The sequence below is a fragment of the Anabrus simplex genome, chromosome 4 (assembly GCF_040414725.1).
Source record: "Anabrus simplex isolate iqAnaSimp1 chromosome 4, ASM4041472v1, whole genome shotgun sequence".
In the NCBI taxonomy this organism is placed as follows: Eukaryota; Metazoa; Arthropoda; class Insecta; order Orthoptera; family Tettigoniidae; genus Anabrus; species Anabrus simplex.
Window position 1 is genome coordinate 184,130,834 of NC_090268.1, and position 144,179 is coordinate 184,275,012.

Sequence of the window (144,179 nt, forward strand, 5' to 3'; positions counted from 1 at the left end):
TACTATCATGAGACCCCATTGGGGGGGCACCTGGGTATCTTTAAAACTCGTGAAAAGATTCGTGAAATGTTCATCTGGAAAGGTATGGACGGTGAAATTCGGGAACTTGTAAAAGCTTGTAAATCTTGTTTGATCAGTAAACCCACCATGTCCACTAAAGTAGGCCTTTTGTCTTCTCATCAAGCGTCACGCCCCATGGAACGCCTGTATATCGATTATGTAGGACCCTTCCCCCAGTCGAAGGGAAATGCCAACAAATTCATCTTTGTATGTGTAGATGGTTTTACTAGATTTTCTTGGTTATTTCCGACTAAGCTGGCTACCGCTCAGTCCACCATTACTTGCCTAAATTCTATTTTCGCTTCTTTTGGTCCGTGCCAATACATTGTATCTGATAATGCTAAGGCTTTTACATCTAATTTATTTCGTAAATTCTGTTTTGACTTGTCCATCTCTCATGTAACTACTTCCGCTTATTACCCTCAACCATCTCTGGCTGAACGGGTTAACCGTAATCTCAGGTCCGCACTTATTGCCTATCATCATGAAGATCATTCTAGGTGGGACACGTCCCTGCATTGGTTAGCTTTTGCTTTGAATTCGGCGGTCCATGAATCACACAAATTTACTCCAGCTTCTTTAATGTTCAAGTTTGTTCCCAACTCGCCGCTCTCTAACCTCTGGTCTCTGAATGACATTCTGCCCGAGACAATAGATCCGCACAACATTAAAGATCTTTGGAAGAAGGCTAAAGCCAATCTTAAAGTGTCTCATGAAAAGGTTAGGGAAAGGTATGATCGTGGACGGAGACCCACCACTTTGAAGGTAGGTGACCAGGTTATGGTCAAAAATTTTGTTCCCGCGGGCAAGCTTGCCCCCAGATTTCATGGGCCTTGTATCATTCTCGATTTTCTTACGCCGGTTACCTTATTGCTAAGTAATCCAGCCACCGAGAGGATATTTAGAGTTCACCTGTCCCAGGTGAAACCGGTGTAATTTCTGTGTTAACTTGCTTCATATTATTTTGAAAGGATATGAAGGTTATATATTTTTTTTTTTTTTTGAGTTTCTCTTTTAAGGCATTCTGCCCCTTCTATAGGATTTTGTTTCTTATGTAAGCATGTTTGTGAAATCTGCCCCGACCCATTAAACTGCCATCCTGTCTTTGCCACGGCCATTACCACGCTCCCGTCTCCTGCTCCACTCTACACAGTGGCTTCATAATAGTAAATGCCATGGATATCTACACGCCGCTGGCCCCTCAACCTCTCCACAAGCCTGTACCCTCAAAGAAGATGATAGTCCAACACAATTCTGCCGCCTAGCTTTAATGTTTCAGCGCCCCCGTAGCCGCGCAGCGCCGTACAGCGACTGGGGAGGGGGATGGGCCCCCTCCTCTCCAGCGAGGACGACATGTGCACGGCGAGCCGGAACTCTCCTCCCGGCCAAGGCTGATGTGCGGCGCACGACCTGCTACATGCCCGCAGCCTGTATCTGTTCACCGCGGGCGCGGCGTACTTCAACACCTCTGCTCCCCTCATAGTGCGGGCGAGCGGTATCTCAGGGTACTTGAGGGGTCCGAGCGGCCTCCGTTGGACGCAAGCTGCAACGGCCGGTCTGGCCATCCGACTCAATCTACATCAACTACATGGACAGTCACCATAAGCAATAACTACACTTGGGAATTCAACAACAATATTTGGTGGACATTGCAAAATTTTTCTTCACCTTTCAAGTATTAAAAGTTTATCTTCAGAAATTCAAATTCTACAAACATAAAGACTTTCATTCACCTGCAACAACAATATTTTGAAACTGAATTAAGAAATCTTGTAAATGCCTCTGCTATCTATCTTCGTATCAACATCATTACTTGAACTTTGTTTCAAACTGATTTCATGTGTCACCCCTGGAGGAACTTTTGGGGGGGGAGGTCTGTACCGGGCGGTACACCTCTACTCTGTTTATTTAAAAGTTGCGCCAGTTGAAACTCCTCTTCTGGAGGAAGTCTGAACTTTATCTACACTATTAATCTACTAATTTCTCAGAAGATGTCACTACCTGGAAATTTTTGAGTTTGTGAACTGTGTCATTTTTGATGTGTTTTTGTTTCGCTTGAAGTAAGAAGTGTGAACTTTCTCTTCTAGAGGACACTACTGAAGATCAACAATAGTGCGACCTAGTGCGGAGTCAAAGAACTATTTTGTTGGAGAAATTTTTATTTCAAGAGTTTGTTCTTGGTTAAATTTCTTTCTGTCATTGTTTAAGTTGGCTGTATACCCCTCTTTTTCCCCTTATTTTGGATCTAGCCAATCCCGTATTTCTTTAATTAATTTTCCACCAATAATGTGTTTCTTTTTCCTCTATGTAGGGGTTTCTTTTCCCTAGCCAATAAAATTTTTTGTGGGAGGGTGTTTTATTTCCCCTAACGCCTAGAATCTTCCGCGAGAGGATATAAACTGCTGATTTTAGGGTCTCCAGGCCACTTCTGTTCCATCTTTCAGTGTATTAAGTACATAGCAGGAGGCGGGGAGCGCCTCTTTCCTCGGCGGCGGTCAACAACAAGGTAATGGCCAAGTAATAACTTATTTCTTTGCTTGCTCAGCAGTTTAATCTTCGGGGCGGGTTCTAGGCCTTCCACCATGTAACCTTCCTTTAAAATGTAAAGACTACTGGTACCTATCCTATCTTCTAAACCACATATTGGGATAGAGAGTGCTAACCCTCTCGAGTTCCCACTCATATTGTTTTGAGGTGGACTTATTTTCTCAAACCAATTCTTCCGTGATGTAATGTAAATTGTTATTTTCTGAAGTCACCTCCGTAGTATGGGATTAGCCCTTGTATTAACGGCCTAGTGCCAAGTAGGTCTTAAACAAAGTGTATCAGGAGTGCGGTTAGCCTCCTCTCAAATTGTTATTTTAGAGGTCATGTAATCAACCTTCTTTTTCATTCAATAGACCTCAGTAGGTTGGGTATTTTACCCCTGTGAATACGTCCTTAGAGGACAGCTTGAAGGTAGAGTTTGGTGTGGCCTTTGAGAGGCTTAAATTTTGAGAGCGGATCGCTCTTTTGAAATGGAGTGTCATATGCCTCGTGGAGGCTTTTCTGTGTAATTCGGAGCCAGGGGCTCCTAGGGATGAATGGGGTTTTCTGCCCCTCTGTTAAAACTTGTGTTTGTGGTAAAACTGAGCTGATCGCTGAAGTCAGGGCGTGAAGCCCAAAACCTGTAAATATTGTAACTCCCCTTTGTTTTGCTACATTGTACCTGCCATGTCTGTTATTGCTTTGTTTTTTGAAAAGGAAATATAACCTTGTTAAATTTTAAATTAATTTTACATGCACTATAATTTCGTAGCTTGAAACCCATTCACACCCGCACCTTCTTTTACGCATAACTACCGCTAAAACACGGTAACAAACTTAAATGATAATCTGTAAACACTAATTATTCAGAGTTTTCTTTTTACAGTCACTTGTGACAAACGTCACAGATGCAGAAATTGAGATCTATAGGTAGTTAAATGTTATAATATTCCAGGATTAATGCAATTAATTTTAATTAATTTTAATCCTCATTTTACTTTGAAACTAAAACAGTATTCAATATATCCCGACACACCATGTTTGAATTAAAGGATTCGTCATGCCATTAACTTTGCACAACAAGGAAGTTACACTGGTGTAGCAATATAAGCAACTCTTGTACAATATGTAACATTGGATTTCCCAGGACTAAACTCAGTGTTGGTAATTAATACAAGCTTTAAAAGAATTACCTGCATAAACTTTTCAAGTATGAAAAACAAATATTCTTGCTCCACGCACTAACCTCACTCACGAGCATGTCGAAACTGAATACAAAGCATCATGAGAACATTTACCGTAATTCGACGAGTTTCCACCTGAGAGGAGTACCTTACAGGCAAGATATTGTGGTATTCCATATTGCCCGACTATTCCATATTACCCGATTCTCCTCTACATGTCGCGAGTAAAGTAGAACCATGGTATTGGCATGTTGGGTTACTAATCAAAAATAGCGAAACTCACGGTGTTCCACACAAGACGGTACTACTCACAAGTATTGTACTTCGTACTGGTAACGCAGACCTATGGTGTTTCTCACACAATGGCGCCACTCATAGCCAACGCAAACCAATGAGTTTCCTCACCTAGGTGTACTAGGCACGGATGCCGGTCCCACGGGCCACGTGGTGTTCCTCACAGAGTGGATACTAATCAAAGGCAACGCAGACCCACGGTGTCGCTCATATAGTGGTACAACTCACAGGCTACGCCCCAGACCCGCGGTGGTGCTCACATGGGTACGACGCACGGGTACTGGAAACCCCCAGGCCACGCTCATGACTACTACTAAACACAAACCCATTTCGTACCGAACATAGTGGTACAACTCGCAAGTACAGGCAACCCATGGTGTTCCCCGCGTGATGGTACGAATCAAAAGTAGTTTCCTGGTTCTAATTCAATCATCCCTTGGTCGCCCCTTTTAGTCGCCTCTCACGACAGGCAGGGGATACCGTGGGTGTATTATTCGTCAGCCTCCCCCACCACAGGGGGTGTGTGTGTGGTCCGCGAGAGGTATTTTATTTCCCTCGAGTCCGCCGGCAAGCCGGTTAGGACTCCCCCATCCGCCACCTGGGACGCGCCACGTGGGAGTATCACCTCTCCCCCTGCTACGCCTGCGTAGCAGGTTCGTGGAACGGACGAAGAAAGGCAAGGGACACGAAGGGCGTGAAAATGAAAGACTCCCTAGGCCTCGAATGCTCTAATACCGTCGGGGTCTGAAGAGAACAAGAGTTGACCAAGGGAGGTCGGACAGGATAGACGAAACTGAGGAGCTTGGCACAAGTAATTGGAAGCAATGCCAGATCTCAGCTACGGGCCCCGCGGTCGCCAACCCACGCTTCCAAGTTGAAAGCCTATTGGGCCCCTTTTAGTCGCCTCTTACAACAGGCAGGGGATACCGCGTGTGTATTCTACACGTGCGTCCCCCACCCACAGGGGGTCACGAAGAAATGAAAGGGATTACTTTCACAACGTGGTTTAAAAATGCTTTGCTACCAAACATAAGTCCCAATTCCGTAATTGTTATGGACAATGCCCCCTATCACTCTGTGCAACTAAACAAAGCACCGAAAATGAAAGACAAAATGATATCAATCTTCAGTGGTTGCTGGGAAATAATGTACCGTGGCTATTTGCAGATATGACAAAGGCGGAGCTGCTACAAAGTGTAAAATTCCATAAGGCTAGATTTCGCACCTACGAAATGGACTCCATCGCTATGGCTCAGGATCATAGGGTAATTAGGCTTCCTCCTTACCACTGCCACTTCAATTCAATCGAGCTAATTTGGGCACAATTAAAAGGATACGTTGCCGAAAATAACAAATATTTCCGTCTCACTGATGTCGAAAGCTTAGTGCACGATGCAGTCAAACTTGTTACAGCGGATAAGTGTTGTGAGTCACACTTGGGAAGACCTATATAGCGTAAAAGCACCAGTTGTTGACACAGTATCAGTATTGACACCTGGCCACATATTATGACATATTAAGGTATGGTTTTTATATGACTGCTTTGTTTCCGAACGCGTGCACACCATTTGTTGTCTCGAAAAATAAGCGGCAACCTCGCTCTACTTGGCAGCCTGACGCCATGATGTTTGTTGTCATTCACAGTAAAACTTGAAACAATGTGGCATGCTTATCGCTTTTGTTAAGAAACTTCAGCTGAATATTTGTTTTATATATCTTGAAATATGGAGCAAAAATTTCAAACTTTTAATTTCATCGTTATGGACTGCTATTGTAGATACATGTCATTTGCTTTTCATTTTATATTTACGATTCTGCTAAGGTTACATACGGTGTCAACTACTAGAACAGGATACAAGAGATTTTTCAGTGCTTGACAGGCATGTCAACTACTAGCTCATTTCATACATCCAACTAATCTTCTTGTTAATTTTACCCAGGCTTCCTAAAGATATGCTCTCCAAACTTGTAGAATTTCACATTGATAGCATAAGCGTATCCAGCAGCTGACAGGGGTGTCAATTACTGATGCTGTGGCTGTTAACTATTAGCACTAGATTATTTTTTGTTTCATCTCTTGGTTCAGGTGCATAAAAATGGGACCAACTAGAAAATTACTAAATTACGAGCAAAATGGAGAGGACAATTACTGATGTACGGAGAAAGGTTGTACATTTTTGTTATGTTAAGCTCAGGACTTAGGTATTTCCGATTTGGATTATCCTTCCTTGTGTAATGACTTTCGAACGAAGGGAACATGTTGATATGATCTTTCACTGCTTGTTTCTGTTCTGGAGTAATTTTCTGTGCTGCTACATGTTTGCCTCTTCTATCTTCTCCAGGGGACTGGCCACTTCTTATTTTCTGAATGGCTCTTGTAACTCTTCCATCACTTACAAGAAAAGTATTCAAGAAAAAATGTTTGCATACTCGAACTGTGCCACTGCCTTTGTTTATGTGATACAAGTTTGTGCTATGCCTGTTACCTTTACTTCCATCCACAGGACATCTTTGCTTGATAGCAGCCTGATGTATAAGTCCACATAAATATGCATTTTGCTTTCCAAAATCTCCAATTTTTCTAAAACTTACAAACTGTCCACGTCTTTCATCTTCAGTAACTAACGACAAACATTTTTTTGAGCATCCACAGTCAATATTTCTGAAAACCTTACCTTTTACTATATTTCCCTCGGCATTAATATAAGTTTTTCCTAAATTACGTAACCGCTTTGCTATAGCTCTTCGTGATTCATGTTTCTTGGTTTTTTTAGTCTTAACAGGTTTTGGATCACAACCCTGAACTATTTTTTCTTCTCCGCCTCCTTCCTTTGGTTCCTCTGGATTTATTGTCCTCAGTCGTTTTGGAGTGTTGCCTTTTGAACAGCTTGCATATGAAAAATGCATACACTGTTAGAAATCTACCAAGGCAAAAATAAATAATCCTACACCTCTACACACAATCACACATAGGCCTAATAACACTCACAATATTAAGAATTGTTGTTAATATAGGACACATCATATTCTTAAAATATTTAATAGGCCTATGAACTTACTGTTATTAGTAAGAACATAAAAAAGATTAGTATTTACAAAAAGGTTATTTAAGGTCGCTTTTTGCCTCAATGCTTTCATTTTAATGGAAATATATATGAAAATAATCAATGTAAATATATGTCTAATTTTAATCGCTAAATAATGAGGAACTGCCGTAAATACAGTTGGTTTTGTCACCAAACCTAAAACACTTAGATCGCTAAGCAATCTTTTACAATGCCCGAAAAGACAATTATTACTGAAAATCAACTAAATTTACTTACCTGAGACATCACCACTATCTTCAGAAGGAATATAATCCTCGTCTTTATCACTGCCGTCACTATCAAGTATGAAATTCATCAATAATTCCTTGTTTGCCATTCCACTCTATACTATAACCTCATATCACCATTAAAACAAGCAGCTGTTTAGTGACATACTGGTGTAAATCAGACTTACTTCACTATGATTCTAAATGGTTTGAGAAATTCCTTAACCCCTCCCAGTAAGTGGTACCATCTCTTGGCAGAAATTGCAGTTATGGGTTACTTCACTATGAAACTAAATGAATATACCATTTTCCTAACTTCTTACAGGCTTAACTCAAAATAGTCATTTTACTGACATACACCACTATGATTCTAAGCCCCTCATAGAAGAATATCTGAATATTATAAGACATTCAAGGGCCGTTCTGTAGTTGAATGTGTGCTTTAGCATTTACCATGATTTTATTGTAGATTACTGGACTTGAAATGCCAAAAAAGCCTTCTGATGCGTGGCATTTTTTTGAATTGTGGGATGGAAAGAAATCCGCAAGATGTAAGCTATGTGGTAAGATTTATTCCACTGGCGGTGGAACATCCAATCTAATGGACCATGTGAAAAGGGCCCAGAAGGAAAATCTCGACGAAGTGACCTCACGATCATGTAGTGGTACCACCACCACTGTTAATTCGTACGGTTGCAATAGTGAAGAAAAGAAAGATTTAGATCATTCCTTGGCTCTTTTCGTAGCAACCGACATGCAACCTTTGCGAATTGTGGAGGACAAAGGATTTAAAAAGTTCGTATGTAAATTAAACCCACGGTACGTACTTCCATCACGCCGCACTTTGTCAGATGTAAGTAAAAGTACATTACAAATGCATCATATTTTTGTTACAGTTAGTATACAGATATGGAACTGAATACGCCTGATTATGTTTAGAACATCGAGGGTATATAACAGATAATAACTTCTGATATGTTTTTCAGGTACATATGCCAAAGCTGTATGGAGACATACGTGTGAAAGTTGCTAGCGACGTGGGTAAAGCTAAGCATGTCGCATTAACGGCTGACTGTTGGTCCTCTAACAGACAAGACAGTTATTTAACCGTGACAGCTCATTTTTTGGTTGACGGAGAATTCAAATTCGCATCTCTTGAGACGTCTGTGTTGAGAGGTGCACATACGGCAATCAACCTAGCCGGTCACATTTCTTAGGTGATTTCGTCCTGGGGTCTCCGAGGAAAAGTACCGTCTATAACAACGAATAATGCGGCAAATATCACAGCCGCCATCAGATGTCTCAACATCCGCAATTTACCATGCGTGGCACACACGCTAAACTTAGCAGTTAATGATAGCATTAACAAAACAGAGTCACTTGCTGTCTTGATAACTCTATGTTCTGACACTGTATCATTTTTCAAGTGAGTATTCCCATTATGTTTGTACGTAATGCCATTAGACTTTGCTACCAGAGTTGTCAGGGATTTAATTATATGTAACATTATTAGTCTAGGTAAATGTACATAGACATGTTGTATTTAGTTCTCAACAGGCAAAGTAATGTAGCTAATGAAAAATTGAAGACTGCTCAGAGTGTGGCCGGTGTGGCAGAATTGCGATTGCTACAGCAAACTCCAACGCGCCGGAACAGTAAATTGGCAATGATCCGGAGACTGCTGGAAGTTAAACAGCCAATTATAGTCGCGCTGTCGGAACTTACTAATGCCCCTCGGTTAATTACAGGTGGGAACAATTTTTATTGTGAGCAATAAACAAGGCATTAGGTTTGTGGCGATATAAAGTAATTTTCTATCATGTTTCAGCGGAAGAATGGAACATTTTAAGAGACGTGTGCTCCATCCTCTGCCCATTCGAAAAGATGACTGTGATGTTGTCAGGGCGACGGTACATCACGTCATCCAAAATAATTCCTATGGTGCACGGGCTATTCCTCCAAGTTTCAGCAGAAACTCCCGAAACTGAGGTAGGGAAATACTTCAGGACGAGGGCCTTGGAAGCTATTACAGAGCGACTCTTTCAGTATGAAAGTCGTTCGGTTTCTCGAGGAGCGACTCTCGTGGACCCAAGGTTTAAGAAAGCGGCTTTTCGGGTACCCGATCGGGCTGAAGAAGCGCGTATGCAGGTCGGTACATTAAGCATATACTCAGTCACCAAATGCATGCTTCGATATTATTTTCTGTTAGTAACATATTCCTTCTACATGCAGGTGGAAAATGAACTAAAAACAGTTCTCCAAAGGCGGCAGGACACATCCGACAATGAAGCTTCCACCTCATCAGGTAGTTGGGGAACTGAGGATCTCCTTGCTTTTATGGACAAGGTAGCCCAGCATAAGAACACAAGTACCGCCACATCCGATGCGGTAATACGGCTGCGCCAGTATTTGGAGATGCCCCCTCTTCCAAGCTCAACGGATCCCGTCAAGTACTGGGAGGAACATAAGGCCAATCCACTACATGAGGTAGCACTAGGTTCCTACCTTATTGTTCCAGCCACATCCGTGCCTGCAGAAGAGATATTTTCCGCAGCGGGACAAATCATATCTGCTAGGCGAGCATCGTTATCACCTGATCGTGCCAAAATGTTAATTTTTAATCATTCAAATGCCCACTACATGGATGACTAAACCTGTTACTGTTGTTACTGTTTGTGTACTTGCATCTACCTCGGTGTTACACGTGTACGTTTCCACCATCGAACTGCAATAATAAAGTCAAATGCATCGAGGGGGTTCGATTCCCTCCTCAGCCATCCTCGAAGTGGTTTTCCGTGGTTTTCCACTTCTCCTCAAGGCAAATGCCGGGATGGTACCTAACTGAAGGCCACGGCCGCTTCCTTCCCACTCCCAGACCTTCCCTATCCCATCGTCGCCATAAGACCTATCTGTGTCGGTGCGACGTAAAACAAAACAAAAAAGTATCCCCGACCGAAAGTCTCACGCTCCAGGACACTGTCCTTGAGGCGGTATAGGTGGGATCCTCTCTGCGAACGAGGGAACACCCAACCCTGGAGGGTAAATTGATAGAAAGATTATTATTATTATTATTATTATTATTATTATTATTATTATTATTATTATTATTGTACTCCCATAACCACTTCTGTGATTTTCTGCGACGTTAAGGTGCCGGTATTTTGTCCAACAGGACTTCTTTCATGTGCCGGTACACCTGCCGACATGCGACTCTCGTATGTCAGCATCTTCAAGTACCGCCGAGCAAAGTCGGAATTGAAACCGCAGATTTGAGCTCAGAAGGCCAGATCTCTACCGTCTGAACTACTCAGCCCGGTACAGCATATGACCAATACCAACCAGTTCGTCCTCTTCATTAAAAAATGAAATGGCGTATGGCTTTTAGCGCCGGGAGTGTCCGAGGACAAGTTCGGCTCACCAGATGCAGGTCTTTTGATTTGACACCCTTAGGCGACCTGCGCGTCGTGATGAGGATGAAATGATTATGAAGACGACACATACACCCAGCTCAAGGACCAGCGAAATTAACCAATTAAGATTAAAATTCCCGACCCTGCCGGGAATCGAACCTGGGACCCCTGTGACCAAAGGCCAGCACGGTAACCATTTAGTCATGGAGCCGGACGTACTCTTCCGTAATAAATGAGCTACAAGTATAACACAGTGTAAGAGCATCGTATATAATACATGTTTACATGCAATGGAATATACTTATTGCTTAAACTGTTTTCTTCTTTTCTTTTTCTACCGCTTATCCCACACCTGTGGGGTCGCGGGTGCGAACTGTGTCGCACATGTGGATTTGGCCCTGTTTTACAGCCGGATGCCCTTCCTGACGCCAACCCTATATGAAGGGATGTAATCACTATTGCGTTTTTTTGTGGTGGTTGGTAGTGTAGTGTGTTGTGTGAATATGAAGAGAAAAGTGTTGGGACAAACACGAACACCCAGTCCCCGGGCTAGAAGAATTAATCAGAGACGATTAAAATCCCCGGCCCGGCCGGGAATCGAACCCGGGACCCTCTGAACCGAAGGCCAGTACGCTGACCGTTCAGCCAACGAGTCGGACATTGCTTAAACTGTTTTACTATTAATAATATTGTAAATGCATTTGCAATAGTATAATATGTGCCAATATTCAATCTACAGTATTCTATCCACCTGCACCTATTGCAAACTGAATGTCAGCAGATCACAATCTGTTATTCATAGCGTAACACATAATGCGGCGATCTCGAAACGACTACAGCATTTGAATGACAAACGTAGGTGAACACATGCATCTGTGGAATTAATAATGAAATTTAAATTGTAATTCATCTTAAGATCACCGTTAAAACATTGCCCACATTAAAGCATTTGAATTTTCCGCCCGTGAATTCAATCGGAGGACTACCGGAGGTCTCCGGAGGACGAGCGAAAACAACTGCTCCGCTCCGCTCCTACCGTTCCCAGCTCTACCGTCTACTCGCCCGGCCTGCTCTTCGTTTACTGGGCATGGTTTTGCCCCCACTCCTCCCGCCGCTCGCGTCACGTATTACGTCTGCCTTCTCGCACGTCCCGTGCTCGCTACTCTCTGCCTATATAAACTCACGCTGATCTTCTTCCCTCTTCTACAAGGAACCACGGCCCCCTTATCAGAAAGGGAAGCACTGCCTAACCCCCCTCAAACCTTAACTTCCTCTGATTTACTGGAATTATTCAAACTCCCCTCTGACCCTACCATCAAATCCTTAATCACATTAATTAAGAATACCCTCCATCGTATTGCTGCTGCACCCTCACCTGCTGCAAAAAGAAAAAAACAAGTCCCACTCGAAGCCTTTTTAGAGTGGATTCAAGATGCCTAACTCCTCCAACAACCGGGCATCCCCCAGGGAACTGAGGGTCCTCTTTTGGAACCGCCAGAAAAGAAATCTGACCACCCTTATCAGGAAACATAAAATCAGATCATGGAAATCCCGATTAGCTGAGTTAAGTGTGGCAGATAACTCACTGCACAGGATGGCAAGAAGGTTCACTAGGAAAAGGACGGGCATACCCTCCCTACATGGGCAACGAGGATTGGCCCACTCCAATTACGACAAAGCAAACGCTCTTGCTGATACCCTAGAAGAGACTTGTACTCCCAACATCGATCCGTCTGACGACGACTTTATTGGTCTTGTTGAGGAGGTCGTTGATAATGTAAGCGATTTCAACCTACCCCCAGATTTCAAGTTTGTCTCTCCCTCCGAACTGCTCGCTGCTATCCGTAAGCTCAAAAACAGGAAAACTCCCGACCTAGACAACATCTCAGCCAACTTCTCGAAAAATCTCCCCAGAAAAGCCATAACCTTCATCACTAAACTTTTCAATGCCATCTTCAGATACGCCCTCTTCCCTACCCCATGGAAGCTGGCTAAAGTCATCATGGTCCCTGTTACGGAGATATCCGTGGTAGTTAGAGGTGAAAGAAGGTGCGGGCTGGAATAGGTCTCAACTACAAAATTAAAGTTAACTTAAAACTTTAACAAAGGTTATATTTTCTTTTCAAAATCAACAAATAACAGAGTATAACAGGTACCAAGTAGCTGATCAACAAATTAACAAATTACAGTTCGTTACAAGATTTGGGCTCCGAGCCCCAAGATTAATTTCTCAGCTCTCAGCTCACCACCACGATTGCTAAAGGGCAGAAAACCACTAAATGCATGGAGCCCTTGCTCCCAACTTTTAACTCAAGCCTCTCAGAGGCACCTTTCACACACAAGAAAGAGCAGATGCGCTCTCAAAGTCTTCAAGCCTATTTAAGAGGCCATAAACTGACTTTACACTAACTGCCCTGAAGGCACACATTATATATGTCGCACAGGGGTACCTCGTACCCAATCTACTGGACCTTCACAAGAAGAAAACAAAATATCAGGATAAGTTACTGGCCCAAAGTACAGAAGGGATTGGAGGCGTGAACTTGCACTCCTAAATACACTTTTAAAACCTAAGTGGCTCTAAGCCGAAACACAGGGGCTAATCCCAAGCTAAGCAGGTGACCCATATGAGAAAACTTTAATATTTTAAGGAAGATAAGAAACGGTTATGAAAACGTAGTCACCTCAATTTCAAAATGAAGGGGATTTCGAGAGGGTAAAGCACTCTCTATCCCCGCTTTACAGTAAAAGAGTCTTATAGATTTTACATAGACAGAAAAGGAATTTACATTTTAAAAGGTAGGTTACATACTAAAGGTTTCGAACCCTCCCGGAGAGTTAAACTGCTGAACTAGCAAGAAATAAAGATGTTAACAGGCCATTACCTTGTTGAAGAACTGCTGCTTGAAGAAAGAGGCGCTTCCCGCCCCTTGCTACATATTCACACACTGAGTTAGATGTTATACTAGTGGCCAGGAGACAAGAAAATCAGCAGTTTTTATACGCTCGTGGAAAGTTCGAGACCTTTCACGAATGATAACAACCCGCCCACAAACTTTTATTGGATAACAGCAAAAACTAATACATAAGACGAGGAAGAAACACCTTATTGGCGGAAAAGTAATTACAGAAATTCCTGATTGGCTAAATTCAAAACAGGCGGAAAGAAAGGATGTATATTGCCAACTCGCAAATGACAGAACAAAATTTAGTAAAGACAAAACTTATGAATACAAAATTTCTTCAAGAAAGTTCATTCCATTGCACCAGAGTGTATTACCATAGTTTTGGTAGAGACATCTGGTAGAGAACGTCCACACTTCTTGATCAATGACAAACAAAAGCACATCAAAATTTACACAGAGCCATCTTCGGAGAAACAGTGAGTTGATACAGTTTTTTTTTTTTTTTTTTTTTTTTTTTTTTAGTTCAGGCTTTCTCCTGTAGAGGAGTTTCAATTGGCGCAATATTTGAACTAGCGGCGTGGAGGTGTACCGCCCGGTACAATCCCCAAGGCACTCGCTGGTCCCACCTTCCCCCAAAACTACAGACCCATCTCCCTTCTCTCCATCGTCTCCAAACTCTTCGAGACTATCTTTCTTTAGCGCATACAAGCACTTATCGATGAAAAGCACATTCTCAACGACGAGCAGTTTGGATTCAGAAGTGGTCACTCCACTGTCCACCAACTAATTAGAATTACTGAAAAAATCCCCAAAAGCTATAACCACAGGAGGCACACAGGAGTCTGTTTTCTAGACATCTCACGTGCGTTTGACAGGGTATGGCACGAAGGCCTTATCTATAAACTTAAACTTCTTGACTTTCCTGACTATAAGATTCATCTTCTCCACAGTTATCTTTCAGAAAGAAAATTCCAGGTTCAGGTTGGCAACTCCCTGTCGGACCCCCGCCCTATCAGTGCCCGGGTCCCGCAGGGAGGGGTCATTTCACCAGCCCTTTCCAACTTATACGTGTCTGACATACCCCGTCCCCCGCGCGTGAATGTCTACATGTATGCTGATGACACCGCCAACTCTGCTGTCTCCTGGCAAACACCCAGAATCCAAAATTATCTGCAACAGGCCCTCTCCACCATCAAACCATGGCTTCGACAGTGGAGAATTACAATTAACGTCTCCAAGAGTAGTGCTACTCTCTTTTCCAAACGAACCCACTCTGACCCATTACCACTGGTCTTTTTCGGCGAGGTGATCCGATGGGCTAATGTCACCAAATACCTGGGTGTTTCCCTCGACAGAAGACTGACGTTTAGACAACATATTGAAAGAATCTCGGCCCAGGCGTTTCGACGCCTCTACGAAATTATACCCATCATGAAAGCCGACAATGGGCTTAACTTAGAAAACAGGCTCCTGTTGTACAAATCCTCCATTCGGCCAATCCTCGAGTATGCCAGTCCCGTCTGGGGGATCGCAGCCAAAACACACCTTAACAAAATTCAGCACTTGCAAAATCGTGCACTCCGCATGATCACTGGTGCGCAATGGTACGAACGGAATCAAGACATACATAATTATCTTCATATAAGGTAAGTGCACCTAAAGGTAACAATGACCCAATAGCCGACACTTGCTGCTGCAAGACGTAATAATAAGGCTACAAATAACATCATTAGGATTTCTGAACGTTTATCTGCCTCTCTGTTATATTGGCAACACTGCACACTGGTCATGTGAACCAGAAATGCTTTTGTTCAAGATGGATGCCATGATGGAAGCAGGTGGTGTGCAAGGTGGTTGATATTTGGCGGTCTTTCTTATGAAAACGGTAAGCTTACAAGTTATTTTCAACAGATTATAAACCTACCTACTATATCTAATTTTACATGATTTTTGGGCTTAATTGTTTCAGGAGGTTTCAAATTATTGAGTAAGCAAGGTTTTATCACTTGGTTGAGGTTAGGAAACCTCACTCCGTATGTGTTAGGTATTGGTACATATATTATATTTAGTGTTCCCATGCTTGACACTTGATGCCAGGCTTTAGTACATTCTAAAACTGGATATTGATGATGATGATGCTTGTTGTTTTAAGGGGCCTAACATCGAGGTCATCGGCCCCTGATGGTACGAAATGAAACGAAATGCAATGACAAAATAAAAATACAAAATCCTCCACTGACCAGAATTCAAAACGTGAGGACGAAAAATGAACGGATGGATATGAAGTTAAAACAATCAGTGGAGCCGACCCGCAATGTCTCAGTCTCAGGAACTGACAGAGAACAATGGTAATACTGACCAAGGGTCTACTTCTAGAGGTCAATACTGAATTGATGACGCTTGCAAGCTAAAGGGGTCATCGGCCTCTCATAATGGTACTTATCGCTTGGAAAGAAGAACCATGGTAGTTGACATGGTGCGGTACTAAGTAACAGTATCGTAGACTCGCGGTATTCCACACATTATGGTACTACTCACAGGTAATGAAATTCGCACAGGTAATACAGACCTATGGTGTTTCACACATAGCAGCGCCATTTATAGGCAACGCAAACCTATGGTTTTCATCACGTACGTGTACTAACCACAGGGACTCGTACTATCCCGTGGTGTTCCTTATATAGTGGGTACTAATCATAGGCAAGCCAGTACCCTGGTGTCGCTCATATAGTGCTACTAATCACAGGTACCGTAAAAGCCTGACCGCGTGGTGCTCCTGATTGCTACTAATCACAAACCTATTTGGTACCTAACATAGTGGTACTACGCGCAAGTAATAACGACCCATGGTGTTCCCCGCGTGGTGGTACTAATCACAAGTAGTTTCATGGTTCGAATCCAATCATCCCTTGGTCGCCCCTTTTAGTCGCCTCTCACGACAGGCAGGGGATACCGTGGGTGTATTATTCGTCTGCCTCCCCCACCCACAGGGGGTGTGTGTTTGGTCCGCGAGAGGTATTTTATTTCCCTCAAGTCCGCCGGCAAACCGGTTAGGACCCCCCTATCCGCCACCTGGGACGCGCCACGTGGGAGTATCACCTCTCCCCCTACTACGCCTGCGTAGCAGGTTCGTGGAAAACTGGATATTCAGACCTTATAGTCGCTGTTTATTGTTTCAGGTAATAATTTTCAAGAGCAAGTAAAAATCTTGGTGTTATCGGTATAGTTTTACCAATACATAACACGGGGTGCCAGGCATTGGAGCAACACGAACTGACAAACTTTATTGATCCTAAGGCTGACAGGTATGAATTTTCAAATCATTAATCACGCTGAAATTGTTATACTTTAATATCATTCACTGACGAAACGTAATCTAGTAACAGTCTCTTTCTCATTCAGGTTTCTGCCCAGAAATAATGTAATAATGACTCCTAAGGAGAAGAACATTTTGAAGTACTGCCCTCAACAAATGAAAGATGCTATTGTTGCTGTAAGAAGAGGGACTCCAGTTGCTACAGCTGCTAAAGCTTTCAGGGTATCTAGAATCACACTCTGGTGTAAGATAAAAGGAAAATATCCGGAAAACAAGAGGATGGGTCCTCCAACAGTTTTAACATTGGAGGAAGAGGAGTTGCTCGTGAAATGGGTGTTTCAGATTGCCAAAGCCGGGTCTCCGTGTATAAAAGTACAATTACTTGACAGTGTGGAACTGTTAATGAAGACGTTCAACAGGCCCAACACCTTCACAGATAACCGACCAGGAAGGAAATGGTACGAAAGCTTTCTAAAGAGATATCCAGATATATCAGAACGAGTTTCACAAAATTTTTGCAAATCCAGGAAGACTGTCACAGAAAATAACATTAGGTCATGGTTCGGAGAAATTAAGCAGTATTTGGAAAGTGAAAACAACATTGATATTCTAGAAGATCCAGATCGAATTTTAAATTCAGACGAGACTGCATTTTTCTTGTGCCCTAAAGGCAGTAGAGTACTTGTACAGAAAGGTGAAAAGACTGTGTATAATTCCACTAACAACGATGAGAAAGAATGTCTCACGACTTTAGTAACAGCTAATGCGTCTGGTAAATTAGCGCCGCCTATGGTGAAATATTCTTACAAACGGATCCCAGCTTCCATAGCTAATTCCATGCCTCTTAACTGGGAAATAGGTAGATCCGAATCCGGGTGGATGACAGGAGAAACATTTTTTTGAGTAGATTCAAGATTCAAGATACCCGTCTCCCTTAATCTCGAAAATCATAGATTAGGGAGAGGGTATTATTTATTGTAATCGTTTCATAATTTCATAATTTGTGATACATGCCGTATACAAAATTAGAAGGAGTAACTTAAATAACTATCGTGAATTGTGTTGATAATTGGTACATGCGATGAATGTTCATATACAGCAGGTGCTTAGAGATTGAACATAGAAAGAATAATATAAACTGAATGTTGCAGCTCCATTCATATACAGCATTATGGCAGAAAAAAAACCAAAACATCTATTTATAGTGATATCTTTTCAGATTATCAAAGATAATATTGCCTTTGCAGGCTGTTAAGAAAAGAGAGAAAACGGAAATTATTACTCGACAATACATGAAACTAGTAGAACTACTGTAACGAGGTAGTTCCATGCTATCCCTTAAGCCTATGTACCTAATGGCTCTGGACTTCAACGGAGTTATATTGTCTAGGTTACCTTAGGCACAATTCGGTTCCTGGCTGACATGTATCACATCCTTTCCTTCCTTCAGTTTCCTGCACCACCTTCCCCTGATAATGTTAAATAATTTTGCAGTTCTATCCGGATGCATCCATTCTCTGTTCAATAACTTTACCATTGTATACAATTGATTTTTGTTCTCAATTTTCTTTACATCCTCATGGTCTATGAATTTTTCTCGTATTTCCTTTTTTTCATAGGGCAATCTTTTATAAGGTGTGCCCATCCCATCTCTTCAGAGCATATTAAACATTTTCATCCCTGTTCCTTCTATATGCTTTATTTGTATGCATTCCATTAACCACCATATTATACCCCTTATTCTCTTTTTTGTTATAAACTCTACATTTATTCTCATTCTCCCATTTATATTACAAAATTATTCTAATGACCTCTTACTTCTACATTGTGCATCAATGCCTTGTTTTTCAATATCCTAAATTCTTAGAACTATTTTTTAATACATATTTTCCACTTCTCTATACATTCTTTTTCCCAGCAACATCCCATTCCAATCGTTTCTGAAATATTCCGTACCCCATCCACCCAGTATCCTTGGTTCTGATGTTTCATTTGGTGTTGATATGCTATCTGTAAAATTTCGCCCCCTTCTCGCAACTTCATTCTCAACCAATACTTTATTATCCTTTTAATAATGTCCACTCGCAGACTTGTATCTTTGCACATCATTCTCACTCCACAATTAGCTGTACAGCTGGGTAGACCCATAATTATTTTCCCAAATCTACTCGTAATTGTATCAAGTGAATCAACCCTTTCTTCAACTCCCCGAATTTCCGCTCCGTACAACTCTCTAGATTTAACTACTGCATTAAAAACATTTTTATACACTCTGTAGTCTGTGTTGGGCATCTTCTTCTCCAGTATGCTAATGACTGACAGTGCACTCATGCCTTTTAGCTTTGATCTTCTTATTTGCTCTGACCATTTTCAATTTCCACTTAAAATCATACCCAAGTATTCTACTTTCTTGACAACTTCTAACCTTTTCTCGCCCATCCACCATTTTTTATTCTTTGATAATTTATGTCCTTTTTTGCACACCATTACCTTGGTTTTCTGTACATTGATTTTTAAATTCCATTCTTGACAGTAATTTACCACCACGTTTATACTACCCTGCATACTTTTGGGTGTCAAAGTGAGCAGAAGGATGTCGTCAGCAAAAAAGAGGCCCGGAATATCCCGGTTCTCAAGACTTGGGTAAACCTCTGCCTCGAAGCCTTTCGATTGAAAGATATCATTTATAAAGAGTAGAAACAGTACTGGTGACAATTTACAGCCCTGTTTTAATCCTACATTAGAGAATATTTCTCCAAATACTACGCCCTCCTTAGTTTTTATTGCGCACCTTACTTCTGAATATATATTTTCAACCGCTGTTATCATCTTCTGGGACACCCCTATCCCTCTCATCTTGGCCACGACCGCCCCTCTGCTCACAGAATCAAATGCTTTCTCCAAATCAATAGTAGTAATGTATACTTTTCCTCCTTTCTTTTTTACATACTTATCTATTATCGTTTTCACTACAAAAATATTATCTGTTGTCCTCATCCTTTCTCTAAAACCTGCTTGCAGCCTCTCCAGAATCAATTCCCCCTCTGCCCACTTCATTATCCTTTTTGCTAACACACCTGTATATACCTTACTTAATGTATCCAGCAACGTTATACCCCTGTAGGTGTTAGGGTTATTTTTATCTCCCTTCTTCTTATAGATTGGGCAGATCACTCCCCCTTGCCTAGATTTTGGGAACTCACCTCCTTCAAATATTTTCGCCATACTTTCTAGGATATCCTTATTCTGCGCCAGCTGCTTCCAAAATTCGTTAGTGATACCCGAAATCGCTCCTGGTTTGCCTTTCCTGGCTTTCCCTAGTACCGCCCTTATTTCTTCTTTCGATATTTCCTTGTCTAATGCCGGCACAGTACACCCTAGCCCTACCGATATACCGGTATCGTTTAATCTCGGTCTCCACATATCTTCAGCCTCTAATAGTTTCTTATAGTGCTCCACCCAGATAGCCTGACTTATTACCGTCTGCCGCGGCAGCTTCCGCATTCCACAAATCCCCTTAATTGTACTCCATACTTTTCTACTATCATTCTGTTTTGCATTGCTATTTAATTCGACAACTCTCTGCTCCTGCCATTCGGACTTAGTTGCATACAGTAATTCCCTATATTCTCTTCTCACGGTACAGAATCCCATCCTATGGTTTTCTCCCCCATGCTTTCGAAACTTCTTCAATGCTTTCATCACTTCATACTTTTTGTGCCTGCATTCGTCATTGTACCAGCCTTTTCCTATTATATTCTGCCCCTCCTTTATCTTCATCTTCTCCCCTGCCATCTTTGCAGAGTTTTTAATTATTTCAACTCCTGTACTCGTTTGGTTAATCTCGATCATTGAATCTATTCCAGCTTTCACTATCTGTCCTATTTCTCCATCATAATAATTCATAAACTCGTTTTTTAGCTCCTTTCTCCACCTATATTTAGTGACTATCGTTTCTTTGTATTTTATCATATTGCTTGTTGGTGTCTTACCCTCTCTAACTTTTATTCTGACAATAATTGGGAGATGATGTGACTCACCCCATGCCTTAACCTCCATACTTTTTATCACAGGCAACGCATTCCTGGAGCATAACGCCAAGTCTATGCTACTACCCTCTATTTCCATTATGTATGTCAGGTTCCCTAATTCGTCGCCATGCCACCATCCATTCAAAATATATAGTTCTATCGTACCACATAGCTCTAGCAACTTTTCTCCATTTTTATTACAACCCTTATCCTGGCTCACTCTCTTTTTTAGATAAACAGCTTCTGTCTCCTTGCCGTACACCGGCTTCTGGTCTGCAACCCTCGCATTGAAATCTCCCATTATTAGAATGCCTGTATCCTCAAAAATATTTTGTACTCTATTGATTTATAATGCCAACTCATCAAAGAAAACCCTTTTCGCAAATGGCGAGGTTTCAGGAGGGTTGCAGACAAAACCCATACATAAGTCTGACTCATTCTCATCATACATCTTTATTCTGACCCACATCATTTCCTCCATTTCAGATTCTGATGATGATGATGCTTGTTGTTTTAAGGGGCCTAACATCGAAGGTCATCGGCCCCTAATGGAACGAAAATTTCAGATTCTATCTGAATTATTCTAGCTTGCAAATCCTCCCTAACCATCACCATTATCCCACCCGGGTATCTGCCCCTTCCGGTTCGTCTCTCTTTTGACTTATAATAGACTGTGAACTCTCCTATTTCTATAATAGTTTTCGGTGGAATCCAGGTTTCCACACATGCGAGAATATGCAAGCTATGTAATAACTCTTTAAAAGCTTCATTCTGTATCTTACTCCTAAGGCCTTCAATATTGATACACCCTACTCTTATCTCTAGTTATGTCTTTCTCCCCTGTCCCTCACTCTGGCTGATCTTCTTGGAACTCGTAATCCTTGTTACACCTAGATCTTCAGAGTTCTCATGTAGATTGTTAACACCTTCTCTATCAAGGCCACCCTCATTTACATTACCTTTACTGAGCAAGAAGTCCTTGATACTCACACGTCTGCGTTTCAGTGTTGCTTCTTTCATAGAGTCCGCACTCAGCTGCCGCTGAAGGTCGCCTGGACTGCCCTTGCTATTCGTTGTCTCAGCATCTGTTACTTCCTCTCTCTGTCCTTGCTGCTTCGCTAGCTGGTTGTCACTCACTGCTCCGCATTCTGCTGGTCTCAGCTGCCTCGTACGTTCACCTTCCTCCTCGGCCAATGTACTCGCTGTATTGTACATATTCTTTAGCTGCTCTACCCCCCCAAGTCCTCGTCCAAATGCTGTCCCCCACCACTAATTTGTTGCGCCTTATGTAGGCCCTTAATCCTAAACGTCTACCTTTCCCTAGGTGAAACTGTAGCATTTTCTGGTTCCTGAGGGCTTCTTTTTCCATCTCCTGTTTGACCCATATGTTCTCACCTTTCAACCGGCTTGTACTATGCAGAATCTTTCTCACTAGTAGGTTTAATACAAATCTCACTCTCACTGGTCTCTTGCCTTTTGTTTTCCCCATTCTCTGTAGTTCTTCTATATCGGCCTCTCTGCAGCTAATCTTCATCTTCTCGTTAATTAGCTCCAGCACTTTGAATACCAGGTCTTCTTTAGTGTTCTCTGGTAGCCCATATATAAAAATATTTTTCTTTCGGGTTTCCTCTTGTCTTCTTTTCTCCTGCCATCTCAACCCTTATCTCTTCCTCCATTCTCCTCACCTTATCCCTCAAACTTGATATTTCTTTATTATTTTGGACTGCCCTTTCTGTCACTTTTCCTATCTCCTCTTTCACCATTTCTCGTAGATCACTAGATTGCTCTCGTAATAACTCTCTCATTTGTTCAGTTTGGACCTTACTAAATTCCCTTATCTTCTCCATGTCTTCCCAACCAACCACATTCTCATGATCAGGTCCAGGGTTCATCTCGACCCCTCCAATCAATAACCAACAACACTGTCATCACTGATGCAACCATCAAAATTGAGATCAAACTCACCTGCTGTCCGGTTCTGCCACTCATATTGCGTCTCGTATTCCTGCCTCTACCGTGCCAACGACCTATCGTCGCCCGGTACAATTCTATTGAAATCCCCATGTCAGCACTCACACACTCAACAACCTTCCTCTTCGCTTGCACGATTACAACTGTATTTTTTGAGTACGTTTCTAATGTGTTCCATCCATGGCTAGTGAAGACTAACATAAAATTTCCAGTTCTGCTTTTTGTTTATGGGCATGTTTCACATCTTACAGAAACGCTCAGTAATTTCTGTTCTGAAAATGGCATTATTCTGGTGTCATTATATCCCCAGTCTACGCTTATTTTACAGCCCATGGATGTGTGTATTTCATCCCCTTAAGAGTGCTCGGAGGAATGGAGTGCATCAGTGGAGAATAGATCATCATGGTCAAAGATTAAAGAAGGAAGATTTTGCTCCACTTCTAGATAAAGTAATGAAAGATTCTGTGACACCCTCGACTGTAAAGAATGGGTTTAAGGTATGCGGACTATATCCATTTAACCCTGATGCTATAGAATATGAGAAATTCATGAAGGAATCCAGAAGGTCGGTAGAGCAAGCTCATGATAGCTCTATAAATAATCCAGATATCAATGGTCACTTGTTATTTCTAGAGCAGAAGATTGGTCGAGATAAAATCGAGATGTTTTCCCTGTCTGGCAATACATGGACAGGTGCTATTGAAGATACAACTCTGTTATACTTGTGGAAGTCAATTAAAGAATAAACTATTCAGAAGAATGCTGATGGTAATCAGAAAGACGCGCCCTATGGTGCCGAACAGACTGTTGATAATAGGGATAACTTGACACCTAGACCTAGCACATCGAAAGATACACCAAGCAAAGTTCCACAGCAACATCTAGGCAGTAATTCTCAAGAAGATTCCAACATCAATTCATGTGGCCAAATAATTCTTTCGCCATTCAAGAAAGCCTTATTTTGGCCCCACCATTCAAGCACACCTAAGAGCAGATTTAAGGAGAAGATCCCATCAGAGGTAACATCGAACGAGTGGAAGAAGTATCATGCTAAAAAGAGGGAAATGAAGGAATGTACTCAAAAAGAAAAGGAAGAAAGAAAAAAGAAAACAGAAGATAATAAGAAGCAAGAAAAATTCAAATAAAACAAAGGAAAGAGATACCTTTCAGAAGATTCATCTGATTCTTCAGTCAATGTGGTGTTGGAATCTGAAGGGGAAGGAGATCACTTGTGGAAAGATTCATCTTCATCTACCAATTCTAATGAGGTGACCCATGTAAAAGTAAATGATTATGTAATAGTACAGTATGAGGGGGAGTTCTTCCCTGGAAAGGTATTGCGTGTTAAATCAACAGCAGCTTACGTTAAAGTAATGTTGATGATGGTGATATTTGTTGTTTTAAGGGGCCTAACATCGAAGGTCATCGGCCCGTAACGGAACGAAATGAATGACATGAGACATGTAGTTAAAATTTTAAAAAGTATCCACTGACTAGAGTTAAAAAGGAATGGTGATGCAGAAAAATGAGGGTGAGATTAAAACAGTCAGTGGATCCAATACGCAATGCCTTATGTTCTATTAAAATAAGAGAAAGTACAGGAAATCGAAGGAATAAGGCATTGCCCAGTAATACAGATATTAACACATAATTTACGTTAGACGTTCAAATAACACATAAAAATGCGCAACACAAACTAAAATGAAGTCAATGAGATAAAAGCGCATCTGAGATAAAAAAAACTAGGACAAAGGACATCATCACACACGATAAAACAGACCGCTATCCCTCATAAAGCGGATGACGAGGTCTGCTGACTGCTCGTCATCGCGCAAGATAAGGGAGATTGTACTCGGAAGGTTAATACTACGGCGCAGATCGATCAGGTCCACGCACTCCGTAAGGATGTGTACCACGGTAAGATGGTCGCCGCAGGTACACACCGGAGGGGGTTCTCCTTTCAGTAGATGGGAGTGCGTCAAGATACCGTGGCCGATCCGAAGGCGACATAATACCACGGCTTCCCTCCGCGAAGCCCGAAGGGAAGTCCTCCATACCTTCGTTGTTCCTTTTATCGCTCTCAGCTTATTGGGAAGTGGGATGACCTGCCACTCCATCTCCCAATGAGACATAACCAGATGTCTCAGCTGAGAGCGAATATCACTTGCTGGAACCTTGAAAGGCAACGGGGGCAGTGTAACTGCCTCCTTGGCAGCCTCATCTGCTAACTCGTTTCCCTCTATGCCCATGTGGCTGGGGAGCCACACAAACGTAATTCTGGTGTCGGCATCCGAACACCCGGCCAGCAGGTCCTGGATCCGCTGCACCAGAGGGTGTCGAGGGAAACAGCTATCAATAGACTGAAGCGAACTCAAGGAGTCAGTACACACAAGAAAGTGTCGGCGCTCATTGTCTAGTGCGTACCGCAGAGCCTCACAGATAGCATAGAGCTCTGCCGTGTACACACTACAGGTGTCCGGGAGAGCAAAAAGAAACCGATCATTGTCGACAACGAACGCACAGCCCACCTTCGTATCTGTCCTTGAACCATCCGTGTAAACGACGACTGAACCTGGATAGCGGCCAAGAACGGACAGGTAGATCCTCCGATAAATCGAAGGGTCCGGGTCTCCTTTCGGGCCAGTGTGCAAATCCAGGATGATTTCAGGTCGTCGTACAACCCACTGAGGTACCCCACTTGGTCGTCTGACAAGGCAAGGAATCGAAGGTACGTCAAACAATTCATAACTGCCATCCAAACGTATCCCAACCGGCCGCGTCGCACGAGGATGAGCAGCGTACAACAAACGGTTGCCATTGTTGAACACGCAGGGATAGCTCGGATGAAGTGGTATCTGTCGCAAATTTGCAGCATACGTAAGTAGTAGTTGCTGGCGCCTCAGGTGTAAAGGAGGCACACCAGACTCAGCGAGCAGGCTAGCGATGGGGCTAGTACGAAAAGCTCCCGTCGCCAACCTAACCCCGCTGTGGTGGATACTGTTCAGCTTCGCAAGAACGCTTGGTCTTGCGGAGCCATATGCTGCACTGCCGTAGTCTAACCGGGATAAAATATGTGCCCGATAGAATCGCAGGAGCACCACGCCGTCAGCTCCCCAATTAGTGCTGCTAAGAAACTTCAAGAGGTTAAGCCTCTTGGTGCATTGCACTTTTAGCTCCCGCACGTGCGGCTCCCACGATAATTTACTGTCAAAAAGGAGCCCAAGAAATCGGTAGGTGTCAACAACTGGAAGAACGACATTTCCTAGATAAAGCTCAGGATGAGGGTGAAGAGTACGTTGACGACAAAAGTGGACAACGGAGGTCTTTGCGGCAGAAAACCGAAAGCCATATTCTAAGGTCCACTTCTCCACCCTCCTAATAGCTTGCTGTAACTGTCGCTCTGCGACTGCCATACTGCACGAGCTATAGTGCAGAGCAAAATCATCCACATATAGGGACGGTATTACGGCTGGACCAGCAGCAGCGACAATACCGTTTATGGCAATCGCGAACAGAGTGACACTAAGAACCGATCCCTGTGGGACTCCATTTTCTTGAACGTGGTATTGCGAATATGTCCTCCCTACTCGGACAGGGAATAGACGGAGGGACAAAAAATTCACAATAAATACCGGCAAGTTACCTCGGAATCTCCATTGATGCAGGACTGAAAGGATGCCATATCGCCAGGTGGTGTCGTAGGCCTTCTCCGAGTCAAAGAAGACAGCTACCAAGTGTTGTTTGCGCAGAAACGCATCCTGGATAGAGCTCTCCAGGCGTACCAAGTGGTCTGTGGTGGATCGAGCGGCTCGAAATCCACATTGGTACTCGGACAAGAGTCCTTGTTTCTCCAGACACCACACGAGTCTGCGATTTACCTTCCTCTCAAATAGCTTACACAGGCAATTTGTAAGACAAATCGGTCTGTAACTTCCTGCATACTTAGGATCTTTGTCAGGCTTGAGGACAGGGATGACTATGCCCTCTCCCCACTGAGACGGAAAATCACCCTCTGTCCAGATTCGGTTGAACACACGAAGGAGATATAGTAAACTATCATCACTAAGGTGTTTCAACATCTGGTTATGGATGTTGTCCGGTCCACGAGACGTGTCCTTGCAAAGCGCTAAGGCGCTGCGGAGTTCCCACTCCGTAAAGGGCACGTTGTAGTCCTCTGAAGCTTGCGTGGCAAAACTAAGGTGATGACGTTCTGCCTCCCGCTTCAGAGGGAGGAAATCAGGATTGTAATTCCCGGAGCCAGAGACATCCGCGAAATGACAAGCGAGATGATTAGCAATCGCGAGGGGATCGGTGGCGACACTGCCTGCAATGGAAATTCCCGGTACAGCAGATGATCCTTGAATACCCGAAATTCGTCGAAGTTTCGTCCACACTTGAGATGATGGAGTATGTGACGTCATAGACGACACATATCTCTCCCATGAAACCTTCTTACTTTGTCGTATAAGAACTCGCGCCTTAGCGCGGAGTTTCTTAAATGTTACCAAGTTGGCCACAGTAGGCTGTCGACGGTAACGTTTATGAGCGCGACGGCGTTCTTTGATGGCTGCTGCTATTTCATCGTTCCACCAAGGAACAAGTTTTCGGCGAGAAGCCCCCGAGAAAAACGGAATGGACTCCTCAGCAGCAGCAAGAATAACTTGGGTGACGTAAGTTACTTCCTCGCCGACGGTCCGCCTGATATCGTCATTAAAGATAGCTAGTGATGAGAACTTTGCCCAATCAGCACGTTTAAGAATCCATCGAGAGGGAGCCTCAACGGATTTATGCTTCAACAAAGTAAGGATAATAGGAAAATGGTCACTGTCACAGAGATCATCGTGTGTATTCCACCGAAACAGTGGAACCAACGTTCGTCTGCATAGACTTAAGTCGATCCGAGAATACGTGCCATAACGTACACTAAAGTGAGTTGGTTCCCCTGTGTTCAAAATACATAATTCCAGCTCGGTTGCTAATATTTCCAGCACTCTTCCCCGGGGGCAAGGCGCTTCAGAGCAACACATGGGGTGATGGGCGTTAAAATCGCCCAATAAAAGGAAGGGAGGTGGAAGCTGATCTATGAGATCAACGACATCAGTTATATTAAGATGCTGGCCTGGTGAAAAATAAACATTACACACTGTTGCTATGACAGGCAGTGAAACGCGAACAGCTACAGCCTCGAGCGGGGTTCTTAATGGAAGCTCTTCGCTGTAGGTATCAGAACGTACAAAAATGCCAACGCCACCGGAAGCCCGGTGAGCGTAGTATCGTTCTGTACAGTATAGCTTAAAACTTCTCAAGACCGTACGATGACCAGGTCTGAAGTTGGTCTCCTGAATACAGACTATACTCGCTACGTACTCACTAATGAGCTGACGTAACGCAGCAAGATGCCTGTCATAACCATTACAATTCCACTGTAACAGTGCCATAGTGTGGACGATATAAGTAGTGTTAGGTTATGAGCAATAAAATGCTCACAAACCTAAAGACTATCAACATCTACATCCGTAGATGTAGTGGACAGCGCGACATCCATCTCGTCGTCAACAGACGGCGAGGATGCCGCCCAGAACTTCGACGTTTTTCGGGGGCGAAGGGGTCCCCTACGAGGAGAGCGCGCAGGTTTCGGAGCAAGAGTACCGCCCGGCGCAGACTCATACCCCCCAGACGGGGGGCATGACTTCTCCATCGCAGGGGAAGTCCGAGAGCGCTCAGGACGGGCGCTCTTCTTCCCCTTTTTCTTTTCTAGTTTAGACGGGCTGGGAGATGGCTTCCCAGCCCTGGTCGACAAAGCCGCCTCCGCCGGCTGGGGCACGACTTTCGTCGACCTCCTAGGGGGGGGGGGGAGACTTAGTCTTCCTCCCATGCTGTGCCCGCTGGGGACTGCCAGCCTGCACAGACTTCTGGTTGGTCGACGGTGGGGTGGTCCCCCCCTTCGAGCTTTTACTCTTTGCGACGTCGCTGGGAGCAGCAACAGTCGCCTTAGGGGCAGCGATCAGCACAGGTGACGATGTTGAAAATGATGAACCTGGAAGACTCTGAGCTATGATGCTGTAGTCGAGTGTACGAGCAGGTGTATTCGTGGAATTAAACTTACGGCGCGCTTCCTGGTAGGAAAGACCATCCAGGGCCTTGATCTCCTGGATCTCCTTCTCACTCAGGTATGTCGACAGTTCCGATCCCGAGGAGAATAAAAACCGGAGCAGTTAGGGCACTTGTACGGAGTTGTGCACTCCTCCGCGCCGTGAGCTACTCGTCCACATGTACCACATACAGCCTGATTCGTACAGCGAGATACCATATGTCCGAATCGCTGGCATTGATAGCATCGCATAGGAGGCGGGATGTACGGCCTCACATCGCAACGATAAGTTGTTACCTTGACTTTCTCTGGTAACACTGACAACTTGAAAGAGACAATGAAGGCACCAGTGGCAACGTCTTCACCGTTGACCTTGCGCGTAATGCGCCGGACGTGTGTCATGCCACGGTTCTTCATGTCTTCCATCAACTCGTCGTCAGTGTTCAAAATAAGGTCGCGGTGAAAGATGACCCCGCGAACCAGGTTCAAGGACTTATGCTCCTCCACTTTGACGGGGATTTCGCCAAAGTGGTCACACTTAAGCAGCTGATCAGCTTGCAGTGCTGTACGAGTCTTCATAAGCAAACTACCGTTGCGCATTTTGTTAAGGTCCTCAAGTTCGCCGTAAACGCCTTCGATGTGTCGACTAAAAAGGATCGACTTCACCAGCTTAAAATCATGCCCATCGGTTCTGGTAGCGACCAGAAACCTAGGGAAGCTGGATCCCATTCCTTCACGCTGCGCATGTTCCAGGTAGTTGAACCTCTCAGGGAAGCAAAAGTTAAAGACTTAGGTGGAGGACCACCTTGAGAAGGACGACTTCGTTTGGAAGCCATTCCCGATAGCATCCTCCCCGAATGCCACCCACTCCGATCAGGGGTCTCTGTAGCCGAACCAAGCAGCCAAGGCAATACCCACCTGGTCGTAGCAGGTACTGCCCGGGGTCCGATGTTGGACGATGCCTAATACGGGATGACTGAGGCAATGAGCACTAGGGCTCCCTTCCTCCAGTCACCCGCAATAGCATGTACCCCATAGCGTGTACAGAGCACTAAATATAGAGAAAAAATTAAAAATAATTAATAATAATATTTCCTTCTGGCATTCGGCTGTGCGGGGACCTGTGTTGTCAGGCGGATACCACTGCCAAGGTACATGGCGCTCCCACCACGCAATGGTTCTGGGTGGACAGTTGCGGGCTTTTGGGCGTAATCGCACACGTAAGAGGCCCATCTCCGGGCAGCACGCACATCAAAATTTCGAATGGTCTACATCTGACCCTCGGAAAAATAATAAAAAATAAAGAGGGGACCATGGCCACATGACCCTTTAAGTCGCCTTCTACGACAGGCAGGGATTACCTGTGAATGTACTCGACCCCTCCCATCCACAGGAGGTCCAACACATTATACCAAACCGCAATCCATGTCAGCGCCTAGGTCGCCCCTTTTAGTCGACTTATACGACAGGCAGGGGGTGCCGCGGGTGTATTCTTCATGTGGGTCCCCCACCCGCAGGGGGTAGTGTGTTTGGTCCGCGAGAGGTATTTTATTTCCCTCAAGTCCGCCGGCAAGCCGGTTAGGACCCCCCTATCCGCCACCTGGGACGCGCCACGTGGGAGTATCACCTCTTCCCCTGCTACGCCTTCGTAGCAGGTTCGTGGTAAAGTAACGTTGATGAGTTCCTGCGGTTGGAAGTGGCCACAAGTAGAGGACAAACTTTGGTATGATTTTAAGAACATCTTAGAAACAATCCGATTTATGACTCTAAGAAACAAGTGTATCGTGTAAAAGAGATTTCAAAATACAAAAATTAGCAATGTCACATTCACTCAAAAGCGATGTGTAGTTAGTTTTGTTCAGTATGTAATAAGCTGTAGAGTATGGTGATGTATTATTCGTATGCAATTATTATTTTTAAACAGCCGTATTGAAGGCAAACAATTTTCTTCTAAATAATTTGATTTGTACTACTCATAGGATATTGTACTTCCAAAAGCTTATGTAATGTTTTGACATATTAAAATATTTTTGAAAACTTATCAAGTTAGCTTAAGGTACATCAGTGTGTCAGCCATTGGAACACTCCATTTTTTGACCTGTCAGCTATTGGTGCAAGTGACTTGTAAATTGTATACATAATAAAAAAATATGTATACATCATATAACTAAATTTTGCTCCATTCTCCTTCCAAACAAACCTTAGCCTTCTCCTCAATCCATAAGTCATCTTCCACCATCGATTTTCCTGCTCTTAAAAGAGGATGCTCCGATATTACTTTCTTAAAGTGTTAGGCTTAGATGCACCTTAGATGAAATATACACCTGAATTATGATCTCCGCCAGAAAATTCTACGATAACCTAAACTTAAATCCCTACCCACTCAAACCTGGAAAATTATGAAACCGCAGTTCTTCGCCATAGGAGGCCCAAGTCTCTCCTAAACTAAACCACCCCCTAAGGGTGCAGGTCACACATCCTGACCAGTGAGTTTCCGTTCAAAAGTATCACCACTTTCAACATCTATGCAGTTTAGCTAAATTCTTATCGAAAGTTGCACTCGAGGCCCACAGGGCCGAAGGGCTAAAATTGGTCACATGGATCTGGGTCCCACCCATGAATCCTACGAGACGCGTGGTCTACTACCTTGTGGCGAACCACATTCCGCTTGGGAGAGCCGTCCGGGTCAGATGCTTGTTCACTTCGTCCGTCGTAAGAAGAAAGAAGAAAGTTGGCGAAAGCGTTGTGCTACGTTGCTGGGTTGCTCAGACTCTCATGCTATCCGTGCTCACTTCAGTGTGATACGGTGTAGTACTGAGCAAATTGTCTTGGATTGTATTCGCATTTAATTGTGATTCAGCCCTACCCTGTAAGCATTTGTCTTGTCTGTGCTAACCTTGCCACCTGCCCGCGATCGCCCTGCAGTGACGAGGGACAAGGTCAACTTCTACGTCACGGGCTTCCTGTGGGGCTTTGCCTGGGGAGCGCTTCTTGGAATCTGCACTACACCAACCGACTGGACTTCGCCTGCTGGTCCCCGTACTGAGACTGGTAGTGTTAGGTGAGCGAATTAGTGTCACAGTACGTGCCCTAGGCCTAGTCGTAGGTTCCCGGTTTTCGTCGCTCCGGCGGCCAACATAAACAACAGTTTGTAAGCTTGGTGTACTACTGCTCGTGGCTTGTCTGTGGCCCTAACCACTCAACAAACTTGCCCTGACACGACAGTACCAACAAGTTAACAACACCGTCCACCTTCGGGTGTTAGACTCTTCACCCCCCCCCCCCCTGCCCGCGATTCCGCTCAACCCATTGCGTGTAATTAATACTGCATTGATGTTGGTCCAGCACAAACGTACCGCTGACTGCGTGCCCCCTTTTACGACCCCCTCCTGCTACGGCAGGACGCCCGTAAACTTATTATTATTCATTTACATCCTCATTAGGATATTCACAATTTTATTATTATTATAACTTCGAAGCCAACATGCCGAGATACGGCCCAATTCAGATCAGTGAAGAATCTGTGACTTCCCCACAACCTACTCGACTAACGCGTAAGGGGAAAATTGCGTCCACTAAAGCCAGCCTATGAGGGAGCCCTGCTTACCAGAGCTACACCCCACCACCTGCTATAATCGGCAAATTCAATACCCCCCAGCCCCGGTAAACCAGACTACGGATGAGGACTCTCAATTCATCCCCGAGGAGAGAGGCGACTCTCCAGAGTCTCCTAGCCCGAGTAGCAGCTCAGCGTCTTCCCGCGCGCGCTTCAGTACTGACGAGGAAGACGAAGCCCCCGCCCCGCCTTTCAATGAAACCGATCAATTTTTGTCACCAAATGGTAGACAGCAAAGACGGCGCCTCCCCGCCCACACCTGCTTGCGAAGCCTAGGCCTCTGGTTATCACTAACCAATACGACCTCTTCAACTCTACTACCGCCAATGCAACCGCTGTCCCCAGCCAAGGCGAAACGTCACTTCAACCACCTCTACATCTCAGGCCAACCCCCCTGCAACACCGCCCCCTCTACCAGCGTAACAGACGGTGCAGAGGCGTCGTCAAACCCTCCCAAGAAGCGCCTTGACGACCCCCCCCCCCGGTCTATATTCGTGAGGTCAAGAATATCAACCAGCTCATTGCCCTGCTCAGGGACAACGGGATTACGTAGCGTATGAAAGTTCTCTTTGACGGAGTAAGAGTGCAAACTCAGACACTGGAGGACCACGAGACGCTGAAGAGCCTCATCGCTCACTTCAAAGGGGAATTTCACACCCGTCCCCTTCTGGAAAAGAGGTATAAGAAGGTAGTTATCCGCGGCCTTCATACCTCGCAAGACCCTGAGGCTATCCGGGAAGAACTCGAGGCCAAAGGCTTCGAGATTGCAGCCGTAGCTCAACTGACCTCTACACGCAGCAAAAGGAGGCTCCCTATGTTCCTCGTCACGTACAATGGCAATGGTACCTCAGATGACGAGAACATCTACAAAGTAGAGTACCTGTTAGGCATTCACGTCACGGTAGGACCCATTCAGTGCTACCGGTGCCCGCGTTATGGACACACCTCTGGCGGTTCCTTTTGTAACTCTAGGTGCGTCATCTGTGGCGAGGGACATAGCTCCCAAGACTGCCCAGGAAGGGTGACAGAACGCAAAAACCCCTGCGTCAATTGCAACCAGCAACACACAGCGAGTTACCGGGGCTGCCCCTCCTACCTGCGGCTTCTGAACCTCCAACAGAACCGCCTACCCACTGCCAGGACCCACCCCCGCACGGCCCGCTCGGCTCCGGGAAAACGTATCATTTGCCATAGCGGCGAACCCCAATAGGCCAGCTGTTCCCTCCCCCCCCCCCAGGCTTATCCAGCCACGATATCCCGGCACTCCGCCCGGTTGCCACTACCACATCTCAAGTGGCCCCCTCATCCAATCATCTCAAGCTTCTGACCTAGTAGAGCTGATGAAGCTCCTCAGAGACCCCTCACTCCGTGGGATAATACAGACAATTAGGGTGACTCTCCAGAAGATCGCCCTAGCCCCCACTCCCGCGGAGAAGCTCGAAGTCATAATGAACGCAACCATATCATTCTTCAACAAAACGGGTTAAGTTAATGGCCCAAAATGTCAAGATTTATGGAGGCGTGTACTAGCACTCCTACATGAAAGCTTGTTAAAACCTACGTGGCGCTAAGCCGATACACAGGGGATATTCCCACACTATATAGGTGACTCGTATAAGAAAACTTTTAACACATTAGGTAAGAGTAGAAGATCAGTTACGAAAACAGTCACCTCAACTAAAAATGAAGGGGAGCTCGAGAGGGTAAAGCACTCTATACCCGATTTACATTTAAAGATATATGAAGTTTTACAAAGAAAAGGATTTACATGATTTAAGTTATAGGTTACATATAAAAGGTTTCGGACCTGCCCGCGGGTTAAACTGCTGAGCTAGCAAGGAAAAAGAAAGATGTTAAACGGTCATTACCTTGTTAAAGAGCTGCTGCCCGAAGGAAGAGGCACTACCCGCCCCCTGCTATACTTCCATACACTAAGCTAGATGTTGTTGAAGTGGCCGGGAGACAAGAAAATCAGCAGTTTTTATACCCTCGTGGAAGATTCGAGACCTTTCATGATTAATTAAGACACACCCACACACGTTTATTGGTCGTCTAAAAGTTACAGATCAAAAATTGAGGAAGAAGGACACGATTGGTCCAAAATTAATTAAAGAAATTCGGGATTGGCTAATTCAAAACTGGCGGAAAGAAAAATTAATATTGCCAACCCATATATGAAAGACCAAAACTTCTGACTGCAAAATTTCTTCTAAAAAACTTCCTTCACTTCGCACCAGGGTGCGTGATCATAGTTTTTTTATTTTATTTTTTTATTTTTTGGCAGTGACTTCTATAAGAGAATGTCCACACTTCTTGGTCAATGAAAAACAAAACAAATCTAAATACACACAGTGACATCTTCTGAGAAACAGTTGAGTTGATTCGGTTTTTAAAGTTCAGAGTTTCTCCATTAGAGGAGTACTTTAAGGCGGAAAATTCAAATGTGCGGCGTATAGGTGTACCAACCGGTACAATAACAATAAAAAATGTTACGGACATGCGTGGACTTTGCCATCCTTTATGCTTCCCCTTCCACTCCTTTTTCTTCTATTTTTTTATCCTTAAAGAAAAAAGTGAAGGACCAAAAGGTAAAAATTGATAATGTTTGTTAGAGATCTATCATTAATTAGTTATGTTTTGTACGATTAAGTAGATTATAATTAAGATTGTGGCTCACAAATCCCCAATTCCTTTTAACTGCTGTCGTTTTACCTTGGGGAAGTTAAAGAAGGTGCCGGGGTGTATTCTACATGTGCGTCCCCCACCCGCAGGGGGTAGTGTGTTTGGTCCGCGAGAGGTATTTTATTTCCCTCAAGTCCGCCGGCAAGTCGGTTAGGACCCCCCTATCCGCCACCTGGGACGCGCCACGTGGGAGTATCACCTCTCCCCCTGCTACGCCTGCGTAGCAGGTTCGTGGGGTCCTGGATCCGCTGCACCAGAGGGTGCCGAGGGAAACAGGTATCTACGCTAGTCGTCAATGGTGAGTATTATATTTTTATTATAATATCTTCTTCTTCAGTCGACAAAACTCCTTACTTGGTGACTTCACTGTAGTTTCATTCGGTATATGCGTTTACGAAGTTATTTTATAGGCCTAGTATTATATCTAGTAACGACGACCGAGTCGCACTCCGTATCAGTATTAGCTGTTTGTGTTTACGTTGTACAAGCATGTCTCTGAGTCCCAGCTGCTCCCGCTTCACCAGCGCGCTCGCAACATTACGTGCCATAGCTTGAAACTAAAGCTCACTCACCGAACTTTCCCGAAGTTGTCCGATTATTTTTTTACAGCGCTATGTGGCGAAACATGAAACTATTGCTCCCTCACGAGCTAGACTCTTGTCTGCTTTGCTCCCCGCGTCACTATGTTTTCAGCCTTTGAGTGCGATAAGACAACTTGTACCATAGGATAACATCACTCCAGAAGAGGTAAGTTTAGCACTAGAGTATCAGCTAATATGAAGGGTACAGAGAACCCACACCCAAGAAATCGGTGTCAACAACTGGAAGAACGACATTTCCTAAATAAAGCTTAGGATGTGGGTGAAGAGTACGTTGACGACAAAAGTGGACAACGGAGGTCTTTGAGGCAGAAAACCGAAAGCCATGTTCTAAGGTCCAATTCTCCACCCTCCTAATAGCTTGCTGTAATTGTCGCTCTGCAACTGCCATACTGCACGACCTATACTGCAGAGCAAAATCGTCCACAAATAGCGAGGGTATTACTGCTGGACCAGCAGCAGCGACAATACCGTTTATGGCAATCGCGAACAGAGTGACACTAAGGACCGATCCCTGTGGGACTCCATTTTCCTGAACGTGATATTGCGAATATGTCCTCCCTACTCGGACACGGAAGAGATGGAGGCTTGAGGACAGGAATGACTATGCCCTCTCGCCAATGAGACGGAAAATCACCCTCCATCCAGTTACGGTTGAACACACGCAGGAGATACAGTAGACTATCATCACTACGGTGTTTCAACATCTGGTTATGGATGTTGTCCGGTCCAGGAGACGTGTCCTTGCAAAGCGCTAGGGCGCTGCGGAGTTCCCACTCCGTAAAGGGCACGTTGTAGTCCTCTGAAGCTTGAGAGGAAAAACTAAGGTGATGACGTTCCGCCTCCCGCTTCAGAGCGAGGAAATCAGGATGGTAATTCCCGGAGCTAGATACATCCGCGAAATGACTAGCGAGATGGTCAGCAATCAGGAGGGGTTCAGTGACGATATTGCCCGCAATGGAAATTCCCGGGACAGAAGATGATCCTTGGATACCCGAAATACGGCGAAGTTTAGTCCACACTTGAGATGATGGAGTGTGTGACGTCATAGACGACACATATATCTCCCATGAAGCCTTCTTACTTTGGCGAATAAGAACCCGCGCCTTAGCGCGGAATTTCTTAAATGTTACCAAGTTGGCTGCAGTAGGCTGTCTACGGTAACGTTTATGAGCACGACGGCGTTCTTTGATAGCTGCTGCTATTTCTTCGTTCCACCAAGGAACGAGTTTTCGGCGAGGAGTCCCCGAGAAGAGCGGAATAGACTCCCCAGCAGCAGCAAGAATAACTTGGGTGATGTAAGTTATTTCCTCGCCGACGGTCCGCCCGATACAGTCGTTAAGGACAGCTAATGATGTGTACTTTGGCCAATCAGCATGTTTAAAAATCCATCGAGGGGGAGCCTCGACGGATTTTTAGTTCAACAAAGTAAGAATGATGGGGAAATGGTCACTGTCGCAAAAATCGTCGTGTGAGTTCCACCGAAACAGCGGAACCAACGTTCGGCTGCATAGACTTACGTCTAGGCGAGAATATGTGCCGTAACGTACACTGAAGTGTGTTGGTTCCCCTGTGTTCAAAATACATAAATCCAGGTCTGTTACCAATGTTTCCAGCTCTCTTCCCCGGGGGCAAGGCGTGTCAGAGCCCCAGATGGGATGATGGGCGTTAAAATCGCCCAACAAGAGGAAGGGAGGTGGAAGCTGATCTAGACGATCAATGACAACGTTAATGTTAAGAGGTAGCCCTGGCGGAAAATAGACATTACACACTGTTGTTATGACAGGCAGCGGAACGCGAACAGCTACAGCCTCCAGCGGCGTTCTTAGTGGAACCTCTTCGCTGTAGGTATCAGAACGGACAAAAATGCCAACGCCACCAGAAGCCCGGTGAGCATAATGTCGTTCTGTCGAGTATAGTCGAAAATTTCGTATGACCGTATGATGATCTGGTCGGAAATTTGTTTCCTGATTACAGACTATACTCGCCGAAATCTCGCTAATGAGCTGGCGCAGCTCAGCAAGAGGCCTATCATAACCGTTACAATTCCATTGTAACAGTGCCATATTGAAAGTCTGGACTTCTGAGGATTAGGATAGGAGCAACGGAATGCTACCTAACCTAACCTACACTCCGAAGATGGAGATTCGTGCTCCATGTGCAGCGCCTCGTCACTAGACGAGGTTGATGATGATGATGTTTGTTGTTTAAAGGGGCCTAACATCAAAGGTCATCGGCCCCTAATGGAACGAGATAAACGACATGAGAGATGATGTTAAAATTTTAAAACATATCCACTGATTAGAGTTTTAAAAAAATGAAGATGGCGAAAAATGAGGGTGAGATTAAAACAATCAGTGGATCTAAAACGCAATGCCTTATTTTCTAATAAAATAAGAGAATATACAGGAATACAAAAGAATAAGGCATTGCCTGGTAGTACATAATTTACGAGAGACGTTAAAATAACACAAAAAATACGCAACACAAACTAAAATGAAGTCAATGGGATAAAAGCGAAAGTGACACAAAACACACTAGGACAAAGGACAGCAACACACACGATAAAACAGTCCACTATCCCTCATAAAGCAGACGACGAGGTCTGCTGACTGCTCGTCATCACGCAAGATAAGGGAGATAGTACTCGGAAGGTTAAGACTACGGCGCAGATCGACCAGGTCCACACACTCCGTAAGGATGTGCACCACGGTAAGATGGTTGCCGCAGGTACACACCGGAGGGGGTTCTCCTTTCAAAAGATGCGAGTGAGTCAAGATACCATGGCCGATCCGAAGACGACATAATACCACGGCTTCCCTCCGCGAAGCCCGAAGGGAAGTCCTCCATACCTTCGTTGTTCCTTTTATCGCTCTCAGCTTATTGGGAAGTGGAACGGCCTGCCACTCCATCTCCCAATGGGACATAACAAGATGTCGCAGCTGGGAGCGAATATCACTTGCTGGAACCTTGAAAGGCAACGGGGGCAGTGGAACTGCCTCCTTGGCAGCCTGATCTACTAACTCGTTTCCCTCTATGCCCATGTGGCTTGGGAGCCACAAAAACGTGATTCTGGAGCCAGCATCCCAACACCCGGCCAGCAGGTCCTGGATTAGCTGCACTAGAGGGTGCCGAGGGAAACAGGTATCTATAGACTGGAGCGAACTCAAGGAGTCAGTACACACAAGAAAGTGTCGGCGCTCATTGTACAGTGCGTACCGCAGAGCCTCACAGATAGCATAGAGCTCTGCTGTGTACACACTACAGGTTGCCGGAAGAGCAAAAAGGAACCTATCACTGTCAACAACGAACGCACAGCCCACCTTCGTATCTGTCCTTGAACCATCCGTGTAGACGACGACTGAACCTGGATAGCGGCCAACAACGGACAGGAAGAGCCTCCGATAAATCGAAGGGTCCGTGTTTTCCTTTGGGCCAGTGTGCAGATGCAGGATTATTTCAGGTCGTCGTACGACCCACGGAGGTACCCCACTTGGTTGTCTGACAAGGCAAGGAACCGAAGGTACGTCAAACAATTCGGATATGCTATCCAAGCGTATCCCAACTGGCCGCGTCCCTCGAGGACGAGCAGCGTACAGCAAACGGTTGCCATTGTTGAACAGGCAAGGATAGCTTGGATGAAGTGGCATCTGTCGCAAATTTGCAGCATATGTAAGTAGAAGGTACTGGCGCCTCAGGTGTAAAGGCGGCACACCAGACTCAGCGAGCAGGCCAGCGATGGGGCTTGTACGAAAAGCCCCCGTCGCCAACCTAACCCCGCTGTGGTGGATACTGTTCAGCTTCGCAAGAACGCTTGGTCTTGCGGAGCCATATGCTGCACTGCCGTAGTCTAACCGGGATAAAATGTGTGCCCGATAGAATCGCAGGAGGACCGTGCGGTCAGCCCCCCAAGAAGTGCTGCTAAGAAACTTAAGGATATTTAGCTTCCTAGTGCATTGCACTTTTAACTGCCGCACGTGTGGCTCCCACGATAATTTACTGTCAAAAAGGAGCCCAAGAAATCGGTGAGTGTCAACAACTGGAAGAACAACGTTGTCTAAATAAAGCTCAGGATGGGGGTGAAGAGTACGTTCACGACAAAAGTGGACAACAGAGGTCTTTGCGGCAGAAAACCGAAAGCCATGTTCTAAGGTCCACTGTTCCACCCTCCTAATAGCGTGTTGTAATTGTCGCTCTGCGACTGCCATATTACGCGAGCTAAAGTGCAGAGCAAAATCGTCCACATATAGCGACGGTATAACTGCTGGACCTGCAGCAGCAAATATACCGTTGAAGGCAATCGCGAACAGAGTGACACTAAGGACCGATCCCTGTGGGACTCCATTTTCTTGTACGTGGTATTGCGAATATGTCGTCCCTACTCGGACACGGAATAAACGGAGGGCCAGGAAATTCGCAATAATTACCGGCAAGTTACCTCGGAATCTCCATTGATGCAGGGCTGAAAGGATACCATATCGCCATGTGGTGTCATAAGCCTTCTCTAAGTCAAAGAAAACAGCTATCAAGTGCTGTTTGCGGAGAAACGCATCCTGGATAGAGCTCTCCAGGCGTACCAAGTGGTCAGTGGTGGATCGAGCGGCTCGAAATCCACATTGGTACTCGGACAAGAGTCGTTGTTTTTCCAGACACCACACGAGTCAGCGATTAACCATCCTCTCAAACAGCTTACACAGGCAGTTTGTAAGGCAAATCGGTCTGTAACTTCCTGCATACTTAGGATCTTTGTCAGGCTTGAGGACAGGAATTACTATGCCCTCTCGCCACTGAGACGGAAAATCACCCTCTATCCAGATTCGGATGAACACACGAAGGAGATATAGTATACTATCATCACTAAGGTGTTTCAACATCTGGTTATGGTTGTCCGGTCCAGGAGACGTGTCCTTGCAAAGCGCTAAGGCGCTGCGGAGTTCCCACTCCGTAAAGGGCACGTTGTGGTCCTCTGAAGCTTGAGAGGCAAAACTAAGGTGAGAACGTTCCGCCTCCCGCTTCAGAGCGAGGAAATCAGGATGGTAATTCCCGGAGCCAGATACATCCGCGAAATGACTAGCGAGATGGTCAGCAATCAGGAGGGGTTCAGTGACGATGTTGCCTGCAATGGAAATTCCCGGTATAGAAGATGATCCTTGGATACCCGAAATACGTCGAAGCTTAGTCCACGCTTGAGATGATGGAGTATGTGACGTCATAGACGACACATATCTCTCCCATGAAGCCTTCTTACTTTGGCGAATAAGAACTCGCGCCTTAGCGCGGAGGTTCTTAAATGTTACCAAGTTGGCCGCAGTGGGCTGTCTACGGTAATGTTTGTGAGCGCGACGGTGTTCTTTGATAGCTGCTGCTATGTCTTCGTTCCACCAAGGAACGAGCTTTCGGCGAGGAGTCCCCGAGTAGAACGGAATGGACTCCTCAGCAGCAGCAAGAATAACCTGGGTGATGTAAATTATTTCCTCGCCGACGTTCCGCCTGATTTTGTCGTTAAAGACAGCTAGTGATGTGTACTTTGGCCAATCAGCATGTTTAAAAATCCATCGAGGAGGAGCCTCGACGGATTTGTGGTTCAGCAAAGTAAAAATTATGGGAAAATCGTCACTGTCACAAAGATCGTCGTGTGTGTTCCACCGAAACAGCGGAACCAACGTTCGGCTGCGTAGACTTACGTCTAGGCGAGAATATGTGCCGTAACGTACACTGAAGTGTGTTGGTTCCCCTGTGTTCAAAATACATAAATCCAGCTCCGTTACTAATGTTTCCAGCTCTCTTCCCCGGGGGCAAGGCGACTCAGAGCCCCAGATGGGGTGATGGGCGTTGAAATCGCCCAACAAGAGGAAGGGACGTGGAAGCTGATCTAGAAGATCAGTGACATCATTGATGTTAAGAGCCTCACCTGGTGGAAAATAAACATTACACACTGTAGTTATGACAGGCAGCGGTACGCGAACAGCTACAGCCTCCTGCGGGGTTCGTATTGGAACCTCCTCGCTGTAGGTATCAGAACGGACAAAAATACCAACGCCACCGGAAGCCCGGTGAGCATAATGTCGTTCTGTCGAGTATAGTCGAAAATTTCTCAGTACCGTATGATGACCAGGTCGGAAATTTGTTTCCTGAATACAGACTATACTCGCCGAATACTCGCTAATGAGCTGGCGCAACTCGGCAAGATGCCTATCATAACCGTTACAATTCCATTGTAACAGTGCCATAATGTAAGTGTAGACTATTGTGGTTTAGGTTAGGAGCAGCGTAATGCCACCTAACCTAACCTCCACTCACATCCCCATCCGAAGATGGAGATTCATGCTCCACGTGCATCTCCCCGTCACTAGACGAGGTGAAGCATGCCTTCAATTTCTTCGACGTTGTCTTGGGGTGGGGTTTCCTCTTACGAGGGGAGCGCGCAGGTCTTCTAGAAGGAAGACCCGCTGGCGTGGAATCAGGCCCTCCGGGTGGAGGGCGTGAAGCCCCATTCGTAGGAGAAGTGGAAGAACGCCTGCTAAGGTCGCTCTTCTTCCCCACCGTCGATTCTTGTTGAGATGGGCTGGGAGGTGGTTTCCCAGCCCTGGTCGACGATGCCGCCTCCGCCGGCTTAGGCGCGGCTTTCGCCGACCTCGTGGGGGAAGGAGACGTTGTCTTCTTCCCCTTCTGTGCCGGCGTAGGTTTCCTAGCCGGCACAGGAATATTGGTGGTCGAAGGCCGGGATTCACCCGCCCTCGAGCTCGTTCGTTTTCCAGCGTTGCTCCCAGGAGCAACTGCTGTCTTGGGCGCAGCCATCTTCTGAGAAGGTGTTCCTGTTGAAAATGAGGAACCTGGCAGGGACTGTGCTATCAAACGGAAGTCAAGTGTCTTGGCCGGTGCATTCAGAGAATTAAACTTACGGCGCGCTTCCTGGTAGGAAAGACCATCCAGGGTCTTGATCTCCTGGATCTTCTTCTCGCTCAGATAGGTCGGACAGTTCCGATCCCGAGGAGAATGAAGACCAGAGCAGTTAGTGCACTTGTAAGGAGGTGTGCACTCCTCCGCGCCGTGAGCTACTTTCCCACATGTACCACACACTGACTGATTCGAGCAACGAGATACCATGTGGCCGATAGCATTGATCTGGCATTGATAGCACCGCATAGGAGGCGGGATGTACGGCCTCACATCGCAACGATAGGTTGTTACCTTGACCTTCTCTGGCAACACCGACAATTTGAAGGAGACTATGAACGCACCTGTGCCAACGTCTTCACCGTTGACTTTGCGCGTAATGCGCCGGACGTATGTCACACCACGGTGCTTCATGTCTTCCATCAATTCATCGTCGGTGTTCAGAATAAGATCACGGTGGAAAATAACTCGACGAACCAGATTCAAGCTTTTGTGCTCTTCCACTTTGACAGGGATGTCGCCAGAGTGGTCGCACTTAACCCCTCAGCGCCGACCTCTATACGTGGTAGGGACCCTCTTTTCTTCCGTAGCCGCCGACCTCTATACGTGGTATAGACCCATACATGGTTTCACATTTACGGCTATAGCGCGAAGAGTTTTGGAGTTATGGATACGCAAATCGTTTTGTTTCCAAGAAGAAATTTTGGAGTTTATCAGTGTTGTAAAATAAGTATTGATGATCGTTCAAACGTAGTTGTTTTTGCAAGGATACACATTTGTCAAGTAAGTCTGAGCACTAATCTCTGTTTTTCTTTTAAGTCTGTTAGCTTCATTCTTTCTTGTAGAATAAAATAAATGATGATCTGAGTAGTTTGTCTTTTCGTGTGATGTTCTTTGCTCTATTTGTACAGTGACAGTGCGGTTTATTTGTTATATTTACCTTTATTTCTCGGCTTGAAATATTTTCGTAACTCTCCACGAGCGCTCTGTGTAGGCATCAGTTGGTGCTGCTTTCTGTCATACGATATGAGAACCAACTGTGCATGGTATAGATCACATTTGAAAGACGATGTCTCGACCTTTTATCTGAAATATGTATCGAGTTGGTTTATTTCGTCATAAATGTTATTCCCCTCATTCAGTTTCGTACTGGTGCCTTCGGTCTCGCTGCAGCTTCATCAGTCCGTGTGAGGCGCCGCGCTCAATGGCTATCTCCAGCCGAGGTTTGACTGACAGTAACGTGCTTGAAATATTGTATAATTCAGACGAAAGTTTATTCGGAAGTATTAGTGACAGTATTAGTAGCAGTGATAATGAAATAGATGATTTGGCTGTGGCGGATGCAGTGGTAAATGATGAGAGTGACGATGAGGAGGAACCGGTAATTGGAAATTTCGTGTGGGAGACTATGGATAATTATACCCTCTACGTTCCGACGGTCCACATATGTGGACCTCAGTTGTGAGCTAATTTCTCGTGTGTTTTAATGCGAAATTTGTGGCGTAGCGACCGCAATCCTCGTCTGTGGAGCTCTTAGTTCACCTTGTTGCCACAGGAACGCTGTGGTACTCCTAACTGTCATGGTAGATTTAAATGTAAAGAGTGGTGCGTGAGAAGATGGCTTCCTCCCATCATGCTGAAAGGAAGTATATATTTCCCAGTAAATAACTCAGAATCTTGCTAAGCTGATTTTTTTCAGTGTTGTGTAGTATTTGTAGAGTCTGTGAATTATTTCAGTTTATCAATATTGTTAAGTGGTACTGATATTTATCGCATAATGTGATGGTCCTCATACGTGGACCTCAGTTGAGTGTTGTACTATTTTTTCTGTAGGTTTTGATATGGGAGTGATAAGTAATGGCATCACAATTACCGAATTATGCTACAGGAAATACGTTGTTTTATGACAAAATAACTTACTTTATGTTTATTCCTTTTTTTACAGAAGGAAGATTTCTTGAGGAAAGAGATATATGGGCTTTTCTGGATGAAGGTGATGCGGATCTGTCCGAGGGCGAGCTTCACGAATTCTCAGTTACTGATGTTACTAACTTTGACTCATCTTCTGTGTACGATAATGACGATGATGTAAATGAAGGTGAAGGTCTTGGAAATGAATGTGTCCTAAGTAGAGAAAATGATGTGCTTGGCAACAACGAAGACGAAGGAAACAGATCTACGGAATCGGTGGTATCTCAGGCGCTTAAACCTTCAACTACTAAGACCCGCGATATGAAATGGAGAAAGAAATCTATGACTTTACAGGACCCCTGCAATGATGAAGTATTTTTAACAGACTATGACAATGAAAAGGGAATTTTAGATTCATTCTTGGAATACCTACCTCTTAGTTTCTGGGAACAACACGCGGAACAAACTAACCTCTATTCAGTTCAAAAGCGCGACTTGAAATCCGTAAATACTACTAAGGAAGAAATGATGCATTTGGCTGGTGTGCATGTGATGATGGGTGTGCTGGGTTATCCACAAACCAAAATGTACTGGCAACGTGATACTGAGGTGCCGATAATTTCTAAGTGTATGTCCAGGGATCGTTTTTTCGAACTGAGGAATTTTATGCATTTTGTTGACAATCTAGGGGAACATGAGGGACCACTCTGGAAGGTGAAACCATTTCTTGACTGCGTGAAACAAAAATGCATATCTCTCCCACGGTCAAAGCATGTATCACTTGATGAACAGATGGTGCCTTTCTCAGGCAAGTGTGGCTTTAGGCAGTTTGTCCCTTCAAAACCCAACCCATTAGGATTGAAGAATTTCATTTTGGCAGCACCAGATGGATTAGTTTTAGATTTTATGTTTTACACAGGGGCAGGTACAGTATCGATTCAGGACCAAAAAGAATATGGTCTTGGTGGTGCTATTGTCAAGGTTTTGACAGAAAGTATTCCACAACATAAAACTCATTGTGTTTACACTGATAGGTTTTTTACCAGTGTAAAATCAGTAGACATGCTACTGCAGAGAAATATATACCAAACAGGGACTGTCATGAAAAACAGGGTGGAATCAGTGTCACAAAAACTGAAAACCGATAAGGAACTGAAAAGGGGAGAATGGGAGGAGTGGGTAAGGGAAGATGAAAAAATGTGCATTGTAAAGTGGGAGGACAACAGAAGTGTTCTTCTTCTGTCTTCATGTGTTGGCAGTGAGCCACCTACAACATGCAAAAGATGGTCGAAGGAGGAAAAGAAAAAGGTTGTTATTCCTCAGCCGTTGATTGTTAAATACTACAATGAAAAAATGGGTGGAGTAGAACTTTGTGATAGATTCATGTCATACTATAGGTGTTACATTCGTACCAACAAATGGCCAGTGCGTATGTTCAACCACTTTGTTGATCTTATAATTGTTAATTGTTGGATAATGTATCACAGATGGTGTGCAGGTAGTGGTATTATTAGACAAAAACGACTCTCATTAATGGATTACAAAATGCACGTAGGAAAGGCATTGATAAATTTTAAGGACATTGGTTACATAAACATTAGGAAACGACGACGGCCTCCCTCAGCATCCACCAACCCTGTTGACGAAGATGATGACTCCGAGGATGACTTGGACAAACAAGGTACGGTGAAAGTGCTCAGAGTTCAGAGCCAACCCATTCCAGAGGTTCGTTTTGACAATATACGCCACTTACCAAAATTTGTTGATGCAAAGAATGCCTCGAAATGCAGAAGGCCTGGATGTCGTTCCAAAACGAGGGTAGTCTGTACAAAATGTGGTATGTAGGTATGTACCTTCGCGCTCTAAAAAACAACTGCTTTTGGCATTATCACACCAAGTAATGAGTAGAATGACTTGTGTAGTGAGAAATTGTTCAATTATGTGTATATTTAGTTTCTATGTATGCATAGAGTTCCTATATTATGATGAGTGTGTTTTAGAAGAGGTTTTGGTTAATTTACGTTAGTAATACACAGTTTCCATGTTATGAGAGTGTTTTAAAATAGGTTTTGGGTTTTTTAAATAATTAAAGTACATAATTGGAATAAAAACGCATATTGTTTACAAAAATCCCATCTGCTAAATCAAGAGAAGTGTAATCCATAATGTGTTAACAAAGACCTGAGGTCCACATATGAGGACCCTCAGTTATGCCCTTTGGGCACGTTACGAAGAAAAATTTTATTGCATGGTTTGCTTACTAGTGACCCATATTCTCAGAAATGATGATTGATGATGATTGATGATTGTGGTTTAAAGGGGCCTAACATCTAGGTCATCGGCCCCTAATGGTACGAGATGAGACAAAATGGAATGACATATTAAAAATCTAAAATTCTCCACTGACCAGAATTCAAAAACGTGTGAACGAAGAATGAATGGATGGACATGAATTTAAAACAATCAGTGGTTGCGACCCGCAATGTCTCACATTCACATAAACAGACGTGACAATATCGTATTACTGACCAAGGGACTACTGCTATAGCATAATACGGAGTCAATTATGCGTGCATTCAAAAGGGGGTACTAAATCGCAGTTATCCGCCCCTCATAACGGTACTGATCGCTATCAAAATAGAACCATGGTAGCTGTCCTGTTACGGTACTAATCAAAAGTAGCAGAGACTTGCGGCATTCCACACATTATTGTACTACTCAGAGCTTATGAAATTCGACATAATACAGACCTATGCTTTTCTCACTTTGCGGCGCCATTTACAGGCAACGCAAACCTATGGTGTTCATCACATAGGAGTACTAACCACAGGGACCTCTCCCTATCCCGTGGTGTTCCTCATATAGTGGGTACTAATCATAGGCAAGGCAGAACCATGGTAGCTATCATCTCATGGTCCTGCTCATATGGTGGTACTAATCACAGGTACTGCAAAAGCCGACCGCGCGGTGCTCCTGTGTGCTACTGATCACAAACCAATTTCGTACCTAATGTAGTGGTACTACGCACAAGTAAAAGCAACCCTTGGTGTTCTCCGCGTGGTGGTACTAATCACAAGTAATTTCATGGTTCTAATACAATCAACCCTTGGTCACCCCTTTTAGTCGCCTTTCACGACAGGCAGGGGATACCGTGGGTGTATTATTCGTCTGCCTCCCCCACCCACAGGGGGTGTGTGTTTGGTCCGCGAGAGGTATTTTATTTCCCTCAAGTCCGCCGGCAAGCCGGTTAGGACCCCCCTATCCGCCACCTGGGACGCGCCACGTGGGAGTATCACCTCTCTTCGTGGATTCTCAGAAATGGCATGTATAAAAATTCTGTTTCCGGAGTATTCAGTCCGGGATTGAAGAGGATACAGGTCAGAGGGAAGTTTTCAACGGTGAATTCGGACCAAGAGGTGGTGCACAAAATGTCAGTGAAATCGTTGAATGTTTTTGTAACGGAGTTATCCGTGGTAGTTAGAGGTGAAAGAAGGTGCTGGGATGAATAGGTCTCAACTTACGAAATTAAAGTTAATTTAAAACTTTAACAAAGGTTATATTTTCTTTTCGAGATCAAGAAATAACAAGTATAATAGGAACACAGTTGTATATCAACAAGTTAAGAATGCACAATTACAGGTTATTAATGGATTTCGGGCTTCGAGCCCCAGATTTACAATCCCTGAGCAATGAGCCCCAATTTACTTATACATAAGTTTTGACAGAGGGGCAGAAAACCTCAATCATGCCCAGGAGCACTTGCTCCCAATTACCCAGTAAAGCCTGCTCGAGGCACGCAGAAAATACCATTTAAGAAAGAGCAACCCGCTCTCAAAGTTCACGCCTATTCAAACGCCACACCAAACTCCACTTTCAAGCTGCCTTCCAGGCACATAAGAACAGGGGTAATAATACCCAATCTACTGAGGCCTATTAAGTAAAGAAACAGGTCAATTACATGGCCCAAAATTCTGAGTAGAATGGAGGCGTAACTTGCACTCCTAATACACCTTTTTAAAACCTATTTGGCACTAGGCCGCTTATGCAAGGGCTAATCCCATACTACGGAGGTGACACGATAGATAAACTTTATTACATTACGAGGAGAAGGGAAACTGTTATGAAAACGTAGTCACCTCAAAACAAAATGAATGGGAGCTCGAGAGGGTTAGGCACTCTCTATCCCAATTAGTAGTTAAAGAGACAGAATTTATACCAAGTGTCTTTTACATTTTAAAGGAAAGTTACATGATAAAAGTTTCGAACCTGCCCCGAGGGTTAAACTGCTGAGCTAGCAAGAAAGGAAGTTATTAAAAGGCCATTACCTTATGGATGAATTGCTGCCCGAAGAAAGAGGCGCTTCCCGCCCCCTGCTACATAATCAAACTAGGATAGATGTTACTGAAGTGGCCCGGAGACCAGAAAATCAGCAGTTTAAATACCCACGTGGAACATTCGAGACCTTTCAAGAATGAGAACCCACACCCCCCTCAATTTTATTGGCTAGGATCAAGCAACATATCCATATCGGAGAAGACACACATTATTGGTCAAAAATTAATTAGAGAAATTCGGGATTGGCTAAATTCAAAACAAGCGGAAAGAGAAGGGTTATACTGCCAACCCAAACAATGACTGAAAGAAATTTAACAAAGAACAAACTCATGAACACAAAATTTCTCAAAAACAGTTCCTTCACTTCGCACTAGGGTGTACCATTGTAGTTCTTCAGTAGTGCCATCTAGAAGAGAATGTTCACACTTCTCACTACAGAGAAAACAAATATAAATCGAAAAAGACACAGTTCAGAACTCTTCAAAATTTACAATAGCGACATCTTCTGAGAAACTTTAGAAGTAACATGGTTGTTAGAGTTCAGGCTTCCTCCAGTAGAGGAGTTTCAACTGGCGCAATGTTTGAATTAGCGGCACGGAGATGTACCGCCCGGTACAGTTTTGAAACGTTCTTTGATATTAGCGTAGTAGAGTTAATTGTGAAGGAAACTAACAGGTATGCGGGGCAATATCAAAATGCTCGTGGAAATCTTTTTTCGTTTCGGTCACCCGTTCGAACCTGGACACCTGTCACAGTAAATGAATTTTATACTGTGTTAGCTTTATTTCTGCTGATGGGCATTGTACAAAAGCCAACATCTCGGTCTTATTTTTCGACGAGCAGGGTCATATCAACACCTGGGTTTTCAGATGTCATAAGTAGGGACAGGTTTGAAATGATATGTAGGTTTTTGCATTTTATAGACAATAACAGCTTGTCTACATACCAAGGGCCTCCAAAACTGTTCAAAATATATCCTATTCTGTGTCATTTGAATAACAAATTTCAGTCCCTGTACTTACCACAGCAAAATATTGCTATTGATGAAAGTCTGACTCTGTGGAAAGGGCGCCTCTCGTTTCGGCAATACTTGCCACTAAAGGCCTCAAAACTTGGCATAAAAACATTTCAAACTGTGTGAGTCAAGTACTGGTTATTTGTGGTGTTTTCTTGTATACACAGGGAAAGGAACTCTCATTGAATCAATTCTTATCACACCCAAAACCCCGAAAACTGCAGCAATTGTCTTGAAATTGTTAGAACCTTTGTTAGGCCGCGGACACACCTTATGGATGGACAATTACTACAATAGTCCAGAATTAGCGAGGGCTCTAAAATATCATCATTCAACAGACTGTGTTGGGCCACTGAAGCTGAACAGAAAAAAGGTTCCCAAGGAAGTAAAAGGAAAAAAACTTAAGAAGCAGGAAATAACAGCTAGGCATTCTGGGCCCGTCACTGTGCTAAAATTGTGTGACAAAAAAAACGTTACGTTCGTGTCCACATACCACAATTAAGGAACAAAACGTGTTACTTTTTTTTGCTAGGGGCTTTACGTCGCACCGACACAGATAGGTTTTATGGTGACGATGGGATAGGAAAGGCCTAGGAGTTGGAAGGAAGCGGCCGTGGCCTTAATTAAGGTACAGCCCCAGCATTTACCTGGTGTGAAAATGGGGAACCACGGAAAACCATCTTCAGTGCTGCCGATAGTGGGATTCGAACCTACTATCTCCCGGATGCAAGCTCACAGCTCACATTATGTAATTATCTACGCGCACGGCCAACTCGCTCGGTAAACGTGTTACTAAGAGGGGGAAAGAAACAGTAAAGCCTTTATGCGCGATAGATTACAACTATGGCATGGGGGGCGTTGATCTCAAGGACCAGTTACTACATATGTTTTTAGTAAAAGAAAGAACAACTAAATGGTATATAAAGCTGTTCAAAAGACTATTGAATGCAACCGTCCTAAATTCTCTAATAATATTCAGACAAGCCACAGGGACAAGCATTGAGCAGTTATCTTATCGGATTCAGCTGGTAGAAGGTTTGTTTACAAAATACGCTCGCACGGGCGGGCAACGAAACATTGAAGGCCGGCGCGCATCAGATAATACAGTTCCAAGGTTGGAAGAAAGACATTTTATCAGGAAATTAGCACCGAAAAGTGAGAAATCCAAACCTCAGAGACGTTGTATCGTGTGTTCAAAACACGGCAAAAAGAAGACGTCGGTGTACTGCTGTCAGGAGTGTGACGTGGATCTCTGTCTCGAAGAGTGCTTCGAACTCTATCACACGAAACTAAATTACTAAGGTAATGTGAAAAAATTATGTAATTATCTGCATGTACATAGTTCTATCATAAAGAATTCCAAATTTCGTGAATATCGTGCTATTCTTATACTTATAGTAACGCTTTAAGTGAATCAATGTATTTCAGACGCGCGTAGTTGAAATCTCATCCGGCCGCGGGGAAGGAAGCTCTTTAAATGGCTGCGACGCTGAGGGGTTAAAGTAGTTTTAAAAATGATGATGATGATGCTTGTTGTTTAAAGGGGCCTAACATCGAGGTCATCGGCCCATAATGGTACGAAATGAAACGACAAACTAAAAGTTCAAAATTATCCACTGACCAAAATAAAAAATGCCATGAAGAATGAATGAATGAATGAACATGAATTTAAAACAATCAGTGGATCCGACTCAATAAACTATCATAGTTAATAGTATTACTGACCAAGGGACCACTTCCAAAGCAAATCGAGGATGCTTGGTGTCTAAACGGGTCCAAAATACAAGTCAAAGGCCCCTCAGAATGATACTTATCGCTAGTAATGTAGAACCATGGTATCTGTCCTGTTGCGGTACTAATCAATGGTAGCAGAGACTTGCGGTATTCCACACATTATTGTACTACTCAAAGCTTATGAAATTCGACATTAATACAGACCTATGTTTTTCTCACTCTGCGGCGCCATTCACAGGCAACGCAAACCTATGATGTTCATCACATAAGAGTACTAACCACAGGGACCTCTCCCTATCCCGTGGTGTTCCTCATATAGTGGGTACTAATCACAGGTAAGGCAGGTCCATGGTAGCTATCATCCCATGGTCCCGCTCATATGGTGGGTACTGCAAAAGCCGACCGCGCGGTGCTCCTGTGTGCTACTAATCACAAACCTATTTCGTACCTAATATAGTGGTACTACGCACAAGTAAAAGCAACCCTTGGTGTTCTCCGCGTGGTGGTACTAATCACATGTAGTTGCATGGTTCGAATACCCAACCATCCCTTGGTCGCCCCTGTTAGTCGGCTCTCACGACAGGCAGGGGATACCGTGGGTGTATTATTCGTCTGCCTCCCCCACCCACAGGGGGTGTGTGTTTGGTCCGCGAGAGATATTTTATTTCTCTCAAGTCCGCCGGCAAGCCGGTTAGGACCCCCCTATCCGCCACTTGGGACGCGCCACGTGGGAGTATCACCTCTCCCCCTGCTACGCCTGCGTAGCAGGTTCGTGGGTTTTAAAAATGATTACGGACTCCCATTGCATCTGAGGTAGCTTTTCCTCCTGTACAATTGAACTTTTCTGTTAAATTGTACTATCTGAAACAGTTGTTGAAATTACAATAGGCCTGCGGTAACTCCAAAGTCGGCCTACCGTCGAGACTTACCTGCATCACACAATATATATTCAAATAAGTTTGAATACCCTCCGTTCGGCTCTCTTGTTAATTTCATGCACCCGGAAATTTCTCCGATCTCTCATAATTTTCTGCCTCCTCACGCCATCTATCAGACCGTCCATTGCCTGAAGTTTTCCGTAGATTCCCGCTCGATTCTGTTCCGCTAGATGTGAGCAGTCGAGTAGAAATTCCGGCTGTTCGGTTCGATTCGATTCCACTAGGTAGGAGCGACCCTTTAGACTTCTCCTGCAGCTGCTATATGGCTTCATCAAGTACACTTTCAATGGGAAAGCATCATCTCCAACTAAAAAATATCCGTCAGGTTATAGTCCATTTTCCAAAGCTTCACGAATCGAACAATTTTGAAACACACCTCCATCAGAATTAGATCCCTTAGCACCAATATTAATGTACGTAAAGCAGTAGTTATGATCCATGACTGCCATCAGTACAACGCTGTTAGTGCCCTTGTAATTGCAGTATTCACTCCCCGAATTCGTAAGCGCACAAATTTAAATGTGTTTTTTAACTACAGCCCCGTAACATTTGGGGAAATTTCTTTTCTTTTCGAAGCCTTCTGCCATAGAGATCCAATCTTCGTTACTTGGTATCTGAAACAATAATGTATTCAATAATATATAAGTCTATCTATCGAATTGTTCGAATACAATGCTTGTTTTTGTTTTGGTTTCTTTTACACGAAACTATGCCACAAGATGAAGAGGAAGAGGGAAGAAGGAGCCGTGCATGACGCTCACGCTGATACCGCAACCGAGACGACTCCAGAGCGCCTCGAAACACCAGCATTTAGGAAACATCAGCGAGGAAAAAAGAGACGTCTGGAGGAGTTAACAGAAGCAGTACAAGAACTTCGCAGTGTCAACGAGACACTAGTTGAGGAGGATTCTCCCAGAAATGAAAATGACGCGTTTGGGAAATTTGTAGCATTATCCTAAAATGCATTACCTCCCACTCTGGCTGTTTAGGCGCAAAGTGAGATCCAAATACATTAACACGATACAGACCGGCTTCACTTGGAGCAAGTCCTTTAGAAAGTGATGATGATGATGCTTGTTGTTGATGATGATGATGATGCTTGTTGTTTTAAGGGGCCTAACATCGAAGGTCATCGGCCCCTAATGGTACGAAATGAAATGTCAACCGAAATATAAAACATCCACTGACCAAAATAAAAAAATGTCATGAAGAATGAATGGATGGACATGAACCCGAAAAAATAACCCAACCAACCAACAAACAAATAAATAAATAAAGAACAGTGGATCCGAATCGAGAGAAGATCAAAAATAAGAGTATTACAGACCAAGGAACTACTAACAAAGACAATCCTGGAAAAAGGATGCTTTATGGCTAAAGGGGTCCGAAATCCAGGTCTACGGCCCCTCAGAATGGAACTTATCGCTAGTAAAGTAGAACCATGGTATTTGTCAAGTTGGGGTACTAATCAAAAGTAGCGAAGACTCACGGTGTTTCACACATGATGGTACTACTCACAAGTATTGTACGCCGTAAGGGAACGCAGACCTATGGTGTTCTCACACAATGGCGCCACTCATAGGCAACGCAAACCGATGGGGTACCTCACCGAGGTGTACTAAGCACGGGCGCCAGTATTCCCGTGGTGTTCCTCACATAGTGGGTACTAATCACAGGCAACGCAGACCCACGGTGTCGCTCATATAGTGGTACTAATCACAGGCAACGCCCAGACCCGTGGTGTTGCTCACATGGGTACGACTCACGGGTACTGGAAACCCACAGTGACCCTCTCGCTGCTGCTACTAAGCACAAACCTATTGTGTACCTAACATAGTGGTACCGCTCGCAAGTAAAAGCGACCCATGGTGTTCCCCGAATGATGGTACGAATCAAGAGTAGTTTTATAGCTCTATTTCAAACATCCCTTGGACGCCCCTTTTAGTCGCCTCTTACGACAGGCAGGGGACACCGTGGGTGAAGTCTTCGTCTGCCTCCCCCACCCACAGGGGGTTCAACTGAGATTGATAGTTACGTGGACCCCAAACCCTATCTGGGTTACGAGTTTGAAAAACTGGCGGAAATTTTATCAGTAGAAAAGGTAGAAGTGGTTAGGGGTCGCCGTATTAACTTCACAAAAAAATTACAGAACTAAAAAATAGGCTACCGAACAATTTTCAAAACCTAAGAAAAATGGCCCTCCTTTCTATTAAAAACTGTCTGAATGTTGTCAAAAACCCAATATTTGAGTTAGCGGAAGATATGGGTTGTAATGTCTCAGATAGATCAGATTGAGAATCAGTGGCGTAATTTGAACGTAATAAAATGGAGAAAAGTTTCAAATACCACCGATTTATGGGTAGCGGTGTTTCAGTACAGTGGTATGTAGGCAGGACAAAATCCCTTCAGGGAACTAGTTTTTGCTATGAAAATTTTGACTCTCCCGCATTCAAATGCCGAAGTAGAAAGGCTCTTTAGTGAACTTGGTATTGTGAAATCTACAGTGACAAAAAGAATGAATGTCGAAACAGCAGCATCCATGTTGCACATCAGGAATGCGCTTAAGTGCCTAGGAAAAATCTGCCATTCCTACGAAATTCCAGAGAAGGTCGTCAGGAAGATGGGAACTAAAAATGCTTATTCAACAACGGCTGAACTATTACCTGCTCCATCAACACCTCACCAACCTTCCACTTCACAGGCTACATCGTTTGCTGAGGAGGAAAAGGAAGACGATGAAGATGGAATATTTATTTCTGCATTAGTACGTCCATTTTATTCATGCTTACTAGTAATTTTATGTTAGCGACATTCCTTAGCGACGTTGAAAAAATGGCTATTTTTAGAGACTTCCATAAACTAATATTTTAGGACGTACAGTTGGCAACACCGGCCGAGCACGACCACAAGCTCAGTACACTGAGGACGACACGACGCCGGATGTATTTAAGGATTTGATCCAAATTGAAAACCGATACAGGAAGAGATGGCAAAGATTCCGGGACCCAGCCCGAGAAGTCCGCAATCGTTTGCTGGAACGTAAGATTGAAAGATGGGAGGAAATCTGTCGACGTCTCTCAGAGTACGAGTCAGAACGCGACTGTTGGCGTGTCACTCGCAGTCTGACTCGAACCCAGGAACCCCGGCGTGCTATCCACGGCCGGAACTGCTTGGTCTTCTCCCCTTATGATAAATCTGAGGCTTTCGCGGATGCTATCGAAAGCCAATGCGTAACTCATGATCTATCTGACGATGACCACGACAATAACGAACTACGGACCCGTGAGATACGCAGAAAAGCCTTAGCTTCCAAAAGACAATGGACCCCTGACTATGACATACCTGACATCCAGCCTCGCGAGGTTCGCAGGGTTATTAAATATTTAAATGAGAAGAAGTCTCCCGGACATGACAGGGTCTCAAATAAGGAAATTAAATCACTGCCATATAGGGCAGTTATCTTTTTAGCTATCATTTTCTCGACCTGCTTAAAACTGGGATACTTCCCTGACATTTGGAAGACTAGTAAGATGATAGTCATTCCAAAGCCAGGGTAGGACACATTATTCCCACAAAATTACCGTCCGATAACCCTGTTAACACATGTATCAAAAATATTCGAGAGACTTCTTCTCACTCGCCTCAATGAATAACATACTGCGACCGGAGCAGTTTGGGTTCCGGTCGAGGCGCAGTGCCCCTCTTGCAGTGCTGGCGTAACACAGTATTTCAAAAGGTCGTTCAATATGCGCCGTAGCGTGCCAGGAGTATTTTTCGACGTAGAAAAAGCTTTTGACACTGTCTGGCACGATAACTAAATTGTGAAACTCCTGAAACAATATCAAGTTCCACGTTATTTGGTCAAAATGATTCAGTCATATTTGACGAACAGGAAATTTAACGTTTCATGATGATGATGATGATGATGATGATGATGCTTGTTGTACCGGGCGGTACACCTCCACTCCGCTAATTTAAAATGTGCGCCTGTTCAAACTCCTCTGCTGGAGGAAGTCTGAACTTTATCTACGCTATTAATTCTCTACTTTCTCAGAAGATGTCACCACGTGGAAAATTTTGAGTTTTTGAACTGTGTCATTTTTGATGTGGTTTTGTTTCGCTTGAAGTAAGAAGTGTGAACTTTCTCTTCTAGAGGACACTACTGAAGATCAACAATAGTGCAACCTAGTGCGGAGTCAAAGAACTATTTTGTTGGAGAAATTTTTATTTCAAATGTTTGTTCTTTGCTAAATTTCTTTCAGTCATTGGTTAAGTTGGCAATATTAAACCCTTCATTCCCCTTGTTTTAAATCTAGCCTATCCCGAATTTCTTTGAGTTATTTCCGACCAATCCGATGTATCTTCCCCCAACTTGGATATGTTTCTGTACCCTAGCCAATAAAGAATTTGCGGGAGGGTGTTTTCATTCCCCTAACGCCTCGAACCTTCTGCGAGAGGATATAAACTGCTGATTTTAGGGTCTCCGGGCCACTTCTGTTCCATCTTTCAGTGTATAAAGTACATAGCAGGAGGCGGGAAGCGCCTCTTTCTTCGGCAGCGGTCAACAACAAGGTAATGGCCAATTAATAACTTCTTTCTTTGCTTGCTCAGCAGTTTAACTCTCGGGGCGGGTGCGAAGCGTTCCACCATGTAACCTTTTCCTAAAATGTAACGATTCTTTTCATCTATTCTCTTTTAAAGCTACATACTGGGATAGAGAGTGCTAACCCTCTCGAGCTCCCACTCATATTGTTTTGAGGTGAACTTATTTTTCTCAACCTATTCTTCGTTAACGTAAAACAAATTGTTCTCTTCTTAAGTCACCTCTTTAGTGTGGGATTAGCCCTGGTATTAACGGCCTAGCGCCAAGTAGGTCTTAATCAAAGTGTATTAGGAGTGCATGTTCGCCTCCTCTCAAATTGTTATTTTAGAGGTCATGTAATCAACCTTCTTTTCATTTAATAGACCTCAGTAGGTTGGGTATTGTACCCCTGTGTATATATCCTTAGAGGACAGCTTGAAGGTAGAGTTTGGTGTGGCCTTTGAGAGGCTTAAATTTTGAGAGCGAGTGGCTCTGTTGAAAATTGAGTGTTGTATGCCTCGTGGAGGCTTTTCAGTGTAATTTGGAGCAAGGGCTCCTAGGTATGAATGGGGTTTTCTGCCCCTCTGTTAAAACTTGTGTTTGGGGTAAAACTGAGCTGATTGCCCAAGTATTGTAAAGACAGGGCACGAAGCCCAAATCCTGTAAATATTGTAACTACCCTTTGGACTTGCTACTTTGTACCTGCCATGCTTGTTATTTCCTTGTTTTTGAAAAGAAAATATAACCTCGTTAAATTTTACATTAACTTTGATTCCGTAGTTTGAGACCCGTTCACGCCCGCACCTTCTTTCACGCATAACTACCACACAAACCACGGTAACAAGTGGTAGCAGAGCGTGGTTGAATGGGTCTCAATTTAGCCCCTTTTGACGGCTAAACATTGTTTTGATCCGAACTCTAACCATTTTCTCAGTCGCTGGAATTTTTTGACTTTTTCAAAATTGTTCTGTCATCATGCCCGGCCCTCGCGATGTTCTCCATCTTAACTATTTGCGCAAGGAGGAGTTGATCTACGAATTGACTATTAGAAATGTGCAATCTGGAGGCACGGTTGCAGTAGACACAAATAAGCTTAGAGAGTCCCTTGATTTGCCCATTTCCATCCCCACATTGGGAGAGAAAGATATTGACGACTCTCTTTCCACGATCGTTGAGAATATTACTGGGCTAGCTTCTGTAGTTAGTTTTTTTGATGAAAATGATCCTCCTCCTAATCAAATTAAGCGTGTGCAAGCTAGGCTATATCATTTTTCGAATAGGGTTAACGATCTGTTGTCTCTAAAACTGAATGACGTTCAGAAGAAGGAATCTAGTACGCTCCTGGAAAATATTTCTGAATTATCTAACAAGGTCACTCAATTGTTAACTGGGGAAGTTCCTCCCAAATCTGATCAACCCACCATAGTGAATGTAGGTAGCGAGGAAGAACCTCCTAAGGGAGAAGTAAATAGGAAAACCATCGCTGCTCAAACTATCTCTGCCCCATTGGACAACGAGTCTGAACGCCGTGCATCATTGAGTAACATCCGTTCTGAATTAACTTCCTTGCCATTGAAACCTTTACCTACTATGTCACCCGGGTTTAGCAGCTTGCCTCATCCATTGGCAATGTTGCTCAGAGGTATCTCTAAGTTTTCCGTTAATACCACCAGTGATGTAATTTCATTTTTAAGATTTCTAGTTGAATTTCAGGATCATGCCCTTGTGTTTTCTCTTTCTCCATGTCAAATTTTGCAAATTATCTATCCGTATGCTATTGGTATTCTCTCAGATAAAATCGTAAGAGCCATTGCCGAGCAATCATCTATTGAGGATTTCCATGCCCATTTGCTAGCTAACTTCATCCCGGCTAGGGCCAGGTCCTCCCTTATTCAGAAGTACTATTACCGTGTACAACGCTTGGATGAAAACTTGGCTGATTTCATACAGGACATTAAGTTTTATACGAGGGTGTTTGCTCTGCACTTCCCTGAGGACCAGATTGTACAAGCCATTGTGGAAGGCATTTCACCATCCTATAGGTCATATTTGTGTTTCGCGGCGTGCCCGCAAACTTTCTCTGAACTTGAAGCATTGGCCGTCTCAGCGGACGGAGTTAGATACGCCGATTCTTTGCGTGTCGCGAAGGAACCCCCGCCTTCCTTTAGTAATACTCGGCCTCCACCTCGGCGACCAGTCAATCCGCGTAAATGTTATGCTTGCGGGTCGCCTGACCATCTGCGCAACAAGTGTCCACTGATCATGTCAAGTGGGACAAGGAATGGAGCCGGGTCATCACAAGGCTGTTTTAAATGTGGGGCTTTCTCACATATCGCCAAGAATTGTCCCAATTCGAATAGCACCCCCTCCTGCTCAACTTCTGGTGCAAATTCCACCTATGCCAATAATAAAAAGTGACTAGTGGCTTTGGCTGAGTCGACTAATCCATCTTCCCGAGACTCAGCCCCTGGTAAACAGGTTGTAAATTCAGGGAACGAGCAATTTTCAAATTCATCTTTTGAAGGTCCCAAAGAGTGTCTTAGGATTGCGGCGGATTCCCCCGCACCGGTCCCCTTTCTCAAAATTGAGTTAAATAACGAGCCTATAACAGCTCTCTTAGATTCAGGTAGTGCTTGTTCTATTATTTCGGCTGATTGGTATTCAAAATTGAAATCTGTTTGTAAGCTTCCTAACTATTGTTTGTCGGCGGTCCAATACGTTTCGGCTAATTCCTCTCCATTAGAAATTCTCGGTTCCTTATATGTCAAAATTCGTATTTTTCAATTCACATGGAAAGTTAAATTGTTTGTGGCCAAGCATTTGTCTTGCCCCATTATATTGGGAGCGGACTTTATTTCTCACACTGGTCTTGTGCTCGATCTTCAGAGTAGGTCTTGCACTTTCAAATTTGCCTCTAATTGTAATATCCCTCTATTAAAGTGTAATTCTGCATCATGTTCTTCTATTTCGCCTACCCAGGACGAGATGTTGTTAGACCTTAGACATCTACCTGAGGAGCAGGCTGATAGTATTCGCAAATTGTGTCAGTCGTTTCCAGAGGTGTATTATCATGAGACCCCATTAGGAGGGCATCTTGGTATCTTTAAAACTCGTGAAAAGATTCGTGAAATGTTCATCTGGAAAGGTATGGACGGTGAAATCCGTGAACTAGTGAAGGCTTGCAAACCCTGTTTGCTAGTAAACCAACCATGTCCACCAAGGTAGGCCTTTTGTCTTCTCATCAAGCGTCGCGCCCCATGGAACGCCTGTATATTGATAATGTAGGACCCTTCCCCCAGTCTAAGGGAAATGCTAACAAGTTTATCTTGGTATGCGTAGACGGCTTTACTAGATTTTCCTGGTTATTTCCGACTAAGCTGGCTACCGCTCAGTCTACCATTACTTGCGTAAATTCTATTTTTGCCTCTTTTGGTCCGTGCCAATATATTGTGTCTGATAATGCTAAGGCGTTCACATCTAATCTTTTTCGTAAATTCTGTTTCGACTTGTCCATCTCTCATGTAACTACTTCTGCTTATTACCCTCAACCATCTCTGGCTGAACGGGTTAACCGTAATCTCAGGTCCGCGCTTATTGCCTATCATCATGAAGATCATTCCAGGTGGGATACGTCCCTGCATTGGTTAGCTTTTGCTTTGAATTCGGCGGTTCATGAATCACATAAATTTACTCCAGCCTCTTTGATGTTCAAGTTTGTTCCCAACACGCCGCTCTCTAACCTCTGGTCTCTGAGTGACATTCTACCCGAGACAATAGATCCGAACATCATTAAAGATCTTTGGAAGAAGGCTAAAGCCAATCTTAAAGTCTCTCATGAAAAGGTTAGGGAAAGGTATGATCGTGGACGGAGACCCACCCCTTTGAAAGTAGGTGACCAAGTTATGGTCAAGAATTTTGTTCCCGCGGGCAAGCTTGCCCCCAGATTTCATGGGCCATGTGTCATTCTCGATTTTCTTACGCCGGTTACGTTGTTATTAAGTAATCCAGCCACCGAGAGGATATTTAGGGTTCACCTGTCACAGGTGAAACCAGTGTACATTTTGTGTCAACTTGCTTCATATAATCGTGAAAGGAATATGAAGGTTATATTTTTTTTGAGTTTCACCTTTAAGGCTTTCTGCACCTTCTATAAAATTTAGTTTCATATGTAAGTATTTTTGTAAACCCTCCCCGCACCGTTAAACTGCCATTCTGTCCTTACACCGGCCATTACCACGCTCCCGTCTCCTGCTATACACACTGTGGCTTGATTATATTAAATGCCATGAATATCTGCACGCCGCTGGCCCCTCAACCGCTCCACCAAGCCTGTGCCCTCAAAAAATGATGATGGTCCAACAATATTCTGCCGCCTAGCTTTAATGTTTCAGTGCCCCCGCAGCCGCGCAGCGCTGTGCCGCGACTGGGCTTGAGGAAGGGCCCCCTCGACCCCAGCGAGGACGACATGTGCACGGCGAGCCGGAGCTCTCCTCCCGGCCAAGGCTGATGTGAGGCGCACGACCTGCTACTTGCCCGCAGCCTGTATATGTTCACCGCGGGCGCGGCGTGTTTCAACACCTCTGCTCCCCTCATAGTGCGGGCGAGCGGTATCTCAGGGTACTTGAGGGGTCCGAGCGGCCTCCTTTGGACGCAAGCTGCAACGGTCGATCTGGCCATCCAACTTCATCAACATCAACTACATGGACAGTTACGATAAGCAATGACTACACTTGGGAATTCAACAGCAATATTTGGCGGACATTGCAAAATTTTTCATCACTTTTAAGTATTAAAAGGCTATCTTCAGAATTCTACTTCTACAAACTTAAAAACTATACTTCGTCTCCAGTTACAACAAAAATTTTGAAACTGAATCAAACCACATTAAGAAAATCTTATAAATTTTTCGGCAATTAATCTCCACATCTACATCAAAACTTGGACCTAGTTTTCAAACAAATTTCATGTGTCACCCCTGGAGGAACATTTGGGGGGGGAGGTCTGTACCGGGCGGTACACCTCCACGCCGCTAATTCAAAAGGTGCGCCAGTTGAAACTCCTCTGCTGGAGGAAACCTGAACTTTATTGACGGTATTAATTTTCTACTTTCTCAGAAGATGTCACTACCTGTAAATTTCGGAGTTTTAGAACTGTGTCATTGTTGATGTGTTTTTGTTTTGCTTGAAGTAAGAAGTGTGAACTTTCTCTTCTAGAGGACACTACTGAAGAACTACAATAGTGCACCCTAGTGCGAAGAAAAAGAACTGTTCTTTGGAGAAATTTTTATTTCAAAAGTTTGTTTCTTGTTAAATTTCCTTCTGTTATGGTTTAAGTTGGCTGTATACCCCTCTCTTTCTCCTTGTTTTGTATTCAACCAATCCCGAATTTCTTAACTTAATTTTCCACCAATAATGTGTTTCTTCTTCATCTTGTGTAGGGGTTTCTCTTTATTCTCCAATAAAGTGATTGTGGGCGGGTGTTCTCATTCCCCTAACGCCTAGAACCTTCCGCGAGAGTATATAAACTGCTGATTTTAGGGTCTCTGCGCCACTTCTGTTCCATCTTTCAGTGTGTAAAGTACATAGCAGGGGGCGGGAAGCGCCTCTTTCTTCGGCAGCGGTCAACAACAAGGTAATGGCCAATTAATAACTTCTTTCTTTGCTAGCTCAGCAGTTTAACTCTCGGGGCGGGTCCGAAGTTTTTCCGTTATGTAACCTTCCTTAAAAATGTAAAGAATCTGGTATCTATTTTACCTTTTAAACTACGTATTGGGATAGAGAGTGCTTAACCCTCTCGATCTCCCACTCATATTGTTTTGAGGTGAACTTTTTTCTCAACCTATTCTTCCTTAACATTATGTAAATTTGTTTCTTTTCTAAAGTCACCTCCGTAGTATGGGATTAGCCCTTGCATCAGTGGCCTAAGAGCCAAATTAGGTTTTAAAAACAAAGTGTATTAGGAGTGCCGATCGCCTCCTCTCAAACTGTTATTTTGGAGGTCATGTAATCAACCTTCTTTTCATTTTATAGACCTCAGTAGGTTGGGTATTTTACCCCTGTGTCTATGTCCAGTGAGGACAACTCGAAGGTGGAGTTTGGTGTGGCCTTTGAGAGGCTTAAAGTTGAGAGCGAATGGCTCTTTTTGAAAATTGAGTGTTGTATGCCTCGTGGAGGCTTTTCAGTGTAATTTGGAGCAAGGGCTCCTAGGCATGAATGGGGTTTTCTGCCCCTCTGTTGAAACTTGTGTTTGGGGTAAAACTGAGCTGATTGCCCAAGCATTGTGAAGTCAGGGCGCGAAGCCCAAATCCTGTAAATATTGTAACTACCCTTTTGACTTGCTACTTTGTACCTGCCATGCTTGTTATTTCCTTATTTTGAAAAGAAAATATAACCTTGTTAAATTTTAAATTAATTTTACTTTCGTAGCTTGAGACCCGTTCACACCCGCACCTTCTTTCACCTCTACCTACCACGGAAAGCTCCGTAACAATTATTACTATTATTATTTAGCTGTGTCTTTAAAATGCTCCCTGTGCCACAATTGTGACCAGAAATTAATAAAACTTGGTGAATTTACTCTTATAGATGCTATCAAGTTATCATAGGTTATGGCAACGATGATGCTTGTTGATTAAACGGGCCTAACATCGAGGTCATCGGCCCCTAATGATACGAAATGAAATAACAAAAAGTTCAAAATCATCCACTGACCAAAATTTAAAAAATTAAAAATGTCATGAAGAATGAATGGCTGGATAGGAACCCAAAAAAGAACTAAAAACAAGAAACATGCAAACAAAAACAGTGGATTCGACACAAAAAGCATAAATAATAGTATTAGTGACCAAGGGACCACATATAAAGCATAATCCTGAATCGAAGATGCTTGATTTCTAAAGGGGTCCAAAATCCAGGTCTAGGGCCCCTCAGAATGGTACATGTCGCGAGTAAAGTAGAACCATGATATTTCTCATGTTGGGGTACTAATCAAAAGTAGCGAAGACTCACGGTGTTCCACACAAGAAGGTACTACTCACAAGTATTGTACTTCGTACAGGTAACGTAGTCCTATGGTGTTTCTTACACAATGGCGCCAGTCATAGCCAACGCAAACCCATGAGGTTCCTCACCTAGGTGTACTAACCACAGGGACTCGTACTATCCCGTGGTGTTCCTCGCATAGTGGGTACTAATCACAGGCAACGCAGACCCACGGTGTCGCTCATATAGTGGTACAAGTCACAGGCAACGCTCCTCGGGTACATGTATAAGGTCTAACATCTCATACTGGTTAGGCGAGACAGATGAACATGACACAGAATTACACTTAAGCAAAGGTATTTTACTGTCACTAGCAAATTTGAAAGTGCACGACTTGCTCTGAATGTCGAGCACTAGACCGCTATGAGACATGAAGTCTGCTCCTAATATCATGAGGCAAGACAAGTGCTTAGCCAAATACAACATAACTTTCCAGGTGAATTTACAAACCCGAATTTTGGCAAAGACAAACCCTAAAATTTCTAAGGGAGAAGAATTAGCCGAAACATATTGGACCGAAGACCAACAATAATCAGAAGAAGAAAAAAATACAGACAGACTTTAATTTCGAATACCATTCAGCCGAAATAATGGAACAAACACTCCCTGAGTCCAATACAGCGGTAAATAGTTCACTATTCAACCCAATCTTAAGAAGTGGTACAAGTGCGGGGGTGTCCGCCGCAATCCTAAGGCATTCTTTAGGGCATTCAAATGCGGGTTTAGAAGAACTTCTACACTTTTCCGAGCTTTCGGTGGATTTCACCGGGGCTGAGTCATGGGAAGATGATGATGATGATGATGCTTGTTGTTTTAAGGGGCCTAACATCGAAGGTCATCGGCCCCTAATGGTACGAAATGAAAGAACAAAAATTACAAAGGCATCCACTGACCAAAATAAAAATAAAAAATGTCATGAAGAATGAATGGATGGACAGGAACCCAACAAAACACAAAACAAACAAACAAAAACAAAAACCAGTGGATCGGATTCAATAGAGAACGAAAATAACATTATTACCGACCAAGGAACCACTTATAAAGCACAAAGATGCTTGGTGTCTAAAGGGGGTGCAAAATCCACGTCTAAGGCCCCACAGAATGGTACATGTCGCGAGTAAAATAGAACCATGGTATATGTCATGTTGGGGTATTAATCAGAAGTAGCGAAGACTCACGGTGTTCCACAAAAGATGGTACTACTCACAAGTACTGTACTTCGTACAGGTAACGCAGACCTATGGTGTTTCGCACACAATGGCGCCACCTACAGCCAACGCAAACCGATGAGTTTCCTCACCTAGGGTACTAGTCACGGGTGCCGGTCCCAAGGGCCCCGTGGTGTTCCGCACATAGTGAGTACTAATCACAGGCAACGCAGACCCACGGTGTCGCTCATATAGTGGTACAACTCACAGGCTACGCCCAGACCCGCGGTGTTGCCCACATGGGTACAACGCACGGGTACTGGAATCCACCAGGCCAGGCTTTTTACTGCAACGAATCACAAACATATTTCGTACCATGTTAGTGATACTACTCGCAAGTACATGCAACCCATGGTGTTCCCCGCATGATGGTACGAATCAAGAGTAGTTTCATGGTTCTAATTCATTCATCCCTTGGTCGCCCCTTTTAGTCGCCTCGCACGACAGGCAGGGGATACCGTGGGTGTATTATTCGTCAGCCTCCCCCACCCACAGGGGGTGTGTGTTTGGTCCGCGAGAGGTATTTTATTTCCCTCAAGTCCGCCGGCAAGCCGGTTAGGACCCCCCTATCCGCCACCTGGGACGCGCCACGTGGGAGTATCACCTCTCCCCCTGCTACGCCTGCGTAGCAGGTTCGTGGCATGGGAAGATGAATTTGCCGAATCAGCCGATGACACCAGTCACTTTCGATTATTCGAGATGGTGGAGGTTGCACCAGATATGATGATGCTTGCTGTTTAAAGGGGCCTAACTTCGAGGTCATCGGCCCCTAATGGTACGAAATGTGACGAAATGGAATGACAAATTAAATGTCCAAAATTCTCCACTGACCAGAATTCAAAACTTGAGAACGAAGAATAAATGGATGGAGATGAATTTAAAACAATCAGTGGATGCGACCCGCAATGCCTTACATTCACAGACTCTGACGTAAAACAGTATGATTACTGACCAAGGGACTGCTGCTATAGCATAACTTACAATCGATGATGCTTGCCGTCTAAAGGCGGTCCAATATCCAAGTTATCGGCCCCTCACAACGGTACTTATCGCTACGAATGTAGAACCATGGTATTTGTCATACTGCGGTACTAATCAAAAGTAGCAGAGATTCGCGGTATTCCACACATTATTGTACTACTCACATGTTATGAAATTCGACATACACAACAGACCTATGGTTTTTCTCACATTGCGGCGCCATTTACAGGCTGCGCAACCCTATGGTGTTCATCACATAAGAGTACTAACCACAGGGACCTTCCCCTATACCGTGGTGTTCCTCATATAGTGGGTACTAATCCAAGGCAAGGCAGATCCACGGTAGCTATCATCCCAGGGTCCCGCTCATATGGTGGTACTAATCACAGGTACTGCAAAAGCCGACCGCACGGTGCTCCTGTTTGCTACTAATCACAAACCTATTTGGTACATAATATAGTGGTACTACGCGCTAGTAAAAGCGACCCATGATGTTCTCCGCGTGGTGGTACTAATCACAAGTAGTTTCATGGTTGCAAGACAATCATCCCTTGATGATGATGATGCTTGTTGTTTTAAGGGGCCTAACAGCGAAGGTCATCGGCCCCTAATGGTACGAAATGAAAGAACAAAAATTACAAAGGCATCCACTGACCAAAATAAAAATAAAAAAATGTCATGAAGAATGAATGGATGGACAGGAACCCAACAAAACACAAAACAAACAAACAAAAACAAAAACCAGTGGATCGGATTCAATAGAGAACGAAAATAACAGTATTACCGACCAAGGTACCACTTATAAAGCACAAAGATGCTTGGTGTCTAAAGGGGGTGCAAAATCCACGTCTAAGGCCCCACAGAATGGTACATGTCGCGAGTAAAATAGAACCATGGTATGTGTCATGTTGGGGTATTAATCAGAAGTAGCGAAGACTCACGGTGTTCCACAAAAGATGGTACTACTCACAAGTATTGTACTTCGTACAGGTAACGCAGACCTATGGTGTTTCGCACACAATGGCGTCACTTACAGCCAACGCAAACCGATGAGTTTCCGCACCTAGGGTACTAGTCACGGGTGCCGGTCCCAAGGGCCCCGTGGTGTTCCGCACATAGTGAGTACTAATCACAGGCAACGCAGACCCACGGTGTCGCTCATATAGTGGTACAACTCACAGGCTACGCCCAGACCCGCGGTGTTGCCCACATGGGTACAACGCACGGGTACTGGAATCCACCAGGCCAGGCTTTTTACTGCAACGAATCACAAACATATTTCGTACCATATTAGTGATACTATTCGCAAGTACATGCAACCCATGGTGTTCCCCGCATGATGGTACGAATCAAAAGTAGTTGCATGGTTCTAATTCATTCATCCCTTGGTCGCCCATTTTAGTCGCCTCTTACGACAGGCAGGTGATACCGTGGGGGTTGTGTGTTTGGTCCGCGAGAGGTATTTTATTTCCCTCAAGTCCGCCGGCAAGCCGGTTAGGACCCCCCTAACCGCCACCTGGGACGCGCCACGTGAGAGTATCACCTCTCCCCCTGCTACGCCAGCGTAGTAGGTTCGTGGGGACGGAAAATTAAGCGTCAGGTGGTGGTAATTATTATTTTAAGAGGAAGTACAACTAGGCAACCATCCTCTATATAACACTAATGAGAGGGAAAAATTGAAGGGATCCGATACTTCGAAAAATTAAGATATCGGCCAAAGAAAGACAAGGGCCACGAAGGGCGTAAAAATGAAAGACTCCCTAGCCCTCGCAAACCTAATAGCGTCGGGGTCGGAAAAGAACAAGAGTTGACCAAGAGAGATCGGATAGGATAGGTGAAAGTGAGGAGCCCGGCAGAAGTGGAAGCAATGCCAAGACATAGCTAAGGGCCCCGTGGTCGCCAATCCACGCTCCAAAGTTCAGAGCCCCTGGGGCCCCTTTTAGTCGCCTCATACGACAGACAGGGGATACCGTGGGTGTTATTCTACCGTCACCACCCACAGGGGAAGATTAAGCGTCAGGGAGGCTTCAATGCAGTATTCTGTTCCAAGAAACACATTGGGAGGTAGAGTAATAAGAACTGGTGGCGAAATGACTGACTCCACAGATGGTAAGAAGAATTGATGATCAAAAAGAAGATCTTCCTGGAGAAGCAACTTCTTCCAGAGTTGAAATGCCTTCTACATCAAAAGAATTTCTGAAGAATGTAGAAGAAATATCCCCAAAATCAGACTTGACAGAAAGAAAAATTACTACAAGAAAGAGGAGAAGAGAAAAGAGTGAAATTCTAACATCCACTCCCTGTAAGAAAATGTTGGAAGAAAAAGACCAGAGATTGAAAGAAAAACGGGAGAAAGCTGATGAAAGAAAGAAAATCAGAGATACAAAAGTGTTTTCAAAAGTAAAGAAAAAAACAGTAGAGCTGCGAAGAGACTTAACTTCGAGTCCGAGGGAAAGCAGAATGGCACAGGGCAATCAGGCGATGGAGAAACAGAATGCATCATTTGCCTGGAAACAACGGACGAGGCTTGGGTTCAGAGTGTGTCTTGTCAGGGTTGGGCACATCTTCAATGTGCAGATCAAGAGAACATTGACTTTTACAAATGTGATCATTGCATTTAGAATATCTTTTTGGATTCCACTGAAGTTCCTAATATCTTGTTTGAACTTTTCCAAATTTGACTTGCAGGATTATTTATTTATCGTGTAAAAATTTGACTTTTACAAATGGGACCATTGCATTTAGAAATTTTGTTTGTGTGTTCCACTGAAGATTTTCAACATCGATTGGACTTTTCTATCTTTGATATGTAGGATTATTTATCGTGTAAAATTTGCTTTATGTATTTTTATCGTTAATTAAGGTTTTGTAATGTCTCACTGAAGTTTAAATGTGTATTTGTAAAGTATCATTTCCTCACTTTTAAATAGTAAGAGAAAGTGTCTGGCTGGCCGGTACTGGGAAACATTTTTTGTAATGTGAGGTTTTGTAAGAATTCTATCTATTGTTGTAATGGACATGCACACTCATTTTCTTCATGTCTGCTCAAGGCAATTGTAACAATACTGTATCAGGCCTCTTTTAACTTGATCAGATTTATAGCTGACCATTCTATTTTTAAACAATGAAGGAAAATTATTAGGTGGCCGGTACTGGGAGAGGCTCCCCTATACCGCATAAAATGCAACTATTGTGAAGCCAGTTATATTGGACGCACCGGTAGAAGTTTTCCTATTCGCTGCAACGAACATATCAATGCCATAAAATATAATCATTTTTCATCCATAGGGCAACATGTCGAGGATTACACGCATAAGTTCACTAATATCGAGAATGGCATGGAAATTTTAAATATGAACCCCACAGGCCCATTGCTCAATATAATGGAAGATTTCTGCATCAGTATGCACCAGTACGCTAATCCTAACTTCAACTTAAACGTCATCACAGATAAAGCAAACATTCTTGATTATGATGCCTGTTGTTCAGAGGGGCCTAACATCGAGGTCATCGACTCCTATGGTACGAAATGAGACGAAATGCAATGACAATTTAAAAGTAAAAAAATTCATCCACTGACCAGAATTCAAAACGTGATGATGAGGAATGAATTGATGAATATGAATTTTAAAAACCAGTCGATAAGACGTGCAAGGCTTCACATTCTCATAAACAATATTACTGACCAGAGAACTGCTTCCAGAACCCAACCCTGAATGCATGATGCTTGTCTAAATGGGGCAATATCTATGTCAACTATCCAGCATAATGGCACTTATCGCTAGTAAAGGAAAACCATGGCATTTCTCAAGTTGAGGTAATAACCAAAGGTGTAAACTCACAGTGTTCCAAATATTATGGTACTAATCACAAGTATTGTACCTCGTACAGGTAACGCAGACCTGAGGTGTTTCTCACAAAATGGCGCCACTTACAGCCAACGCAAACCAATGAGGTTCCTGATGATGATGATGCTTGTCGTTTTAAGGGGCCTAACATCTAGGTCATCGGCCCCCGATGGTACGAAATGAAATGGCAAAACGGAAGTTTTAAATCATCTACTAACCAAAAAAAAAAAATAGGCATGAAGAATGAATGGATCGACATGAACTCAAAACAATCTGAGGATCCTACCCAAAAACTACAATAAACAAACAGCGTTACCGACCAAGGGACCACTTCTAAGGTACAAAACTGATGACGATGATGATGCTTGTTTCTAAAGAGGTCCAAAATCCAGGTCAACGGCCCCTCATAATGGTACATGTCGCTAGTACAGTAGAACCATGGTATTTGTGATGTTGGGGTACTAATCAAAAGTAGCGTAAACTCACGGTGTTCCAAACATTATGGTACTACTCACAAGTATTGTACCTCATACAGGTAACGCAGACCAATGGTGTTTCTCACACAATGGCGCCGCTCACAGCCAACGCAAACCGATGAGATTCCTCACCTAGGTGTACTAATCACGGGCGCGGGTATTCCCGTGGTGTCCCTCACATACTAATCACAGGCAACGCAGACCGACAGTTTCGTCCATATAGTGGTACAACTCATAGGCAACGCCCAGACCCGTCGTGTTGCTCACGTGGGTACGACTCACGGGTACTAGAAACCTACTGTGAACCACTCTCTGCTGCTACTAATCACAAACCTGTTGTGTAACTAATATAGTGTTACAACTCCCAAGTAAAGGAGACCCATGGTGTTCCCCACGTGATGGTCCGAATCAAAAGTAGTTTCATGGTTCTAAAACAATCATACCTTGGTCGCCCCTTTTAGTCACCTCTCACGACAGGCAGGGGATGCCGTGGGTGTATTTCTTCGTCTGCGTCCCACACCCAAAGGGGATAGAGAGAGAAAAAAAGGAGAAGAAAGAAGGGATCCGTCACTTCGAAAAATGAAGTAACGGACGAAGAAAGGCACGGGCCACGAAGGGCGTGAAAATCGAAGACTCCCTAGGCCGCGAATGCTCTAATACCGTCGGGGTCGAAAAAGAACAAGAGTTGACGAAGAGACGTCGGACAGGATAGACGAAGGTAAGGAGCCTGGCACAAGGAAGTGGAAGCAATGCCAAGACTCAGCTAAGGGCCCGGTGGTCGCCAATCAACATTCCCCACGAACCTACTACGCTGGCGTAGCAGGGGGAGAGGTGATACTCCCACGTGGCGGGTCCCAGGTGGCGGATAGGGTGGTCCTAACCGGCTTGCCGGCGGACTTGTGGGAAATAAAATACCTCTCGCGGACCAAACACACTACCCCCTGCGGGTGGGGGACACACATGTAGAACACACCCGCAGTATCCCCTGCCTGTCGTAAGAGGCGAGTGAAAGGGGCGACCAACGGATGATTGAACTAGAGCCATGAAACTACTTTTGATTCGTACCATCACGCGGGGAACACCATAGGTTGCCTGTACTTGCGAGTAGTACCACTATATTGGGTACGAAGTAGGTTTGTGATTAGTAGCAGTATAGAGCCTGGCCTGGGGTTTTCCAGTACCCGTGCGTCGTACCCATGTGAGCAACACCGCGGGTCTGGGCGTAGCCTGTGAGCTAAACCGCTATATGAGCGACACCGTGGGTCTGCGTTGCCTGTGATTAGTACCCACTATGTGAGGAACACCACGGGGCCCGTGGGACCGGCACCCGTGACTAGTACACTTAGGTGAGGAACCTCATCGGTTTGCGTTGGCTATGAGTGGCAGCGCCTTTGCGTGAGAAACACCATAGGTTTGCGTTACCTGTACGAAGTACAATACTTGTGAGTAGTACCATCTTGTGTGGAACACCCTGAGTCTTCGCTACTTGTGATTAGTACCCCAACATGACAAATTCCATGGTTCTACTTTACTCGCGACGTGTACCATTCTGAGGGGCCTTAGACCTGGTTTTTGGACCCCTTGGACGTGTTTCTCATACGTCTCGAGATGAAAGATTCGTGCTTAAAATGTTGAAGAAAAATCCCAGACTAACATCAACTGAAATTAGAGCACGTCTGGAGGAACATCTTGCGGAGGTAGTTCATGAAAGCACAGTTCGTAGGGATATGAACAGTACCGGGTACCAATCCAGAGCACCAAAATGTAAACCGTCTGTCAGTAAAGTAAACCAGAGAAAGCGTTTGGAATTTACTAATGAATATGTATTGCAGGATAATCCATTCTGTGATCTTGTGTTATGGTCGGAAGAAAAAGTTCAATATATACGGAAGTGATGGCCGATTAAAGATGCGGACACAGAAAATACTGAGTGGGACCCTCAACATATGGAAGCTACGGTCAAACATGCGGACGGCAGCGTTATGGTATGGGGATGTAATGCATCAAGTGGTGTGGGTGAGCTAGCTTTCAATGAGGGCAACATGAAAAAGTATGATAACACATACTATAAAAACATCTGAAGGAAAGCGCTCAAAAACTAAATATTCGTTGATGATTGTTGTTTAAAGGGGCCTAACATCGAGGTCATCGGCCCCTAATGGAACGAAATGAAATGACAACAATAAATTCAAAATCATCCACTGACCTAAATAAAATAAAAAATGTCATGAAGAATGAATGGATGGACATGAACACAACAAAAACAAATAAACAAAACAGTAGATCAGACTCAAAAAAGATCGTAAATAAAGGTATTACTGACCAAGGGACCTCTCATAAAAAACAATGATGCTTGATGCCTACAGGGGTGCCAAATCCATGTCAAGGCCCCACAGAATGGTACATGTCGCGAGTAAAGTAGAACCATGGTATTTGTCATGTTGGGGTACTAATCAAAAGTAGCGAAGACTCACGGTGTTCCACGCAAGATGGTACTACTCACAAGTATTGTACTTCGTACAGGTAACGCAGACCTATGGTGTTTCTCACACAATGGCGCCACCCCGAGCCAACGCAAACCGATGAGTTTCCTCACCTACAGTAGGTGTACTAGTCACGGGTGCCGGTCCCATGGGCCCCGTGGTGTTCCTCACATAGTGGGTACTAATCACTGGCAACGCAGACCCACGGTGTCGCTCATACAGTGGTACAACTCACAGGCAACGCCCCGACCCGTGGTGTTGCTCACTTGGGTACGACTCAAGGGTACTGGAAACCCACACTGAACCCCGCTCGAGTGCTACGAATCACAAAACTATTCAGTACCTAACAGAGTGGCACGCAAGTAAAGGTAAATAGTTTCATGGTTCTAATCCTTGGTCGCCCCTTTTAGTCGCCTCTCACGACAGGCAGGGGATACCGTGGGTGTATTATTCGTCTGCCTTCCCCACCCACAGCGGGTGTGTGTTTGTTCCGCGAGAGGTATTTTATTTCCCTCAAGTCCGCCGGCAAGACGGTTAGGACCCCCCCTATCCGCCACCTGGGACGCGACGCATAGCAGGTTCGTAGCTGCTGCAACTAATCACAAGCCTGTTTCGTACCTAATATTGTGGTACTAAGCGCAAGTACAGGCAACCCATGTTATTCCCCGCGTGATGGTACGAATCGATGATGATGCTTGTTGTTTTAAGGGGCCTAACATCGAAGGTCATCGGCCCCTAATGGAACGAGGTGGACGACATGATACATATTTAAAATTTTAAAATGTATCCACTGACAACAGTTTTTAAAAAAGGTGATGAGTAAATTAGGATGAGATTAAAACACAGCAGTGGATCTAATTCGCAATGCCTTATTTTCTAATCAAATAAGACAAAATACAGGGGGGAAAAGGAATAAGGCATTGCCTGGTAGTGCAAATATATATACATAATTTACATTAGACGTTAAAATAACACATTAAAATACGCAACACTAACTAAAATGAAGTGAAGGGGATAAAAGCGCAATTGATACAAATACACGAGGACAAAGGACATCATTAGACAAGATTAAACAGACCACCATCCATCATAAAGCGGATGACGAGGTCTACTGACTGCTCGTCGTCTCGCAAGATAAGGGAGATGGTACCCGGGAGGTTAAGACTACGACAAAGATCGACCAGGTCTTTATACCCCGTAAGGACGTGTACCACGGTAAGATGGTCACCGCAGGTACACACCGGAGGGGGTTCTCCTTTCAAAATATGAGAGTGAGTCACGATACCGTGGCCGATCCGAAGAAGATATTATATACCACGGCTTCCCTCCGCGAAGCCCGAAGGGAAGTCCTCCATACCTTCGTTGTTCCTTTTACCGCTCTCAGCTTATTGGAAGTGGAATGGCCTGCCACTCCATCTCCCAATGGGACAAAACCAGACGTCTCAGCTGAGAGCGAATGTCGCTTGCTGGAGCCTTGAAAGGCACTGGGGGCAGTGTAACTGCCTCCTTGGCAGCCTGATCTGCTAACTCGTTTTCCTCTATGCCCATGTGGCTTAGCAGCCGCAGAAACGTGCTTCTGGTGCCGGCATCCGAACACCCGGCCAGCAGGTCCTGGATCCGCTGCACCAGAGTGTGCCGGGGGATAGAGGTATATGTTGTATACAAGGAACTTAGTATACAGTAACACAACATAAAGTTTATTGCTTCAACAGTTTTATACAGTATTTACAAGAAATATAACTAAACTTTTCTTGAAGCTTGATTAATGGCACGAAGTTAATGCTGGTATTAAAAGGTAGACTGAAGGTCTGTGGTGTATATATATTTATACAAAGAGAAAGTCCTATATACACACTCAATCCTATCTTGATGAGATAGTCTGTTCCAATGAGAGTGTCCTTGGATAGGTGAAAACTATCTGCTGAGTAATAACGAATGTAACTCGTAGCGAGAGTTCGTATTAACAGGAAGCTAGTATTGGGCTTAGACTTGCAAGGAACTTGCATTAATATTCTTAATTAGCAGAATGCTAAGATTGACGTCGGAGCACTGGAGAGGACTTGAGGGAGTAGCAGAAGGCTTGACTCGGGGCTCGACGTGGCTACGGGGATCAGGGAAAGTGAGGCAATGTCCAGAGGTGAGACCTCACGGTCAGAAATCAGTCCACCTGTTCAAACACATTTTAAAGAGCATGCCTTCGTGTCTGACTCGCGGTGTGGTCTGGTAGTTGGACACTGGGGTAGTCCTGGAGACTCGAGGAACGTTGCTCCTTATATAGCGCTGGCTGACGTCACAGACGAACATGCCAGGCGCAGTGCAGTCACCTCGTACTCTCTGGAAACATCGGTGATGCGGCGGGCTGCGGAGCTTTAGGTGCGGAGGACACGCACAACAGTATAAATAGACTGGAGCGAACTCAAGGAGTCAGTACACACAAGACAGTGTCGGCGCTCATTGTACAGTGGGTACCGCAGAGCTCCGCAGATAGCATAGAGCTCTGCTGTGTACAAACTACACGTTTCCGGGAGAGTATAAAGAAACCTATCATTGTCGACAACGAACGCACAGCCCACCTTCGTAGCTGTCCTTAACCATTCGTGTAGACGACGACTGAACCTGGATAGCGGCCAACAACGGACAGGAAGAGCCTCCGATAAATCGAACGATCCGTGTTTTACATCGGGCCAGTGTGCAGATCCAGGATTATTTCAGGTGCTCGTACTACCCACGAAGGTAGCCCACTTGGTTGTCTGACAAGGAAAGGAACCGAAGGTACGTGATACTAATCTGAAGTAGACTATCATCACTAAGGTGTTCCAACATTTGGTTATGGATGTTGTCCGGTGCAGGAGACGTGTCCTTGCAAAGCGCTAAGGCGCTGCGGAGTTCCCACTCCGAAAAGGGCACGTTGTAGTTCTCTGAAGCTTGAGTGGCAAAACTGAGGTGATGACGTTCCGCCTCCCCCTTCAGAGCAAGGAAATCACGATGGTAATTCCCGGAGCCAAACACATCCGCGAAATGGCTTGCTATGCGAAAATATGTGCCGTTACGTACACTGAAGTGTGTTTTCCCCCTGTGTTTAAAATACATAAATCCAGCCCTGTTACTGATGTTTCCAGCAATAACGTCTCAGAGCCCCAGATGTGGTGATGGGCGTTAAAATCACCGAACAAGAGGGAGGTGAAAGCTGATCTATAATATCAATGACATCATATATGTTAAGAGGCTGGCCTGGTGGAAAATAAACATTACACACTGTTGCTATGACAGGCAGAGGAACCCGCACTGCAATTGCTTCCAGTGGGGTCCGTAGACGAACCTCTTCACTGTATCAGAACGGACAAAAATGCTACGCCACTAGACGCACGGTGGGCATAATATCGTTCTGTCGAGTATATTCTGAAATTTGTCAAGATCGTATGATGACCAGGTCTGAAGTTGGTCTTCTGAATACACTCTACTCGCTAATGAGCTGACGTAACTCAGCAAGATGCCTGTCATAACAGTTACAATTCCACTGTAACAGTGCCATAGTGTGGACTATAAAAGGAGTGTTAGGTTATGAGCGACAAAATTCTCGCTAGTTTAAACACTATGAACATCTACATCCGTAGATGTAAAGGACAGCGCGACATCCACCCCGTCATCAACAGACGGCGGAGATGCCGCCCAGGACTTCGACGTTTTTGGAGGCGAGGAGGTCCCCTACGAGGAGAGAGTGCAGGTTTGGGAGGAGTACCTCCTGGCGCAGACTCATACCCCCCAGATGGGGGGCAAACTTCTCCTTCGCAGGGGAAGTGCGAGAGCGCTCAGCAAGGGCGTTCTTCTTCGCCGTCGTCTTCTTTTCTGTTTTAAACGGGCCGGGAGATGGTTTCAGAGCCCTGGTCGACGATGCCGCCTCCGCCGGCTGGGGCGCGGCTTTCGCCGACCTCTTAGGGAGGGGAGACTTAGCCTTCCCCTCTTGCTGTGCCGGCTGGGAAACAAAGTACTGCTTTCTTGCATATCACACAAGTAAATACAGTTGAAGGATGAGGCTGTTTTACGTTTTAAGGTATAGTTAGACTATGTATAAAAATGTGCACAATAATATTTATAACAATGGTAAAGCCTTATAGGACGTGTGATATTCTTGTACTGCATAGTGGTTTCACCTTGACACCACCAATTTTTAAATCTCCTTGATCCATTTTTTTTTTTTCATAATTTGAATATGGGCGGTAGTTTCTTATGTACCAAAAGCCCTGCTTTCACGAACAAATACATTACATGTTCTCAATCAAAAATGAGTGCTTCAAAGGTTAAAGAGTCTCTGGGGCTCCTTTTAGTCGCATCTTACGGCAGGCAGAGGATATCGTGTTATTCTACCGCCCCCACCCATAGGGTGTTACAGTGAGTGCAGATCCACAGACCGCAGTTACCCACAAGACGTCTCTTGTAACTGTTGACCAGTGAAATAAAATGTTGGGTCTCTGCGCTGTTACGCCGACATACCGATCTTGACGTGGCACTGTCACACTCAGTCGACCTTCCTGACAGTCACATCATCGGTCTCACGTTTTCCAGCTGCGTAACTTTGCACTTGGCATAAGGCCTAAGATTTGTGATGCTGCTTCTTGTGAATGTCCAACTTGAACGAATGCCGCAATTCTACCTAGGTCAAACTTGGAAATACGCATTCCGCACGAAACGTAAAACACTAGCTGAAGGTGCTGGTGGTTATTATTGTTTTACTTAACTGGGCAACCATCCTCTATTAACACTTATCAGAGAGAAAATGGAATGAGTCAGACACTTCGAAAATGAGGTTATCGGACAAAGAAAGGCAAGGCCATGAAAATGGAAGGCTCCATAGCCCTCGGAACCTAATAGTGTCGTGGTCGGAAAAGAACAAGAGTTCATCAAGAGAAGTCAGATGAAAGTCAGGAGCCTGGCACAAGTGGAAGCAAGGTCCAGACTTAGCTAGAGCACCTTGACCGCCACTCACGCTCCTAAGTTCAGAGCCCCTGGAGCGCTTTTAGTCGCCTCTTACGACGGGTAGGGGATGCCGTGGGTGTTACTCTACCGCACTCATCCATACGGGGACTACGTTTGACATGTGATCTGTATAGAGTTTGAATAGGAGCGGTGAAAGTAAGCAACCTTGGCGCACTCCTCTTTTGATTCTTATCTCCGAAGTTCTTGTTCGTCCGATCCTGACTGGCTCGCTAGTTCCAGTAAAGATTTTGTTTCATGCGGATATCTATTTCTAACCGTTTCGGCTAGAAAATCAGTCAGTTTTTCATCTTTGATTCTTTCAAATGTCTTCTCATTATCAACGAAACATTCAAATACACGTTTGTGTTGTTCTCGGCATCTCTGACGGAGAACACTGAGACGGTACAATGTGTCCCGGGTACCAAAGCTACTTCTCAACGCCACATGGTTGTCGCCCACGTCCATTTCACAATTTGATTTTATGTGTGCATGTATAATATGCAAAAATATCTTCATGTGGTTCATTAGACTTATAAGACGGTAGTCATTATATTTTCTTGGGTGCGCTTTTTTGGTAGTCACTCACTAAGCACAAAAATAAACTCTGGATGTCATCCCACCCACAGAAGGACCAATACACAAACCCAGCGCAGCGATCCAGTGCCACGCCAAGGGCGCCACATACGACAGCCAGGTGATCCTGCAGAGGGTATTCTACCACCCCCATCCGTAGGGGGCTCAGGGAAACCGTGCTCGCCCCACTCCATAAATCAAAGAATCCGGATATTACCCTTTTTAGTCATCTCTTACTCACACCACCCGTCCACAAGACACTGAACACGGACTGGATAATGTATACTGCTGTTATATTGTAGGTCTCCGTAGACATCGCTTCTTACTGCAATGGAACTATTCCCCATTGCTAAAATATTGTAGACAACAGTTTCTACATTGGTTTGCTTCTTCGCCCTTCTTCCTGAGCAGATAGATTTTGTCCGTTCGTAAATCAGTTACCTCTAGCTCCTCAGACCGACGTAGCCATGAAGACATTCTCATTGGACGTCGAACGTGACAGTATCGCTTACGTAGCATGAAGTACTCCCTGCTCCAGCGTCTCCAGAAGACATCAACTGATTTTTGTTGTTGTCTGAACAGTCTTGTCAAATCTGAATTGTGCCGAGGCCCTGATTTCGACCGTAATGTAGTCTATCGGTGGACAAGAAGAAATGTTGAGGTGTTACCTTGCCGTTGCCTTGAGTGATAGGTCTGGAATTTAGTGCGGCTTTAATGTTGATGACTACAGTCTGCAGTCCATCTATTCTAGTTGGACCCTGAAGATGGTTTTCCGTGGTTTCCCATTTTCACACCGGGCAAATGCTGGGGCTGTACCTTAATTAAGGCCACGGCCGCTTCCTTCCAACTCCTAGGCCTTTCCTATCCCATCGTCGCCATAAGACCTATCTGTGTCGGTGCGACGTAAAGCCCCTAGCAAAAAAAAATTCTAGTTGGACCCAATATTGTTGAGACAGCACTTCAGGGATCTGACAGTTTTTCCCACCGTTTTCCCCACCAAGCCGTTCTGATTGCGATTAATTTCCACGTGAAACTATGTTGAGCGACGAAGCGGTGAGTCTTGACAGCAACTAGGGTCTTTATCTACTCAGATAATTCTTCGTTAGAGGCACGAAATGTCCTTACATTATAGGAGTAGATCACGTTTGCTATACTACGTCGGCCGATAACCTCTGCAGTGTCCAGAAATTTGTCGGTTGTCACACCACTGTAAAGCACTAGATGAACAGCTCGTTTAATTGCGCCGTAAAGTTGTGTATGCTTTTGCAGTCACACCTCCGTTCTCTATGTAAAGGGGCTATGCGAAGTCTATTCCCGTTGTAGTAAATTATTTAAAAGGTATCACTCGTTCAGGTAGTGGTAAAGCTTGTTTGCCCACCCACAGGTTTGTTTACACGGAAGACAGCAGAGTAAAACTTTCCTCACTGCCTGACGGCCTCTCAATATCCAAAATTGGATTCGAAGTTCCGACAACACAATGTGAACTCCCAGCTGGCATTATCTGATGTGACCCTCTCTAATCAACAAGGCTGTGAAGTGATGATACTATTTTTTTGCTATTAGCTTTACGTCGCACCGACACAAATATGTCTTGTGGCGATGATGGGATAGGAAAGGCCTAGGAAGTGGAAGGAAGCGGCCGTGGCCTTAATGAAGGTACAGCCCCAGCATTTGCCTGGTTTGAAAATGGGAAACCAAGGAAAACCATCTTCAGGGCTGCCGACAGTGGGGCTCGAACCCACTATCTCCCGATTACTTGATACTGGACGCACAAGCGACTGCAGCTATGGAGCTCGTTAGTGATGATACTAAAGGGGCGTGTCTGGTCTGAGTGACGTCAGCAAATTGAATCAGTCAATTTAACCGAAGGAGTCCACCTTCAAGGAAGGAAATGAAATGGTCTATGTTCGATCCCGTTGGCACCGGATGATTTCTCTGCAGAGCGCGCATTTCATGCATGGAACATTCTCGTTGAGCTTTTGTGATCCAGTAAGAACGTGCTGTTACTCATTCTGGCGAGTGTTATATACAAATCGAAAAATCCATGTACTAGAGTGAAGACATTCAGCACGAGCTGAATTTGGTGGCATCAATGAGTACTTGGTGAAGGTCATCATTTGTCGGACGATCCTTTCGTTAGGAAGTGTTGTCCCTAGTGGAATCTTGTTGGCTGGCCAAAATTCTTCAGACTGTAGGAGCCACTTCGCGATGAAATGATGAAGACGACACATACACCCAGCCCCGGTGCCAAAGAAATTAATCAATTCTGGTTAAAATTCCAGACCCCGCCGGGAATCGAACCCGGGACCCCTGTGACCGAAGTCCAGCACGCTAACCAGCGTCTCCAGATGTCAACAACTGATTTTTGTTGCTGCCTGAACACTCCTGTCAAATATGAATTGTGCTGAGACCTTGGTTTCGTCCGGAATGTAGTCAATCGGTCGCCAGAAGAACATGTTGCGGTGTTACCTTGCCGTTTCCTAGAGTGATTGGTCTGGAATTTAGTGCGGCCTTAATGTAGATGACTACTGAAGTATATCCAGGTGCGCATGAATGATTGTTTGTATCACAATACCAAGAGAGCAAGATTTCCTTCGTTTCGTGTCTGCGAAAACCGCAATACCTTCTACCGAATTCTTCGGCTCATCTTCTAAATACCCTCGTAGAGAGAGGTTCTTATTAATTTTAAAGTGGTGTATCGTTATCGACCGAAGCGTCAAACTATTCCTATAAACGAGACCGTTATTCAACATCGCCAAAAAATGGCTGTTATTTTATACCTAGGTGGACGCCGAATTGATGAGGTTGGGGCAACCACCGTAGCTGTAGTGACAGTTAATGATTCTGAAAAATTTAATGTTTATGGTCGAAATAGCTACGGTGTTCACTATTCCGTGTGATGCCTTTTGTATAGCGCGCTTTGCGGTCTCAATGTACAGTACTCTTAACAAACATTTACGTCGTATTCGTTGTCATCCATGAGGTCGTGGATTTCCTCGTCGAGTTGGGCTAAGGAGTACTGAAGTCTATGTAATATTCACAGTCGGAGAATGTGGTGGAGTCATTGAACTTCACCTGCAAATCACGTGATATCAGTTCTTTCCCGCTTCCTCCTCCGTATTTATTTGTAATTATGTAGGCGGGATTTGGAATCACTTTTGGCGACGTTAACGTTCGTGGTATTCATATCCGTGAATTTGTTTAGATAGTAGACTCTCAAATCGGCAGCGGAATTATCGTGAACACCCCATTATCGTGAAGATACACGCATCTAATCGCAGTGCATCTGGAAGTAACGCTATTGGTCCATCCTTCGAGAAAGGATTAGCACCATGGCGGCGAACAAACATATTATATTCGAATAAGGCAAACTGAATGCAAACACTACAGTTCCACAGAATTTCCTTTAACTCAGCGTGGTCGAATGCAAACAATTATGCCGTAACATGGCAAGATTATTACCTATCTGGACGCGAGATGTACGTGTAGTCAATGTACACAGAACTGAAGCCGAGGAGTTCAATTTCAAGGAAGGAATTGAAACGGACTATGTCCGATCCCCTTGGCATTGAATGATTCCCCTGTAGATCGTGCGTTTCATGCGCGGAACATTCTCGTTGAGTTTTTTTTGATCCAGTACGAGCGTGCTGTTTCTAATTCTGAAGTTGTCAACCTGGCGAGTCTTATATAGAAATCGAAAAATCCACGAACTTGTGTGAAGCCGTAATCAGTACGAGCTGAATTTAATGATATCAATGAGGACTTGGTGGAGATCATTTGTTGAAGATCTATTTGTAGGAAGTGATCACAAGAATTTGGCTTCCCTTGGAACCAAGCGACAAGACAGCGGTTGGGTTATCCTTGTCAAGGCAATGTTTCCATTGAGGATTCGCGTGTGACTATCTCAGCCACCCGACTGGCTACAAACATCTTGAATTTGACTAAGTTGCTTTGTATCCATTCCAATGCAACCGCGGCGTCGGTCCATAGTGTCGACGACAAAGCCTGTCGCCTTACAAAAGCAATGCAGGAGTCTTGTGCCTATAAGTGCAGCTAACAATTCCAGTCCCGGAAGTTACACGTGTGCATGGGCGCAAGCCTTTTTCTTACGCGCGTCAAATCAACTGTCGTGTAGCCTGCCAAGTTTGATCGAGAATAATTATCATAATATTATCAACTCTACGCCCCACTTACTACTTTTACGGTTTTCGGAAACGCCGAAGTGTCGAAATTGTGTCCCGCAGACGTTCTTTTACATGCCAGTAACTCTACCGACACGATGCTGACATATTCGGGCACCTTCAAGTTGATCAAATTTAAATGTCTACTCCGTATGCCCTCTAAGAAACATCACAAAATACATGAACGAGAAAGTACATTTCTCGCGATGTAGCTAGCCATTGGATAATTCGTACATCAGACACCGAAGATATGCTGGATATCCAAAACAAGCATTAGGTAAGATCTCGTCCCATTTTACTCCCATACATCAAGTGTCCTGGAACAGGAGACAAAAATCCTACAGGGCCATAAAACATCGCACTAGCTTGTAAGAGTTGCCAAAACTTGTAATGTCTTCGCGATACTGTCAGGATCGATAAATGGGCAATCGTTCTTTGAATTCCATCGAACTCCTAGGACGGACTCCACATTCTACGTACCTCGAACTTCAGCATTCTGGACATCTAGAAAAATCCTTTGAGTTGGACGCCCACTTACAAAGACGTAAACTCAGAAGTTTCATCAGAGCAGTCAGCAGATAATAAAGTATAACGGCGTCATCGCTGTTCTCGGTGCCGATAACGAAGCCGACCAAGAACGTGCTAGCTTCTAAAACAGTCGCAGCAATGGGAAACCTGTCCTTGAGTTCTGCTGCGTGTTTCTTCATTGTCCCTAAAAGTAGAAATGGACTACACACAAAGTCAAACGGTAGTAGAATGAAGCGATATAGTGCTATTTGGCCAAAATGTCTGATAATTCCCTTCGGTGTGCTGAGTATCTTCATATAAAAACCTCGTTTAGGGTAAGTTGGAGAAATGCTTGAGTAATTCCACAGATGATAGCTACGAAATTCAGTCTAAGGCGCAGAAGGGCCGGGGTATCTGAAAACCAGGTGTGTTCAATCCCCAAAGCGTCATTCAAGGGCGGTGAATACTTCTCATGCTCAGAAGCATCAACAACAATTCTCCACTTCGCTCTTCAGTCTTTCCCTTTTTACTGCCTGATGGGAAAAATATAGAAGTTTCCCTACTATCTCTTCCATAGGTGGACATGTGAGAATATAATTTTATATGGCTCTTAAAGCTACGTTGTTCTCCAAACTTCCGGCAAATTACGTCCGAATGCCTCTGCATTCTGTCGATTGTCTGGCAGCATTACATCAGCTTTCCTGGGAATAGACGCTACTATTCGTTGATTTCCTACCCGGAATGATGATCAAAATATTTTGATGCTCATATCCACAATAACCAACATCTGCGCTTATTCCGATTCCGTTCAAGTCCCAGAAGTTTCTCACTTAATCGTCCAGAAGTTATGGTATCTGGTCTAGATCAATGAGGTTTACTGCAACTGAGTTCAAAGATACTCCGGAACGATTTCCACTCAGCACCCATATAAGTAGCATGCCGATGAAAACTAGGGAGTGCGAAATTCGCATAGGAGTGGCATCATTTACCACTTTCCAATAATGATACGTCTATTATAACTTTTATTGGGAAGTCTTCCCCTTCTTTCTCCGAGCGGGCGGAATTCAATTCAAGGGTGCGCGTGAGAGCAGTGATGTCTTGAACGCTAGGCTGGGCAGTAAACACTGAGTACTCTCGAAAGCAATGATCTCTATTTTGGAGCTAGTCGTTGTGCCTTACAGGTGAAGCAGACAGATCTGATGGAAATGGGTACAGACAAGCGCGATTCAAAGACGCTGACTGTATTGTCTGTATATCCACATACTTGCAAGTTTAAGTCCACAATCAATTTGTTTATGATAAAGCTTTCCAATAATGATACGTCTATTAGAACTTCTATTGGGAAGTCCCCCCTTCTTTCTTCGAGTAGGCGGAATAAAAATCACGGGTGCTTCCGCAGTTAAGCACCCAACGCGTAACCCTGTTAAGCCCAGTGGTTCCAGTATTGATGATGTGAGCAGTTTATAAATAAGTAACGCCTTCGACAGAGACACCTACGATGCCAACGGAAGCGGTAATATCGTAGTCAAGGTGGCGTTGCTTCTTTCATTTCCAGCACAGATGGATACATGACGTGCCTTCTTGCAATTGGCGCATCGCGCCTTCCCCTTTTCCTGCATTTCGACGCCGTTTGTCCAGAACTACGACACAGGAAACAACGATTCGAAATCTTCAGTTTGCCCACTCGAAAAATTACGCGTGACGGACTTACGGTCTTGTGTCCGAAGAGTTTGGGCCTCGCAGAATACACAGAATGGCTGCGGGTCTTGTTGGTTCTGATGCGGACGTGAAATGCTTCAGCAGTACGAAGAACTCCGACGAAGCGTGTGGATTGTATGTATTGGTCGTATGTTTTGTGTAAGAAGAGCTACATCGTCACCAAAAAAATCCACGAGTTTAGGACGCTTCCTCACTATAACCTTCCTTCTTGGCGTCGATTATCGAGCGACGGTGTACGTCGTCCGGATGCATCGACCTCCTCTCCAAGGCGCGAGGAGCTTGGATTTACGATGAACTTCAATAAAGGTAGAATTTAAGGCTTCTGGAGATAGAATTCTTATGGGAACTAAATTTTCAAGTATATCCAAGTGCACCTGAATTATTGGTTTTCACAATACCGATACAGCAAGATTTGCTCCGTTTCATCATAAGTGTCTGCAATAACCGCAATACCTTCTAGTGAATTCCTCAAATCATCCTCATAGATAGATGTTCTTATTAATTTTAGACGGTGATGTAATGCTATTGATCAGAGCCTCAAGCTGTTCCTAAAAACGTGACCGTTATTCAACATCGCCAGTAAATGGCTGTAATTTTATACCCAGGTGGACGCCGAAGTGATGAGGTTGGAGCAACCTGACAGTTGATGTTTCCTAAAAACTCAATTTTTGCAGTCTAAGTTCATTATTCCGTGTGATACCTTCTGTATAGCGCGCTTTGCGGTCTCAATGTACAGTACTCTTCACAAAACGTTTATGTCGTATTCACAGTAATCCAGGGGTTCGTGGATTTCCTCGTCGAATTGGGTCATTTGAGCCAAGGAGTACTGACGTTTACGTTTGTAATATTCACAGTCGTATAATGTGATAGCAGCTCTTCCTCGCTTACTCCTACGTTTTTAATTATGTAGGCGTGTTTTGGAATCTTGGCGACGTTAACGTTCCTGGTGTTGATATCCGTGAATTAGTTTAGACAAAGTAATCTCAAATCGGCAGCCGTGTTGCCGTGAACTCTCCCTTATAGTGTAGGTACGTGCATCTGGAAGTAACGCTACTGGTCCATCCTTGAGAAACGATTAGGAACATGGAGGCGAGCAAATGTAACATACTGAAATGAAGAAAACCGAACACAAACAGTTCCACTGAATTTCACAGCTACAGTCCTTGAATTCAGCGTGGTCCAAAGCAAACAACTGTTGTAATATGGCAAGATGTATACCTATCTGTACGCGAGATATAGGTGTCCTAAATATACACAGAACCGTATTTACGTGTTTTCCGAGAGATTTCAATCTGTTTAATCCCTGCTTTGTGGATTGTTCTGTTAACTACACTCCGTGTTTCGGCACCACTACGTCGAGTAGACGTGAGAGAGCACAAGAAAAACATGTTCTGACGTGATTATTTTATTTCAAATATATATATAACAGGAGCACTTACCAGTATACCTTTCACAGAGTGTGTATATCAACAGGTTCTACTTTTTACGAGGTGTTTATATCAACAGATTCCACCACATAGTATACCATGCATCAACAGAATATGGAGTTCAAGACGACTGCAGACAATGGTCAAAAATAGAAAACTAATAATCGGCGATTAATAGATCAGTTGTCAGGATGTACAATCCTCGTATGGGTGGCGTTGACAAGCTTGATAGAATTTGTAAGTGTGCCATTCGCACCAGAACTCTGAAGTGAAGAATATTCAAGTTCTTTGATTTCTGCCTTGCTGCTTCATTGTGTCAGTAGATTTTGATCTAGTATCCCAGTCTCTGGTGAGTTCACATTGAGTATGTCTTTATGAAATACCTGTACAAAGAAAATGTCAACATTAAAAGAGCTATTCAAATGTTTATCTGGCTCATTGTTATTGGGTAAATTTAACTCATTCCCAGTTAAACATTAATAAATGTGCTTTCTCAATCAGTCCACCACCAATTTGTAGGAATATCCACATAAATAAATTCATAATTTGCAATAACTACTATAAGGAAGATGAGGCTACGAAACCACTTATGTCTACTGTTAATCGTCTCCAAGTAAACAAATTGCTGCTTAACCAGTTCACATTTGATGCACGTTATGTGAGAACTTCTGGTGACTAAACAATTTCATGTGTAGAACATGTGTCAAAACAAATTTCAGTTCATAGATGAACAGTGTGGCTTGGCAAAGCTTGAGTGCTTGAAGTTTCGAATCCTTGTCTATAAAGTTCTTCTTCAAACAGTCAGACTACAGCAGGGACGTATTACCACCAAAATAAGTGATCATCAAATGTGTCCAATGTCTGAGGGTTTATATCAATGTTCTTCATGGTTTGCCTAAGCTGGACTCTATAGAGTCTGAAGAGGCACATCAGCATCTCTTACAAGAGCTAAAATATTTGGCAAGGAAGCCTATTTCCATTCATACAACAACTTGCCCCATCCATCTTAGGCAATTACAAATAATGGCAGCTTCCACACTTAATACATAGATTGGAGACGGCCCTATCACTTGATGTCCAAGGAAGTGGAGTTTGCACTGGTGGAAGTTCTTAAATCTCTTCATCAATGCAGTATAAGGCCCAGTCTTCATACCAACAGTACTGAAATTGGTGGCCATAGTGGGGATTGTCATTTTTAAAGGAAGTACAACTGGAGAACAACTTTCCCCTATTAACACTAAACACAGGGGGGGGGGGGGGAATGGAAAGGGTCCGACACTTCAAAAAGTGAATGTACGGGCCAAAAAAAGAGAAGGCTTCTTATGCTGCCTTGCAGACAGAATACCATTGCGGTCGGAAAAAACAAGAGTTGACTAAGGGAGCTTGGATAGGATAGATCAAAGTGAGGAACGTGGCACAAGTGGAAGCAATGCCAGGATTCAGCTAAGGGTCCCATGTTCGCCAACCCAAGCTCCCAAGTTGAGAGCCCTTGGACACCTTTTAGTCACCCCTTACGACAGGTAGGGGATACCGTGGGTGTTACTACCATACCCAGTGCTGGAATTACTACAGCTTTGTTACATCTTAATCCCTGAGAGCTCTGAGATAGAATAAACGAGGCACACAGCACTGTCATTAGAAGAAAAATGGGAAAGAGGCCGAATATTCAAAAATGAGGGTATCGGCTAAAGAAAGACAACGGACACATAGGGCGTGAAAATTAATACATCTTAGAACCAAACACAGTCAGGATCGGAAGCAATGCTAGGCTCAGCTTGGGTACCTAAGTTCAAGAATAAATGCTCACAAGATGAATGTTCCTGGGTCCTGCTTTGCAACAGGCAGGGGATACTGTGGATGTATTTGAGTGCACTATCACAGGGGGAATTTGATGTTAGTAGTACAGTTAATGGTGGTGATTGTTTAGGAGGAATTACAACAAGTGGGCCATCATCGCTTAACATTTATCAGAAAAAGGTTTGGTACTTTGAAGAATAAAGTTACTGGCAAAAGAATGGTAAGAGTCACAAAGGGCAAGAAAATTAGACACACTAGGTCTCACAAACTTGATACCCTCAAGATCAGAAGAGAATAAGAGTTTGCCAAAGAGCACCGGACAGGAAACATGAAAATGAGGAGCCGTACAATTGGCGGTAATGCCACTCAGCTAGTGGCCATGTGGTCACTGATGCTCCAAGTTGAAAGCCCCCAGCATCCCCTTTCAGTCAGCTTGTATGACAGGCAGGGAAAACTGTGGAGGTATTCCATCACCCCCAAACCACAGCTGGAGTTTTATGGTTATAACAACCATGAATGTAACAACGGAAGGTTTCTTCAGTGGGATTACTGATACAAATGTTCTGTTTTGCACATCATTCAGCCTTTTTGTTGGTCACTGACACCTCACTCAAAATCAACTGCACCATTAAAACAGACCGTCATCAACAATCTGATCAAATCAAGCCTGCAGCTTTTACTGCACTGTTTTTACTGCGATCATAGCAAGTGTACATTGTTTTATATCAATTCTGAACCACAAGAGATGGATATCATCGAACAGCTGCCACACTCCTCCCCCCACGATTCGATCATCATGTATAGTAAACATTCAAGCTTTCCCTAAAGGTCACCATAGTTCAGAGTCCATGAAAGCTTTTGACTTAAATTTTGGAGGATTACAGTAAAATAGACCTGATCATTGTCTGTTTTAACATTCAATTTCAATGGACCTTCCATTTTCAACACTATCTCACAAATTTGTCCAATTCATTTTGTTTCCTGTAATGTCAACCTTATAGTTAACAATGTGGTTCTCAGTTTCAGATTAATGAAATAATCACCAGTTTCCGTTAGTTACAATGGAAGGATGCCTTCCTTAAATAGTCCTGTGGCAGGTGCACATACTGCTGCATTTTCAAAGCTAGTTTAACATCACAAACTCGCATTATTCAGCAAAACTGAATACCCTGGAACGAGGAGCCATACAGAAACTAATAAGAGATGGATGATTCTTCATTATAACCTTCAGTATCAGCTCTCATTCGGGGTTTTGGTTTTGGCCTCATGGTGAATCTGTTGGCAAAACTAGCTGAGTAATGGCTATCTTTACATTTTCTCAGTGTGCTTTCTGAGGCATGACTTGTGCACTTTAATACCTTTGATCAAACAAAGCAAAATCATTTCCCAGTTCTTATATAGTGAAATCAGTTACAATACACAGACATAACCGTATTTTTGTGGAATATAATGCTGAGTTATGTCAATATTTCAAGATCAATGTAATCACTTACATCCAACTTTGTTGCACTTTTCATGCCATGATTCATTTGCTGCCTTAAAGTGATCGTGGTGTCCCACAGGTAATAAACCTGTGAGGGTTTGCATGGAACAAACTCAAACTATTACTAGTACACTTTATTCAGCGTTCTTCTTCGACATGCCAACTAGAGTGTTGACTTACGATTAGCAATTTTCACAATAAATCCCAGTTACATGGCTTTCAAATATTTTCCGTTATATTTTGACAATAGTCAAATTTGTATCCTCAAATTTTATTCTGTCTGCTAAATCTTGAACTTTCTCCTCTGTCATGTTTGCAAACTCGTTCGCCAGACATATTATGGCACTAACTTCACCTTTTGTAGAGAAATACCAAATGTTTGCATAGAAACAACACAGCAAGCCTCAACATCAGTAATTGTATACACATGGGAATTTCCTCCATTCTGAACATACCAGATGTATTCATAAGATTTGCTAGGTTTTGTGGTAAAGATAACACTTAACACTTAATTTTCAAGGGAAATCCATTGTTGTTCATTCAAAATATTAGCCATCGTCTTCTACACACTTTGTCCATCTTTCAGTTATGAATACCACGCCAGAAAAACGGCTTGTCTTTTGCGGCAAACCACTCATCGAGCCATTTTCCAACTTCCTCAAAATTGCTACAGTGCTGCTGTGCGAGCGCATACTCCATCCATGAGAAGACGTGATTGATGGCGCCAGGTCGGGGCAGAACGGCTGGTGTGAAAGGATGTCCCATCCACGCGATTTCAAGTTGTCTTTCACTGGATTTCCTGTGCGATACGGTGCAGTCGTGTAACAGAACCACTTAGCCATGTTGTCCGGCCCATTCCAGTTGTCTAGCAATCAATGCATGATTTAAATTAGTCATTTATTGGCGACAGCATTGTGCATTAATGGTTTCGCCCCGCTTCAAGAGTTCATAATACACAATACCGCTCTGGTCCCACCAGACACAAAGCAAGGTCTTCTTCCAAAGTGATTTGGTCTTGGTGTTGAAGGACTGGCTTATCCAGGTGAAAGCCACGATTTTCTCCGCTTCGGGTTTTCAAAATAAATCAATTTTTCATCAACCGGCACAATTTGGTTCAGAAATTATTTTCTTTCGTGGTGTTGAAGCAGCATTTCACAAATAATCTTGCAATTTTCTATTTGCATTTCATTCAAATCGTGTGGGACCCATTTACCGAGTTTACTAGTCTTTCCCATTGCTCGTATATGCCTGCCGATTGTTTCTTGTGACACATTTTATGTCTTTTGTTAGTAGAATCCTATTTCACTGCAGAAGTAATTAACCAAGTTTTAGCATCATGGAGTAGTTCACTTTACTCGAATTATTTGTCAAATTTCTTCAGAGTAACTGGGCATTTTTTCTGAACTTCAGCAGACATAGAACCCTTGGACAGGTTTAAAACATCCTTAGCACTGAAGTAATATTCATTCCTGTTTCTCCTGAACTTCATGATGTCCATGGTTTGCCACGGATATTTTCTTGTACCCCTTCCTTGACGATTGTGGTTTTGAAACAGGTAGATCTTCAACTGAAGACATCTTGCCAACCTGCAAAAAAAAAAAAAAAAGCAAACAATTAAAAATGATGTTAACTAAACCATGTTAGTGCAACAAAGGTTAGAGTTATAAAGGCTAGATTGGCCAAGTTTGGACTGATTAGGTTAGGCTGGAATATGAATGAACAAGAACCTGTAGTAACATACTCTTGTACATTTGCTGAAAGTTAGGAATGGAACATATATGCAAATAAAGTTTAATTTGTAATATTTGTATGTCTATGCTACATTAATGACCCATTGCATTAATATTACCCCAACCAAAGAAGATCTAATACACCCGGAAAGGGGAGAGGTGGTAGCGATTACTGTATTAAGAGGGAAATCAAGACAACCATCCTCCTATCAGAAGGTAAAAGGATGAAGTCTGACACTTTGAAGAATAAAGGTATCGTCACAAGAAATGGGTCATGAACTTTACGAAAATGAAAGACTCTCTAGGCCTGGCAAATTTAATGCTAGAGTAAAAACAAGATTTGACCCACGATATACAGATAGTAAGGGTGAAAATATGGAGCCTGGCACAAATGGAATCAACACCACACCAGGACCTTTACATGCAGCTTCAACATGAAGATATAGAACTACAATAAGAGTAGCAAAACTTAATGGATCTATGGGCATAATCAAGTTTTACTGATCTTAACCTGTTATCTAACCAATGTTGTTTGCTATGTTCTTTAAATACATTCTTACATTAAGTGACGTTCAATGATTTGTGTATGTCATTTTATCTTATGTTCTCAAGCAGCTGAGGATGATAGATTGTAAATCGAAACCAGTCTTGCAGATGGAGTATTTTAAACGTAAATACATTATACTCATAAAAAGTAGTACTGGTTAGGTGTAATTATCGCCATTATTAGCTTGCAGAAGGGATCTCATTTCTGCAATCTCTCTCCTTCGTTCAAGGGAACAGTCTTTGACATTGCACTTTTAAATACTGGTTGTGCCTCACTGTACCCTCCACAAAATACAACCTTGCAATTATATGCAATTTAATGCACTCAAGCCACGATAGAAGGTGGTTGCTTCATTGTTTGTTGGACACATTCAAGCAGTTTTTCTTGCTCTGGAGCCGGGTTGAATAGCTCAGACGGTTCAGGCGCTGGCCTTCTGATCTCAACTTCGCAGGTTCAATCCTTGTTCAGTCAGGTGGTATTTCAAGGTCCTCAAATATATCAGCCTTGTGTCAATAGATTTACTGGCACATAAAAGAACTCCTGTGGGACTAAATTTAAGGACCTCGGAGTCTACGAAAACCGTAGATGTAGGTAGTGGGACGTAAATCCAATAACATTATTATCATCATCTTCCTCTGGACATGCAGGACTGATTCTTCAGCGACATAAAAGACGGATCCATCACCAAAGCACATCAAAACCAAAAGTGAAGTATTTAGGCCACACAATTACACTGTACTGTGTGATAATAAACTGCCCTATTGATCTGTTCAGCTGGATATTTTCCACTTCATAAGAAAGAGGGGCTCTAGTGCACTGGTCAAATTTAGAAAACTTATAATTACTCAAGAACTGTATAAAAATAATACTCTGCCTTTCTCCAGTCTTCAACATTCCATCCTTTTAAGGAATTTGCCCACTGAAGCCTGTCAGCTGCTAGAGATTGTGATCTTTTCTTCTTTTGTCTCATTGCAAGGCATAGCCCTTGTTGTTTTCTGGCTGTTGCAGGAAATACCTCTACCCCACACTATTCTATCCTCAAAGACAATTCTCTGCTGGTTGCTTGCCAGTTAGGTATTACAGGATTATTGATTTTCCTTTCAGATCTTGCAGTTTGCATTGGCTGCTGGATGCATTTTCCAACACAAATTCTTGTACACGCAACCAGCATCATCAAATTTTCTTGATACTATTCGCAGCTGTTAGGGAAATACCGAATTTAGCAATTATATGCTGTTGTTAATAACACCCCTCTTCAAGTGAGCCCTACCAAATATCTACTTTTCTCACTGCGAGGTCCCTCTTTTTTCCACTAAAACCTAAAAAATTTTTTTGCTTCAAATAATCCCAGTTTATAACACAAATCCTGCTAAAGAAATACTATAAAATACCGTCAAACATTTGCGTGCCATTTTCGTTTTTTCGTATTGGCAAGCCTGTGTCTTTACACTTCAGTCAGAAGTATTGAAACTATTATTGTTGGCCTGTTACATGTGATGGTGCTCTGAATGGATGTCTTACGCTGTTCTGCTGTGTCTTTCTACTACTGGTGAGTTGTTTAGTTTTAGAGATTAAGCTAACCTGAATATCGTCATCTACCGCACTAAAACAGTTGCTTTTCATATTTTTTCTGGGTAGTATCCTTCTATACCATTTAGTTGCTGACAAAATGACAATAAAGAAATTATATATTTCTTGAAACTTCATACTGAAATATTTTTTTATTGTTTGACAGTGTCCTTGCAACATAGATGTCCATTTACGAGCTTTGCATTCGGCTCTGTATTTATCAAATTAGTACAGTACCTTACACTAATCATTTGCAGATCTGCTGGCAATCGGCTACCACGCCGCGAACATACGTTAGAAAAGTAGGCAGTCGTCAATATGCTCATTTTTCAAGTGAAAAACTGAAAATGGCAATTGACGAGGTACAAAGTAAGAAGCTGTCAATAAGAGAAGCCGCCAAGAAATATAGCCTTTGTCCTTCAACAATCAGCCGCAATGTTAAAAGAGAAACCTACATGGAGCCAACCTATGGAAGACAACCAGTTATTCTAAGGACGAAGAAGAAAACCTAGTGCGCGGGATTCTGCTTGCCGCTGAACGGGCCATACCATTTGACCGCAGGGACTTTAAGTATCTAGTCAAAGGCTTTCTAGATCGACAAGGGAGAAAGTAAAGTAGTTTCAGACACAAAGAGCTGACAGTCCACCTTTCTGAGAATACAAAGAGGGAAAAAACAAGAGTTTCCAAAGAAACAGTAAAGAAATATTTTGACAATGTCGAAATATCACTGAATGATCTCTCACCAGGCCTGATCGTAAACTTCAATGAAACAAACTTGACGGGTGATCCTAGACGCAACAAAGTGGTCGTTCGACAAGGTGCAAAACATTCCGAGCGCATCATGGATTCATTCAAAGCACTTCAGTCATGTTTTCTGGCACAGCGTCCTGAATTATGCTGCCTCCCTTTGTGGTTTACAAGAGTCAGTTTCTATACGACACATGGACAAGTGGGGGACCAAGAGGGACCGTTTATGGCTGCTCAAAGAGTGGGTGGTTTGACAGTAAATTATTCGAGCAGTGGTTCTTCAAAGTGACATTTTTCTCAGATGCTGATACTGGAGATGAAACACCTCCAAAGCTCCTATTTGGGGACAATCTGGCAAGTCACCCGTCTATTGCAATGTTTGAAGCATGTCAGAGGCACAACATGCCGAAAAACAGCACACACCTCTGCTAACCCCTAGACTTAGCATTTTTCCGCCCTCTAAAAATAAAATGGAGAGAAGTCCTTATGCAGTATAAAGCAAAGTTTCAAGGCACCACTGAAAAGGCCATACTCCGTCTCCTGAAATAAGCCATTGACAAGTTGGAGAAGATTGCGGAAAACTTGCGTTTGGGGTTTCGAACAACAGGCATTTATCCATTTAGTCCTGATCAAGTGCTTACGAAAATCCCTGACGACTCACAAGATGGTAAAAACAATGCTTCTGACTCATGGTATGACACTTTTGTCAGTGTGTTGAAGAGGCCAGATTTGGGCAGTCTTCCCCTGTTCAGGGACGCAAACGAAGAATCCATGTTAAAGCCAGTCAAACTGTCACACCAGATGATTTGACACAATTATTGACGACAGCAAATGCTGAAATATGTATTCCTAAAACTGCCTCAAAAAGAAGACTTCCTCAGCTCCATGTTTCCCCAGAATCTGAAACTTCTACCAGTGATGAAGATGAACCAACCCCCTGACCAGATGTAGAACCACTCGCCCTCAATGACATTATGGCAGGGAAATTTGTCCTTGTAAAATTAAATTATGAAGTTAGAAGGAACAAGAAGGAATTAAAGTGGTTTGTGGCTCACGTGAAAGATATAAAAGACAAGGAGAACATTACATGTTCATTTTTGAGAAGTAAAAAGGTTAACATTTTTTTTCATCTGGTTGATGAGGTCATAGACGTGAAACTGGAAAACATTGTTAAAATGTTTGTTGAAGTCTCCAACAATCAACAGGGGACATCACTATTTCAATGAATATTTTCAAGTTTCTGTACAATAAAGTTTGAGAGTTTTGCATATTTCTAATGTTAACTTTTGTAAATATTTTTCTATTACAAATATTAAAGAAAATATTGTTAAATCATTTCTCAAAATTTTTGGACTGGTATTGTTGTAACCTAAGACCTTCAGAATGCTAGAATGTAATAAGTGTTGCAAGTAACCCCAGTTGTTGACAAACTCACACATTGTATGAAACTGAAATTACTGTTGCGAGGAACCCTACTAATGGAGTTACTTGCAACACACCTGTTTCTGGTGTCAAAAAAAATTTGGTGCAAAATATGTTCCTCTTTGTTATGTTAGGTTGTATTCTATGCCACTATTAAACTGTGTGTGTAATAACTTTTCACCTATATCATTTAGTTTTTAAGGTACACAGCTTTGAATATGAAAAGTGTTGCAAGTAACCCCGTTTGACAGTATAACAAAAGTTAGTAACAACACTGTATAACGTCATACTGTGTATATATTTCAACTCAAACTCAACAACAATGGATTAATCTCTCCACAATCTTTATGTAAGCAACCCCGCGTAATACATCCGCTCAACACATTAAGATAAACAATTGCAAAACACAAGCAGTGTATGCAACATTGTTGTACTTATTGTCTTGTAGTTTGAATAATTTGAAAAACATCATGACAGCAAAATTTAGATGACATGGTCTGGACCCTGTTTCATAAAACTAATAATTTTACCTGATTATATTAGAACTCACAAAAATAACTATTAGTTAACCAAATTATATTTCAAAAAGTTTTATGCACTTCACTCATAATATTAGTTGATTATTCAGCTGATCCAATGAGAGGTTACAATCTATTTATTACATATGCTAGGCTAGTGCTTTACTACAACCAGCTACAGGGAGAACAATTTAAGTGTTCAGACTTCTTGTCGCATGCCATATGGCTTCTGTCAACACGATGAGATAAGAAGTGTTCACTGCAGCGCGCAGATGTTTAGCACTCTGTCCCTCAGTTAGTTAGAAAATATTGGACTTTTAAGGTGTGTTGTGAGGCTATTATCACGGTGGTTAAATACAATATGGAGCAAAGAATATTTTTGGTCGAGTGTTATTTGCACAAGAAGAAACCAGTTAAAAGATGCCTTCGAAAATTCCGTAGATAATTTCCCGGTGCGACAGTACCATCAAAACGTTACGTGCATCAGCTCTTTTACAAGTGGCATAGTAGTGGTTCCGTAAGCAATAAGAAAAAGAAGCGAAGGAGAACAGCTCTCACACGGGAGAGGTTAGAAGATATACAGGCAAGACTCCAGGTCAGTCCACATAAGTCGCTTCGGAGAGTAGCTCAGGAAAGTGGTATTTCACCTTCTTCAGCACGTAACGCAATAAAATCGTTACGTTTACGATCTTATCGGACTCATTCAGTCCACAACATACTGCCTACAGATTTCAATTCAAGAATACGATTTTGCAATTGGCTAATAAATAGTGTCAACGATGGTATTGTGGATCCCAACTTTCTTTTTATGAGCGACGAAGCCTTGTTTCATTTGAGTGGATATGCCAATTCACAGAACAATAGAATCTGGGATACAGACAACCCGCACTTTTTATAGCCGAGACCTCTGCACGATGTAAAGGTGGGTGTGTTTTGCACTAACTGTGCCCGACGAATTATCGGTCCGATATTTTTTCAGGACACGATTACTTCTGACTGTTATATTCACAACATTCTGGAACCATTTTTTGCTGAACGGACTGAGAAGAGAAAAGGTACGGCTATTTCCAGCAGGATAGTGCAACGGCCCATACGGCGCGTAGCTCTATGCGACGGTTACGGAAAATGTTCGAAGATGATCAGATCATCAGTAAAGGATTGTGGCCCGCTCATTCGCCTGATTTAAGCACATGTGATTTTTATCTATGGGGAAATCTTAAAGGAAAAGTTTACAGGAATAATTCTCAAACTGCAGAAGAATTAAAACCTGAAATTAGGAACATTGTGCGTTCTATCGGTGTCCATGAACTACAAAGTGTGTTTCGAAATCTCATTACAAGATGCGAAGCTTGCATTTACAGCATCGTCTGTAAATACTGGTGAGTTCGGTTTAATTCCCTAGTTGATTTATTTGTTTATTCATTTACTAATTTGTCCAGAACATCTATGTAGCCGGTAAGTTCAGTTTCGTTAATTTCTATAGGCGTAATCATTCCGCTTCTTTGAGCCGACTATGCTTATCATGGCAGGCACTGCACTTGCTGTCTCTGCTTCCCAGCGCGCCTAATCCTCGGCACTCCGCGCTGAACTTTCAAATTAATCATCCTTTATTAATCTATATGTTTGATAGGCCCACTTGATATTTTCATTTTTCTGACTTCGATACAAATGAGAATGGGTAAAAGAACTGAAAGTAATACGGGAGAAGAAATTCTCTTTACAGGAAGTTTTTGGATTAAAGAGTCAACTACCGTATTTCCCGGCATAATCGTCGCATCCTTTAAACATTTAATCCCTAATCGTCGCACGTCCAAATTTCGTTCACCAAGATTGTAAATTTTCACCAATATGTCATACGTTTGTGCAAGGACAGTTCGTACTTGCTTTCTCAAATCGGTAATGCCGATCAGACTCCAATCTTTTTTGATATGCCTCGCAACAGCACTATTGCGCTAAAAGGATCACGGAGTGTATTAATGAAAACCAGCGGTAGTGAGAAGTTGCGATGCACGGCAATGCTAGCCATTACAGCTGACGGAAGAAAGTTGCTGCCGTACATCATTTTCAAGAGGAAAACGATGCCTAAGAATATAGTTTCCCCGTGGAATTCATGTACGAGTGCAACCAAAGGGTTGGATGGACGTAGAACTCATGCTGGTCTGGGTTAAAATTGTGTGGGATAGAAGACCCGGTGCAATACTAAAACAATCAGCTCTGTTTGTTTTGGATAGTTTCCGAGGTCACCTCGTGAACGAAGTGAAGCAACTTCTCAGTAAAAATAAGACACGACAGATAGTCGTTCCTGGTGGCCTAACACCTGCTCTGCAGCCACTAGACGTATGTATTAATAAACCCTTTAAAGACCTCTTACGTCGATTTTACAAGTGGATGATGAGTGGCAATCAGCAATTGACGCCCGCTGGAAATATCAGGCGTCCACCCTTGGACTTGTTATGCTCGTGGGTGATGAAGCGTTGGGATCTTATACCACCTGAACTTGTCTCCAAGAGCTTCAAAAGGACTGGGATTTAGAATGAACTAGACGGATCCGAAGATGACGCAGTGTGGCAGAGAGACGAAGAATCTGATACTGGTATTAACAGCGGCGAGGATGGCGCATCAGATACCGAAACCTACGATAGCGACACAGAAGATTTGGAATAAATTGTGTACCGGTAAGTCCGTATTTCACAACAAAGCGATAATTTTTTGCAAGTGTAATATTTTAACTTTAATACTCATATTAAAGATAATTAACTTAATACGTTCATTTTTATGTTCAGGTTGGATAAACGTTCGCCGAATTGTTGCTAATTATGAATTTTGTTTTAGACTATTTTAATTATTTTGATGTATAAACACGAGTATAACGTGCATCTTAAATTTGTATCAAATACAATTTACGTATAATTTTTTTGAGTAATACAAATACTGGTATTAAAAATTCTTCGTATAATGGTCGCACCCTACTATTTTTTCGAAAATTTTGGTATAAAAAGTGCAACGATTATGTCGTGAAATACAGTATTTGCAGCCTATTGCACACCCTGTAAACCATCTTGTTTTTCCTTTATGTGCCCTTAAAAATCTCTGTAGAGATGGACTGGCAAAATGTTCGTTTACTGGCGGTATACGCCAAGCATTTAAAGGGTAGACTGAGTGTCTGAGCAGAACTGCACCAGGGAAGGTCTCCAACCATTAGTCATCTTAGAGCTCTAGCATCGTTGACACTACCAGGCCAATTAGCATAAACATAGTAGAATTCTAAATTTGGTCCACATTTGAGCATTATGTTCAAGGAAAGTTTCCCATATCAACCAACAAATGCTGATACATACGCACTTGGTGCATCAATTTTGGGCGTTCCATTAAGTACTCCACAAACTAAAAGAACACCACCAAGTTTAGTGAACATGGCAAATACTTCACCATAGTCAGCCAACCAACATGCAACATGAGGGGTGTCATCTATCGTTTTAAAACTCTGAAGACTGTCTCTTATGAAATACCATGTACAGTTCCTGGTCAGATTATTAGGCCACCTCCAAGGAAAGATGTAAAGTATTCTGTCTGCTTTTGGCTTCAATATTTCGTGTCAAGTTCATGGTCATTTAACACTTGGAACACATCACTCATTGTTGGCCAATAGTATGTAATCGTAATTGTTATCCAGTTCTAAGACCGCCAAAATGCAAACAAAGTAACGAAGTAGTATAGAGATAACTATTTCCTGAAATAGTTTTGTTCACTGTTTAGTGTCCTGAAGCCGAGTATCAGCATATCAGTGCAGTCAGTGAAGTTGGTTTTGTTGAAGTTATTGTTATTTAATTCATTGTCACTGCTTCTGTCAAAAATTGTAAGTAAATTTCCGCAGTTCCCTCAGTAGGTCAAAATTTGAGTAAAATTTTTGAATATTGACATGGGCAAGGTCAAAGAATTGGCAGATGAACAAAAAAGGTAGAATAAATCTTTTTACAAAAGAGAATTATAACATAAGTGAAATACCCAAAAAATGTGATCTTTCATAACAGTCAATCCAAAGAGTACACGGCCTGTCTTTATAGACATGATATAGGCTTTTGGACTTACGCCGTGTCAAGAAAATAAGTTGAAATTCTTTCTTGACACAGCATAAGCCCTAAAGCCTATATCATGTCTATTAAAGCATAAGTTAGAGAAGGGTTTGACTTTGAGCGCTAGGAAAGGTTCCTGTGGTCGGGAAAAAGGTCAATTCGCCAGGAGGTGAACGTAGATTAATAAAAATAATTAAAGAAAAAAATTGTAACAAATGAAGATGAAGCAGTAATTTTAAATCAGATGAGAATTCCATCATCCGAAAGAACATTTCACCGAACTTTGAAGAACCTTGGCATCAAGAACAGGCCACCAAAATAAAACCAAAATTCACAGATGGAATGAAGAATCACAGGTTCCAGTGGGCCAAAAATTACAGGAACTTCAATGCTAATGGCAGGAGGAGGTATCAGTTTCGGAAAATTCAGTATTTTCACAATAATACATTGATTATAGCAAAGTCTAGCACTTACTGCAATTTGGTTTTGAAGGTGTGCTTCAGCGATGAATAGACTTTCGAGGTATTGTCTCACAAGAAACGGTCTGTGAAACGAAGGACTAATGAAAAAATATAATGAATATAATGAAGACTGTTGTACAAACTGTAAACGCCATCAATATGTGACAATTTGTTCAGTGATAAGTGCTAAGGGACTTGTACGCCTTTACATTGTGAAAGGGACAGGTGCAGTTTCTCCATACCAGTTGCATGTTTGTGCCAGCCCCATTAATTTTGTATGCTTCTTGTAGGTAAAGTATTATAATTTATATTACTCAACTACAATATTTTCATTCAACAAGACAAACTTTTCAAGAGCTTGAAAGAGCAAATATTGGCTACAGAAGATTTTACAAGCCGATAATCTTCCACGTTCACTGCAGGACCAAAAAGTTTGTACCGGAGTCAACCTGAGGTAGGATGAAACCACGGCTGCTAGAGGGGTGTGCGGGGCTGCTGGAGGAGTGCGCGATGAGAGGAAAAGAAAGACGTGGCTTCTTATACATTGCTTAAATGGAGGTTTATCAATCTGGCTCCTTCTACATAACCAACTACTAGCAAAGTCACTATAGACCGTTGCAGCTCAATGTGAGAGTATGTTATAGAACAGGAATGTCATATAGCGACACTGGTTAGAAGTTCATCTGCTGGATATATAACTAATGGCTTTAAATTTAAAAATAAGAAAATGCTATTTCTTTCAATAGTCTTGAGCTTTGTTATGTGCGTACAAGCTAAGTAGGTAACTGATTTCATTGAATAAACATTCGTGTCATCGTGTGCTTTTATTAATAATAATGTTATTTGTTTTACGTCCCACTAACTACTCTTTTACGGTTTTCGGAGACGCCGAGGTGCCGGAATTTAGTCCCGCAGGAGTTCTTTTACGTGCCAGTAAATCTACCGACACGAGGCTGACGTATTTGAGCACATTCAAATACCACCGGTCTGAGCCAGGTTCGAACCTGCCAAGTTGGGGTCAGAAGGCCAGCGCCTTAACCGTCTGAGCTACTCAGCCCGGCTGTGCTTTTATTATTGTGCGTTTTTATCAGTTAGTGGTATTTTGCCAGATCATGAATTCGGTGCAGTCTTCAATGTCTAGGCCGGTTCCAGAACGAACTGCCGAAGAAAAATCCGAGGTGGAACGAATGGGTAGGCCCACGCCAAACATTCACATAACGCAAACGATTAAGACAATAGAACGTTCAATAGGAACTTCAATCCTGAGATTTACAAGAAACATGATTGGTTATGTGGGTGCGAGGTCAGTAATGCTTTATACTGTTTCCGACGCATACTTTTCAGAGGGGAAGATTCATGGGTAAAGCAAGGTATGAGGGACATACATCTTCACGATCGTGTTAAGAAACACATATCTTCATCTCATATGAAGAACTCAATAAGTTTCGCCATGTATGGAAATGTTAATATAGCTGCACAGATGGACACTGCTTATAGAAGGAACATCCAGCTCCATAATGACACGGTTACACATAACAGGATTGATGATGATTGTTGTTTAAAGGGGCCTAACATCTAGGTCATCGGCCCCTAATGGTACGAAATGAGACTAAATGGAATGACATATTAAAAATCTAAAATTCTCCACTGACCAGAATTCAAAAAAAAAAAAAAAACGTGAGAACGAAGAATGAATGGGTGGACATGAATTTAAAACAATCAGTGGTTGCGACCCGCAATGTTTCACATTCACATAAACAGACGTGACAATATCGTATTACTGACCAAGGGACTACTGCTATAGCATAACACGGAATCGATTATGCGTGCAGTCAAAAGGGGGTCCTAAATCACAGTTATCCGCCCCTCATAACGGTACTGATCGCTATCAAAATAGAACCATGGTATTTGTTCTGTTGCGGTACTAATCAAAAGTAGCAGAGACTTGCGGCATTCCACACATTATTGTACTACTCAGAGCTTATGAAATTCGACATAATACAGACCTATGCTTTTCTCACTTTGCGGCGCCATTTACAGGCAACGCAAACCTATGGTGTTCATCACATAAGAGTACTAACCACAGGGACCTCTCCCTATCCCGTGGTGTTCCTCATATAGTGGGTACTAATCATAGGCAAGGCAGAACCATGGTAGCTATCATCCCATGGTCCTGCTCATATGGTGGTACTAATCACAGGTACTGCAAAAGCCGACCGCGCGGTGCTCCTGTGTGCTACTGATCACAAACCAATTTCGTACCCAATGTAGTGGTACTACGCACAAGTAAAAGCAACCCTTGGGTGTTCTCCGCGTGGTGGTACTAATCACAAGTAATTTCATGGTTCGAATACAATCAACCCTTGGTCGCCCCTTTTAGTCGCCTCTCACGACAGGCAGGGGATACCGTGGGTGTATTATTCGTCTGCCTCCCCCACCCACAGGGGGTGTGTGTTTGGTCCGCGAGAGGTATTTTATTTCCCTCAAGTCCGCCGGCAAGCCAGTTAGGACCCCCCTATCCGCCACCTGGGACGCGCCACGTGGGAGTATCACCTCTCCCCCTGCTACGCCTGCGTAGCAGGTTCGTGGACACAGAACAGGTATCTCCTGAATATTGTAATAAACTTTGTAAGATTCTGTGGCTCATTTGAGTTAGAGTTGAGGGGCCATGATTAATTAGGCACATCACAGAATCCTGGTGTACTTCATGGCTTAATTAATTTCTGTGCTGAGCTTGATACTGTTTGGAGAGGCCACTTAGAAAAGGTGACGGTTTTTAAGGGCACCTCTAAAACTACTCAGAATAAAATTCTTCAGTGTATGTTAGAAGTGTCAAGAGAAAATAACCAAAGAAATTAAAGATGCAGAGTTCCTGGCCGGCATAGCTGTGAAACTATTTCAGATTGTTATTATATATAGGTATCTAGTAAATAATCAACCTGTTGGGACAGTGACTTTCTTATATGTCTATCTGTACAATTGTTCTTATTGTATTTGTTGTGGTAATTGTGTTATTGAAGTGATTTTTGTGTGTTCCGCCCAGCTGTTCTGTTGTACGCCCTTAACAGTGGGCTGGAGGGACTGTTGAAGTTGTCTTGGTAACAATGACAGATTGTAGTTTTGAACTTCAGCGATTATGTTTCGCTTTGTGTTATCTACATCATAACTGAACATTGTTTTTCTCTTGACTTTCCCACTGTAATATCAATTTTGTATCTTAGTACTTACAATTTAATTACAAATCAGGTACCTGATTTATGGCCAAGGTAGTACTAACACTGATTATGCTCTCAAAGAAGGGCAAAACATGTCTCATATGGAAATAAGAATAAATTCCTAAATGTTTAAAATTTCTAATGTATTGAATAGGTGAAATAATAAACTTTTTAGCACCCACATATAGTATCAATACGGATCAATGATATTTATATATCACTTGCAATATGTTTCGCTTATCACGCAGTTAGCAATGATCGCCGCACGCTGTTGTGTTTCTGAACTTCTGAATTATATGATGGAAATGAAAATCCACAACCTGTTCCTAGTCAATTGACCGGGTCAGGAATGGAATGAAGACCCCATCTAGCGACAAGTATAGGAATTGTAGCAGCTGCCGAAGCCTGTCGCGCTCCTCTGGGGCAATGATTAATGACTGACAGATGAAATGAAATGATGTTGGAGTGTGTTGCTGGAATGAAATATGACAGGGAAAACCGGAGTACCCAGAGAAAAACCTGTCCCGCCTTTGCTTTGTCCAGCACAAATCTCACATGGAGTGACCGGTTTGAACCACAGAACCCAGCGATAAGAGGCCAGTACGCTCCTGCCTGAGCCACGGAGGCTCTTATATGACGTAAATATGGGTAATTAATTAGTATTAGTTGTCTTCTGTTTGTTTTACATCATGAGTTACCAGAGAGATAATGTTTTACCAGCAAACAAACAAACCTGTAGAAAGATTTTGGAGTTTCATTTGACCTATTGATCATGACTCAGAATCGCTGTCTGCGACCATAATGTCTGAACTTGATTCTCATCCCCAAGGATGTCCAAATAAACTTACAGGACAGACTTATGAAGGTGCATCTCTCATGGGAGGCACAAAATGTGATGTCCAGGCCATTTTCAAGAAAAAGTATCCTGCTGCTTCTTACATACATTGCCATGCTCATTAACTTAATTTGATTATGTTGAATGCTGCATCAATAAACAGAAACGTGCAGATATTTTTTGCAAACCTTCAAGGACTATGCAACTTTTCCTCAAATTCTCCTCAAAGAACTGCCATTCTTGACGAAGTGCAGAAACACTTGCCACGTTCGGTTCCAACACAGTGGAATGTTCATTCCAGGACTGTTAATACTGTTTTTGAACACAGGGAAGACCTGATTGAATTCATTAAAGTTATTCAAAGGAGATGTCAGATTAGTAACAACACCACACTTGTTCAAGCTTCTGGATATGTAGGAACTTTGAAAGATGATGATCTTATATATTGGCTCTCTTTCTTTCACAAGATAATGCCTCATGCAGACATTTTGTACAATCAACTGCAGAAGCGTGATTGTAATCCACCTTTTGTTCCGGCTCAGCTAAAGGCATTTGATAGAGAAACACAAATACTGTAGTTAGAAACAGCATGGAAGATCAGGAGCCACAGGAACAGTCAGAAAAGAGGAAAAGAATATTGAAGAGCAGTGTATGAAAAAGGAGGCATTTGAAGTGTGTGATGTTATTCTAAGGGAAGTCAATGACAGGTTTAGCTTCGCAGGAAACCTTGTAGCTGCAACTTTGTTTCACTCTGAAAAAATTTCTGAATATGACAGCAAGTTCCCAGAAGAGTCTCAGAGCTGAAGCAAAACCCTATCCACTCATTGAGAGCAAACTTTGCACGGAGCTGTCTGTAATCTACACTAGAGACAAGTTTCGAAATATGTCTAGTGCTGTGTGTCTAATGGACTTCATTACAGACAATTTGTTTGCTAGATTTAGTGAAAGTGTTAAATTGCTGAAAGTGCTGTTAAACATTCCGATATCTACTGCAGAAGCAGAATGATGTTTGTCCACTCTAAATAGAGTGAAGACATTTCTGTAAGTTGCTTTACGTCGCACCGACACAGATAGGTCTTATGGCGACGATGGGACAGGGAAGGGCTAGGAGTGGGAAGGAAGCGGCCGTGGCCTTAATTAAGGTACAGCCCCAGCATTTGCCTGGTGTGAGAATGGGAAACCACAGAAAAACATTTTCAGGGCTGCCGACAGTGGGGTTCGTACCTACTATCTCCCGAATACTGGAAACTGGCCGCACTTAAGCGACTGCAGCTATCGAGCTCGGTAAAGACATTTCTGAGGAACACAATGTCGCAAGACAGGTTGTCAGATGCTTTCAAAAGAGCGAGAATTTGTAATGAGAATCAGTGACTTCAATGCAAAAGTTACTGATACGTTTGCCAGGTGTAAGGATAGGAGGGCGGATTTCCTGTATAAGGCTGATTCCAGAGAATTCCAAGAAGGAAGAAAAAGTAAAGGTTAACCCAGATCTGCCCACTGTCCTATTTTAAGGACAGAACACATACCCACCATCTTTTACTACTGCCTAAGCCGTCAGGCAAAAATTGGTGCTAATTGTTATGTTGGTAGCACACTAAAGATATAAACTGTCATTTGTTTTGGTTTCAAGCAGTTTAAAGAAGTTTCTGTACATTGTTAATAGCTTTATAACAACCAGACTTTGGCATCATGGAAAAGCTCGTGCCCCGGAAGAATGAAAGGTAAGTTACGCAGTACCTTCCGTTGATATTTATAATCCAATTGGTGTGATATGTTGGTCAAGGTACAAGTAATGAATATATGAACTCTCCATTCTTGATGGCGAATAATTGACTATGTTATTCTTATTTATATTTGAGTGTCCTCTTTATAGGACAGTGGGCATAAAGGGTACTATTACATAGTCTGTTTCTCCTCTATTCCAGCTTGTCTCTGAACGAGATTTTGTCAATTCTGGAGGAAGAACCAGATTGCAATGTGGCATCTGTTACTGTGTTACCACCTAGTTCCATGGATCACATCGTTACTGATGAGGAATCAGGTGAAGAGGACGATTTGAACGTGAATCATCTTCCTGGATCACAGTTACATGCTGATGCTGAAATGATGTACCATGAATAAGACGGTGTAGCAGATGAAGTTGTATATAACACATCCAACTGCAACATTACTGAGGAAAACTACCTGAAATTGACCATGTCTTCTAGAACTGCATACGTATGGACAAAACATGACTTGGAAACTGAAACGGCAAAAAAGCTTAGTCGTCCATCGCCGCTAGAAAATGCTGATTCCAGATATGACCACGTAGATCACATGATTGAATCCTAACAGAAGCAAACAAGGTGCATGGTATGCGACAAAAAAGGGTCTATGAGGTGCAAAAAGTGCAACATAACGCTACATGTGAAGTGTTTTGAGAAGTACCACCATGCCGTGCGGAAGCATCAAGGTCCTTTGAAGTCTTACATTTTACTGTTTTCCCTTCAGTTCAAACTCTAACAAATCATTCTGTAATCAGACTACTTGTATTAGACTGGAATTAAGAATAATATAACATTAGAATGACATACACATTTTTCTTATTATCATACCCCTTTTGCCCACTGTCCTTTTTATAGGACACCCCCTCCTGTCCATGCAACGTACTTGGTCCTGAAATACTTAACATTGGGAATCATAACACAACCTATAGGTCAGTTATATACCATTAATCTTCAAATTCAAGGAAAATTTTTTTTGGGCAGATCTGGGTTAAAATAAAACTCAACAGCTGGTTTTTTATGATAGATAAAACATTACATTTTATTAATTTTATGATATGTATTCATTTATTGATATCTTTCTATTTTTAATTGCATCGTTAAGTGAGCCTTTACGTGCAGTCTAAATTCATTTGTTATTTCTCAATGTTTTAGGAATTACTGTTTATTACGGTGAAAAGGAATCAAAATAATTATGGTAAATGTTAATTCTTTTTTTTTTTTTTTTGCTATTTGTTTTACGTCGCACCGACGCAGATAGGTCTTTGGCGACGATGGGATAGGAAAGGCCCAGGAAGTGGAAGGAAGCGGCCGTGGCCTTAATTAGGGTACAGTCCCGGCATTTGCCTGGTGTGAAAATGGGAAACCACGGAAAACCATCTTCAGGGCTGCCGACAGTGGGGCTCGAACCCACTATCTCCCGATTGCTGGATACTGGCCGCACTTAAGCGACTGCAGCTATCGAGCTCGGTAAATGTTAATTCTAACGCTCTCTCTCTTCATAGTAAAGTACTTATTTAGGTTATTAACAGTTTATATAAGGTATAATAAGGCGACGAATGTATTGCTGCAGGCCGTGTAAAAACGTGACGAAAAAGGTATAAAAGTTTCTGTAGACGAAAAGTGCGTGGCTCAATTTAAATAAAATTTGGTATGTAAAGCCAATACTGTACACCCTTTCAAACTGCTATATCATTCTTTTAAAATTTCAAAATTTAAAATTTCCCCGTCGCATGGAGCCGTGTGTACAAGAATGCTGGAGACGAAATTAGAGTGGTACCAGTGGCAAAGTGATGATGAAAATCATGTATCCCAAATTCAAGAATCTGGCACAGTTCAAGAGTGTTTTGATAAACTAGTAAAATCGTGTCCCTTGTTTATGAAACACACATTTACTAAAAGAATGCAAAGGAAAATGTTCGAAGTGCAGAAAAAGCAAACGAGTGAAAATTCAATGGTTTAGCAAGTGGATTTCGCGGAGAATTTCAATATTCTTCCACAAGATGATATTCAGAGCTGTTATTGGCATTACCGACAAATTACGATATTTACTCCTGTTGCGTGGTTTGCGGGAGGAAATCATGGTTCATGTGCGATTATGTCTGACCATGTGGAGTATGACAAATATGCCACGCACTCATTTTTAAGCAGAGTATTAACAGACATCAAGGAAAAACGACCAGAAATCACAAGTGTGTTTATCTTCTCAGACGGGGCGGCAAGCCAGTTCAAGCAAAGGTTCATGTTCGCAAACGTAACTTTTTTAGGGAAACTTTTGGAATGTATGTAACTTGGAATTTTTTCGCGTCTGGTCACAGGAAAGGTGCTGTTGACGGTGTTGGCAGAACACTAAAACGTAATTTGACTGTTGCTCTATGTGCAAAAAACAGACCTTATAAACGTGCACTATGTCGTGTAAGTAGCGAAAAGAAATTCAGCAAACACAATGTTATATTTGTTCCTTCCGAAGATGTTGAAAGGAGTAAACCCCTTCTGAAAAGCCGCTTCGGCGATGTCTGTGCAGTCCCAGGAACGTGGAGTCATTAAAAAAAGAAATACATAGTTCAGGCAAGAAAATAGTATTATTCAGAAACAACTACCACACACTCTCAACATCCAGACTACAAGATCGAAGCAGATGACAAAAATCCACCCCGTGATACGACTTTTGAAGTGGGAGACTTTGTCCTTGGAAAATACAGCGGAAAGAAACATTCCAAATATTATGTTTGTACCATAGCTGAGAGTGATGTTTATTTTGTAACCAATTTTCGCAATTCATAAGGAAAGTGGTGCATGCAGATTTTAAAAAATAACCTTTTGCAGTGGTTATAGCTAAGTTGATCAAATTTGTAACAATGTCGTTTTGTTTAGAATTGAGTGCGTATTTTACCTATGTTCTTGGATTTAAGCATATCACAAATGTATTTCCAAAATAAAGTTTAAAATATAGTTTTTATGAACAACTGAATAGCCACTCAGAACAAGGATGTAACCCTTTTTTTTACAAAAGTTGTTTTTTACATAAAAAAAAGATTGTTGATACTACTTGGCACAAGGCACGGATACTGGAACTACTGTACACCATGTTTTACTGGCATCAGATTGGCAACAAGTTTGCACTGCACAGAACAAGGGTGTGGGCCGATTGCAAAAACGGTATTTAGACGATGTCTACGCCTAAACAATGCCTAAGTATGGCTGCCGCATTGCAGAGACGTTATTTATCACTTAGACACAGTCTAAAACCGATGTTCAACCGGTCATGTTTAAACACTGCCGAGAGCACTGTTTAACCTCAAATGAGAGGAGTGAAGCACAATCGGAGGTTATGTACCACGAAATATGTAATTTGTAGTATCATGTTGATACGATTCCGGGAAGAAAGGTTAGTACGACGGCCTCTCTGTGGGTCGCCCGCTGCTAAATCGCAGCAATTCGTTTGACATGCATGGGGAGATAATCATAAAATAATGTTTCACTTTACGAGAGACTTGTTTCTTGAGACTGACAAAGTGACAGTCCGGTAACTGTCAACTTGAATACAATTCTTGGCAACCGATATATTTTATTATATACATGGGGTAATTTCCATGGAATTATAGGTCACTTCGACTACAGACATATCAGAATTGTGTGTCCCGATCGTCTGAGGGCTGTCACATACATCAACCGGGAGGGATTCACTTATATTTACGGCCAAGTAAACACGCATAGTAGTGAAAACTAAAAAGTAGATTGTATGGGACTTATATATAATCGTATAAGTTTTCGGCAACTATCAGATAGGAAAAGACAAGTGGTGGTGATTATCGTTTAAAGAGGACTGGGGAAGAAAAGCCGTGGCCATAATAACAGCTCTAGTATTTGCCTGGTGTAAAAATAGGGAAACTACGGAAAACAATCTTCACGGCTGCCGAAGATGCGTTTCAAACCTACGATCTCCAGAATGCAAGCTACATCTATACGGCCCGTACAACACATTTTCGGTTACACATTACTATTGCTTCATCTTCCCTTCGTTGAAGCTACCGTAATTTATGAGTAGATTACACTCACTGTAACAACGCTATAAGCAAAGCTACACTTCCCCATACGGTGGCTTGTCACTTTATTGTCGATAATATTATGAGATTTAATTCCCACCGAAAGCGATACTCTTATCTGTGGGCAAGTCATGCTCAGCCATATTTGAGTAATGTGTAGGAAGACAAACAGCTGACCAGCGTTCGGCGCGCACACCGACGAATTTCATTGGTTGCGACAAGCAAAGAGTTACATCCAAGATACTTCTGTCTCCACTTTTAAACCAAATTGAAAGTTTAAGGGATGTCTAGTTAAACATCGACTGAACATTGTTTATGCAATGGAAGATCGTGAATGATTTAGACGTTGATTAGGTAGACGATGTCTAAGGCTTAAAACTAGTCCGTTTCTGCAATCGGCCCATATCTCTAAGATGGAGGAAGCATCAAATATACCTCGTACAGTCAGTGCTCAAAAACACAGGAATATATGTTACAAGCGTAAAGACTTGCGAGTGGCATGATGTGAAACATAAAAGACTCACTGCCGGTTTCACCAAGCTTCGTCCTGATATGCTTGACGTCTGTAAAAAATGACAACCCGTTTCTTTTTGACGCTTCGTCAAAACCATTTATATTTCATCATCACTAGTGAGCTGGAATAGACGCTTCGTTTATTTTGACACGATCTCGCATTTTAAAACAACGTTATATCGCGATATATCGAGTTTTATCGTTCGTTCTGATTGCCATTTCTTGATTAATAATTGAAGTACTGAACCGTGGCTGAAAAGACTCTTGGTTTATAATTTAATTTTCTGTTATAAGAGTGGTCCCAAAAATGGAAGATAATATTTAAAGAGAAGATCCCACCAGTGGTAACTTCGAATGAGTGGATGAAGTATTATGCTAAAAATAGGGAAATGAAGGAACGTACTTAAAAAAAGCACGAAAGAAAACAGAATAAGAAGCAAAACGAAGCACGAAAGGTTCAAATAAAACAATAAAAGAAAGAGACCTATTAGAAGATTCATCTGATTCTTCAGTCATTGTGGTGTTGGAATCTGAAGGGGAAAGAGATGACTTGTGGAAAGATTCATCTTCATCTACCAGTTCTAATGAGGTGACCCATGTAAAAGTAAATGACTAATAGTACAGTATGAGGGGGAGTTCTTCCCTGGAAAGGTATTGGGTTTTAAATCAACAGCAGCTTACGTTAAAGTAATGCTGTTGAGTTCCTGCGGTTGGAAGTGGCCACAAGTAGAGAAAAAACTTTGGTATGATTTTAAGGACATCTTATAAACAATTGTATCATGTAAAAGAGATTTCAAAATACAAAAATTAGCAATGTCACATTCACTTAAAAGCCATGTCCAGTTAATTTTGTTCAGTATGTAATAAGCTCTAGAGTATGGTGATGTATTATTCATATAACAGCCGTATTGAAGGCAAACAATTTTCTTCTAAATAATTTGATTTGTATTACTTACAATATAGTCGTATTTTCAAAAGCTTATGTAACGCTTTGACATATTAAAATATTTTTGAAAACATATTAAGTTAGCTTAACCCCCCTAGTGTGTACAGTAACCCACGCCATGAACCATCGGTCATCAAAGGGAACTTTATTCTTCGAGAATTGCGTTTCATCTCATAGATGTCTGCTTTGTAAATGACTGGTTACTGCATAGGTGAAGTTTACATCAGTGAATGGACTTAAAGTACATGCCCCTAATAAAATTCAGGTCTCAAGCTGCTTTGAGATTGATGGATGCAGGTAAGGTATCAATGGTCAGGAAGAGAGGCTAGCTCTCACATGAAAAAACACTCCTGCAAAAAGAAAACATCCAGATCCTCATCCAGTTGCTGATGCTTGGTTTGATGAACTGGCTCACTGGCCTCAGCATCTGGATAACAAAGGTGCAAGCTTTGTATAAAGTGCTACTCGCGGGTTAAGTGCAAAAAAACTTGATGTAGCTTTATGCTTCAACAAGAACAAAAATTGCTTTGAACTCTTATCATGTAAAATGATTATATGACTTCAGTGTTGGTATGTAATCAAAAGTAGCCAGACTACTTTAGATGGGACAAATGATTTGACTGAAGTATTGTACAGTATTTTGTATTGATGTTTTTATTTTCCTGAACTTTATGCAGTGTAAGTTGAGTTTTAGGAAGTAAAAACTATGCTTACCTCTCTCTCAGACCATAAAAGAACAAAATGTATACTACTTACAGACACATATTTTATATACGTCAAATAATCAAACTGTACCAATGATGCCAATTGGCGTCATCCAATATTTTCTGAAATGGTAACAAAAAAGTGACACTAATTTTCTTTCATAGACACCCTGCGTAGTAACAAAAACCACTATGATGATTTTTCCGTCCAAGGTTTAATAATTCGGGGCTGAAAGGGTTAAAGGATGATGTATTATTGTGTGCCGTAACACTGGTAAACAGATGGATGCCATTGTTGTGATGCTAATGACCCAATAGTAGGTTTCAGTCTACTTTAGTTTCCAAGTGACGTTTTACAACTGCTGCATAAAATGGGCAAAGGAATTGAATTAACTCCTCACAAGAAGAGTGTAATTATCGCTTTAGCTTCTGAACGGTTTTCTACAAGTCATATCGCTTCAAGGATAGGATTTATTCGATCTACTGAGTCAATATTATTGTCTAAATACATTAAAACTGGGAGCCTGGAAAGAGAACAAGGGACAGGCAGGAAAAGGTCTTCTACTGCTGCCAGTGATAGGATTTTTAAGCGAATATGTCTGAAAAACAGACAATAGACTTGGATGGAGTTGAAACGTGGGAGGAGGCTTCTGGTGTGGTGGTTATGTTGACCAAATATAAAAACCGGGCTAAGTGCCAAAACAATCAAATTCCCAAAACAATCAAATTCCATTTTATTGCTAAAACGTGGGCTATGTGCCTATGCCTATGCCGTAAAAACCGGGCTAAGTGATATTCAGTCTGCAAGTAGTTCAAACTTTAGCCACAAGAATTCGCCTGGGTCTAGGTGCCACCTACCATGAATCAAAATCCGGGTTATGTGCCAAGCGCTATGTGACTGGTTCTGTAGTTAGATGATACTGCAGTTCAGTACCAGTTTTACTTAGAAAAAATGAGAAAATACTTTCTAAACCTAAGATTTCGGAAACCGAGAAAAGACACGTGTAATATTTGAGATTTGTTGCACAACAAAATACAAAATGACCAGAGGAGCAACGAACTGCACCGAACCTCACTGGAAATTCACCACAGGAAAGCAGAGCGAGCTAGAGAAATAATGAAACTAAATCACAAAGAATCAGCTGCTCCCGTAAGTGATACCTGTACAATTTCAGTCGACTTGCAGCAAGTGTTTTCTTTACGAACACTAACCCACTGCCAAATGTATTACTTACGACAATTGTTTTGTTTTAATCTGGGTTTGCACATTGCTGACAACAATCAGGGATTTATGTTTGTTTGGCATGAGGTTTTGAGTGGCCGGGGAGGCAATGAAATTGCTAGTTGCATAATCAGAGGCATTAATAACAACTTAAGAAAAAAATGATCATATGGAGCAACAACTGTGGGGGCCAAAATAAGAATAAGATGCTATTGTTTCTTTGAATATATTTGGTTTCTAACAACTATGTTGATGGGGTTCAACGTAAGTATATTGTCCCAGCCCACTTCTACTTAAGCTGCGACCACAACTTTGGTCTCGTGGAACGAAGAAAAAGAGTTGAGAAATGTTCCCTTGGATGTTGTCAGACTTCTCTGTACAGCTTGCACAAAAAAAAAAAATTGTAACAACTTTGATGAATGAAGAAGATTTTTATGACTTCAGCGCAGCAGCTAAAATAAATTTCTAAGGTTGTTTGGGTCAAAGTAACCAAGAAAAATCCAAAACTGTATACACAAAAAAAACTTTCAGTGATTTTGAACTCTGGGCAAAAACAACCACGTTTAAAGGAGGGATAACGAATGAAACAATAAAATACTTTGAACCGCCACGGTTGGGAATGACATCAAGATTGAAGCCTGAAAAGAAGGAAGATCTGAAAAAGATGAAGGTAGAAAACAAACCTTTTTACACCAAACTAACACAGTATCCATGGTTTGAAGAACACCGTTTACGTATTTAAAATGATAATATTTGTACAACAATTATTATAGCCTAAAGAAAAGTACTGTACACTACAATGTTTTCAAATTAATTTCTTCTACAACAAAGTTTTCAAGAACACAAATTTTACTTGGGGCCTACTATTATTATGACTTTAAGTACTTAGTTTTTGTTGTATGAATAAAATTAATTTTAAAAAGATTTTCTCCTTTCTTTATCAAAATGTTATCCATACATGTCGTTTACTCACTCTGCTCTTGTAAATTTTGCCTTTCATTATTGTAATACATAAACGGCACTTGGCCCGGTTTTAATGGAACAGGGGTTGGCACATACCTCATTTCATAAAATGTTCAGACAAGAGGTAACTACAACAATAATATTCCTTAGGTAACATTAAGCTTTCATGAGTGTTTATAATGTAAGTGCTTCCGACATTTTTATGCTTTTTTGGAAGAAAAAATAAAATACGTGAAAATGACAATGTTTTTCTGTTTATCTCAGAACTTAGATTTTAGCACTTATCCCGGCTTTTATATTCGGTCGACATTTCTTGCACAAGTATCAGAAACAGACTTTCAGATATGGGATTACCTGCTAGACGGCCATGAAAGAAGCCCCTTTCGACAGCAAGAATGAAGACAGCTCGCTTAGAATGGGCCGAAGAACATGCCCAGTGGATGAAAGAAATGTGGGGCAAAATCATATTCTCAGATGAGTCAAAATTTAATCTCAGAGGAAATGATGGGAAAATTTGTTCTGTCGTCAGAGTGGGGAAGAATTTCTGCCTAAATGTCTGGACACAACATTGAATTTCCCACAGAGTATGACTGTCCGGGGTTGTATTTCAAGTAAAGGAGTGGGTGCATTACATATTGCATCAGCAAAAAAAAAAAAAAAAAAAAAAAAAATGCATATTTCAGAATGATTCTGCACCATGCCACAGGGCCACAAAGGTAAACTCACTGCTTAATAGCCTCTGGGTCACGTTAATTTATGTTTTAATCTAAAAAATTCTGAAATCAAACTACTATTTCTGCCAACATTACTCGTTTCCTCGAAGATTAAGGAATTTCTATCTTCACATGACCAGGAAACAGCCCTGATCTCAACCCCACTGAGAACTGCAGGAAAATGATTAGTAATGCTGTGGCACAGAAGAAACCAAGAAATAAAAACGAGTCGGTAGAGGCCATCTGTAATGTGTGTTTGTGAAGATTTCAGGTGACCAATTCACGAATTTGGGACTTACAATGCCCAGGCGATGTGATGCGATGATAAAAGCAAGAGGTGACAACACATTATATTAATCCAGTCACACTAACAATGAATGAAACTATTTAAAGTGTTCGAAGAACTCTGACTAATTAAAACAATTTTACTTTAAAATAACATATTTAACTCTTTCCCGCGGATTGCATAGTAAAGCATACCGGACTTGCAAGTTGTCTCCTGCGGTTTGCGTAGTAGAGCGTACTTGAGTTTCAAACTGTCTTCCTCTGTCATCTATGGGCCAAACATATAACTTCTTGGTATCAATGAATTCTCTACGCTTCCTAGATACAAATGACCTGCACAGCCTGCTAAAATACCGCCTTTTGTACAGGTTACTTAGAAAAAACAGAGCCGACTGAATGTAAACACATCGTAGCAACATTGCTGCATACAGCAAGTTGAATGAAGACTATATTTGTGAAGAATTGTATCAGTTTGTTGACGAATGCAGCGATAGCGAGTTCAAAATTTGTAGCGAAGATAGTGAAAGTGATGTGGAAGCAGTTAGCGCGGAAGATGAACCTAAAAAATCTCAAAATGCATTGGATGGGACGGGAGATGCTCATTCAGGTACTGGCCTTGCTCAAAAACTATTAGGCCTACTTGGACAAACAATATTAGTTTCAATCCCCCAGCTAATTTAGTTTCAAAATATGGACCTGTGCATAATCTTCCAACTGGTAGCACAGAATTTGAATATTTTGAGGACATGATTTGTGGCAATATTTTCTCAAAATTAGCTGACACTACGAACTTACATGTGACCTATAAGAGAGATAGTAGTTCGATAATAAAGAAAGATTGGGAAAACACTACACCTGAAGTAATGAAAGCTTTTACAGGTATTCTTATTTATATGGGGATATACAAGCAACCTGAAAAAAGATATTTTTCTTCCAACCCCATTTGGTGCAATTTAGTTAGTAATTGTATGTCTGAGAGGCAGTATGATTTGCTCTGTAAATATCTTCATCTGATGGACCCCAAAGATGAAAAGAAATTGGGAGATTTAGAGTATGATTGTGTCTTCAGAAGGTAAGGCCTATTCTAAAAAGAATATCTAGATTTAGAGAAAAGTTAAGACCAGGATGTGAACTTTCCGTTGATTAAGCTATGATTGCCTTCAAGAGGAGACATTTTCTGTAGCAATAGCTTCCTAAAAAGCCCACTAAAATAGGGTCTCAAAGTGTGGGTTTTAGCAACACCTGGGGGCTGTCTTGGAGGCTACTGTGTACTTGGGAAAGAAGGAAAATCGCTACAAGGACTTTTTACTTGGGGAACAAGTTGTGCTAAATCTAATGAAAAACTATCTGCAGAAGAATCATCATGTATACTGCGATAGCTTTTTCACATCTGTTGGACTTATGAATGAACTCTATATCCTATGCACCTATGCAAGTGGTACTGTGAATACCAACAGAAAGGACTGGCCAGTTGAATTCAAATATCCCAAGAAACTAAAACTAAAGCAAGGGGAGAGTAGAAGTTTGCAGTGTGGAAATGCGTTTGCAACTGTTTGGAAAGTCAAGCGAGACCTTACCACGTTACAAATAACAAATTTCATGTCTGTTCCGTACTGAAGATTAAAAAATTACCACGTTGTCAACAAATACTGACCCCATGGTACAGTTTGAGGTACAGAGGATTTGGGAAAATCCAAGCAAAGGGTAAAAGTGCAGTGCCCTCTGTCTATACAGAAATATACAAAATACATGAGAGGGGTTGATCGAGCAGACCAGAAGACGAGCTACTACACAGTTGGTAGGCCTTGTGATAAGTGGTGGAAGTATGTGTCTCGTTTGGTAATCAACGTCTCTATCATAAATAGCTTTCACTGAAACGGCGGGGCAGGAAACAGTCCCTTCCCTTATCATGCCCTTTACCAGCAAATAATCATACTCTTATCAAGAATGATGGGAAGGTGAAGTCCTGTGTTCTCTGTATGAACAAGAAGAGAAGAGCCCCATCAGGTAGAGCAATTCAGTCTGACTTTAAGTACAAGCAATGTGACATTACCTAGCGACGTGTTTGATGCTTCTTGATGTTCCATACTGATCTGTCGGGTCCTGTGTGTAATTAGTTAAGATATTTATATCATTTTAGAATTAGTATAGTACATGTGGAGTAAGATGAGGCAAGAGTACACGTCGGGGAAGACTGCGCATTGGTGAATTTTCAGGGAAAGGTGTTCAGCAGATGGCCAAACTGCTTTGCGTTGAGAAGGTGTCATGTCAGACTGTGCTCTGCTGGGATGTTAATGTGATCAAGATTTTCATCGAGTCATTATGCGGTGAGTAACATTTTATTGAGTTCTGATGCAATATTCGACCCTATGAACTTAAGAATTTTTGCATAACCATGCACATTTCCCCAAAGTTGTATTTTATTAATAGTTTCTTGAGCATTCCTGTAGTCCAATCGTGACCTGGTCATACCTTGCTTTAACTGATGAGTGCAGCTACCTGTTGGTTAAATCTGCTACTACATGGCGGGGTAAGATTACGCAGGTCGCGCTGGGAAAAAAGTACGCAGCACATACTCTTGCCCCGCTTGCAGTTCTCCTGCGAAGTTAAACGTTGACATTCACTGATTGTGTTACAAAAATGTACTATTGGAATATGATTCTCTACTGATGAAATTAAAGCAGGTAACTATAATGCCCTTCATTTTTACAATTCTAGGGAATACAAGAGAAAGAGTGAGCGCAAGCGATGTGCTCCAGAAATGTTACAGATTGCAAAAGAAAGAGTACAAAGAGGGGAATCCAAACGACAGATTGCCAAGAGTATGGGTATCAGCGAAGCTGCGCTGAGGAATAGTTTTAAAAAGGTACTTACGGATAATAAGAATACAAAGAAGAGAATATATTCTGACTGGGCATATTTTAATGTAATCTAATTGTTGTTTCCCATTCTTTCAGGGGTTTGGTGTGGAAAAACTTGGGCAATTCAATAAAACGTTTGATGAACAAGAATCTGAATTAGCCGAGCATTGCCGACAATTAGATGAATATTTGTATGCGCTTACTATGAAGGACTTGGGGCGACTGACATATGAATATGCAGTGATGAATAAAATAGAAAATACTTTTGATAAGGCTTCAAAAATGGCAGGCAAGGACTGGGCATATGACTTAATGAAGAGGCACCGTCTTACTATTCGCACAGCTCAAAAAACCAGTTTGGCTCGGGTTATGGGTTTTAATAAAGTGCAAACAGGCATACACTTTGATAATCTGTCTTCTTTCATGGTAAAAAAAAAAAGAAATTTCCACTTCAACATGGATGAATCTGGTGTCACTACTGTACCAAATAGGGTCCCTAAAGAAATTTCCAAAGTTGGGAAAAAAGCTGTAGGAAAACTTGTTTCTGCAGAAAGAGGTCAGCTTTTTACAGTTATTTGTTGCATGGGTGCTGGAGGGAACTATGTTCCTCCAGCAATAATATCCCCACGAAGAAGACTGAAAGAAGAACTTCTGAATGGGAACCCACCAGGGACTGTGATGATGTGTTCTGATTAGGGTTATATCAATAGTGATTTGTTTTTAGACTGGCTAAAACATTTCCAAAAACATGTCGCAGGTTCAAAGTAAAATCCAGTGCTTTTAATCTTAGATAATCATTCCCCACACCTGAGTTTAAATGCTGTCGTATACTGCAGAGAAAACAACATCCATATTCTTTCTATTCCTCCCCACAGCAGTCACAAACTTCAGCCACTTGACCAGTGTTTTTTCAAGGCTCTGAAAGATTTTTACTCAAAAATGTGATACCTGGCTTCTTAACAATCCTGGGAGAGTTATAACCCAATTTCAAATAGCACAAATATTTGGAATTTCATATCAGAAATGTGCTACAATGAACAAAGTTATTATGGCATTTAAAGTCTGTGGTATTTGTCCACTGAACAGATATTTTCGATGAAGCAGATTTCTTGCCATCTCCTGTAACAGACCAAGGCCATAGTCAACAACCACCAAGTACAAATACATTTGGCGCTTCAGTCGCTCATGACGTACAGCCATCAACATCAGCACCTGTTTCTACATCTGTCGCCTGTGACGATCATGTAGTACAGCCACCAATATCAGCAGCCATTTCTACAAATTCTAACACCACTGTCTCTCCGAGAGATATTGTGCCTTACCCAAAATGGAAAGGAAATCAGAAGAGGTACAAAAAAGGAAAATGGTCTGAAATTGTTTCTGGAACACCATTGAAGGAAAAACTAGAAAATGAGAGAGAGGACAGATTACTGAAGGCCAGCAAAAAAAAAACCAAAAGGAAGTTCTTTGACAGCCAAACTGAAAAAAAAAAAATCCCTAAGAAAATGAAACAGGGATCAAGTCAAGTTGTGAGGAAATATTGCGCCCCGGATGCAAGGAACTGTACATTGAACCACCAACCAAAGACTGGATCCAATGCAGTGAATGCAGGGAATGGTGGCATGAGCTATGCTGAAATTATGAAGGGAAAAATACATTCATTCGTGATCATTGTTGAATGAAATGATGAACTTGGACTTGATTAAAATTGGTTATTTTTTTAAATTTCAGTGCCATTTAGTATTATACTCTCCTAAGATTTCATTTTAATTGACTGATTTGAACTATGATAACTGAATTTGTATTAAAAGAGTAAGAGAAATAAGTCTTGTTCGTTTTCCTAACCCAGTAGTTTAATGCGCAACCTTACCCCATAGCAAACACACTCTTACCCCACTGTCGGGCAAGAGTGCCTTTTTTTCAGCATATTTTTAGATTGGTATAAAATCTCACTTTAAAATATAACTGTTTATAATGAATCATGCAGAACGAAGGGGGATGGATAGGAGAATCAAACACAGAAATTGTATTTAATTATGGCGTTTACTTATGGCTCACGATGGACTTTAAAGTTAGGTGCGTAACCTTGCCTCACCTTACTCTATTACTTAGCAAAATTTCAAGGGAGTGACTTAAGAGGTTTCTACAAAATAAATTATTTAGTGAAGGTACTCCACAACAGTTCCTTCAAGCACATTACTCCTGGTTTCGATATATAGCGAGTCAAAGAATATCCGTGGGAAAGGGTTAAAAAGTGATGATATGAAGTATCTCTAATATGGTGAATGATTACTTTTACCTAACTTTTATCACAAATATATGTAGTGTGTATCAAATATTTACATCTACATTAAAATAAGAATTTTGTCTGTACCTTGCTCAAAATTTAAGAAAAATGGCATTTCTGTATCAGTCATATCCACAGTAATTTTCCGTCATTTCTGACTGTCTCTATGTATCTACAGGCATAATGAGAAAATGGCTGAATAAAATCGGTATGTAAGTCAGGGAATAATGCACTACAATCGAAGTTATAAATAACTAAAGTCACTATGATTTTTTTTTAAATGCTATTTGTTCGTGGCGTCGACCTCTGTAGATATTTTGCCACTACTTGCAGCATATGATAGGAACCTGCATGTAAGTGGAATTGCGGAAGTGTCGAGTGTTGAATGAGAGGAAAGGAACGTTAAGGAAGATACAAACACCCAGTCCCCAGACCAGGGATATTAATCATTTACAATTAAAAAACCCTAAACCGGCCAGGAATCGAAACCGGGGCCACTGGGTGACAAGCGGACGTGTTGCCCCCTACACCGCAGGGCCGTACTACCAGCTATGATAAGAGAAATATTCATGAATTTAGTTTTTTTGCTATGTCCATATCAACGTCGAAAAACGAGAAAATGATGATGATGATTGTTGTTTAAAGGGGCCTAACATCGAGGTCATCGGCCCCTAATGGTATGAAATGAGACGAAACGGAATGACAAATTAAAAGTCTAAAATTCTCCAATGACCAGAATTCAAAGCGTGAGAACGAAGAATGAATGGATGGACATGAATTTAAAACGATCAGTGGATGCGACCCGCAATGCTTACTGACCAAGGGACTGCTGCTATAGCATAACACCAAGACAATGAAGCTTGGAGTCTAAATGGGGTCTAAAATCAAAGTTATCAGCCCCTCATAACGGTACTGATTGCTAGGAAAGTACAACCATGGTATTTGTCATGTTGCGGTACTAATCAAAAGTAGCAGAGACTTGCGGCATTCCACACATTATGGTACTACTCACAGGTTATGAAATTCGACATATAATACAGACCTATGTTTTTCTCACTTTGCAGCGCCATTTACAGGCAACGCAAACCTAAAGTGTTCATCACATAAAGAGTACTAATCACAGGGACCTTCCACTATACCATGGTGTTCCTCATATAGAGGGTACTAATCATAGTCAAGGCAGAACCATGGTAGCTATCATCCCACGGTCCTGCTCATATGGTGGTACTAATCACAGGTACTTCAAAAGTCGTCACACAGTGCTCCTATGTGCTACTAATCACAAAACTATTTGGTACCTAATATAGTGGTACTACGCGCACGTAAAAGCGACCCATGATCTCCACGTGGTGGTACTAATCACAAGTAGTTTCATGGTTCTAAGACAATCATCCCTTGGTCGCCCCTTTTGACAGGCAGGGGATACCGTGGGTGTATTCTTCGTCTGCGTCCCCCACCCACAGGGGGTTGTGTGTTTGGTCCGCGAGAGGTATTTTATTTCTCTCAAGTCCGCCAGCAAGCCGGTTAGGACCCCCCTATCCGCCACCTGGGAGTATCACCTCTCCCCCTGCTACGCCAGCGTAGTAGGTTCGTGTACGAGAAAATAGATGAACAGAATTTAAGGAAAATCGGTATTTTAAGTCTGGGAAAAAGGTGCTACATTCTATGTTAAAAATCATTTTTATTCATGCCGGATGAAATGGTAGTTTAGGGGAAGGTGCCTAAAATGTATTTTTTAACCACCTGTGTTATTAGTTCTATCGAAAAGTATTACATACCATAACACAAGTTATAGAGAACACAAGTTCCAATACCAATCATTTATACCTTAATACAGTTTTACCATACCAGCTAAGATAACAATAATGCAATTAGACTTTAGTTGCTTAGTCCAATTTTTTTTTCACAAGTTGTTTTATGCCACACCGACACAGACAGGTCTTATGGCGACGATAGAAAGGGCAAGGCCTAGGAGTGGGAAGGAAGCGGCCGTGGCCTTAATTAAGGTACAGCCCCAGTACTTGCCTGGTGTGAAAATGGTAAACCACGGAAAACCACCTTCAGGGCTGCTGACAGTTGGGCTCGAACCCACTATCTCCCGGATGCAAGCTCACAGCTGCGCGCCCCTAACTGCATGGCCAACTCGCCCGGTCAAGTCCATATCAATGCCAAGCATTGTTAACATGAAAATATTGTTTAATAGTGTCAACAGGCGATGGTTTATCATAATTTTCTTGTGGTGTAAAATCTTGTGGTCATCGGTTCGGATCAACAAGAAAAAATGAAGATGATTATAAAAAATGATAAAAAAATCATAAACGAATGACCGCTTGAAGAAAACGTCAAGAGGGAGTCATGAAAGAAGGAAGGACTGCCTTTACATTAGCATCTCTAACATCCCAGAGTCGGAAGTACCTTTACTTGCGCTATTATTGTGCTGCGGTTGGTAACAGATTATGATCAACATTCTTGACGGGAAGGAGATCGCATGCCACTTTACACTGGCCAATAGGAATACAAATAGAAATGAAAATGGCGTGTAGTAATCTTAATTTGGTTATAAAACTAAATGTGCTTCTTGGGGCGGAGTGAAGGGTTACTGGACATCGAAATGAACACATCTCTCCTCTGAGACACTCTCCCAGTAAGATTTCACTAATTCCACTTACTTCTAACATTACAAATTACGGTGGTCCACGGGCTGAACTAATACCAAACGTATTTCAGAAGAGGTCTGCGACACCCAACCCGTGCACTCATGAAACATTGTGACCTGTTCACTGGTGAGTTAACCCTCAACAAGTGTGGTACGGGTTGAATCGCCGCCCCGTACATATTTTCCACTGTACCTTCCAGAATTTTCCCGCCAGAATGCATTTCTTCTCAGTTATCGAGCTCTCTCAATGCCAATAGTTATCGTATTGCTGTTCTGTGCTGTTGTAAAATGACAGTCACGGTTGGTCAATCAGACCCGCACCACAGTAAGTACGTAACTTAATTTTGGCACTGCATGATTCCGTTTTATTGCTCTAGATACCGAATTACAATTTTTAATTTTATCAAATTGTTTCTTTCTCAAGTGTTTGTATACATTATTTTGTTTGTTTTAACTAACAGGCGAGGTGTGTGCTTAGAGAAATGGCAGGAAATTCGAGCCGGAATGTGTTATTATAATCTGAAGACATAGCACGTCTCCTAGAATCTGAGGATCTAGATCTAGAAGACTATACTGATATTTTAAGTGATGTATCTGAAGTGGAAGATAGTGAAAATCTCAGTGAACATGGCTCCGGAAGTGAACAGTCGGCAGAAGAAGATGTGGACGAGGACGAAGGAAACAACAGCTCTGTTCAGTGTTGTTATGGCAAGGGAGAGCTGGCACCCATTCAAGTGGGCGGCTAATCCCCCTCAACAACAAAGTGTTAGATTTCTGGCAAACAATCTACTGAGAAAGATTCCAGGTGTTATTGGTGAAGTGCGTAATCTTGACCCGTGTGCTGAAGAACAAGAGTTCTCGTCGGCTATTTTCAGTGCAAAAATGTGTTACTGTTGCACACAAATGATAAAATAAAAACAGTTCAAAGCAAATGGTCAGAAAACCATAAATACATTGCCAAGGAAACTGACATGATAGAACTGAAAGCATGTTTAATATTGTTGTATTTGAGTGGGGCATGTAGATCTGGCAATGAAGATCTTCGTTCCCCGGTTTCAAAGGATGGATTTGGCCGTGACATTTTTCGTGCAACAATGCCAGTTCAGAGATTTCTTTTCTTACTGTAAAGAGATTTAACAGTGCACATGACAGAGAAGATCAAAAGAAGGTAGATTCTTTGGCAGCTTTTTCTTCGATTTTTAATCATCTTGTACAGAACTGTCAATCATCCTATATTCTTGGGTCCTACGTGTGTATAGACGAAATGTTAGTGGGGTTCAGAGGACACTGTTGATTCAAAATGTTTATGCCTAGTAAACCGAACCACTATGGATTGAAGATAGGCCTAATGATTTTAGCCGATGCAAAAACAGGATATTTTTACAATGGCTATGTGTATCTAGGAAAAGATTCAGATGGTATAGGACTTAGTAATGAGCAGAAATAATTCTCCAAACCAACTCAAGCTGCTCTGAGACTTGCATATCCTATTTTTCACACAAACAGGAACATTACAGCTGACAATTGGTTTACCTCAATTGAGCTAGTCCAAGTTTTGAAAGCTAAAAGGACTTACGTGGGAACAGTCAAGAAAAAGAAGAGGGAAGTACCTTTACGATTTCAAGCAGGAAAGGATTGCGATGTGATCTCATTATTGTATGGTTACACGAAAGACATGACGTTGCTGTCCCACGTGCCAAAAAAGAATAAATGCGTTCTCTTATTGTCAAGCATGCATCACGGCCACGGATCTGATCCAGATACAGGTAAAGAGGGAATTATCCAGTTTTACAACAATACTAAAAGCAGGGTCGACAGCTTGGACCAGAAGTGTGCCAATTATGATGTTGGAAGACGTACAAGATGCTGGCCTATGGCACTTTTCTACGCAATTCTTAATATAGTGGGGAGTAAATAGCTACATTTTGTACTATTTCAAACAAACAGGGAAAGGAAAGACTGCTATTTCTCAGAAACCTGGGGAGGCAACTTTTAACACAAAAAAATAATGCGACGCATCTACAGACTTCCTCTTGAACTTCGTCAAACAATGTGTCGCATTATTGGTAGTGAGCTTCCAGCAAGAGGCAATACTGAACCCATGCCATCAGGGAAGAGGAAAGGTTGCTATGTCTGCCCATCTAAATTAAACAGGAAGACAAACGAATCGTGCAAAACGTGTAAGCGGCCCATCTATGATAAATGCACCGTGCGAACCTGTGTTAGCTGTGCCTGCAATTGAGCTTTGCTGAACGGGAAAACCTCTACCCTTCAGAAATAGCAATGGACAATATTTCATTAAAACACTCGTCCTAAGTATAAATATCAACTGAAAGGAGCGTTTTTAAATATTTGTAACATCAGAAGAGCTAAACAAAGGTAACACCGTTTTCAAAGCACAAAAAGTGCGTACTATTTTTGTGTACATAGCTGTGCATACTAGCCTACATGAGTGATATTAATCTAACATGTATATGTTCTGCTTTAAAATAGATAAAATTTACATTATAAATGATCTGATTTGTAGTATATGTTGTATCCTTAATGTAATACGCCTAAATACATGTTGGTCATCTTGACCGGCACCAGTCGAGGGTTAACGAGCAAAGACAGCATTACTTCCTCGAGAAATGTTGAGTAGTTCACAATTACATTCAGCATACCGTAAAATTTATCACAAAACCTACTCCTGGAAAACTTGCTTCTCGGCACCACAAAAGGGAAGTAAATAATATGAATGTTTACCTTGAATTAAATCCTGGAGACTAAAAATATAGGTATTTTCAATTAACGAATGATGAACAGATAACGAAACAACATTCATCGTACATCATCCACACCACTCGCAATTATAGCAAGCAAGCAGGGTGTGCGGAGGAAAGATTATACCAAACGACGAAACAGCGAGGCCATAGCCATTTACCAAAACTTTAACCGATTCCAAAGATAATCTAAGGAATGTTCTGTTCTGTTCGTGAAGTTGATTTGGGCTCGTTATTTCACCCAGACACAATACTGAATCTAAGGAATAACGAACCCACAAAGAGAATGAGTAGAGATGGCCATCTAAAATAGATCAACTCAAGGCCAAGACCATCGATAGTCTACAAGGAACTTCTATTCGTCCTGCCTGCCTGCCCAATAACCACTCATAGCTGTCTACCCTGTGGATGCTATATTTGCCGCTAGAGGAAATTCAACCTGACATGAACACCTCGGTTGGCTGTATTTCTACACGTTGCAGGCTTACTGGTGACGTCGTATTGTTAAAATACATCAATTATATTACAATGATGCACTGTTGCGTACCGTTTTGTAAACAAGGCTCTACAAATAAAGTTCCTGGAACTAGTTTCCATGAATTTCCTTGCCAAGAGCCAACTAGAAAATTATGGATTAAAGCAATAAGCAGACAAGGTATGCTACAGTAAATACGAAGGCCATGTGACGCCAAAAATTAGGTTACTTATTATTATTGTTCCTGTTCTGATGATAATAACATTGTTTTCGATTAAACCTCCTGGCCTGAGAGACGGTGTCACCATCTAGGAAGCCCGCCGCCCTTTTCAAGGGAGGAATGAAAATATTTAGTAATTGCATGATCCATCAACATTAGCACATTATTTGGGAAGGTATAAGCAATGCCAGACTCCTTGGGTGTCAAGACCATCGTATTTGGCACAAATATTGGAGCAGGTACCCGAGGACTTGAAGGCTCTCCCATTATTTCCGTGGTATACCGTACTCTACATGAAACTTACATTGAGAATTGCCAGTGTCGAAACTGTGATTTGAACTTTGTACCTTGGAATGTTCCAAGAGTAAAGCTGCCCATTGTTATCAAGGAGCGTAACTTAATGTGCTCGACTATGCAGCAGGAACGTAAAGTGACATAATATATAAGTAGTTCCTTTTTACCTTTCAGTTTTTCGCGAAAAATAACCAGAAAAGGAATAAATGGTCTCCTATAAGCTTCTAATCATTTCGGAACAAACTAAATAAATAAAATGTATCTTTTCCAATTTTTGCAACCGTTAGTTAGTGAGCAAATCGCACACGTGGATTAACCGGCAGCAACGATTCCTGAGTTAGCAAAAATTTTTCAAACACAACTGGAAAGCATCGAAAAGGAAACCGAAGGAGCATCATGCCTTTCTATTTCGAGGGCTACAATGGAATATATTGGAAGGTATTTGGTAAGAGTTGTCGAAGACCATATGCCATGTCAAGAGTGTGTTAATAAAGTTAGTAGTATATAGAATCCATCTCCACTAACTTCATTAATAAAAATCAAAGACAGAGGTGGTCTCAGGTATCCAAAGCCAAGTTTTGATTCACTGCAGATGAAACTGGGCAAGTAACGGACGAAATGATATCGGTGACGCTGGGCACTATAAAAATAGCACAAACATTAACCGAAATATTGTCGCCACATGTTGCTAAAAATCCTATTCTACAGTGTGGGAAAAGTGATCATCCTGAGGATCTGAGCAGAATAATACTGCAGAAGTGTCTGCGCCCCTCTGTCACTAACTGCACTAAAGGCATGACAGATTAGTATCGCAATTTATGAGAAGAAAATATCAAGGAAAATGGTTAACGTCGTTCCTTTTCACTGAAAATGTACGGCGCGGTAGTAAAAATATCTAGTGCATAACTCATATCCCTTTAAATGCCAGGCATAAATTTCGACAGTTATGTGTGTTACCTGAAATGAAAATCCACAGCTGAATTGAACTCCTAGGGGCAAAAGGTGATCATTTATTATGTTCCACTTCATTCTGTTTAGTAACGTATATAATATACAGGATGTATAGTGTAGAGGTAAATTTGTGCGGGTTTTAACTCCCGTTAGCAATGCTAGTGAGTGCTGATGTGAGATGAAACACTAGCGCTGCAGTGGTCAAGACGCGCACTGCCTGGCGGACACTGTTTCTGACGTTGCCTACGTTATAATACAAGGCGATGAAATAGAGCCCGTAAAACGCTGTCAAAGTGGTCACACTGAAGTTCTATGTCGGACCGCTAGGGTCGCTTTCTTGCCCCCTGTCTACCAGGTTCGCGCCTTTAAATGTGTTTATTAACTGAGTTGGTGTTGAATGTATTATGTATTCGTCTGATGTTGAAGGGACCCATTAAGTCACCACTATGCATTTCATTCAAGATCATTGATACTAATACAGAATAGGCTTCTAATTTATACTCGTCGACTTTCCGCAACGACAGCTTCTTGTGTTGGTTTTGCTTAACGGGTCGAAGTTTCCTGATACGAAACATTCTACTGGTAGGTGTTTCCTTATTGCTATTTTTTTAAATACCGATGGTCTCACTTCACTGGGACCTATCTTATTGCTGAATATACGATCAATAATGCTGCTTCCATTTGGGCCTATGTATGTCTTCTCATTTTTCTTGTTTAATATTGAAAATCTCTCTGTCTCCATGTAATTTACAACCATCTCCGCTTTTTTATTTGCAACGTCTATCCGACAGTTTAGGTCCCCAGGATGTATTTCCAGTTTAGAGATTCCTAACATCAGGTCATTTATAATGTCGCATTCTTTCCATTCAAGTTGAAAAAAGACGCACATCACGGATAAGGATGCTGTTTGAATCATTAAAACAAAAATTTGTTTGTCTTATACACTAAACTGAAAGGTGACATTTTAGCTTATGATAAGCATGCTAGCCCTCCCCTTTGTCTCCCAAAGCCACATTGAGTTGTCAACCGCACCATATCATTTTATGATACGTTTGCCTTTTCTGAAGTCTTCGCGTTCCTAACGAACTCTTGTATCTATGAAATATTACTCTTCCCCATCATGTGTTGTTACCACTATGTAATCTTTCCTTATTCCGGTAGATGGCATCTCATACGTTAGCATAGGTCAAAGCATTTCTTTTCTACCCCGTCTTGTTGGGTTATCTTTCTGGGTGGGTAGTGTAGAGTTTTTGGCTTGAGAAGATGGAAGGATTGGATTTCCAAGTCGCCTTTGTGGCATATAAAAGATATTTTATTAGATTCAAGATGTCTTTGTACATATCTCGGCCTTTCGAGAATGTGAATTGCTTATATAATTGAGGTATTTAGTTTTCTTTAATCTTCTCTTGGTTTTATTATTGCTTCGTTTTGTGCTCACCATGCTTCGGTTAGAACGGCTTCCCTCATTACGTGTTTTTCTAATTAATTCGTGTGTTAACTTTGATTTTCCTTTACCGATTCACTATGATTGTTTTGAGAACCGAAGGTGACACGGATTCATATGCATGTGTATGAGATTGTTTGCTGTGTGCCAGCCAATACCTTTCACTCATGTCGCTTCATTAACATACCGCTTGAGCTCATGTTGTATTATTTTATCATGTGTTCGTTATATTTCATGTCCACCAAATATAGGTGTTGTGTGAATACAAGCTAACTACGCGATTTGCCTGCTTCTGTGTGTTATAATGTTGAAGACACTCCGTCTCTTTAAGATGGAACACTTTATGGTTCATACTGTCTGAGCTCGAGAGCGGTTGTTTATTTTGTTATGTGCTGTGTGTTGACGTTTTTATATGTCCCTTTATTCGGCGACCTAACTTCTTGGTCTATGTGTGAGCGTGGGTGGTTCTGACGTTTGAGTCCGTGAAACCTTTTGTATCTAATTTACTTATTTATTGTTCGTTTCACATTGCCGTCATTGGCTTTCTTAAGCTATTTTCTTGTTTAATATCTTATATTCTTTGCGGGTTGCCTTTCCATATTTTTGTTGTTTGGCGTGAAACCGTGGTAACTTCCCCTTTTCTCTTTGCATTTCTTTTATGAGTATAAATGAGCTCGGTGCACCCTTCCCTCTTCTCCCGTTTTAAGCTCTTTTAATTAATGATATTGTAATCTCGGGGAACGTGATTTTTTTATTGTTGAGAGTTTTGCCTTATCTGGGCAATCGAAAGGGAGAATGTTATTGTTACCGTGGTTTGGTGGATTAGCAGAGGTGAAAGAAGGTGTGGGGGTGAACAGGTCTCAAAATACGAAATTAAAGTTAAGATAAAATTTAACAAGGTTATATTTTCTTTGCAAAATCAAGAAATAACAAATAGAACAGGTACTCAGTAGCCGAAACACAAATCGATAATGTACAATTACAGAGTTACAGAATTTGGGCTCCGAGAGCCAGACACACAATTCTTGAGCTATAAGGCCAACCTTACGATATACAGAATTCAACAAAAGGGCAGAAGACCCCTATCATGCCCAAGGAGCACTAGCTCCCAATTCACAGTAAAGCCTCCTCGAGGCGCGCAGAAAACAAAATTTTAGAAAGAGCAACCCGCTCTTAAGTTCAAGCCTATCAAAGGCCACACCAAACTCCACTTTCAAGTTGTCCTCCAAGGACATGAAAACAGGGGTAAAAATACCCAACTTACTGAGGCCTATTAAGTAAAGAAACAGGACAATTACATGGCCTATAAAATACCAACTTGAGAGGAGGCGTTCTTGCACTCCTAATACACTTTATATAAAACCTACTTGGCACTAGGCCGTTACTGCAAGGGCTAATCCCATACTAGAGAGGTGACTTATAGAAGGAGACAATTTACATTACATTAAGGAAGAAACGGTTGAGAAAATAAGTTCACCTCAACGCAATATGAGTTGGAGCTCGAGAGGGTTAAACACTCTCTATCCCAATATGTAGTTTAAAAGATAGAATTGATACTAAGTGTCTTTACATTTTAGGGGAAAAGTTACATTATAGAAAGGCTTCGGACCTGCCCCGAGAGTTAAACTGCTGAGCTAGCAAGAAAAGAAGTGATTAAACGGCCATTACCTGGTGGCTGAACTGCTGCCCGAAGAAAGAGGCGCTTCCCGCCCCCTGCTACGTACTTTACACACGGATAGATGTTACTGAAGTGGCGCGGAGACCCGAAAATCAGCAGTTTATATACCCTCGTGGAAAGTTCGAGGCGTTTCAGGAACACCCTCCCACAAGAATTGTATTGGCTAACAACGAAAACCCCTACACAAGATGTAGAAGAAACACATTATTGGTGGAAAATTAATTACAGAAATTCCTTATTGGTCAAATTCAAAACTGGCGGAAAGAAAGGGTTAATATTGCCAACTTAAACAATAACTGAAAGAAATTTAACAAAGAACAAACTTATGAATTCAAAATTTCTCCAAAAACACAGTTCCTTCACTTCGCACTAGTGTGCATAATTGTAGTTCTTCAGTAGTGCCATCTGGAAGAGAATGTCCACACTTCTTACTACAGGCAAAACAAAAATACATCGAAAACGACCCAGTTCAGAAACTTCAAAATTTACAAGTAGTGACATCTTCTGAGAAACTTGAAAATTAACACAGTAGATAAAGTTTAGACTTCCTCCAGTAGAGGAGTTTCAACTGGCGCAAAGTTTGAATTAGCGGCGTGGGGGTGTACCACCCGGTAAAGACCTCCCCCCCACCAAAAAAAAAGTTCCTCCAAGGGGTAACACAGAAGAATATAAACTTTTGTTTCAAAATAAGGTCCAAGTTATGACGTTGATATAGAAGTTAATTGCGGAAGTATTTGCCAACAAGTTTTCTTAAAATGATTGGATCCAGCTTCAAAATTCTTTATAGTTACTTTAGATGTAATGTCTTCATGCTTGTAGAAGTTGAATTCAGAAGGAAACTTTTAGTTTTTAAAGTTGAGGAAAAATTTTCTAAGTCCACCAGATATTGCAGTTGGATTCAAAATTGTAGTAATTGTTGATATTAAATGTCCATGTAGCTGATTGAGTACATTCAAGGTTGATTAAGTTAGACGGCCAGACCGGCCGCTGCTGCTTGTGTCCAGAGGAGGCCGCTCGGACCCCTCAAGTACCCTGAGATACCGCTCGCCCGCACTATGAGAGGAGTGGTGGAGTTGAAGCACGCCGCGCCCGCGGCGAACATGCAGGTCGCGGGCCAGTTACAGGTTGTGCGCCGCACATCAGCCTTGGCGGGGAGGAGGACTCCGGCTCGCCGTACACTGGTTGGCCTCACTGGAAAGGGGCGGGCCCTTACCCCACCTCAGTGGCGGTACGGCGCCGCGCTGCTGCGGGGGCACTGAAACATTAAAGCACGGCGGCAGAATTTTGTTGGACCAGAATGATTTTAGGGTATATTCATTGTGGTGGAACTGAGGGGCCAGCGGCGTAGAAATATTTATTTCATTTGAATGCCACTTTGAGTTGTTGGGCAGGAGACGGGAGCGTGGTAATGGCCGTGGTAAGGACAGGATGGCAGTTTAACTGGTCGGAGAAGGTTTACATTAAATGGTTACACACAAAGGAAACAGATTCCAAGGGCAGAAGGCCTTAAAAGTGAAACCACTCAAACAAAAATATAACCTTCATATTTCTTTCAAAATTATATGAAGCAAGTTAACACAGAAATTACACCGGTTTCACCTGTGACAGGTGAACCCTAAAAATCCTCTCGGTGGCTGGATTGCTTAGCAATAAGGTAACGGGAGTAAGGAAATCGAGAATAGTACACGATCCATGAAATCTGGGGGCAAGCTTGCCCGCGGGAACAAAATTCTTGACCATCACCTGGTCGCCTACATTCAAATTGGTGGGTCTCCGTCCACGATCATATCTTTCCCTAACCTTTTCATGAGACACTTTAAGATCGGCTTTAGCCTTCTTCCAAAGATCTTTAATATTATCTGGATCTATTGTCTCGGGTAGAATGTCACTCAGAGACCAGAGGTTAGAGAGCGGCGTGTTGGGAACAAACTTGAACATTAAAGAAGTTGGAGTAAACTTATGAGATTCATGAACAGCCGAGTTCAAAGCAAAAGCTAACCAATGCAGGGACGTGTCCCACCTAGAATGATCTTCATGATGATAGGCAATAAGTGCCGACCTGAGATTACGATTAACCCGTTCAGCCAGAGATGGTTGAGGGTAATAAGCAGAAGTTGTCACATGAGAGATGGACAGGTCAAACCAGAATTTACGAAATAGATTAGATGTGAAAGCCTTAGCATTATCAGACACAATATATTGACACGGACCAAAAGAAGCAAAGATTGAATTTAGACAAGTAATGGTGGACTGAGCGGTAGCCAGCTTAGTCGGAAATAACCATGAAAATCTTGTAAAAACCATCTACACATACAAAGATGAACTTGTTGGCATTTCCCTTTGACTGGGAAAAGGGTCCTACATAATCAATATACAGGCGTTCCATTGGGCGCAAAGCCTGATGAGAAGACAAAAGGCCTACCTTGCTGGATATGGTGGGTTTACTAAGCAAGCAGGATTTACAAGCCTTTACTAGTTCACGGATTTCACCGTCCATACCCTTCCAGATGAACCTTTCACGAATCTTTTCACGAGTTTTAAAGATGAGTAGATGCCCCCTAATGGGGTCTCATGATAGTACATAAAGATCATAGGTACAAGAACAGCTAGAACGACAACTTTCATCATCTTATCATGCCTCGAAGGGCAACATAAAACACCATTCCTCAGTACATAAGGGACGACGTGTTCCCCCGAAGAAAGGGTTTCCATTATGGGAGCCAGCGTCGGATCTTCACGTTGGTAATTCTCAATGTCCCTAAAGAGCATGGGAGCATCTGTTAAGATGGCATTAACCTCAGATTGTATGGACTCGGGAGGGGATGAACTATCGACCTGTTTATGGGTCTCGACGTCGTTGGAAAACATACGGCTGAGTCAGTCTGCAACAACATTTTCAGTACCTCTGATATGCCTAACGTCAAATTGGAATGCCGAAATTCGGATAGCCCACCGGGCTATACGACCAGTACGACGCGGCCTACCTAAGACCCAGCTTAAGGCTTGATTATCAGTCTCCAACTCGAATTTGACATGTTCCAGATAGAGACGGAACTTTTCTAAGGCAAATAAGACTGCCAAACCTTCGAGCTCATAGATGGAATACTTGGCTTCTTGAACCGATAGCGTCCTAGAGGCATAGGCGATGGGTCGCCTCCCTAGTTCAGTCTCTTGAAGAAGGACTGCAGCTACCGCCGACGACGACGCGTCGGTTTGGACGATGAATTTTTTTAGAAATCGGGCATAGCAAGGACAGGGGCATTAGACAGAGCTAATTTAAGGTCTTCAAAAGCGGCTTGTTGAGAAGGTCCCCACTCAAATTTGGTGCCTTTCCTACGGAGAAGGTTCAAGGGCGCCGCTCTCTTAGCGAAGTTAGGGATAAACTTCCTGAAGAAAATTACCATACCAATGAACCTGGCGACACCTTTGGTGTCCTTGGGAGGTTTAAAATCACGGATGGCCTGTGTTCTAGAATGATCGACCGCAACACCATCGGGCGAGACAATATGCCCTAGGAATGACAATGAAGGTTTAGCGAAGGCGACCTTGGACAACTTCACAGTTAACCCCACCTTACGAAGGTGATTGATAACTTCTCGCAGATGATCTAGATGTTCTTCAAAAGTCTCCAAAAATACGACGACATCATCAAGATAGTGATACAAGTACTCGACTTTGATGTCGGAGAAGACCCTATCTAGCAGTCTAGTGAGTACAGCTGCTCCCGTGGGGAGCCCGAAAGGCACGCCGTTGTATTCATACAAATGCCAATCCGTGGCAAACGCTGTAAGGTGTTTAGACTCTTCAGCTAGGGGAATTTGATTATAGGCCTGATTCAAATCCAAGATGGTGAAGAATTTAGCTTTACGAAACCATGAAAAACAAGAATGAAGGTCAGGAAGGGGCACAGATTGCAACACCACCTTCCGATTGAGAGCCCTATAATCAATGACAGGCCTGAAGCCATTTTGGGGCTTCGGGACTAGAAAAATAGGTGAAGAGTACGCTGACTTAGAGGGCCGAATAATACCATCCTTTAACATTTGATCAATGATTTCTTTCAGAGCCTTCATTTTAGGTGGAGATAGCCTATATGGTGGAAAACGGAGAGGAATCGAATCCGTGACCTCAATTTTGTATTCAATAAGGTCAGTAACACCAAGAGTATCAGAGAACACCTCTGGAAACGACTGACACAACTTACGAATACTATCAGCCTGCTCCTCAGGTAGATGTCTAAGGTCTAACAACATCTCATCCTGGGTAGGCGAAATAGATGAACATGATGCAGAATTACATTTCAATAAGGGGATTTTACAATTAGACGCAAATTTGAAAGTGCACGACCTACTCTGAAGATCGAGCACAAGACCAGTGTAAGAAATGAAGTCAACTCCCAATATAATGGGGCAAGACAAGTGCTTGGCCACAAACTATTTAACTTTCCAAGTAAATTTAAAAATACGAATTTTGACATATAAGGAGCCTAAAATTTCTAATGGAGAAGAATTAGCCGAAACATATTGAACAGAAGATGAACAATGGTCAGGAAGTTTACAAATAGATTTAAATTTCGAATACCATTCAGCCGAAACAATAGAACAAACACTGCCTGAATCTAAAAGAGCAGTTATAGGCTCATTATTTAACTCAATTTTGAGAAAAGGCACAGGTGCGGGGGTATCCGCCGCAATCCTAAGACATTCTTTGTGGCATTCAAACGATAAATTTGAAGACTGAATTTTTCCTGAATTTTCGACCTGTTTACCAGGGGCTGAGCCTCGGGAAGCTGGATTAGTCGACTCAGCCGAAGCCACTAGTCACTTTTGATTGTTGTTGGAAGTTACACCCGAAGTTGAGCAGGAGGGGGTGCTGTTGGTATTAGGGCAGTTCTTAGCAATATGGGAGAACGCTCCGCATTTAAAACAGCCTTGAGATGACCCTGCTCCATTCCTTGTCCCACTAGACTTGATTGATGGGCACCTATTCCGAAGATGGTCAGGCGACCCGCAAGCATAACATTTCCGGGGTGTGACTGGTCGGCGAGGTGGAGGCCGAGGATTACTAAAAGACGGAGGGGGTTCTTTCGCAACACGCAAGGAATCGGCGTATCTAACTCCTTCAGCCGATACAGCCATAGCTTCTAGCTCAGCGAAAGTTTGCGGACGCGACGCAAAACACAAGTATGATCGGTAAGGTGGTGAAATACCTTCTACAATTGCCTGTACAACGTGATCTTCAGGAAAATGAAGCGCAAACACCCTGGTATAGAACTTAATATCTTGGATGAAATCTGCCAAGTTTTCATACAACCGCTGTACACGATAATAGTACTTCTGAATCAGGGATGACCTCGCACGAGCAGGAATGAAATTTGCAAGAAGGTGAGCATGAAAGTCTTCAATGGATGACTGTTTCGCTATTGCTCTAACAATTTTGTCCGAGAGAACACCAATTGCATAGGGATAGATGATTTGCAAAATCTGACAAGCAGAAAGAGAAAAAACGAGGGCATGATCCTGAAACTCAACCAAAAACCTTAAGAATGAAATTACGTCACTTGTAGAGTTAACCGAAAACTTAGAAATACCTCTAAGCAACATAGCTAATGGATGGGGGTAAACTGCTGAAACCAGGAGACGTAGTAGGAAGGGGCCTAAGTGGCGGAGAAGCAGATTCAGAAGGAGCATTATTTAACACGAAGGGTGGAATGGACTTGCGACGATCTGACATAGTTTCTGATGGGGCAGATGTACGCTGGGTAGTCGCCTCAGTATTACTTCCTTCCTCTTTCGAGGAATCCTCCCCACTAACAATATTTACTACCATAGGTTGATCGACTTTAGGGATAGCAGGTCCAGATAACAACTGACTAACTTTACTAGACATTTCGGACAAGTTTTCAGCAAGGGCACTAGCTTCCTTACCCTGAAGGTCATTTAACTTCAGAGACAATAGATCACATACCCTATTATAAAAGTGGTACAACCTAGCCTGTACTCTTTTAAGTTGATTAGGAGATGGATCACTTACTTCAAAAAAACTAACCACAGATGCTAGCTCAGTAGTATTGTCATTGATCGTGGAGAGAGCATCGTCAATCTCTTTTTCTCCCAAAGTCGGGATGGTAATAGGTAAATCAAGGGAATCTTTTAGCTTATTGGAGTCGACTGCAACCGTGCCTCCAGATTGAACATTTCTAAGAGATAGTTCATAGATTAATCCTCTTTACGCAAATAGAAAGGATGAAGAACCTCGCGAGGGCCGGACATGATGACACAACATTTTTTTAGAAAGGCAAATAAACAAAAATTCCAGCAACTGAGAAAATTGTTAGAGTTCGAAAGCAAGCAATGTTTAGCCGTCAAAAGGGGCTAAATTGAGACCCATTCAACCACGCTCTGCTACCACTTGTTACCGTGGTTTGGTAGATTAGCAGAGGTGAAAGAAGGTGTGGGGGTGAACAGGTCTCAAAATACGAAATTAAAGTTAAGATAAAATTTAACAAGGTTATATTTTCTTTGCAAAATCAAGAAATAACAAATAGAACAGGTACTCAGTAGCCGAAACACAAATCGATAATGTACAATTACAGAGTTACAGAATTTGGGCTCCGAGAGTCAGACACACAATTCTTGAGCTATAAGGCCAACCTTACGATATACAGAATTCAACAAAGGGGCAGAAGACCCCTATCATGCCCAGGAGCACTAGCTCCCAATTCACAGTAAAGCCTCCTCGAGGCGCGCAGAAAACAAAATTTTAGAAAGAGCAACCCGCTCTTAAGTTCAAGCCTATCAAAGGCCACACCAAACTCCACTTTCAAGTTGTCCTCCAAGGACATGAAAACAGGGGTAAAAATACCCAACTTACTGAGGCCTATTAAGTAAAGAAACAGGACAATTACATGGCCTATAAAATACCAACTTGAGAGGAGGCGTTCTTGCACTCCTAATACACTTTATATAAAACCTACTTGGCACTAGGCCGTTACTGCAAGGGCTAATCCCATAATAGAGAGGTGACTTATAGAAGGAGACAATTTACATTACATTAAGGAAGAAACAGTTGAGAAAATAAGTTCACCTCAACGCAATATGAGTGGGAGCTCGAGAGGGTTAAGCACTCTCTATCCCAATATGTAGTTTAAAAGATAGAATTGATACTAAGTGTCTTTACATTTTAGGGGAAAAGTTACATGATAGAAAGGCTTCGGACCTGCCCCGAGAGTTAAACTGCTGAGCTAGCAAGAAAAGAAGTTATTAAACGGCCATTACCTGGTGGCTGAACTGCTGCCCGAAGAAAGAGGCGCTTCCCGCCCCCTGCTACGTACTTTACACACTGATAGATGTTACTGAAGTGGCGCGGAGACCCAAAACTCAGCAGTTTATATACCCCCGTGGAAAGTTCGAGGCGTTTCAGGAATGAGAACACCCTCACACAAGAATGTTATTGGCTAACAACGAAAACCCCTACACAAGATGTAGAAGAAACACATTATTGGTGGAAAATTAATTACAGAAATTCCTTATTGGTCAAATTCAAAACTGGCGGAAAGAAAGGGTTAATATTGCCAACTTAAACAATAACTGAAAGAAATTTAACAAAGAACAAACTTATGAATTCAAAATTTCTCCAAAAAACACAGTTCTTTCACTTCGCACTAGGGTGCATAATTGTAGTTCTTCAGTAGTGCCATCTGGAAGAGAATGTCCACACTTCTTACTACAGGCAAAACAAAAATACATCGAAAACGACCCAGTTCAGAAACTTCAAAATTTACAAGTAGTGACATCTTCTGAGAAACTTGAAAATTAACACAGTAGATAAAGTTCAGACTTCCTCCAGTAGAGGAGTTTCAACTGGCGCAAAGTTTGAATTAGCGGCGTGGGGGTGTACCACCCGGTACAGTTATGATTAGGTGCTGTTACTCCCTAAACTTATGACTGTTTAGACCAGATGTGCTACAAAAAAAATTTTGTACCCACTTGAATTCATATTCTTCAATTAATTAATATAGATGCTAAGTCCTTATTCCAAACTTTTCGTCACGTCTTTTATGAAGGTAAGCGTGTGTGAAGGTGCTGTAATCAATGAGTCTGGTGTATATTGATTATGGGCCACATATTATTAATATTAGCTATTTGATCTTTGGCCCCCTTGTTTTACCTATGCAACCTTTTCTTTATTTCCTCTCCATAATAAAGTTAAGTTCTTGCACTTATTACTGGTATATTTTTATTTCCTTGCGTCTCTTATATGTTTGTTGTCTGTAAGAGGCCCGGGTCCAGTTCCTGGCAGTTTTTTGCTAGTTTTGACCAAATCCACCGCACTGGATCTTCGTCGTGTTCCTTGTGTCAGTTCAGTTGCTAACACATGAACTGCATATTTATTATTTACTAGCTTACCCGACAGACGTCGTTCTGTCAGCAATAAATGACAATGGAACGAACTTAAATTCAGTCTGTACTGCACGCAAAAATCAGAACAATGCCAAATGATCACATCATCACATCAAATGAGTAAATTTTCTACTGCTACCTAACGTTAGCAACAAACTACTGGAAAAATGCATTTTCATTATGTGCAATATTAATATCTTGATTGTGAATAAGGAAATGCTCAAATAGGTCACAGCATATCACTACCCCTGATTGACTGTAACGTAGATGGGAACTGTTCCACATGTCTTCAAATCCCTCACAGAGCGATAATTATCCCCCGTTGCAAATCAAGTAATTTGATAAGTTGATGGCGTGAAGATAATGTGGCAAAACTTACTCCTCTTCCTTCGTAGGAAATAACTATCATACAAAACACTGATTCCAATCAACACTATGAAGATATTTTTCATTGTAAAGATTTAAGGTACATGTTTTTTTTTTGATTACCTGGCGCGTAAACAAACAAAGTTGATGGTTTTCCGGCACGGGAACAGGCAAAATACAATTGGCCATGCGAGAAACATGGATTTTCAAGATTAATGCCGCAAACACTCAATGACTGCCCCCTGGAATTTATTTATGGTCATAGCAAAAGCGAGCCGCACTGGAAACTGCAGTCGTTTAAATTCAAATGGTATGTCTGTCTATATCATAGGGATGCTTGGTATCAAAACGTATTCTACGTTATACTTCCCCGTTAGAATGCTTGCTTCGATCACGTAGTTCAGTAATGTTTCCACCGCTAGCCGTGTGCCATTACAAAGAAGCGGTTGGCTGATATTTTGCAACATTATGACCACTGATCCGACCTTTAATTGAAGAATGTTAGGCTGGCAAATCCGGCGAGTTCAAAAATTCGGGTGGATAGTTGGTTAGTAGCGGAATCAACTGGTTTGCATGTCCTCAATTCACCGGCAAGTTCATTTTGAGTTTTGAAATTTCATTCATTTACATCCATGTTTTGGCAACCAATATAGCTCGTTCGCTCAACCAAATATGATCTGTGTAATTTTGAACAGTGTTTGGGAACCCCTCTTGATTGAGTTCGGTTTTGGATTCAGAAAATTGACAAAAAATGTCAGGAAAAGTAGTGCAGCCAGTCACAACGTCCGAAGGGAATTTGCCATTACCAATGTTAATTAGTTGTTTTGAAAATATCTCTCCAGATGGACCATTTTGCAACTCGACACGCATATTCTCGCTTAAATTTAGTATCTTGACGTGTTTCCACAAAACTGATGACTTTAAACTTGCATTGAGTTCATCACCTTGCGTTGACCGTGGAATTACTGGCAATGTTAGACGAAAATCTCCTGCTAACAAAATCATCGCTCCACCAAATGGGTTTTGATTGTTTCGCAGATCTTGCATGGTTCGGTCTAATGTCTCCAAAGACTTATGTGCCATGGTGCTTTCATCATACACTATCAATTTACATTGCTGTAAAGCCTTTGCCATTGCAGAGTTCTTCGATATGTTGCAGGTCGGAGTTTATTTGCTTTGCATATTCAACGGCAATTTTAGCGCTGAACGGGCTGTTCGACCGCCTTCCAACAATGTAGCTGCAATACCTGATGAAGCAAGTGCGAGTACAATTCATGGTGTGAGCGAATTGTTGCTAAAATCAATGAAATTAAGAAAGTTTTTCCTGAACCCCCGGGAGCGTCCAAGAAGTAAATCCCTCCAGTTCCATCATTTACAACTTTCATTAGAGTATTAAATACACTGACTGACAGAGCAAATGCAACACCAAGAAGGAGTGATCAGAACTTTATGCCAATTGCAGGGTAGACTGGCGTCACTGAGGTATGCTCATGATGTGAAATGCGCCGCTGTGCTGCGCACGTAGCGAACGATAAATGGGACACGGCGTTGGCGAATGGCCCATTTCGTACCGTGATTTCTCAGCCGACAGTCATTGTAGAACGTGTTGTCGTGTGCCACAGGACACGTGTATAGCTAAGAATGCCAGGCCGCCGTCAACGGAGGCATTTCCAGCAGACAGACGACTTTACGAGGGGTATGGTGATCGGGCTGAGAAGGGCAGGTTGGTCGCTTCGTCAAATCGCAGCCGATACCCATAGGGATGTGTCCACGGTGCAGCGCCTGTGGCGAAGATGGTTGGCGCAGGGACATGTGGCACGTGCGAGGGGTCCAGACGCAGCCTGAGTGACGTCAGCACGCGAGGATCGGCGCATCCACCGCCAAGCGGTGGCAGCCCCGCACGCCACGTCAACCGCCATTCTTCAGCATGTGCAAGACACCCTGGCTGTTCCAATATCGACCAGAACAATTTCCCGTCGATTGGTTGAAGGAGGCCTGCACTCCCGGCGTCCGCTCAGAAGACTACCATTAACTCCACAGCATAGACGTGCACGCCTGGCATGGTGCCGGGCTAGAGCGACTTGGATGAGGGAATGGCGGAACGTCGTGTTCTCCGATGAGTCACGCTTCTGTTCTGTTCTGTCAGTGATAGTCACCGCAGACGAGTGTGGCGTCGGCGTGGAGAAAGGTCAAATCCGGCAGTAACTGTGGAGCGCCCTACCGCTAGACAACGCGGCATCATGGTTTGGGGCGCTATTGCGTATGATTCCACGTCACCTCTAGTGCGTATTCAAGGCACGTTAAATGCCCACCGCTACGTGCAGCATGTGCTGCGGCGGGTGGCACTCCCGTACCTTCAGGGGCTGCCCAATGCTCTGTTTCAGCAGGATAATGCCCGCCCACACACTGCTCGCATCTCCCAACAGGCTCTACGAGGTGTACAGATGCTTCCGTGGCCAGCGTACTCTCCGGATCTCTCACCAATCGAACACGTGTGGGATCTCATTGGACGCCGTTTGCAAACTCTGCCCCAGCCTCGTACGGACGACCAACTGTGGCAAATGGTTGACAGAGAATGGAGAACCATCCCTCAGGACACCATCCGCACTCTTATTGACTCTGTACCTCGACGTGTTTCTGCGTGCATCGCCGCTCGCGGTGGTCCTACATCCTACTGAGTCGATGCCGTGCGCATTGTGTAACCTGCATATCGGTTTGAAATAAACATCAATTGTTCGTCCGTGCCGCCTCTGTTTTTTCCCCAACTTTCATCCCTTTCGAACCACTTCTCCTTGGTGTTGCATTGTCACTGTCAGTCAGTGTACATACTTTTGTTGTAGGTTAAACAGGGGTAAATTTATTCTAACTGATTCTCTTAAAGCATCGTGATTGTACAGGTTTTCGCGTTGCAACTCTTGACTAAAAGCGTTGTGCATCGGGCGATTGGGCGCGGCCATGCCTAATTGAGTTAATACTTTGTTTGACATCATCAAGCACATGTTCTCAATTGATATCAACGCCCCATTGTACATTTCATCACTGGTTTGTAAATTTGGATTTCTTCTTGTGATGCGCATTTGATGCAAGATATCATCACACATATTATCTTTGTATTTGATCCATAAATCAATTGGCTTTGATGGGCAGCATGTTGATATAATTATAGAAAACAATGTTCGTATTTGATGAGGTTGTGAAGAAATCACAGCACCACTGAGAGTTTGATCCCAATGAGCGCCATTTTCTAACAGTTGCAAACGTAGATAGGCTTCTCTGTAAGAGCCACACAATTCACCATTAACAGTTCGTAAATGATGGAATGATGTTCGGCCTCGAATTTTGACTAATAGGAATCGCAAATAAAAACACTCATGGTTGTTTCGATGGACTGAATAAATTCGAC

At 42.6% G+C, this 144,179-nt stretch overlaps 1 protein-coding gene across 1 annotated transcript; it reads left to right on the plus strand.

The window, feature by feature from the left end:
- The first annotated feature begins 45,332 nt into the window (after nucleotides 1-45,332).
- LOC137500477 (piggyBac transposable element-derived protein 3-like) lies at nucleotides 45,333-46,652 on the plus strand. Its single transcript, XM_068227371.1, has one exon. It carries the CDS (start codon nucleotides 45,333-45,335, stop codon nucleotides 46,650-46,652), a length of 1,320 nt encoding a protein of 439 aa, XP_068083472.1.
- Nucleotides 46,653-144,179: the final 97,527 nt, after the last annotated feature.

What these genes read in the sequence shown, in the direction of transcription:
- LOC137500477 (XM_068227371.1), top strand. Translation starts at nt 45,333, where the DNA reads ATGATGCATTTGGCTGGTGTGCATGTGATGATGGGTGTGCTGGGTTAT.